Genomic DNA, 144,179 nt, shown 5'->3' with positions numbered 1-144,179 from the left:
TTTAAGTCTATCAGTATAGCAACAGCATACGCAGATGTTAAAGTTTTGAGTACTAAATTAAATCTCTCTAAAAATGTCAATGACAGTTGCTACTGAGCCACCCTTTATTGTTTGTGCTACTGTGGGTATTGATCCACAAATTCCAATATTAATTGCTTTTTCCTCTTGACCCCCACTATCACTACCTGCTTTTGCAAGCTAGATTAAACCACATACTCCAAAATCTGCCACTGTATATTTTTAAACACACACTTCCATCCTTACAGTAGCACTTTTCCCTCCAGATGTTATCTTCTATTGTTTTGTCTGACTCATGAATGCCTGCCATTATGGCTCAGCCTGGTTGCTCATTTTCTACCTTTGACTTCCAGCTTGGACCTTCTGTTGTTGCCTTAGTCATCTAGCCTGAGTCCTCTGCATCCCTAGTTGCTGGCGGAATCCAGACCCTAGAGGTGAGCATAACTGTTGTGGGAGATTATCCCGTGAAAAAACAAGTCTTCGAGCCAGAAAAAGGTTTGGGGACCGTCCCCATATATTTCTCTATTATAAAAAGAAATCCTGTCCTGGAAAGCAAAAAGCAAGTCTATGATATGTGATCTTCTTGGAAGACATTTAAAAGACCCGCGAGACGAAAGAGACCTGCCACGGTGCGTCTCACGGGAACATAGAACGAGAGTCTTGCAAGACAGGCCCTATTTACAAGCAATATCAAAAAAAAAATCAGTAGTGTAAAGGCAGTCATGCAGCACACACAGCTCCAGGGCTCTCAGTGCATATAAAGTGTATAAGGTCAATAAGGTAGAAATGAATAGGGTAGAAATGAAACGTCGACGTCTAAACAAAGAAGAAAGAAAAGCGCGGAGAAAAGAAACCAAGGACCGTCTCGCGATGACATAGAACATGTGATTCTTACAAGACGCGCCCTACTTACAATCTATCAAATAGGACAATAGGCAGCAAAACATTCAGTCTTGTGAAGGATTTGAGCATACACAGATCCAGGGCTCTCAGCGCATTATAAAGCGTATAAGGACAGTACGTTTTAAATGAAATGTCGACATCTAAGCGAAGAAGAAAGCAGCACGGAGAAAAGAGACTCAAATGCGTTGGAGAGAAAAAAGAGCAAAAAAGAATAATCGAGGTGCAAATTCAGAAAATAAGGAAAGTAATTATCAGCCCGGAACAAGTGGAATTGAAAAAAAGCACATCCAATCCGGCTCAGAATTAAAAGACAATGAGTAAAAGACAAAGTAGAACTTCATAAAGATGTTTACAAATGTTGGCGCTAAACACATGCAGAGCAGGTTAAAGACTGTGAAACCAGTGAAATTAGAAAGGCTCCAAAAAAAAAAAAATTGGCGCTATACACATGTGGAGAAAGTTAAAGGATATGAAAGTAGGAAAATTAGAAAATATAAAAAAAGAAAGTAACAAACAAACAAACTGCTTGATTTAACTATGCACCAGTCTAACTTTGGTTTTGCACAATAATCACTACACTATTGCACCTTTCTACTTTATTCACATAATTTTACTTATTTATTATGTTCTACTATACTGTTATCTTTCAATCTATGACTTTTTGTTAATCTGATATTCTTCTATCTTTGCACAGTTTTTGATAAGCGGATCAAGATGCATTTCACTGCGTGTTGTCCTGTATAATTATGCATGTGAGAAATACAGAATCTTGAGAATTTCAAAAACGGAGTTTACCGCACATGCATTTATTGGTTACTTTGTAATAAAAAATTATTAACTGCTGATGATGTAGATCGTTTTGTCTGTGCTGAGATTCCAAACAGAGAAACCTATCCTGACCTCATTAAAAAGACTCAGCATATTGGGACTCACAAGATTACAAATATTGTTTTTACAGAAGTTCTGAAATAAAAGTAAAACTAATGAAACAGAAACAATTCCAAGAAAAAAAAAATCTTAAAAGTGAGTATACGGAAAACCAAACACGGGGGTTGGCGAGCAAAGCGAGCAGAGAGCAAAGCCCCCTAGTTGTCATAAAGACAATGTGTAAATAAACGGATCAAAAAGTCTTTTGCAAGTACAGTTGAACAATTTTACTTTAGAAACATGGCAGTTTTATACACATAGGATTATGGGAACAGGAAATGGTTGGCATGAAGTGACGTTGGAGACAGGAACCAGAACAAACGTCATCACAGTGAGACGGGAGTGAGGTGATTTGAGAGGGCCGGAAGTGACGTCATTGATGATCGCCGGAAGTGACGTCATCATGGCTATTTTGATACCCGGAAGTGGAGGCAATTATTTTCCTTCTGGTTTTGTGTTGAAAGAAGAGATTCAGGTAAGTACCACGTGATGACTCTTTATCTCGCGATAGTTCACTCACTTTTAGGCTCTTTGACTGCCTCCTAATCAAACGTGTGTGACACTATTAAAAACTCATCTCTTAGTTTATTATTCTCACACTCCCTGTTGAGTAGTGGTCTCCCTTTTTGGTAATGGCATTCATGCTGCAGCTTTGCTCTCTCATGGAAATAGGCTTCTGTCTTATCATTCCTGATGGGACAAGGTCTTTTACTGTTGTTTCATCCCGGCCTGGTAATGGTCTTTGTGCTGCTGCATCCAAGTTCTTGTTTATCATTCTGTGCTTCTTTTTTATCAATACATTACTTAATTATCAACAAACCTTGTTTTGTTTTGTCTATTTAAGTCTATTTAAGGGATATTTGTGTATTTAAAGTATTTTGAGTATTTAAAAGCCTGAGGCTCATTTTGGGCCTGTGCAGGTCACTAGACTTTCCTGAGAGTGTTGCACTTGTAAAATCCAGTCCGGTAAGTCAAAACACGTTGTTAATGATAGATATCAGAGGAAAATGGTGTTATGGTCTTTCCTGGAATATTAAGTTGTTCATGTCAATTCTCGACAAGGTTGACATTCTCTCCGCAGACAGACACACTGCTGATGGCTATGCCCAAAAGGTCATTAAAGGCCTGGATCTTGGTTTTTATCCAGGACACTCGCAAGCCCAGATACTCAGACTCCTCGCTCAGTCTCTCGAGTGATCCGATCAGAGCCTCCATTGACTCCGTGAAGATCACAGCATCGTCAAGCAAAGTCAAGATCCGCGAACCTTTCTTCACCAACAGATGCCCCACAGCCGCTGGACCCCACAACCTTGCCCAACACCCAGTCCATACAAGCATTGAACAGAGTAGGAGCAAGAACACACCCCTGATGAACCCCAGAATCAACTGGGAAAAACACAGAGGTTCTGCCTCCACTCCACTCACAGTACCAGTGTATAGGCTGGCCATGATATCCAGAACCTCAAGGGGAACCCTCAGGATGTCCCACAGGGCAGCTCGATCAACTGAGTCGAACGCTTTACGAAAATCGACAAAGGCTGCAAAGAAACTCTTCCGATATTCGCGTTTGCGCTCCATGAGACCCCTCAGTGCCAAAGGATGCGGTCGATGGTAGACTTTTTGGGCGTAAAACCAGACTGTTCCAGTTGCTGGTAGGTGAGCAAGTGATCACGGATCCTGTTGAGGACGAACCTAGCAAGGACATTACCTGGCACCGAGAGCAGTGTTATCCCCCTGTAGTTGCTGCAATCCAGGCGATCACCCTTCCCTTTCCAGATAAGGATGACAAGTCCTGCTTTCCAGTCACTTGGGATGATGCCAGTCTCCCAAATGGAAGCAAAGATTGCTTGCAATGCCAGGAGGACAGCCTTACCACCAGCCTGGAGAAGTTCACCCCAGATACCACAGATCCCTGCAGCCGTTCCTCCCCTCAGCTGGTTCACCACCTGTGCAATCTCAGTGAGATTGGGTGGTTCACAGCTAATTGGAGGATCAGCCTCAAGGTCCGTGGACCCAGAGATATTCAACGTCCTAGCTGGATGATCAGCTTTGAACAACTGCTCAAAGTAACCAGCCTAGTGGGTCACAACTGCAGTGATAATTTATTACTGTATGTAATAGGATATATAACATTAGATAATGTTAACTAGCTACTGGTTCTAATATTGTAACATGGCAAGATTTGCCAAATGAATTAAATCTTTCCATAATCAATTACGACTAAGTTAACTGGTCACGGAACCTGTTTTAGCTATTATAATGGATGCATCAGCTGGGCTTCATCACTGAGTGACTGCCTATCTTCCCATCCTTGTCAATAAAAGATCATGTCTAGCTAAAGACTAAACTAACTCAACAGGCTACAAAGGTAGGTTTCATTATTTATTTTATTTAATCTATTGAGTTACTGTATCTATTTTAATTGTAAATCAGGCAAAATTGCATGCTTTGCAGTGTATAGCATTTGTTGTGCTAATAGTATTTCATATACTTGTGTGTATTTAAAATAACAGGACCGTATGCACGCATTTTGTTAGGAGGATATTTTACTTACCTGTACAATCAAAGATCACTGTTTATGAATGGTACTCCCTGAAAACTTGCTTTTCACTTATTGTAGATAGATAGATAGATAGATAGATAGATAGATAGATAGATAGATAGATAGATAGATAGATAGATAGATAGATTTGTAGAGTACTAGTTGTAAAAATGAAAAGAAACTGCAAAAATAGGTGAGTGCAATAAAATGGAATGTGATAGGAAATGTGTTTTTCTGCGATCAGCAGTCCAAAATCCATAAGATACACCCAAAAATGTTCAAGATGCAAAGGCAATTAGAGGATTTTATTGTTGAATGGTACTGACTATTTTAAAGGCTTCTTTGTTTCTGTACCTTGCTTACCTTGCTTGCAGCACCAGTAGTATGTGCCTTTTGCCAATTACTAAACTGCAGGTTTTGTAGGACTGTTTGTAGCAGAGTAATATTCTAAGAATCTCTCAAGTGTCAATTTGAAGGAGCCTTCATAAGCATACAACTTGATGCTCAAACTACACTTTTCTAATAAATACGGCATGTCTTCCTTCCAACAACCACACACACAGCAGAACTAACAGTGTGTATTGCAAGAACATTTATGTTTTCTGATCACCTGAGTAATGAAGAGTGGAAAGAGGGCATTATCTATCACTTGCATCTCATTTTTGCTATTGCTAATGTACTGCAACTAACACTTATTTTTCAATTTACTGATAAACCCATCCTTCTATTAGTTGACTGCTCATTTCATGACAGCATCATGGTTTATATACAATGGTGTCTCTCTTGTAAGGGCAAGTGGGGTAATACCCCCAACACTCAGCAAGTGGCACTGTTGGCAAAATTTAAATGAGTAGTAAACTTGTATTGCTAAACTATTTATAGCAAACTCAACTTAGCTGTTATAATATTGCTATAATATTGTTATAATATATATATAAATATGAATATTATATTCATATTTTTCAGATCTTCCATAATATTCTTAGTTCAATTTCTTCATCTAGAAAAATGTTTGTTTTTGGAGTAAGAAATTTTCTTGGGCCTGACGCTGCTGGTCTGATTTCAAGTTGCTTAGGTAAGCTCTTCATCCCTGCAGTAGTCTAGGCGTACCTTTGCTCTGAAATTTTCAGAGCTGGAAACTTTAAATCATTATTTTTCTGTGATGCAATTTAAAGAGTGTCTGAACTTTGCATATTGTTATTTTAGAGTAGTCCTCCTCACCATACAATTTAGCTCCTTATCCATTGAACAAAATCTGGCAATTTATAAATATTCATATGTATTTCTTCTTTCAATGCTATTTGATGTTGAGATATCTTTTAATCAGTGGCTTTTCTGCTGTTATGCTCAGTCCCAGTAGATTTTGTGCAAAATAATAATAAGCTTCTCTCAGTAATTTAACTTACTATTAAAACAACTGTCACCGTGGTCATGTTAAGCAATTTTCATTCAAATTTCTTTTATACGCTTAATAGAAACGTATTGCTTTCTGTATTATGTGAAATTATTTCTGTGCTGGGTGCTACATGCCTGTGCTGTTTATTACATGCCATTTGCACTTTTAGTTCAAGCTTTTCCCAGTAAAGTAAGCTTGTGAAACCACACACCAATGAAAAGGTACAAAAAGTCCAGTACCATTTTCAAGGGTAAAAGCATCAACAGTAGTGGAAAAGAAAGAAAGGAGATCAATATCAACAATACATTCTTCACAAGACATTATGCTGCATCTTGATTTTCATCCATTGCTGAGGAGGGCCGTGGTAAATTTGAAAAAGCCACCAAGGAAGTCTATGTGTGTTCCTTTCACTCAGTGGAAAAGAAACAAGCAGTATGATGCTCCCGTTTAACCCAGCTACAGGGGATTTACAAACCAGTGTGTTTCTTCGTGCCGGTCCCAAGCCCGGATAAATGGGGAGGGTTACGTTAAGAAGGGCATCCGGTGTAAGATTTTGCCAAATCAAAATGTGGACAACTATACAAATTTCCATACCAGATCAGTCGAGCCCCGGGTTAACAACAACCGCCATCAGTACTGTTAGCTAACAGGGTGCTGGCGGAAATTGGGCTACTGTTGGCCGAAGAAGAAAAAGAAGGAGAAGAAGAGGGGGAAGACGTGTCCGGAGGCAGGAGGAAAGGAAGAAAGTAAAGAGAGTTGAACTGAGGGTAGGAACTTTGAATGTTGGCAGTATGACTGGTAAGGGGATAGAGTTAGCAGATATAATGGAGAGAAGGAAGGTTGATATATTGTGCGTGCAAGAGACTAAATGGAAGGGGAGTAAGGCCAGGTGGATCGGAAGTGGATTCAAATTGTTCTGTCATGGTGTGGATGGGAGGAGAAATGGGGTAGGAGTTATTCTGAAGGAACAGTATGTCAAGAGTGTTTTGGAGGTGAAAAGAGTGTCAGGCAGAGTAATGATTATGAAGCTGGAAATTGGAGGTGTGATGATGAATATTGTTAGTGCATATGCCCCGCAAGTTGGGTGTGCAATGGGTGAGAAAGAAGATTTTTGGAGTGAGTTGGATGAAGTGATGAACAGTGCACCCAAGGGACAGAAAGTGGTGATTGGAGTAGATTTGAATGGGTATGTTGGTGAAGGGAATAGTGGAGACAAGGAGGTGATGGGTAGGTATGGTGTCAAGAAGAGGAATGAAGAAGGTCAGAGGATAGTGGATTTTGCCAAAAGGATGGACATGGCTGTGGTGAATACGTATTTTAAGAAGACAGAGGAACATAGGGTTACGTACAAGCGTGGAGGAAGATGCACACAGGTAGATTACATCCTATGCAGAAGAGTTGATCTGAAGGAGATTGAAGACTGCAAAGTGGTGGCAGGGGAAAGTGTAGTTAAGAAGCATAGGATAGTGGTCTATAGGATGACGTTGGAGATCAAGAAGAGGAAGAGAGTGAGGGCAGAGCCAAGGATCAAATGGTGGAATCTGAAAAAAGAAGACTGCAAGGTTGAGTTTAGGGAGGAGGTGAGATAGGCACTGGGTGGCAGTGAAGAGTTACCAGACAGCTGGGAAACTACAGCAGATGTAGTAAGGGTGACAGCAAGAAGGGTGCTTGGTGTGACATCTGGAAAGAGGAAGGAGGAAAAGGAAACCTGGTGGTGGAATGAGGAAATACAGGAGAGTATACAGAGGAAGAGGATGGCAAAGAAGTAGTATGATAGTCAGAGAGATGCAGAAAGTAGACAAGAGTACAAGGAAATAAGGCGCAATGTGAAGTGAGAGGTGGCGAAGGCTAAAGAAAAAGCGTATGATGAGTTGTATGAGAGGTTGGACACTAAGGAGGGAGAAAAGGACCTGTACCGATTGGATAGACAGAGGGACTAAGCTGGGAAAGATTGCAGCAGTTAAGGGTGATAAAGGATAAAGATGGAAACGTACTCACAAGCAAGGAGAGTGTGTTGAGCAGATGGAAAGAGTACTTTGAGAGGCTGATGAATGAAGAGAACGAGAGAGAAAAGAGTTTGGATGATGTGGAGATAGTGAATCAGGAAGTGCAACGGATTAGCAAGGAGGAAGTAAGGACAGCTATGAAGAGGATGAAAAATGGAAAGGCCGTTGGTCCAGATGACATACCTATGGAAGCATGGAGATGTTTAGGAGAGATGGCATTGGAGTTTTTAACCAGATTGTTTAATGGAATCTTGGAAAGTGAGAGGATGCCTGAGGAGTGGAGAAGTGTACTGGTGCCGATATTTAAGAATAAGGGGGATATGCAGGACTGCAGTAACTACAGGGGAATAAAATTAATGAGCTACAGCATGAAGTTATGGGAAAGAGTAGTGGAAGCTAGGTTAAGAAGGGAGGTGATGATTAGTGAGCAGCAGTATGGTTTCATGCCAAGAAAGAGCACCACAGATGCAATGTTTGCTCTGAGGATGTTGATGGAGAAGTTTAAAGAAGGCTAGGAGGAGTTGCATTGCGTCTTTGCGGACCTGGAGAAAGCATATGACAGGGTGTCTCGAGAGGAGTTGTGGTATTGTATGAGGAAATCGGGAGTGGCAGAGAAGTACGTAAGAGTTGTACATGATATGTACGAGAGAAGTGTGACAGTGGTGAGGTCTGCAGTATGAGTCACAGATGCATTCAAGTTGGAGGTGGGATTACATCAGGGATCGGCTCTGAGCCATTTCTTATTTGCAATGGTGATGGACAGGTTGACAGACGAGATTAGACAGGAGTCCCCGTGGACTATGATGTTTGCTGATGACATTATGATCTGTAGCGATAGTAGGGAGCAGGTTGAGGAGACCCTGGAGAGGTGGAGATATACTCTGGAGAGGAGAGGAATGAAGGTCAGTAGGAACAAGACAGAATACATGTGTGTAAATGAGAGGGAGGTCAGTAGAATGGTGAGGATGCAGAGAGTAGAGTTGGCGAAGGTGGATGAGTTTAAATACTTGGGATCAACAGTACAGAGTAATGGGTATTGTGGAAGAGAGGTGAAAAAGAGAGTGCAGACAGGGTGGAATGGGTGGAGAAGAGTGTCAGGAGTAATTTGTGACAGACAGGTATCAGCAAGAGTGAAAGGGAAGGTCTACAGGACGGTAGTGAGACCAGCTATGTTATATGCGTTGGAGATGGTGGCACTGACCAGAAAGCAGGAGACAGAGCTGGAGGTAGCAGAGTTAAAGATGCTAAGATTTGCACTGGGTGTGACGAGGATGGATAGGATTAGAAATGAGTACATTAGAGGGTCAGCTCAAGTTGGACGGTTGGGAGACAAAGTCAGAGAGGCGAGATTGCGTTGGTTTGGACATGTGCATAGGAGAGATGCTGGGTATATTGGGAGAAGGATGCTAAGGATAGACCTGCCATGGAGGAGGTAAAGAGGAAGGCCTAAGTGAAGGTTTATGGATGTGGTGTGAGAGGACATGCAGGTGATGAGTGTAACAGAGCAAGAGATACTGTGGATCCTCTTAAGCCCCAGTACTCCGTTATAAACAAATTAAATTCTTTCACCAGGATAGATTTACCTGATTTACATAAAATAATTTTTCAACTGAAACCCTACCCCTGCGTCCTTGACCCAATACCAACAAGTTTTTTCAAAGAAGTATCAGGCGTGCTAATTGATAGTATTCCTATTGTAAACTCGTCAGTCTTCCCAGACTGTCTTAAGACTGCTGTAGTAAAACTCCTAGTCAAGAAAAATAATCTTGACCCCTCTGCTTTTGAAAATTTTAGACCTATTTATAACCTGCCTTTCTTAACTAAAATTTTAGAGAAGACAGTCATTATGCAGCTAAATGACCACCTCAATAAACATGCTATTCTTGGTAAGTTTCAGTCGGGTTTTAGAACAAATCACAGCACAGAAACTACACTCATTAAAGCAGTAAATGACTTGCGGGTAAATGCAGACAGAGGCCATTTATCTGTTCTCATCCTCTTAGATCTGAGTGCCGCATTTAGCACCATTGATCACAATATTCTTAGAAATCGCCTTAGTCAATGGGTGGGCCTCTCTGGCAGCGTCTTAAATTGGTTTGAATCCTACCTTGCAGGTAGAAAATTCTTTGTTAGTTGTGGTAATTACAACTCAAAGATACATGATATTCTATATGGTGTTCCACAAGGTTCTATCCTGGGTCCGCTGCTCTTTTCGATCTACATGCTTCCGTTAGGTCAGATTATCTCTGGGCATACGTGAGTTACCACAGCTATGCTGATGACACGCAGCTGTATTTATCAATAGTGCCTGACAACCCCGACTCTGTTGTTTCACTAACACAATGTCTTACTTGTGTTTCTAAATGGATGAATAGTAATTTTCTCAAGCTAAATAAAGAGAAAACAGAAATTTTAGTAATTGGCAATAATGGATATAATGAGGTTATTAGAAACAAACTTGATGCGTTAGGATTAAAAGTCAAGACAGAGGTAAAGAATTTAGGGGTAACTGTTGACTGTAACCTGAATTTTAAATTACATATTAATCAGATCACTAGGACAGCATTTTTTCACTTAAGAAACATAGCAAAAGTTAGACCTCTTATATCATTGAAAGATGCTGAGAAATTAGTTCACGCTTTTGTTTTCAGTCGACTAGATTACTGTAACGCACTCCTCTCAGGACTACCCGAAAAAGACATAAATCGTTTGCAACTAGTGCAGAATGCAGCTGCTGGTATCCTGACTAGGAAAAGAAAATCCGAGCACATTTCTCCAGTTTTGATGTCACTACACTGGTTACCTGTGTCATTCAGAATTGATTTTAAAATACGTCTTATGGTTTACAAAGCCTTAAATAATCTCGCTCCATCTTATATATCGGAATGTCTGACACCTTATATTCCAAATCGTAACCTTAGATCCTCAAATGAGTGTCTGCTTAGAATTCCAAGAGCAAAACTTAAAAGAAGTGGTGAGGCGGCCTTCTGCCTGTTATGCACCTAAAATCTGGAATAGCCTGCCAATAGGAATCCGCCAGGCTAATACAGTGGAGCACTTTAAAAAACTGCTAAAAACACATTACTTTAACATGGCTTTCTCATAACTTCAGTTTAGTTTAAACCTGATGCTCTGTATATTCAGTTAATTATCATAACTATTCATGGTGGCTCTAATATCCGTACTAACCCCTACTCTCTCTTCTGTTTCTTTTCCCGGTTTTCTGTGGTGGCGACCTGCGCCACCACCACCTAATCAATGCACCATGATGTTCCTACATTGATGGATTAAAAGCCAGAAGTCTACATGACCATCTTCATCAAGTCCGTCCTTGAGAACCCTAAAATACAAAGAGGACTGATCATTTATGTTAGGTAGAATGCCCAGAGGGGGCTGGGCGGTCTCATGGTCTGGAACCCCTGCAGATTTTTTTTTTTCTCCAGCCATCTGGAGTTTTTTTGTTTTTTCTGTCCTCCCTGGCCATCAGACCTTACTCTTATTCTATGTTAATTAGTGTTGTCTTATATTAATTCTTACTTTGTCTTTTTTTCTTTTTTCTTCATCATGTAAAGCACTTTGAGCTACATTATTTGTATGAAAATGTGCTATATAAATAAATAAATGTTGTTGTTGTTGTAATATGACATGGTGGTGAAAAACAGATATGACAGTGCTATGAGTGTTCTGATAGTGGGCCACCAATCCAAGAGCATCCCAATAACGGAGCATTTTGAAAATGGAAAGAACCTGTTGATAAAAAGAGCTGACCGATGCTGACACACCTTGTCTAGAATAACAGATGGCCAGAAAGTGACACACTTGAAAACAAACCAGATTTACGCTTGCAAGCAAGTAGGGTGGCAGTCCATAGTTTAATTATGTTCCAATCCTGTCAAGTGAAAATCGAAAAAAGGTTCAGTTGTAGTGGACTAAAGAACACAAACAATGGATTCTGGAGGGTTTGAAAAGCATTGCCTGGTATCATGAATTTTAGTTCAGGGCAATAGGAGAGCTTACACCCCAATAACTCATCTTCTTAACCTGCTCCCTGTCTCTCTCCAGGCTAGAAACCCACTCCTTGATGTCTTACTATACAATAGTGGTAGGTGGGTTATCATTGTAATCATAAAAAAGATAATAATGTTTAAGAAAATAGCAAAACTGCAACACTAAAATTTATAAAATGTATCATGTTCAAAAATACAAAGTGATGTGAGACTTAAAACATTAAGCTTTTTCAATAAACTGCAGATTTATGGAATAAATTACAAATATTGTGAGGATTTGCCTATAAATATTAAGGGTTTAAAAATATATCCATGTTTCTAATTTGTAGCAATATCAGTATATTATTACTATATAATTATGTGGCATTTTGCTTTCTTAACACATATGAAAACGTTGCTTTTAATCATTCTTCAGGGAACAGAATAGCATAATATCTGAATTAAAATTAACATTGATTGTGTTCAGGCTGATATGAATAGTCTGAACAGAAAAGAAATGCTGCAAAGATAAAAAATAATCTGATCTGTAATTATTTTGTAGCATTTTGAAGAGCTTTGTTAATCACAAAGGTTTTAATAGAACTTTGTACTTTTATACAAACTAAAGGAAATAAACTATCAGTGCAGGGGAAGAAATTTACTAGTCAAGTCATACAAAAATAAAAGGAAGGAATGGCAAATTAATAAAAATGTAAATGCAAGACATTTATGGGGTTTATGCAGACTTGTGGATCACCCAAATCTAGTTCTTTTTTTTGAGAAACATAAATTGAGAAGAAAACAGAGAATGCACTTCCACATGCAGGTGCAGTGATGACACCCTAATTACTTTATAATTTCCACTTAATTACAGCCTCTGGAGTTTGCATATTTCATGCAACCTAAAAGTCACACAGCAAAGACGTTAAGACAAATCTGTGTACTGCTTTGGTTATGAAGTGAATTCCACTCTTGGATCTATGTGTGGGTCAGTTTTATAGCAGCTGTGGGTAGGATGAATGAGTTTAATCAAGCACGTTTTATTTTATATAGCACCTTTTACAGAGCACACAATAAAAAAAGTGCTTTAAAAGGTAATTAGAAGGGAAATTCAAACAAGAAGGTAAAATGCAATGCAAAATCATTCTGACTCTCATCTAGACATAATAACACGCAGATCAGTTATCTGGCACTTGTCTACATTAGCGATGTGTTGAACAGTGGATGGTTTATACATTTGCTTTACAGACAAATTGGTGAAAATGTTGCAATATTTGTTTGCTTAGGTTTAAATACAGATATGATAGTTATGGCTTTTTTAATAAAAGTTCATTGTTTTATTCTGTATTATCCATTATTCCGTGAAGCCTTGCTAAAATGGAGATTTATTTTAACTTTTGCTTTTGGACCTTGTGTATTAAGATAAGCACTTGGACTGGACTGGCAGGTGAGGGGGTGTTCCACTTGGTTTGGAGTAAAGTGGTTCTTCACATTATTAGCTTTATTTCTAGACTACTTCTTCTTTGTACAGTACATATGCGTTCAGCAATCTAGTGGATTGAACAACCACAATTGTATAATGTTCCTGTAATGAATTTCTGTTCCTATATGACAATTTACACAGGTAATACTTTGACCTAAAAATTAAAGTACAGTTAAGTCTGTTGTTGAAGCTGTAATTTTAAAAATGAGCATGAATTATGCAACTGCTTTTTTAACTCATAAAATCATGCTGGTGTTTTGTGTGAGATCTAATACAGAGTAAAGTAGAGTCTGTTGAAACAAAACAATTAATATTATAAAACATAGCATTCTTAGTTCTGCATAATCCAATACAGAATGGCGACTTGGCTAAAACTTAACCCATGAGCATGTGAGTGTAAATTGAAGATCAGCTTTGGACAGGGCACCAGTCCATCATAAAGGTTAATATTACATACTTAATGTTATGCATTACAAAATATAACTTTTCTTTTCTTGTCTTAAAATATTTCTTCAGATGTTGAAAATGCATTAATTTGGCTCTGATGTTTGTGCTGCAAACATAGGGATTGGTGTCCATGGATTGCTAGAATAAAAGACCAGGAAATGAATTTAGAGTACTGGGAGGAGATGAAGACGTAGTCAAAGAAAGGCATGGGCGAAAAGCATAATATCTAAATCGAGCATCAAAAAAGGGGGTTGGGCAAAAATAATACTCAAAAGCAAATTTAGAGGTCAAAACCAAAACTAGCAAGAGTTATCCTAACCAGTCTATTTAAATATTATTTTTAATGTTTTTTTATGTAATGATATGATAACAAAACATGGACTTTGACATTCTGTGGTGATGGCATCAGTCACGGGCTAGCATCTGTTGTTAGCACAGTGCATGCTTGTCCTAAAGAACTTAAATGTATTTTTAGGGCTGGAAAATAAGCAATGAATGGGCAGAACAAAAGAATTGTTGGATGCAACAAACCGAGATCAAAACCAAGACAAAAGGGAGATACTCATCAATAGACAATAAATCTTCACAAAAAACATTGCCGTAGGTTCCATACTAAGTAAATAGCACTTCCCCAAATAACTAAACAGAATCTCGGGGATATATTGACATTTCAGACAAAACTGCTTTTAACAGCATGATTGGCAATGGCATCATTTCACAACAAAATGAAGAATGTGGAAGATGAAAAAACACCATAGAGGAGAGATACTAAACATGGTCTTTACCTTAGTGGATTCCGTTAAAAGAATTTGCCAGTACCTTTTCATCATGTCAAGGGTGGTCAAGAATTGTGTCTTGCCAATCTGTTTGAGGAGTTAATCCACTCATGGCACAAGAAAGCATCAAGATGGGAGACTTCCAGTGGGCGTAGGGACCAAAACAATGGAGCTAGACCAGGGACCAAAACTTTTCTCTGTCACACCCAAGTCTAGCATTTGCTTGATTTCATGCTCCACTTCAGCATGTTTTGCCTCCAGAAGTTGGCACAGGCATTCTCCAATGACTACCCCCGGCTAAGTCATGTGCAATCAGAGAAGTCCATCCTGGTTTCTCATCTACCACTTCCAGGACAGATGAGATGGCTATTTAGATCTCTTGTAATTGGCATTGTGTCAAATTGTTTCCAAAATGAAGAGCACCTTTTTGAACAAAGAAAGAATGGTGTTGTATGGAATAAGGGTTGGGTTCCCTATCCTTCCATGGTTTCAAAAGATTGACATGGTAAACCATTTGGGATGTCAGCTATTCAGTTGTTTCATCAAATAATCAACCAATCCCTTTCTTTCCTTAATTTTGTAAGGGCCCTGCCAGTAAGCCAGTAATTTAAGATAGGAAGTGAGAATGAGCACCATGACACAATCTCTGGAATGGAATTCACGGAGCATCATACCACACAGCTGGCCTGTGCTAATTGTGTAAAATTGAGTCAAATCTTAGCAAATCTACTGCGTAATTGTGCAACATACCTCAGAATATTTGTGGAATGGAGTACCTCATCTTCCCAACCTTCTTTTAGTATCTCTAATAATTCTGAGGATTGTCATCCATATAACAACTCAAAAGGGCTGAATCCCATAGAGGCCTTTGGAACCTCCCTGTAAGCAAATAGAGTGAGAGGGAATAGCTGATTCCAGTTTTTCCCGTCCTCACTGATCACCTTGCATAGCATATGTCTGAGCGTCTGATTGAACTGCTCTACTAGACCATCAGTTTGAGGATGATATAATGAGGTCTTTAAGTGCTTGATTTGGAGTAACTTGGCAATCTCCCTGAACGTTTCCAAGGTGAATGGCATTCTCTGGTCTGTTAGGACTTCCGCAGTGATGCCGCAACATGCAAAAACCCTTGCCAGTTCCCATGCAATATTCATGGAATTGGCAACTCTCAAGGGGATTGCCTCAGGGTATTGTGTAGTGTAATCCACCAGCATGAGTATATATTTATGGCTGCAGGCTGAATGTTCCAGGAGACCTACAGTATCGGTGCTAAAATGGAATATCAATGAGTGACATGGGTTTTGAAAAATTATTAGGGTTTTCAGCAAAATTACTACCCCTCAGGACACGAGTCTAAGACAAAACTGTACCAAGATGGTGACGCTTTCAGTTAAATGCTGGCCAGGCAGGAAGAGGCAGGTCCAGGTGGATGGACACCGGAAGTGACATCATCGGTGGCTGGTCTGTCAATCATCTGGTCTGTAGAGGGAGGAAGAGAAGAGGCAGTAGTATACACCATCACCTTGTGGAATTCCAAGTATCAATGGGGTTACAAACATCTTCAGGAATGGAACTTTTTTTGTTCAACCATTGTTGTTAATGTTTATTATTTGCAGACAGAATTGGAGTTGCTAAATGAACTGCAATACCTTTATCATGTTAGCAAGTCATACCCACCAACATTTTATGTTGAATAGTTCATGCGAGTAAAAAATTAAAATATGATAATTATATATAGAGTATGTTCCCATTTATAAGGAGAAATTTTTATTCAGGACTGTGGAAACTATAGAAAGATTAAGTTGATGTCACTCACAGTGAAAATTTGGGAAAGGATAAAAGAGAGAAGGCTTAGGGAAGAGACCACCACAGGGGAGGCTCAGTTTGGTTTTATGCCAGAGAGAGAACTGATGCAGTCTTTGTATTAAGACAGCTCATATAGAAGCATTGAGAAAAACAGAAAGGATTGCATATGGTTTTTATTGATTTGGACAAAGCTTATGATTGAGCGCAAAATGAAGTGAGCTGGAAGCGCATGGGAGAGTGGGTAGTACCACAATATGTATATGAGGGATTGAAGATTTGGGTTAAAAGTAGTACTGGGGTAACAGACCAGATCCCAGTTCAAATATGTCTGCACCTGTCATCTTCTTTAAGTACTTATCTCTTTGATCTGGTTATGGATGTGTTGAGTCATGGGATAAAATACCACTCCCCCTGGTGCATGCTTTTTGCATTCTGTTGTGTAGCACCAGAAAAAAGCAAGTGGAGAGGAGGTTGGACGAATAGATAAGGCTTTGGAAGATAGAGGGTTGAAAATAAATAGGAAGAAGACAGAATATTTGAGGTTTAATGATGATCAGGATCCAGAAGTGAGCCTGCAGGGAGAACTATTGAAAAGAGTGGATCCATTTAAATATCTAGGATCAGATGGAAAACTAGATGCAGAGGTAACTTATAGTGTGCAGTGTGGATGAAACAATTGGAAGAAGGTATCAGGAGTACTGTGTGATCGAAGAATTAAGGCTAAGATTAAAGGAAGGGTTTTTAAGACAGCAGTAAGACCAGCAATGATGTAAAGAGATGAAACATGTGCAGTAAAGGGAAGGGAAGTTAGATATGGAAAAAAATGAGAATGCTGATATGGATGAGTGGAGTTACAAAAAAAGTACAGAATAAAAAATAAGACAATCAGAGGTACAACAAAAGTGGGAGAGATATCTAAGAAAGTATAGGATAATAGGTTGAAGTGGTATGGACATGTGATGAGGAGAGACAATGGATACATTGGCAATAGAGAGATGGGAATGGATGTACTGAGGAAAAAAGTGAGAGAGCCAACAGTGGAGGTGGAGTAATAGAGTAAAAGAAAATTTAAAGGAAAAAGGGTCTGACTGGGGAGGAGATGAAGGACCAAGGTGTACGGAGAAGGCAGACCAAACACATCAACCCCACATAGAAGTGGGAAAAGATGAAAAAAAAAAGGAGATATACACTGTATATATATAGTATATACTTTAAATACAGTATATACATTTAAACCACCTGAATTAAGACAACTTTTTCAGACTTTAACATTTCGAAATTTTGCTTTTTGAAATGTTCAATTTGAAATAGATTAAATTAAGATATTTTCTTCAATGATCAACAAAGCTTGATGCACCATGTCAAATCAAATGGAACTAAATCTTTAAAAAACAGTATTCATGCAAAACAAAACTGGCACAAATAAATGTTTTCATCCTGTTTATAACTGTAAACCTAGACTTGCTCAAACAATATACTACCTCAACAAATCACTCTTTTGGCATTTTCTGGCTCATTGGCTTTGAATTAATCAGTGAGGATAGATTACACATCAATCAGGTCTTACAGTAAATTAGAAACTATCAAAAAACCCTCAAAATTCAAATAAATGAGTATTTGAAACAAGTCAAGATCTGATTGTTGAAAGCATCACTTCATTGAAGAATTCAGGCTTTTTGCAGAGCACTGACTACCCCTCTGAGCTTACTGCAGTCTATTGCATATAAGTGGAAAATCTTTCTAGATCTGACCCACTCCACATGAATTTCATCTGCTAGGAATGCCGTGTATATTTTAGCACCCTTTCTTGTTCAGCTGGGTGCCTAGACATGTCTTTGTAAGTATGGGGCATTCATCAAGTATAGTTGTCCTGAACAGCAACAGAATGCTATGTGGTTGGATGTGCCCAATGGAAATGTGGCCAAAAGTATAACAAGAACAAAATTGAAAATTGTTTTTTTCTTTTTTCACGTATTGCAAAAAGCTTGACATCTCTGAGCAATCCAATTACCACTTGTCAACATGTTTCCTTTAGGACCTGGTGAGATGAGATTTTTATTCCTTCCAAGCAAGGTGACTCAAATAACTGAATAGGCTTACTAATCTTCTAATCTCATATTACAATACAGTACAGTGCCACCCTAATCAGTCACATCAATTTTTGTGTCACTACTGTCACCAGCTTTAACGGGATGGTTAAGCAAGTTACATTTTAAAGAAAAATATGGGCAGATCATAAAACACCTGAATATGCACAGACAACAGTGCTTTGGAAATCTCCACTTGCTATTCCATTGCTGAGACACAATTCACTACTTGTGACTTAAGCTCAAACTCTGTCCATTCAAGTATGGTGGGTTTTCCCTAAATTAACCTTTGGTTGAACTCTCATACACTCACACACACAGGCACATTTATAAAACAAAAAATATTTGAACAACAATCGGGTTTTAAAGTGAGCTGCATAAAGCAGGTATAGAACAACATGCTGTGTAATGCCACAGTAATCCCCTCACAAAGTGGCCTGAAATTAGTACTTAGTCATATAGCAGTCTTATGTCAATGTACAGGTTATCTAGCTACACCTAGGTTTGTTTTTTTAAATACAGATATAAAATTACTAACCTTGCTGGTGCTCTTTGACAGGGTGCTAGTTCATCACAGAGTCACTCTTACACAGACACCCTCGCTTTCTGGACAGTTTTGGTGATTATATAGAAAAGTACTCTTTGAATAAGTCACATTAGTGAGAAAATGAGTGCAGGAAGTTATATTACCTTAATTTTTTCAACATCTTTGTAAAACAAAACTATATATATGTAACCAACTAGAGGGAGATGTGTATCAAAGTAGCATCTGGAAGTTTTCATATCTTAACTCAAGACTACAGTACTTTTATAATACTAAATCAATAGTTGTTAATGATGTATTTAGATCTGTTTGAAATGCATGTTTTCTTCTTTCAGTAACTGGGACCAGAAATGAGTCAATGTGACTAAAAGCATTCCTATTTTAGAATATAAGAACAGAGGAACATTTTTAGGTGAAAACAAAGTAATCAGCTAACGTTTGCGGAATACTGTTAAGGTGATATATCATGGTCCATGAAGTACTATTAATAAATAAACCATTGGTAACTTTTTCGTTTATCTGCAGTTCTCTTTTAGAACTGTTTGTTTTCCTCCACATGCTGAACTCTGATCAAGGCCTTTTGTAATGCATTCTTTTTATCCTATGCTCACGTAAGATACTGTTAGTATTTGCAAAATGGATCATTCTGCAGGAAGCTAAAAGATGAAGAAGTATGCCACTGTAATTGGCACTCACAGACTTGGTTTTCATTAAAGTTGAACCCCACTGTGATGTTCCTATTATTCTGACATTTTAAAACTTGCTTATGTTTTACTGAACACATCTGCTACTTCTGGAAAAGCAAATGTAACACTAGGACATTGCACATATTTTACATGAATAAAGAGCTTTACCTATTAGGATGATTTGATCTCCCACAAAGATGACTGACAGAAACTCATTAAAGGATTCCCCAAAGCTTTTTTTTACAGTTGCTATTACTGTTAGGTCAGACACACAGCAGGATCCAGATGACCAGTCATGTGAATCACTTGCTGTGTTGCAGTTAGGCTACAGTACGCTCCTTTACAGGTTGACGAAGATGAAACAGTAAACAAAATTCAGCATACAGAAGAAGAAAAAGGCTGCATTTTGATCTATAGACTATACATAATGATAAAGAACCCAGAAAGTGTAAACAACAGAGCATTTATTCTCTTAAAAACATAGGGAGTGATAAACAAAGAGAGACGATAAAGAATAATGGAAACAAAAAGGTAAACTTTGCTGTCCTACCTAAGCCTTGCTACATGGACAGTAACCCCTCTTTGTCAGTAGGGTGGCTTGCCCATTTGTCCAGCTCCCAGGAACAGAACCGAAGCATTTCTTTTTCACATGCTGATGTGAACACCTGGCAAGCAGAGTGCTCTAGTAGTAATTTTTTGTTAAAAAAGATTGTTGGGAAATTGGCACATGGAGTTGGAAAATATGTAGTGTTTTAACAGGTTGAGGCAAAGAAAACCACAAGAAGAAGAAAACAAAAACCAATTGACAAGACCCAAAACACAAAATAATAATCAAACAAAAGTATAAAGAAGGAAAAGGTCCTATTAACACTAGTTTCTCAGCCCTAGCTTTCTCTTTTCTTTTAGGGTTTATCCAATGATCACAAGCTGTTGCGCAATGTCATCTTTTAGTAAATATCTCAAAACTTCATGTGATCACCAGTACGCATAGCAACTGTAAACAGTATGGGACAGCCATCCCCAGCAATCCCTAGTTTTTTTTGCAGCCCTGAGCAGGTAGAGCACAATTTCTCAAATCTTGCCATTATAAAGCTGGTCCCAATTCAACACACAGCTCCAAGAGGATAGCTAATGGATATCTAAACTGACCCATTTACAAAACCAAGCAGAAATATGCGTAAGCATGGTCTGAGGCTGCCGTGAAAATGAAGTTTAGTTTGGAAACAACAACAACATTTCTGTATTCATGAGGCGCCTGGAGTCTGAGTTATAAAACTTTGTGTGGATTCGAGCATGAATATATGAGTGTGTCAAAAAACAGGAAAATGAAAATGCAAAAAAAAAACTAAAAATCAGATTAATAAAACATGTTGTACACACATTTCTATACAATTATCTTGTAAATATGTGTACGTGAAGGTATCTTGAACCTTGCCTGGTTGTGACCCTGAAGCAAATATATATGAACTGTGCTAATGAATCTCATACATATTCAATCACAATGCTGCAGATCTTCATTGGCTGGAAGAGCAGCCTCCAGCTTGACTCATCAAGACACCGCCACCTGCAACTTACCTGCATGTAAGGTGCCTGATTGTGCACTCTGCATGGCACTGAAATGTGAGGTTGTGGAAAAGCATACAGTATTATAGCTGTTACCATATGATAGACTGAGAGTTCAGCCAGTTACTTATTGAACAAGCCAGCCATCACTTACAACAACACCATTAAGAAGTTGTTCTTCTTCTACTTTGCCTTGAATTCATGGGTTGACCCAGGCCACCAAGCCATGATGTTTGTCAGTCTTATCTTAGCATCACAGATGACTTGCATGTTAATGAAACGTAACTGCTTACGGTTAACAAAAGCAGTGCCATTCTCACTAAAAGCTACAGATTTCTGTTTGACTTTCTCTTTTACAATTTTAATAGTGATAGTTTTTCAATTAAGTAATGGACAGTATGGTTGTCCAAGGGAATAACAGGCTGATACTGTAATGAATTTTTGGGGTGCCAACACGGCTGTCCCTGTTTATTTGCAAAAGTCAATAAAAACAATGCATGATGGTGTTCAAAAAGGAAATAAAAAGCTGCCCTGTAACACTTGGGCTAGTTTAGTCAACACAATTAAAGCAGTTATGAACAGGCTGTGAAGCTCTTCTCCTTAGGTCGCTTGAACCAGAAGTGATGCCTCCTTCCAAGTGGTCTCGCTTTTATGGTCCAGAAAGGGTGGAAGAAATTGCCCTCACAGTTTCTAAGCACTGTGGAGGAAGAAGTGACAGTTAGTTGCAGCAGCACCTATTGGCTTGGGGTGGTAGCACATACGTGGAAAGAACTTGGAGGGTGACCCTCTGACATGCAATCATGACAACAGATATTGTTGGTTTCCATTTATGCTTAGTTTCTATCTTGTTCTCCATGTGTTTTACCATATCTATAGTTTTATGTGTACTATTTCTATATTTAATAATTAGCATAATAATTAGAATTATATATACTTGTATTTAAACCGAGAATTGTTCACAGTGCTCTGCACCTGCACTCAGTAAAGAGTGCTATACAAAAGTGAATTGTAATTGTAAGTGTCACTAGATGCCCTAATTGCAAGGAGAACCGAAAACTGCTGCAAACTGCCTTTTTATTTTGGCAAAAGCATGTAAAAATCATGCAGAAACCCATACATGATTACTACTTGAGAACTCTATTTCAAAATGGTGACCCCATGTAAAAATGAGAATAGCTAAGGAAAAAGAAGAAGAAGAAAAACATATTATAAGTTTATACGTCCACACCATACAAAACTTGGATGTAGTGCCTTGCTGGTTGGTTAATGGCTTCCAGCACAGCAGACATGACAGAGCTGAAGCTTCATTATAATATTCTGGACCAGTCAGCAGTTCCCTGAGAATCCATATTACTAAACGAGAATGGTAAACCGGATATGGATGCAGGGACCTGCCCGTGGACGCAAAAGACATAGTGCGCAAGTGCCACACAAAGCTCCCCCCCGCCAGAGTGAAACAGGAAAGACTACGCACGTGCGCAGGCGCCACACAAAGCGCCCCCCCCGCACCAGAGCAAAACGGGAGAGGCTACGAACCATCAGAGTAAAAGAACAGGGACAAACACATGGAGAGCAGGTTACAAAACAAAGCCCCCCTCCTCAGAGTAAAACGAGAGAGACTACGAACCGTCTGACAAGAGGAGTCAACGCCCCATCCCAGAGTGAAACGGGACACACTACGAAGTCCACAAAGGTTCATACATCAAACCCGAGATGGTACGGACACGCGTCTGAAACCACGTAAGCCAAACTGTCTTGGCTCCAAAACCAAACAGCTCAACAACTAACACAGCTTCGACACCGAGCCCGCGTGGACAGATCTAATGAACGTGGACGCCTACAACGCGCGTCTCAAACTGCGTAGGCAAAGCAGGCACGGATTCAACACGACACAGCTCGAGTGACCGAGATACAAACACGCGCCTGCCTGGATATAATTAATGAACGCAGGCGCCTACAACGTGCGTCTGAAATGCCGCAGACCAGGCAGGCACTGCTCCAAAAAGAAAGAGCTCGACTAAACAAGATACGAAGTGAAACGGGAAACACTACAGAGTCCGCAGTGCTCCACAATGCACCGCATAATAGTTCGGAAAGAGCTTAGTAGTAACAGTGGGGAGACCCAGAGTGACACGGGCGAATGCTCCATATTAAACATACGTCATCCTCACATGTCCAAACTATACAGCATAGGTGAATCACATTACAGTGTTGCATTATTAACAGTACAATAAACATCACAGTATCGCAAACAAATGAAAATTATTACTCGAAAAAGGGAAAATATATTCACCACGGACAAAGTGTCATTGAAACAAAAGCAGAATAAAGCGAGATCAGAAATGAAAGACAGAGTAGAAAGCAAAGTAAAACGTCATAAACAGGTTAAACGAGGGAGCCAAACACATGGACAGCAGGTTACAGATAATGAAGACCGGAATTCAAAAGCTTCAAAAACAAAAGCTCGACTGACCGAGATACAAACTGAAACGGGAAACACTACAGGGTCCGCAGTAGTCCACAATGCACCGCATAATAGTACGGACGGAGCTCCGTATTAACAGTGGGGGGCCCCAGAGTGACACGGGCGAACGCTCCGTATTAAACGTGCATCATCCTCACACGTGGCTGCCCAGCGGGCACGGGTTCAAAACGCCGGGGGTAGGCGAGCGAAGCGAGCAGGGGGCGGAGCCCCCTTGTATAAACTAATTAAAAACTATTGTCTGTTTGTTTTTTTATCATTTGTTTGTTTTTGACTGCTATGAGTCAAGTGGTCAGTACTATTCGGGCCTTTTTCTTCAACGATGATGAGGCCTTTATGTTGTCAAGGTTGTATTTTATTGACACCATCCTTCCCTGTTTTTTATTTACCATTTTATTGTATTTTCAAATTTTCCACAATTTAATTCCAAGTTTATTTTTCACATGATATTACTACACTATGTTGGCTTCATCTTTACTATAGATAATTCCATTTTATTTAGACATAACAGAGTCCTCCATTCTGGAGATCATGTTTTTTATAACTCTTTCCATCTTGACAATTCAAAAGTAAATATTCTATTTCATTTAGGTTTTTTGATTGCCTTTTACAACTATATACTGTATTAATACTGGGTAATTAATCAGAACCTTTTGTCAATGTAGAATCCCTGGATTTCATTATGCTACCATTTTACAGGAGTAAACATTGTGGTTGGTGGCTGCAGACTCTACATATATGGATCCTTGAGCCCACTAAGATGAAATATTTAAAAATCGTAGTTTCTTCATTATCTGCAGAATCTTTGCCTGGACAATGAAGTCAGCAAACTGAATCATGTTCTTTTTACAGTAAGAGGCCATAATCTTTATTTCGAAAGGAGTCATTTCATTAGCATGTTTAAAATTATATTTTGTTCTTTCAGTAGTATTGATTCCATTGTCTGAATCTTGTAGTCACAGTTTTTAGTGTTGCTTCCTCTCAGTTGTAAAGTCCTCTGAGTCTGTGTCTATGTGGAAATTATGAGTTCCTCCTGTTCCAACTTTGAATTTCTTTCCCCTGAGCACTTTGGTTTTCATCCCACATCCAAGGATTGTGCAGGTTGGGTTCATTGCTGTCTCTAAATTTGTTCCGTATTAATAAGTTTCAACATGTCCTGTGATTAACTGTTACCCTTTTGCAGTTTTGGCCCTAGAAATACTCCTAATGCTGCTACAACGGTTTTCAGCATTCTGCGTCTATGAAGTGAAAGACAGTATGGGCATTTGATAACAAAAAGATAAATACAGTGATCCCTCGCTGTATCGCGCTTCACCTTTCGCGGCTTCACTCTATCGCGGATTATATATGTAAGCATATTTAAATATATATCGCAGATTTTTTGCTGGTTCGCGGATTTCTGAGGACAATGGGTCTTTTAATTTCTGGTACATGCTTCCTCAGTTGGTTTGCCCAGTTGATTTCATACAAGGGACGCTATTGGCGGATGGCTGAGAAGCTACCCAACTTACTTTTCTCTTTCTCTCTCTTGCGCTTTCTCTGATCCTGACGTAGGGGGTGTGAGCAGGGGGGCTGTTCGCACACCTAGACGATACGGACGCTCGTCTAAAAATGCTGAAATATTATCTTCACGTTGCTACCTTCTGTGCAGCTGCTTAGTATACTTAAAAGCTCGAAGGGCACGTATTGATTTTTGCATGTTTGTTTTTCTCTGTCTCTCTCTATCTCTCTCTCTCACTCTCTCTCCCTGCTCCTGACGGAGGGGGTGTGAGCTGCCACCTTCAACAGCTTTGTGCCGGGGTGCTTCGCATACTTAAAATCCAAACAGTCCTATTGATTTGTTTGCTTTCTCTGTCTTTATGACAGTCTCTGCTCCTGACGCACTCTCCTTTGAAGAGGAAGATATGTTTGCATTCTTTTAATTGTGAGACAGAACTGTCATCTCTGTCTTGTCATGGAGCACAGTTTAAACTTTTGAAAAAGAGACAAATGTTTGTTTGCAGTGTTTGAATAACGTTCCTGTCTCTCTACAACCTCCTGTGTTTCTGCGCAAATCTGTGACCCAAGCATGACAATATAAAAATAACCATATAAACATATGGTTTCTACTTCGCGGATTTTCTTATTTCGCGGGTGGCTCTGGAATGCAACCCCCGCGATGGAGGAGGGATTACTGTATGCATATTTTTTTTAGTGAGCCAAGTATGCACATTGTGTATTATGCTGGTAATATGTTTTAAAGAGCCTTTGAGTAAATATTCCCTGTCCACATGTACTACATTTGCAAAGTACATATTGAATTCTAACATAATACTGAGAAGGTACATAGGTAGCAGTAAGATCAAGCAGGTTTCAAATTCACTTGAGATGGCTGCCCTGTCATATATATACATATACATTCATATATATTAAGAAAGGGTTTCAATAGTAAGCATCTTCAAAAAAATGATGCATAAGGTAATGGCTAAATCCATACTGAAATACAAAATGTAATCTAAAAATCATTTTTCAGCATTTAAGCTTTCACCCACCTGACAGTGTAAACAATGATTTACAAATAAATTACAGAATTTGGGTTTATCAGCACACTTAATTGAAAGTACTGGCATTGTGCTGATTATACTCTGTAATGCATTAGACAGGGTATGTGCTGTTTTGTTTTTAATATTTTATTACATTTTTTGACTCACATTACATTGAGTTAGACCCAGAACAGACAAAGATTAAATCAATACTATTCCATTACATTTATGTTCCATATCAAACCAATATCAACACTCCTCCCCGTTCCAATTTAGACAGCATTATATACAGAAAACCCAACATATAGTATTCCCACCTATATGTTAAGATATCAAGGAGTATAACATACAGTAGGCCCATAGGCTTTTTTTATTCTGAAACAACTTCAAAATTGGATCATTCCCCACAGGGAAAATTTGATACAATTTTCCCTCTGAGTTATTGAGGGTGGAATAGACTTCTTCCAATTGAAAAAGATAAGATAAGGTGCCAACAGAGTAGTCACAATAGACTGTTCTTGACAAAGGGTTGCCTTATCTCTGATTACTCAGAATAAAACTATCAAAACATCTAGAGTATCGTCAGTTTGAATCTCTGACAAATGATCGAATACTTCTTCTCCCTGCTTATTTGAGTGTAAGGGATTCCCAAAACATATATCCTAGTGAGGCAGACACTTGAAAGCATTGTTCACTATTCCAGTTATACCTCTGTATATATTTTTGATTATCTTAGTTGAGGTAAATGTGAGCAATATGTCATTTTTAACTGAAATACACAATGTTTTGCACAAGCTATTGAAGATCGTGTGAGTCTGATGGTTTATTTACATTCATTAACTGAGATTCTAATGAACAGGTCTCCTAAAGCTGCTTTTGATCATTGTCACATGCATGAATGCACGTGCATAGGGACAGTCTAATGGCTTTTGTAATCGTAATTGCCGCTATGTATTAACGGCTTTTCTCTTCCTCCTCTGCAGAGGAGGAAGATTGACGGCTTTAACATTGATGACATTGCTTTCGGTGTCCATCCACGTGGACCCAACTCTTCCTTCTGGAAGTACTTAAAAGGAAAGACATTGCCATCCTTAATCAGTCTCTGTTAGACTCCTGTCTGGAAAGACATTTTCAACACCATTTATACAACACGTTTTCTTTTTTTTATATAATTATATGGGATTTGACTTCAGGTGTCCCAACACTTTATCTGACAATGTCTCTCTAACATCATGTACAGTTGCGGACTTTGTGAAAAAGTTTATAAAATCTGAAAATGTTGGTTATATTTTCATCACCACTGGATAATGTAGTTTCAATTATGGTCATTGATGAAACATCAGAAAAGGAAGGCAGGTTCCTTTTAACAAAGTCTGTAGTAAAAGTAGTTTGGGAAAAGGGACATTTTATGGGATAAGATCTGTTACATTTTCATCCTGGGCACAACTTAGTGTCCACTTTAATTTCTCTTTTTAATTTCCTTGCAAATTTGTGTGAATAGTTACAGACTTGGTAAAAATGTTTGTCAACAGTTACTGATTATGCCCGATTATCAGAAAAGACATTAGATCTACTGCACATATACTTTATTATCTTAAGATAATACATCTTAGTAAGACAAAAGAGCAAATAAAAGAATTCCTATCAAGTTACATGGACCTTAGCAGAGTTCACATCATAGTGCATTAAATCACAGCCACTAGAACTGATTGTCTGGTATCATAAATCAGCAATCATTTTTATGAGTAAAGATTATTACAGTATTCAGTTCAACTTCAGTTAACTGTGAAGTCACATCCTCAAATAACAACAATTTGTTTTTTGTATAGCCAAAACAGTATAAGGAATGCCTCAGTGGACTTTAACAGGCCCTGTTTTTTGAAAGTCTCCTAAACTTTACTGCCTAAGAAGAGAAAAAACTAAAAAAAAAAAAAACACTTCTAGGGAAAAAAGAGTGGAAGTAATTGCAGCAATTAAGCGACAGTCCTGTCAGAATGAAATCATCTCACTGGTGCAATGATAAGGATTCAACAGATTGGTGGTGACTTGTCACTAGTGAGCAATGCAGATCATGAAGTTCAAGACACCAATGGCTCCAAAGCATAAAACATGTTATGAAATATACACATCTCACATAAACTGCCAGTCTTTGGCTCTACATTTTCTACAGTTTCATTTAGTTCAGTTGACTGTTAAGACTTGATTTTTACTCTTCCGTAGGTAGGAAGAATGCAGCAATTTGTAGGGACAGTTTTCATGATTTGTTGGAGGTGAGTGCTTACCACTGCAGCACAACAGTAAAAAGTATTAATATACTGAATATTTAAAAAAGATTTTAAATTATAACCTAAAAGTCTGTATTTTAACTAATATAATACTTTAATTAAAATAAAAACACATCATCTTGGCTTGTGTTTCTGGCACACTTTTTTAGTCTTCAATGCCCAATTCTTATTCTGTCAGTCAACAGTCAAATTGTTGGTTACTGGTGTCTGGCAAAAAACGTCATTTTGACTGGGCAAATGATGCCATACTGCGATTATGATTTGTTCTTAGGCTGTGCTTACAATGTTGCAGTTTCCACTTTAAAACAGTGTTACACTGTGTGCACTTAACAAAGCCAGTTAAAGCACTGCTCAAAGTAACTTGAACAAACACAGTTACACACCTCATTGGCTGTTCTGCCATGGTTTCTGTCAAATGACAGGCAGATGCTTTTCATATTTTCCAGCTCCTGAACACCATCATATTCCATCTTTCAGTGTAAAATGGAACTAATCTGCAGTCACATTGACCTGAAAAGAATGCCTCTGACACTCTCACATGAACTTGATTGGATGCATTTTAAACAGGAGTGGAAGATAACAAAGGTTCTTCGTAGCATGTTATCTTTTAAAAATGGATCAAAAAGGCAAATCCCACCACTATGGTTTGTTGAGTTTCTCCAACTTTATCACCTTGGAGGCAAAAAGGAAAAATCTTTAACCTGCACCCGCAGGACATCCACAATATATTTTCCTAAACCTGTAATGACACACCAGCACACCAATATTCATTACACGTTTACATTATATAGTATTTTCTCATATGGGATAGTAAATAGTACCTTATCTCACTTTAACAAGGCATGTTGCTCATTAATGTATTTTATCTGTTTCTTAAAATACAAAAGAAGGCATCATCTTCTGCTGAGAGGCAATCAGTTTGGTTCTAAAACAGTAAAACCAGCACTTGAGCCATTGAGGGGACAGGAACTTGAGACACTACAGCCACCTCTTTTGAGCATGTCTCTGTTAGATAGTGCCAAGCTCCCCCACGACTTTACATTTTATCAAAATTGTATTTGCTGGGCATGGCTGTTTTGTGTTCCAGGTTAATAAAATAATTCCATCTACTGCTTTAAAGGAGGATTTGTAAATAAATAAAAAATATATATGGTTACTCAGAAACATATGAATTTGGGGAAGTTTTCATTTAAATAATGTTAATTCTCTTAGTCTAATGTGAGAAACAGTGATAAGCGACTCTTAACATCTTGTTGACGCCTCCCCTTCAGACTGCTAAACATGAATCTGAATACTTATATTTTTTCCAATTTAATCCTACATGCAAGACTATTAACTTGGAACATTACATTCTTACTCAAGTTAATGCTAAATTCACTGATCCTATAAAATAGATTTATTACTTTTGTTCACACCATTTTCTTATAACCCCTTACTTTCTAACTCTTTGAGGAGGCAGAGTGTAAGCTGTTTAACAGCAATTGTGAAAAGCGTTGCTGATAATGGCCATCCCTGACAACTTCTGTGTTTTTGTGTTAAATAGCCTGAGTTTATATGAGGAGAAGCTTTTGGGCAGGAGTATAATAATTTATTCCATGTAAATATGTTGGATCCAAACTCATATTTGCGGAGTATAATGAACAGATATCCCAGTTCAGGCCTCCTGAACTTTAAATGCAGCAGAAGTCACAGGTTATTGAGTTATATGGATATTATTATGTATTAAACTAAATTATCATACAGAAGATATTTACCTTTAACAAATTCAGTTAGAGCTTTTGATATGATGCACATTCTAACAGGTTTCATTTCTTCTTTGAAAAAACAGTAATTGATGCATGGCTTAGCATTTGTGTATCATAGGTTATCTTCTCCGGCTCCCATAAATAATACTAAGATTAATATTTCTAATAAAACATAGCTTTTTATACATGTAAAATGTTCCTGCAACCAAAATTGTAAGGAATGTATTTTGTCTTGCATTTCAGAAAGATTTAATAGTTTTTGGAGTTGCTTCATGAACATAATATGAGGCTCACTTTAATTACATTACAATATTTATAAAGACTCAGTGTTCCTCTGAATATCTGAGTTAAACTTTTATCTCAGTCATGATTAGGCTTATGCTTTTATTTTTTTCTCAACATTTCCTTGGCCTTTAATTTAATTTATCTACAGTGCATCTGGAAATTATTCACAGCGCATCACTTTTTCCACATTTTGTTATGTTACAGCCTTATTCCAAAATGGATTAAATTCATTTTTTTCCTCAGAATTCTACACACAACACCCCATAATGACAACATGAAAAAAGTTTACTTGAGGTTTTTGCAAATTTATTAAAAATAAAAAAACTGAGAAATCACATGTACATAAGTATTCACAGCCTTTGCTCAATACTTTGTCGATGCACCTTTGGCAGCAATTACAGCCTCAATTCTTTTTGAATATGATGCCACAAGCTTGGCACACCTATCCTTGGCCAGTTTCGCCCATTCCTCTTTGCAGCAACCATCAGGTTGGATGGGAAGCGTTGGTGCACAGCCATTTTAAGATCTCTCCAGAGATGTTCAATCAGATTCAAGTCTGGGCTCTGGCTGGGCCACTCAAGGACATTCACAGTGTTGTCCTGAAGCCACTCCTTTGATATCTTGGCTGTGTGCTTAGGGCCGTTGTCCTGCTGAAAGATGAACCGTCACCCCAGTCTGAGGTCAAGAGCGCTCTGGAGAAGGTTTTCATCCAGGATGTCTCTGTACATTGCTGCAGTCATCTTTCCCTTTATGCTGACTAGTCTCCCAGTTCCTGCCGCTGAAAACATCCCCACAGCATGATGCTGCCAACACCATGCTTCACTGTAGGGATGGTGCCAGGTTTCCTCCAAACGTGACGCCTGGCATTCACGCCAAAGAGTTCAATCTTTGTCTCATCAGACCAGAGAATTTTCTTTCTCATGGTCTGAGAGTCCTTCAGGTGCCTTTTGGCAAACTCCACGTTGGGCTGCCATGTGTCTTTTACTAAGAAGTGGCTTCCGTCTGGCCACTCTACCATACAGGCCTGATTGGTGGATTGCTGCAGAGATGGTTGTCCTTCTGGAAGGTTCTCCTCTCTCCACAGAGGACCTCTGGAGCTCTGACAGAGTGACCATCGGGTTGTTGGTCACCTCCCTGACTAAGGCCTTTCTCCCCTGATCGCTCAGTTTAGATGGACGGCCAGCTCTAGGAAGAGTCCTGGTGGTTTCGAACTTCTTCCACTTACGGATGATGGAGGCCACTGTGCTCATTGGGACCTTCAAAGCAGCAGAAATTTTTCTGTAACCTTCCCCAGATATGTGCCTCGAGACAATCCTGTCTCGGAGGTCTACAGACAATTCCTTTGACTTCATGCTTGGTTTGTGCTCTGACATGAACTGTCAACTGTGGGACCTTATATAGACAGATGTGTGCCTTTCCAAATCATGTCCAGTCAACTGAATTTACCACAGGTGGACTCCAATTAAACTGCAGAAACATCTCAAGGATGATCAGGGGAAACAGGATGCACCTGAGCTCAATTTTGAGCTTCATGGCAAAGGCTGTGAATACTTATGTACATGTGCTTTCTCAATTTTTTTATTTTTAATAAATTTGCAAAAACCTCAAGTAAACTTTTTTCACGTTGTCATTATGGGATGTTGTGTGTAGAATTCTGAGGAAAAAAATGAATTTAATCCATTTTGGAATAAGGCTGTAACATAACAAAATGTGGAAAAAGTGATGCGCTGTGAATACTTTCCGGATGCACTGTATAGAACCTGGGATGTTAAAGTTCAATAATATTAATTTTTTGTTCCCATTTGTTTTTTTCAATGTTAAATACAGCTCACATTTTCCTACAGTGTTATTTTGTTTTCCTAATGGACATTGTCATTCTGGAATAGTTTTATTGCTGACTGCTATGCTATGCCTAGACTTGATGACTAAGAGCGTACAATGTGTGTCATCATTACCACAATTCTATAAAGGTCAGTGTTGTAAACATCCTGGTCATACAAGATTTGGATTCACAAGCAAAAAATCTTTAGCATCTTTCTTATTGTTAGATTTCTCAGTTAGTGGTCATGGCAAACATTTTTGCCCTCTGAATACAAATTATGTCTCAGGTTTTTTGGCTCTGGTTATGTGTACCCTTTTTGGCTTACAATTTACCATTTAGTTCTTTGACCATGAGTAAATAAAGAAAATAGTTATCAATAAACAGTAGTCAGTTTCTAAGTAACTGTGATGCACAGACACAAAAAGCAATAAAGCAGAGAAACCTTTATGGTCCAACCAGTTGTAATGATTGATAAAGTATCAAACAATCAAGGCAGTCTTAAATATTGCAATTGCAGTTGTTATTATCTAAATAAGTGTGGATACACAATTAAAATCCTGCCATTATGAGCTTATGGAAGTATATATTAGGAATTAACAAAAGAACATCAACCATGAATTCCCTATTATGCAGATCTGTGGCATATACAGTATACGATCCAGAATGAATATATTTGTATTTAGTTTTTCCACGATTATAACATAGTGCCCTTCAGGATGTTTTATTATTTTGGTGTTTACAAAAGAGATTTATTTGTGAATAAAAATTTCCACTCCTCCAAACTTCATACCATACTCTTCTCAACTTGTGCTGACTGTTATTATTTGAACTGGTTGCCTGCAAAAATTCTTTAGAACTTAAAAAGGATGTGACAGTACTTTTTTTCTCTTGGGTTCATGATTGAGACCTTTAAATTCCAGCCTTTAAAATGTAATACATCGGCAATATTTCATGTTTTTGTTTTTTAAGATTTCAAATCGCAAAATACAGTTAAAAAAACAGTTTTTAAAATATGTTCACTTTATGTAAAAATTTGAGTGCCAGTTTGAAATTTTTACAAATATTCCGCTGCTAAGCCCTGCAGCCAGTAACACCTTAACACCAGAATAACAGAGATGAATATGACTTACTGTCTATCCAATTTCTGTTTGGTCTTTCCCCTTTTGGCTCCTCAAACAAGGCTAAGATTAGACACTTCAGATGACGTACATGTCATGAAGCTTTGCACACCTAAAAAATACAGATTTCCCCTGACATCAATGATTACTAATTGTAATGGACACTCAAAAAATTGTCTATTTGCTGGAAGTAAGCTACAATATACTGCAATCATTACCCTTCAAATTATATCTTCCCTTGTATTTAAAAGAGAAATGAGAAAGAGAAAATTGTTAGAAATATTAAGTATTATTACTACAAATTATGATGTTAAGCAGATGAAGAGAGTAAAGAGTAATATAAATGTAGCATTATTGGGGTTATTTATACATGCAAATTTTTTAACACCTTTTTCTAAGTTGAGGATTTTAATTTTGTATTTAGTTTCTCACTATGATACAAGAGTTAAAACCATGGAAAGATACTGAAGATCTTTTAGAACTTTATTTTGTTATGCCTGAAGGAGTTCAGTGTTGCGTGCTTGCATCACTGGTGCCCCTACATTCACCATGTTGAATGACTCTCCCAAGGGTGGACAGAAAAGACACTCAAAGACTGGAGAAACTCATTAGAAAACTGTAATAACTAAAACCAGGACACACTCTGTCTCATCGGTTCTCAAAAGTTAGGGCCTTATACACGCTTTACAGTATATACACATAGACTTGTCATTAAAATCATAGCAGGCTCATACAGATGTGTTCTATTTTAGTCAGCAGACCTTCACACTTGCAGCTGGAAACAATATATTCAACTCCTTACAATGACAAATGGTCCTAAATTCTTTAAAATACACTTAGTTACATTTAGAGATATTTCCTGGACACTTCTTTAATTGGAGTGTTCTCCTAGGAAGTCACTGGGGGAAGATGAGCACATGAAAACTCCATGCAAATGTACATTGTTCATATTAATAAAGGTACCATGAAGATTAACAACTCTGTCTTTTTCACCATCTGCTTCTTCTCATCTTGCTTCCAGCATAGCCTGACAGACAGCTTCAAATGCAGCAGCTGCAGGGACCACTTTAAACTTAGCAAAAAGGAAGCATTTTGTATTCTCTAAGACAAAGTTTATGTTTATTATAATATGCTGAAGTGTACTTAATAATGTTTAACTTATTAGTACACACACATTTGTATAGTTCTTACAAAGTAACTAGAATATGACATTGTGTGAGTATTTATTATATATATATATATATATATATATATATATATATATATATATATATTGTGGGGAACAGCCCGGACACAGACAGGTAGACATGATGGTTTCACCACACACATGTTTATTTACAATATTATTTACAAGTATCGTAGTGCACAAACCCAGTGCACCAATCAGCCCTTAAGTCCTGGCCACACAACACGATGCCTTCTCAGTCTCTGGTCCACCTCCACTCCTCTCCACCGAACTCTGGCTGTGTACCCGGAAGTCCTCCGGGTGTCCCCAATCCTCCTCCCCTCAGCACTTCCGAGTGTGGTGGAAGTGCTGAGGTCCAAGGCTCCCAAGGCATTGGGTCGCCCACTGGCGGTGACCACGGACCCCTACACGGTTGAGCTTCCAAGCTCTGTACCCGTGGCCCCCAATAGAACCTCATGTTCTGGAGGAGGCACAAGCCCTCCTCCAGTCCTCCTGGGCATCCCGGCCGGGCATGAACCCCAGCCGGGTACCACAATATATATATATACTGCGGTGGGTTGGCACCCTGCCCAGGATTGGTTCCTGCCTTGTGCCCTGTGTTGGCTGGGATTGGCTCCAGCAGACCCCCGTGACCCTGTGTTTGGATTCAGCGGGTTGGAAAATGGATGGATGTATATATATATATATATATATATATATATATATATATATATATATATATATAATCTGTCTCTATAAGCATTAAATAGCCTCAGGTTGGTCAGCAGTTGGATTTGCATTACTATTTGCATTACTATTTATTTACATTACTAATTACCACAAAATGCTAAAAGACAATTTTTATTTGTAGCATCTCATTTTTCAGGAACTCATTTTAGGGACTGTTTAAAGCCCTAGATGACTTTTCCAGAGATTTTCAGTTTTAGCCTTCATTTACATAATCTTAGCAAGTTGGAAACAGTCAGCAGTGCACTCTCATGAATTTGGTCATGTAATGTGACTTGTCCAGCAACTCACTCTATCTAGTCCATGACTCTTTCTTTAGTCTTTAGTCGTAGGGATGGGTTTGTGTGCTTGAGAACTAACAACTAATGAAAGCTTATCTGGAAGTACAATGCAGCAACAAGAAATAAGGAATGCAGGTGTTTTGGACCTCACAAACAGAAAAGAAGCTTGTATATCTGATGCATCAGGTCATATGTAACAAGGCAGTGGAAAAAAAGAAACAAAAAAGAGATAGTGACCGAACTCTCTGTACCCGTTAACCCTTCATACAGTGCCAGCTCTGTCAGGTCACATGTTTTTATTATATATCACAAAAAGAGACAAGCACAACCATGCTGGAAGGTCTGCTAACAATTGCTAAATGTTATATATCCAGCAATTGTCATCTGTGTCGACCGACATGGTTCAGCAATGAACACAGCATCCGCTGTTTGCACATGCTGCAATCGGCATGTCTAACTTACCTTACCTTACGACTAGAAGTTGCGTAATGTGACACCGGTTTTAGAGTTCCATCTCTAGGACAGCCGAGGCAGAGCCACTAGACAGCTTTGAGACTAAAGATGAAGAAAACAGTGAATTCGACAGACTGCTGTCCTAGCCAGAGTTGTTGTGACGTGTTCATGTGTTGCATTGGTTAAATTGTTTATTTAAGTGACTAATGACGAATTATTTTCTTTATTTTCCCAACTTTCTTTTACAGCAGAAATGAGGAGTTGGGGGATATGCAATAAACCAAAGTAAGTCTTCATTGTTTTAAGTGCTTACAGTTTTCATAAAAAAATCTTCATATGGACAGTATCCAGGTAACGAGTTTTGTGTGTTAGCAGGACTAATCATGGGTATACTTTGCTACCCAAAAATTTACATAACTTGTAATTTAAATAAGATTAAAATCCTACTGACAGTGAGTCACCTATTTGCAAAGCACATGCAAGGAGACTTGTTTTAAACATTTCAATAGCAATGAATATGTAGCACAGTCAAAACACATTACAGAATAAGCAAATATGTTTGTTTCTAATATGATGTGATAATGCGGTAGAGTAAGCATCTATAGTTAGAATGCATGATTCAGACATTATCAAAGTGAGGAAGTTGCAGAGTTGGTGTATAAGTTACTTTAATTGTGCAATATGTGAAAACATAATGTGACTTTGGAGTTCAACATAACTGTTTTTGTTGCCGCTTTTTTACGTAAGACATGTTCTGTTAGATGGCATCATGCTTATTGGTAAACAACCACTTCTTCATTTTTTGTGAGTCTGCAAGTCTATCACGTTATGGTGGAGTGATATTTTGTGTATTAATTGATACATATTTTGTATGTCTTTATTTGTAAGCAAATGTAATTTTTGTGTTTCAGGAGGAATGTTTTATTTAACTGATGAGAACAGCAATGCTTTCATGTTTAAGTAAACCCATCTCCCAGTCTTTTGGACTGACTTAGGATGTGAAATTTATGGCAGGGCTGGGGAAGGTGCATCAGACTAGCTTGGCATGGGTAAAGGAGAGTAAAACAGGACTCTATCAAGACAAAATACATGTGTTACTTTCATTTTAGTTGTGTTTATTTGAAAAAATGACAGTAAACTTTGTTTCAAGGGTTTTGAAAAATGCCACTGTTTCAAAAGTATTCAGTTTTATTTTTAGCCAGCTCAATGAGATCTGACTAAGGAATATGTAAGGTATGATGTAAGTGTAGTAAATCAGAAATTACAATAACAATAATAATAATAAATTTCTTGAGACCGAAGAATTCTATAATTTTATTACTTAGCAGTTTGTTCCTCCTGCGCCATAAAGCACATATGGCAGCAAGCCTCTCCCATCATGAATGGTCTATCACAATGCTTGTAGCACTGATTCACCCCATGTCAAAGGCACCCAAGTCTTCTTGGCAGGTCCCTCTTCAGGTCTTGATGGGATGTCTCTGTCTTCTCTTGCTGTTTTTGGGCATTCAATATATCATGATCAAGGATAGCTGATGAATGGATAATCAAAGGAAATAGCCAAACACATTCTGTAACTAGTGAGGGCTTCCGTTAGCCTCGGCAATTCACTCAGCCGCAGGACCTCGACATTAGTGAATCAATCACAGTAGGTAAAACCAAGGATTTCAATGTTGTTGAAAGACATTGAGCTTTAGAGATATACTTTTGGTTATCTAACAACATCTTCATTGGTACCTCCATTTGACATAATAGTGCTGCTGAGGTGTGCAAACTTGGTTGCCTTCTCGAGTTTGCCACCTGCCGCAGTGATACACAATTTGGTGGCATAGATAACTTGTATATCTTTGGTTTTCTTATTGCTAAACTAAGGCCAACTTTTTATGACGTCAAGTTCAAACTTGCTGGTCATGTTCTGTAGGGTGACTTGCATTTCGGCCATGAGTGAGAAAAATTAGTTTTCGGCAAAGTCCAGGTTGGCGAGACAGGCACAGTTGCAATATGGAAAGCCTACTCCATGGATCACTTGTCACCTGCTCCATGGAAAAGTCCATTGCAAGGATGAAGAGGAACAGTGACCCCTGTTGGAGACTGGTATCGATGTTTAATTCTTATTTAAACATCTTCCATCTAGATGTAGCACAGTATAACTAGTAGCAATGCCAAAGGAGCATGCAATTTTCCACTTTGATTCACAATTGATACTGTCAAACACTTTTGTGAACTCTGTACAAAGACATTTAAAGAAATGTACACATCCAATTTCACTTTATATATGATTTTCTCAGATGGTTTTCTTACTTGTTATGTTCAGGCATTGAGCAGAATTTTGAAAGTCCTTGTGGGGGTCACTTTGGAAGCAGTTTATAAAAGCATACTATACTATCTGTAAAATTAACACCCTCAAGACAAGTGAAGCATTTGCCTTTACAGTTGGGTACTCAAGTAACTATTAAGCAATCAGAATGAGAAAATGAAAATGAGAGAATTATCTGTACTGTCTGCATCTTCAACTGTTGATGTGTCCATGTTACGCTATTGGGGCAGTTTAACTGTGGGTTGCAATAATATATACTGTCTATACACCTTTGCTGGATTAACTGGTTGATTGTTTCTGATGTATTCCCAAGTGTCAAGGTCCTTCTCAGTATATTTTTGCTAAGTGCTGTAAAAGTGCTCCATCTTATTTGAAAAAGAAAATCTGATGTAGCCGCTAAATGTCTTTCTCCATGTGCAACATGACTTTACCAAAAATATGTTATATACAATATCACTACCACATTTTTTTAATTTTGAATTTAAAAAGTATAAAGTCCAAGGTTTGGATTGACCTAACAATTCACAAAATTCTTTTTTTCAGCAACCTAAATGCATATACTAAATTTTGTGGATGTCTGAGTAGTGGTTTGGCTGTCAGTGATAAGGGCTTTTAACTTTAAAAACTCAAAGCTGAATAGTTAAAATTCCCCCAACACCTAATCAGCTTTTAAACATAACAAGTGCAAGATGTCAACAAAAAACAGGATACGAATCTGTTAATTTATTCTAGGGTTACAGTATTCACAAAGTTTTTACCACAGACTTTTAAACATGCAGACCCATCTTTGTAAATATGCTCAAAACTTGTTCTAGGAATATCAATGGATTTCATTCTTCATGAAAGCAATACTTCCTCCTTATGCAAAATAAGGAGAAAGGAACAATACTCAATGTAGTATTTCAGCAGAAGTATGAATAATCATTGTGATGGGGACTGCCAAGTCAGACGTCTTACTAATTTTCTTCCTTTTCAGTCATTCTGGTATGCGTTGAGACTACAGTGTGTATGTGTATATATATTTATCTATCTATCTATTTACTTATTTAAAGAGCATCTGTAAAAAACATATTTCCCCCTGGGGAGAAATAAATTTCTCTATCTATCTATCTATCTATCTATCTATCTATCTATCTATCTATCTATCTATCTATCTATCTATCTATCTATCTATCTATCTATCTATCTATCTATCTATCTATCTATCTATCTATCTATCTATCTATCTATCTATCTATCTATCTATCTATCTATCTATCTATCTATCTAATTCTCAAAGGGTTTGCCCTAGAACCTTCAACTAAATTTCAGTGTTTGAATTTTGGTTACAATTGCCTCCTTCCCAGTATATCAATTCAAATTGTCTCCTGGTATAGTGCCTTTGACATATTTATTGTGTGAGGCACCCTGGTTTCCTTTTTACCTATAATTTTTTCTGATGCTGAAGTATGTAACCAATGGAATTCTAAATAAAACAAATAAAACACACTGTTCACTACAAGGACTTTTTTCTCATCCAGCTAAATTAGGAACATGATACAGCTCACATAAATATAGGCACAATTAATAGCTTCAAATTTTAATGATTTATTTATTCATTTGCATGTTGAATTTTGTCATCTTGGGAGCCACTCTGGTGATACCATGCTAGATTTCCAGTGGCTACTGTAGAGGTTAACTTCAATCCTATGTCCCAGTCGTTGAAAGGCCTGTTGTATGTCTGCATGGTTTTCCTCTGAGTAGTCTGGTTTTCCTGCCATGTCTCTAATGATGTGTATTATAGGTTAATGGCAATTCTAAAATGTCCCTATCTGTGTGTGGTTGTGTTACCATGAGTGAACCCTTTTTTGGATTGGCACCCTGTTTATGCCTGGTTCTTGCCTTGTGCCTTGTACTGGAAATTGCTCAGACCTCCCACTAGGTTGAACTGGATTAAATTTTTTGGGAATGTTATGAGAGCTGTACTGTAAGAGTAGTCATTGTTGTTTTCTCACGCTGCATAAGCTGTCTCATTTTTGGTGTCTTTTTGTATTGCCTTCTTATCTGTTTGATTCATAATCCCATGCCAGTGTCTGCTGCAGTTCTAACTTGAAGTTCATCTTTGTACAATTCATTGTAGTAAATTAGAAAATCTAAGTAATTAAACTACTTTGCTGTTTCCATACTCTTTTACTGATTACCTTTGAATCCCCTCTCTCGACTTTTGTCTTACTTGCCCTTCCATTTACTCTGTTTATTCATTTTTGCAGTTCTCCACCAACAACAAGCTACTCAGTAAACCGCTATCTCTTTCGCTCATTCCTTCCTTGATATCTCTCATGAGTGATCTCTAGAGTAAAAGGAGCTTTCTGTCTTTTAGCCATACATTGGTTTTGCTACATTTTTGTTTGTTCTCGTATTTGCTTCGTTCTGCCATGAGCATTTTTTGATGTATGGTATCAAAATATCCCATCCTTGCAGTCTTATCTTTTCTAAAACAAAAGCCTCATTACAGCTCTCTCATACACAGCCTTTCTAAATAGCACATGGTGTTTTGCTAATGAAACTGCATATGCAGCTAATCTACAATCCACTTCATTACATTAAGAGACTGCAGTACATATTTATTTCTTGCAGTTTAATACATTTATTGTCTTTTCTCAAATTGCTTAACTATTGTGCCAAAAATTCACATTTTGTAACAGCAAACTATACTCATAAATGCACATAAAATCATTATCTGTGAATTAAATCACAACATAGAAAAAAGAAACGTAATCAGCAGACATACTGGAAAGATGCAATTAGGGAACTGTCACAGAGAAAGTTATTGATGATCAAAACACTGAACGCTATTCTGGACATTTAAAAAAATGGTAATTACATGTTTTCAAGGGAATAAATAATTACTTTTCCAAATCAAAGAGTAGGCATACATTTTTCTGTTTCTACTATTCATTTTAGCTTGAGGGCCTGAAAACTAAGCAAGTCAGATTCATCTTAGAGATAAAAACTAAACAAGTCTGAAATGCCCTGTAAATGGAAGAAAGATGAACATTTTTTTTGTTTGATTGACATCTGTGATCAAAACAAATTAAATACAAAAACATACTGTAGGCTCAAGCAGAGACTGCACATATGATTTAGCTTGAGCCAACCTGTGAGAATAAAAAAGGGAAAATAATAAGATGGTAAGAAAACATATGGATGGATTGATAAGACAAACATTTTATGTAAGAAAGTAATTCTGAATGATTTTGTTTAGTAAAGCTACTTTTGGGATAAACCAACTTTTTTCTTTACCCCTATGTTTTTTTTAATAAAACAAACACTTTCATCAACTTGACCTGAGTGTGACATCATACATGACATGTTGTAGAAGGGTTTTGAAAACATAAGCTATAAATGCCAACCTAGTACTAATATTGCGTCAGTATGCCAGTGAGGAACAGAGTGATTGAGTGCTAGATGCCTCCAGGATGTTATCCAGTAAGAAGAGTGGAAGACGTGGCTAAGAAATGTAAAAAAAGAAAAAGAAGTTTTGAGAAGTTCCAGTTAACTAACAGCATGCTTGGAACAAGAGAAAGCATGCAAAAAGATGATGTAAGAGGAAAAGGAATTTGTCTTTAAATAAATAAGAATTTCTGAAGTGGCAGATTTCAAGCTTCTGTATGTCAATTCAGTAGTGAAAGTGCTGTTTAGTGTGTAATTTGGAGGACGCCAGAGGATACAAAACCTTCAAGAGCATTGATGGCCCTGGCCACAAATGAGAAAAAAGCTAAAGAGGGTGAGCCTAAACTGTGAGTCCCTGTGAATAACATAAACTCAGAGAAGGCTGGGCAGACACCATCAGTCTGAAATGTTTAGCTAAGGAAGAAGAGAATCCTTGTGCTACCTGCAAGCTTGAAATTACGTTATGAAATCCACCAATATGACTGTTTATAATTGTATTTGGGTAGCAAGCTCTTAATAGGTCTGTTGTTGTATGTTACAATCATTTAGAGATTATAGGGCTCTGGGTGCACAAAAACAGAAGAGACAGATGACGTTTGAAAGAAAGCTATAGAGTTTCAACAGAACTTAGAACAATCAGAACCATTGCAACAATTTGGGACAGTGATAATAATAATAATAATTCATTACATTTTGATTCATAAGTTCAGTTCTCAGGGACCCCTGTGGCTGTGGCTGCAGGTTTTTGTTCTAACCAGTTTTTCAGTCAGTCAGTCACTGTTACCTTCAATTGATCTCTTTGTTTTATTAGCTGACCCATTTCTTCCTTTTATTTTGTATTTAGAAAAGTAGAGTGCAGTCAGTTATATACTTACAGGAAATTCAGACATATTTTTATGTTTTCTGTATATTTAAATACATATTTTTTGTTATTTTTAATTCCTTTTTTCTGTGGAGTTGGCTTTCATAATTGTATCTGAATACTGGCAATTAATGAAGAACAGAGCAGACACCAGCGTAAATGACTCTGAAAGAAACAGCTACTTCAGGGTTACCCACTTGTGTGCTTATTAATAAAAAAATTGTGGAAATAGCCAAAATGTCAAAAAGTTAAAAAATATATGAAAGGAAAAGGAATTAATTCATACCCATCTAACACATATTAATTATTTCCTGCTTCATTCATTAAAATATAGCACAACAATTTTGTAATTTTTGGATAAGTGCAAAAATCTTAGAAATTGGGGAAATAACAGCTTAATTATTGAAAGTAGGAATATGATTAAGAGAAGAATTGGTTTGGGACAAAAAGCCACAGCCTCAGGGGGGCTTTAGGACTGAACTTTAGAACCACTCATTTAGGAAACACTTCAGTTATGCTAGCTAATAGTGAGATGGTTCTAGATAAAAAAATATTCTTACAGAGACCTAACCAGTGCTATGGACATTATGAGGAAAGAAAATTGGCCATGGAAAAATATTGTGCCAACAGGGACCAGAAGATGAAAGACACAAAAAGGAGCAGGCAACGTCATGGACTGGATAAAGAATCAGTAGTACCACCCAAAAAATCACAAAACAAAAAACAAAAAAATAGCAATACAAAAACATCCTAATCATAGCTTGAAATCATTCAGTCTCACTACAGGTTGTGAGAGAAAATGAGTTTGTGGCTTGGATGCCAGAAGGTGTATTCCACCTTTTTAAATAGGCAGGAGGCAATGACATAATACACCATGTGACTCTGTGTCACGTGACTGGAAACAGGTACAGCAACCACAAACTACATTAGCAAAGACAGTCATAAACCTGTGGTCACCATAAGAAAAAAATTCTTAAAATGGTGTTGCAATGATGTCATAATTGTCATAATGATTAAATATTTTAACAGCACAAGAAGAAATTGCATAAACTCAAAAATGAATAAAAATTATTTACAGGTATTTATGAAACAAATATATAATGAGAAAAATTTTCCGATAAGTCAAGTAAGACTTCTGTGGAGAAATTATATATATGCTGTATGTATGGTGTTACAGTTCACACTGCCTTACTGTAAGGCAAAAGCTAGAAGCATTGAGGAAACCTTAAGATAACAACTTGCAACTCCAAAACAAGTCTTACTCTTTTTAGGAGAGCGCCAGAAGCATCTGCAGGAGGTCATGCCACAAAATAAACTGAAGGGCCCTGGGAGAAACCCTTCCTACAAAGTAGTCTGCTTCCCTGACATTTGACCCAGGATAATTATAGGAAGGGACTAAAATAAAAGAGCTCAGTTCACTTCAGAAACCATAAAGAAGAATCTGTGCTCCCTTCAACTGCTAAGACCGGAAAACTGAGAGGCAGTTACAAAATTTTGTATTCTGATACAGCAGGATTGCACTTTGACCTCGTCGTTTTTCTTGTGTCTCTGGGTATACAAAGAAAGTCTTTAAATACTTGTTTTTGTCTTACAATAAAGTTGAATTTTCACAGTTCTAGAACCATGTCTGACATGATTTTTCAATATACTCTGCTAGCACTTAAATCTGGTCATCATCATAGTCACTCCAAATAGACATTGCTGTAGGCCTAGGAAGAGAGTGGAGCTGGAGCTTTGAGGGCAATCACAGTCTCAGACATTTTCACATCTGTTGAAGCTTTCTTGTGCTATGGCTTAATTCCCTCGTCACGTGTGTGGGTCAACTGTCTTCCTGCATCATGTTGGACGTCATGACTACAACAGTGATTGTTAAAGAGTTGGAAATGCCCAAGAAGAACAAATGAGAATGAGAAACTTATTAAACTCTTATTAAACAGTATTTAATGAAAGAAAATTAATTATTAGGTTTTGTTTGATGACTAATGTTATTATAAAACTACTTTTGTCAATATTCATGTGTTTTCCTGTGATTTCAGCACAAATAGGGTTCATTTGTTGAAGCCAGGAAGCTCACTTTTTTAAAAATTTAATTTACTGGTAATTATATGTTCACATTATGGAAATTCATTTTATGAAGGGATTTTCAGGAATGCATTACCTTTGGAAAATGGGGGATGCCTGCACATATCATAGTATTTATTACACTGGGTAGTGTTCCAAACAGAAGTAGAATTGACTGCTTTTGCTTTTTTGCTAGTGATTTTTTCTATTACAGTACTCCAATTGAAATAGTATAATTATGTAGAATTATTTGAATTAAAATAATCCCTAAGCCCTATTCTTTGTTTTTTAAAAACAAAAACAAAAATTTACCTAAAAATCCACTATTGTTTCTTTTAATCTTATTTAAAAATGGGTGGAGTTCTTATATACAATAGAGAAATATTAAATATGCAGCAATTGCTTTATGTTTAGAGCAAAAACATATTATATTTATCATGATGAAGGTGCCTTAGCTGCCTCGAAAGCTTACACTTGCAATCTATTTAGTTAGCTAATAAAAGGTGTCATTTTAATCTACTTTCACATGATACAGTAAAGAAAAACATATACTGTATAAAAAATGTAAATTCATTATCTACAGTAATTACAGTTACCAGAGTATTTCCACTAAAGCTCTCAGTAGGGCATTTTAAATTTTGCTCAGTTGGTTAAAAAGGAACAGAGTGTTAGCAGCAAAGTATTCTAGAAGGAAATGATGTCCCTTTTTCCACAGAGATAACCCTACTGTAATCTCATAAAAAACAACAAATGATTTCCGAATGGCAGACCAGCAGGAATGAATAAACAAACAAACAAATAAATGTCCCCATGCTTGGTTATCTCAGTGAACAAGGTAATCTTCAATACAACAGAGACAAATGAGTGTTTTCACGGTAAACAACTGTGAAATTCAAAGGGCAAAAAAGTCAATGTTGAAACAAGTAAAGTAGTCTTAGAGATATAAAGATTAATGCACAAAAAGACAATACCATAATAAATCTTGAGAAAACATTCTTAAGAGTGACATGTTTGTTTAAATGATTTTTAAAAAGTAGTGAACTAGGTTCAAAAAATGAAGGCGGCAACAGTCAAATACTAAAGAAATGAATTAAAGTTTTTATTCAAATGACTGGGGAGGAAAGACTAGATATTGAAGCAAGAAATAATAAGAATCGTGTTTTTTAACAGAAAAATTGTAACTTTTAGTACACAAATATGGTTTGATTCTTTCCATATTTCTACTTTTGGAGCTCTGGCAGATGCAGAAGCACAATGCAAGTCATACAGTAAGTCAGCAAGGGTGGGGATAAAATCATCACCCTTTTGGTCAATACTCCAGCGCCTTCACCATCACATTGTTTTCATGCATAGCAGAACAGTACACTTTAAGCAAAACCGTCCATGATCCGAGACAGCAAAAGGAGCAACTGTCAGAAACTTGCCTTTAAGTTTCTGATACTACTATGAGAATGAGAGATGAGAGAAGTAAATGAAAGTGTACACATTTATGCAAATTTATGCCCATTTCTGTGCATTTTTTCAGACAATGATATACTTCTTCTAAATTGATATTTACACTCACCTTACAAGGCTGCTTTGTATGCAAAATCTTTAATTGAGATAGGACAAAATAGGTACATGGTCCCAATGGAGCTGTAAGCTTCTAGTGGAATTCACACATTATTTGCAGAAGTTTCCACATTTTACATCTAAATATATTGTCTTCATTTATTTTGTTTATTTTTGCATTGAAATCTGGATGTTGCAAGTTGATATCATCATACAGAAGCTCTATAGAACACAACTGTTGGTCATTGCAAATGCACTGTACCAGGTCTCTTGACCACTCGACTGTGTCTCGTTTTGTCTGAGAAACTTTTGTTATTTGTTTACTGTGTATGTGTTGTTGGATTTGCAGTCTTATACTGCTCCAGGTATCTAAGGTGGTGACTATGGGCGGGTGTAAGTAAAGTCGTACAATGTAATAAGTGTGATTGTGTGGGTTGTGTTTTATATGCATAGGATCTGCTTACTGGTCTCAGCTGCCATTTTAACGTTGTTTTGTCTTGGTAGAGTAATATTTTACTCTACTTTCCCCTTTTGTATTATTAATGTGGAGCCTTTGTCAGAATGCCTCAAATCTCACAGACATACCACTGTTTATAAGGTATTGTACCATATAACTTCTCCTCACCTTCCCTTCTACATTCATAACCTCAGGCAATTAGATGTAGTACATTTCAAGCAGGAGTTAAGTTACAATTTAAATAATGTATTATTAATAATATTCATAAATAATAACAATATGCAAAGTACATTTGAATATTGGCAACCATGCAACCTGATAAATGGTGATGTGTAGTTTCAGACGGCACACAGACTTGCTAGTTACTTAAAATGTCTCTAGTTAAGTCCTCATTTTTGGTCAGGTTTCTTCAGAACAGGCCACATGCCTATCTCAATATGGCTGCCGAGCTGTGCTCTTCATTGTGCTGTCCTTTTCAGTTCATGGTGTGAAATGGTCTTTCATCAGTTTGGTAAGAGAGACAGAGTGAGGTAAAGCAAGCAAATTGATAGGTTTTCTGTCCAACCCCTAGAGCCAATAGGATTTCACAGTACTTAAAGGCTTCTGATACAAGCCAATTTCAAACAGCCATACTTCAGACCAATGGGGGAATAGAACCTTCACACCTGCCCTGACAAACCATGTATTAAGGTAAAGCTCTGCAGATAGGCAGCTTGGCTTTCCTGTGGGGGTTTACTGCAGAGAATCACTTACCAAACTTGTATTAGGCACTTCCCCCAAGCCTGTTGTAAAATTCACTTTCCTGACTTAGTCCTGGGAGGGGAGGGGGGGGGGGGGGGGTGTGGGGTTATGATGGGACATGAATCATGAATGCTTCTCATTAATGTAACACTAATATTACATTGCTTTGCCTAAGTTACAAGTAAAGACACACAAAATATTTATCAACTTGTATGCAAAATTTCATATCACAACAACCGTATATACTCGTGGATAAGTTTTCCCGCAGATAAGTCGGGACTTGATTTTACAGTATAATTTCTGGTATTTTATAATGTTGGTCGTATAAGTTGAATATGGAAAACTCATGCTATTGGTACAAGGGATTATGATATGCTAACGCCCAACCGAGAGAGTAACCATGGAGCACGCTGCCTTTTTTTTCTATGTGGGAGTGGCAATGTGCTGTTATCAGCACATGCTCCTAACTTCTCTCTCTCTCTATTGTGCCTACGTGACCGCATGGTACTACCCGAAATATTCCGAAGCGACGTTTGCACTGATTTGTGTTTTTTGTATCTCACACCCTCATACATCTGTATCATAAGAGCATCCCTTATCTACGATGGAGCGTTCGATCAGAAGAAAATGTGAAGCTGGTTTTAAATTAAACGTCATCGAAGTAGCAAAAGAAATTGTTAACTGCACTGCTGCAACAAAATTCGATGCGTCTGAGAAACTGATGCGACATTGGAGGAGACAAGAAGATGTAAAAAGAAAAAAAAAATGAAGTGTCGCATTTTTGAACTGGCGTATAAGTTGGGGTCTGATTTTATGATCGATTTTTTGGGTTTAAAGAAAAGACAAACTTATACATGAGTATATATGGTACTTCCATTGTATGAAGGTTGCCTAGAGAAAGGCAAGGTGGTTAGCTCTTTTGATAATTCAGAATTGGACAAAATTTTGATGCAGTGTTTTCATTTTCATTCATTCCTTTAGAATTTTCAGCAATTTTTAGGCTTGTTTGTTATGTCTGTTTGTTTTCTTTTTTTTTTTAGCTCTTTTAGCATTATGGTTTTTAGTTTTGTGTGTTTAGGTAGTGTAGCAGTTAAGGCTTTTGTCCACCTCTCGAACCCTCAGGTACCACTCTGAACACGAGGTAAAAGTACAACAATATTTTATTTGTCTACTGTACCATGCCCAAAGCACTCTCCACACTACACTCATATAAACAATACACTATTCTCTCAATAACTCTCCTCCTCGCCCAGACACGTCGGCACCCTACCTCCCAGCTCAGCTCAGTGTTCTGGGCTTCCCACAGTCCTTTTATACACCCTGACCCGGAAATGGTTCCTGGCCAAACCCACAAGTCCGTTTTCCTTCCGGGTCAGGGCAAACAGTCCTTTTCTTCACTCCGGGAGCATGTCGCTTCCTCCGGTCACGTGACTGTGACGCACTCCCGGGTTATAGGGCACGCAAGAGCCCACTAGCCCCCCTACAGCGACTCCTGGCGGCCCCCAAGGTATCCAGCAGGGCTGTGTCACAACACTACAAAGTCCATGAGGCCCTACTGGAACTCGGGGCACCATCATGCTGTCCGGAGGGCTCCTCCTAGCGGCCTGGGGGTGAGGGCCGGACTGGGAAGCCGGCAATCCTCCACAGTAGGCACTCACCTTTTTTCCTTTTAAAGAAAGTTGAGCAAAGCTAACACTACAGTATGGTCTTCATAATTTGCTCCACTTTTCATAACAGAGACGTGCCCTAATATATCAGATCCTTTCGTGTTACTGCTAAAATCTTGGTGTGTGGGCAGCACATAGTGTGCATTTCAATATTTTATTTATTGCTTTACTGTAAATGCTGGCTGTGGCACACTGGCAAATGGCATGACCCCATTTAGTATAAAAAAACTTGAGCTACAAGACTTGTCTCTTTTCACTTTGCATTCACTAGAAAAATGTTGCATCCTGTTAGTTTCTAGGTGTTAAAAAAAATAAAACTGAAGGTTTTTGAGTATGTTACCATTTTCACCAAGTTTTTCTTTTTCTTTTGTAACTACTGTTTAGGATTCTCCTATAAAATTATTTGACTATGACTTTTAGTTTTATATTTCTGACACCCTCTGTTATTAAACCAAAGAGGAGATTTAATGATGTATCCTATGTACAGATTATATGGACACCAAAAGAAGTAAAATCGTCTAACTGTAAACCCTGTGGCCTGTGACTTGCCACCAGATGGCCCTACAGGAATAGAGAAATAGGAACAATATGTCCACTGCCTATTATGCATGGCAGGCAGGAAAAATCACTGTCTCCCACTGGAATTAAGGCTGACAGCACAGTTTCACCAGTGTTGCTGCCAATTCTTTTATTCAAAAAGAAATATCTATGTTGTAAGCAGTACTGTTCTTCTGGGATACAAATCTCTTATTTGTATTTAATCTTACATGAAACCACTGCTGTTTTTTCTTTCTTTTACTTCAGTTTCTTGATGTTGAGATGTGTCAATGTTCTCTCATATAAATTCTAACAATCTACAGTATACTTGTTTTGTCACCTTATGGCCAGAGGAGAACAGCTCTTTAAAAAAAATTATAAAAATAAAAATAAATTAAAGATACACTAGGCAGATTCTTCTTTGAGATCAATATAAGGCAGCTTATGCACTGCAGTCTCCAGTAAAACTACAGCTCTTATTCAAAAGTGACCGAGATCCATTTTTCTTCCAATCTAATACTAAATGGAAACTTTGATTGAATTCGTTAAAGTGGTGCTTAGAATGTTACAGTAAAATAACCACTTCGGTCTGCAGTCCACTTCTAACACCAAAGCCTAGGTTCCATTCCTTTTCTTTACTCTTATTTCTTGAATTGGCTATTCAAGTTTAAGGTCAAATTTATTGGCACATGTACATAGCACAATGAAATTCTTTCTTGCATATCTTCCTCTGACTCATTTCAGGCTTCTGATGCTACCTCACCTGAAAAGCTGTAACGGAGCATCATTCTATATCATTGATAATTTTTAGGTTATTATTCTAATTAGTACATGCTCTCATGATTAAAAAAAGAAGAATTTGTCTATGTCTATTTGTCACAAGTCTGCAAGTGCCAGCTGCACTGAGAATTAAAATTCACAATATTCTTACATATTCTGGAGCATATGCAATATACACACTGGACAGAATTATTCCCTTTTATTCAAATGTTTAAAAAAATCATAGTCTCTCATGTTATGATTATTAAAATATCTATTTTAATTCTGTTTTGCTACTTGTTGAATAAATAATATGATTGCAGACTGCTGTCTGAGGTGCCTTTTATAAGTAGCTGTCGTGCTTTCCCCATGTTCACTTGATTTTACTCTGAGGAGACTGATTTCTCCCCACACTTCCGTGAAAGATAATAGTGTGTCAAGTTGATGGACAACACCTAATTAGCCAAGTGTGTGAGCATGTGTGAGTTTCATGAAATCACTGCACTTTCCATTTTCAGATGAGCTCAACTGTGACTTTAATGCGACTTGAACCAAAGAAAAAAGCTTCTGTTTCTCTTTTTCATAATGCTATAGGGACTAATAATCAAGGTTATATATATATATATATATATATATATATATATATATATATATACAGTATATACTTTATATACAGTATATATATATATATAGATATATATATATATATATATATATTTATATATATATACTGTATATGTATGTATATATATATATATATATATATACACCTCTTGGTCTTTTTCTTATGTCGTTACAGGACAGAGCCGTGGACCCAAGGACACCAACTCCTCGTCCTGGAGGAGACCAGCCCTCGCAGGACAAGCCGCTGTGCCCCACGGGGCTCAGCTTAGGGAGGGGCACTGTGGCAGATGGCTGGGACCCATGCCCGGTCAGGACACCCCTTTGACACTGGATCCGGGGGAGCAGTCATGGGATGCACACTATGTCCCCCAGAACACTTGTTGGCAGCCCCCCTGGGTTGCATCGGGGCCAATATTTTGGAACACCGGATCTCATTCCTGTTGGGCTCCATGGCCACCGCCAGGGGGAGCTGCACGAGCATGTCTGGGTGAGAACGCAGCCACACCCGGAGGTGCAGCCGGAAGTAGGTCAACGAGCACCTGCAGCACTTCCGGGTGGGCAATAAAAGGAGCAGACAGTCACCACTCTGCAAGTCAGAGTCGGGAGGAGGGAGACAAAGCTTGACGGAGAGGAGTGGTGAAGAAAGAAGAAGAGGAAGAGTTTGGTATTGCATTTTTGTTTGTGGGACTGTGTTGTGCCTGTGGGGATGGGGAAGGCATTGCGCACAGGCAAAGAAATTGAAATAAAACATTTATTTATCAGTGTGCCTCCCGCGTCTGTCTGTGTCAGGTCAGGCGCCAATATAGCGTCTTTCTGTTACACTGGCATAGTTGGCAGGATTTTGTCAGTCTTTGGGACAGGGACCTGTATATTTTTTTGTGTGTCGATCTGGCACAACAGCACGAGGCACGCGCACTATGCGCTGTGTGGAGAGCGCAACCCCGTGACACCACAGAAGCACTCGAGACTCCCTTATCTACTGCTCCCATGGGAAGGAAAACGGCCAGGTGCAGCTTAAAGATAGTGGGCATGCCGAAGGAGCCCGTCGTTGGTGGAAGGATTGGCAGGCCTGATGAAGTGGCCAGGCCATGGCAGCTGCCTCTGGGAGATGGGATCCAGGAGGTAGGTACTGGACTCAGGGAGGGTTTGCCCTGGGAGCGCTGCTTCTTTTTTCCGGGTGCTTACCTCATAGGGGGAGACCATCTGGAGGCGTTTGGCTGGCCGAAGGATGCTGATTCCAGAGCCAGCAGTGGTACGTGATCCGAGGAGGATGAGGGCCCGCTGTCCAAAAGGGAACTGCAGCTGGCAGAGGAGTGCCTGGAGTTGCAGCCCGGTGGGAGTAACCCGTGGGAAAAAGGGGTGGTGGAGGAGCGAAGAAACCTCCCCGTAGCAGGTAAGGGGGTGGAGGGTGTGTGTTGGACTGCCCGCCGATAAAAGTTTACAGACGGGGGCGATGAAACTCCACACCGGCTTCAAGAAGCACTCGAGGGCACCTGCCTCGAAGGAGCAGGGCCTCAATTGCTTGCAGTCGGCGGCGTGGGACAAGGTAAGTCTGGATCCACCGCTGACCACAGAATTTAACTTGCTGTTGGCTGTACAGGAGCTGGAGGAGTTCCTCCGACCCGTACGGTCTTCATTTCAGGGCCTGGGACTGCTCCAAGAGGCAATGGAGAGGCTGGAGAAGGTCCGCGTGCCGTTAGGAGCCATACTGGGTTGGCTGAAGCGCCGCAACACTGGATTCCCCAGCCTGTGTGATGCTGAGGTACAGGTAAGTGTCGCCTGTATCGTAAAGCAAGATATAGGAGGGCAGTGCGAAAAGGCAGCGGTATGCGTCAGTTCCGTTGGCCAAGTAGCCGCACCTTCTACAAGAGACGCAGCTGCAGTGACCGATCATATGGCGTATGCGTATGCGAGGAGGTGGCTAGTAACTGGCTGCCAAACAACCTTGCACAGCCTGCTGGCATCGGTCTCCCAGGCGTCTAACGGGATGCAGATGGCAAGGGGTCTCTTTCCTTACCATAAAGGGGCCCAGACAGTCGGTGCGCCCCAGAACAAAAGGAGAACCCGGAAAAGGAAGACAGGGACTCCAAACAGTGTGCAGCATGAGCCCGTTGGCTCTCAGACAGTGGAGGGCTGCGCTGCGGTGGGGTGGAATCACCAGCCACACTCAGCTGGGTGGACGTTGGGGCAGGACTTCCCGTCCTTTTTCCAGTCCCGCAGGGAACGCACCAGAGGGGAGTCGCATTGCTTTGAATGCAACCGCTGCGGCCACGGCTGGAGGTGTTGTCTGTGGATGATGCCCGAAGGACACAGGTGTTGGGGCTGAACTTCTCGGTCCATGGGGCTCAGCTGAGGGAGGGCCACTGTGGCAGATGGCTGGGACCTATGCCCGGTCAGGACGCACCTTTGACACTGGATCTGAGGGAGCAGTCATGGGATGCACACTACGTCCCCTGGAACACTTGTTGGCAGCCCCCCTGGGTTGCATTGGGGCCAATATTTTGGAACACCGCAGCTCATTCCTGTTGGGTTCCATGGCCACCACCAGGGGGAGCTGCACAGCCTAACGAGCCCATCTGGGCAGGAACGCAGCCACACCCAGAGGTGCAGCTGGAAGTAGTTTAATGAGCACCTGCAGCACTTCCAGGTTGGCTATAAAAGGAGCAGACAGTCACCACTCCGCGAGCCAGAGTCGGGAGGAGGGAGACAAAGCTTGACGGAGAGGAGTGGTGGAGAAAGAAGAAGAAGAAGAGTTTGGTGTTGCATTTTTGTTTGTGGGACTGTGTTGTGCCTGAGGGGATGGGGAAGGCATTGCCCGATTGGAAGATTGGAAGTATAAAAGCAGACAGAAGATGAACAAGGTGCCTAGATCTGTCTTACCCAAAAACTGAACTTTCATGAGACACTAAATCCTAGTGCATCTGGGTTCAGCTTCCAAGACCCAGTTGGTTTAGATTTAATGAGGGTCCCCTGAACATTCGGGCTCCTGTGCTGGACAAGCCTGTTTGGGTCCATGTATGCATAAAACTAAAGTGAAAATTACTCTTTCTGAAAATGAAGAGTTAACAAAAGTAATGAAAAAGAAAAAAATCACAATAATAATATCAATGATGTCAACAGAGCCAAATAAAAAATGTATTTTGACTTAAAATCAGTTCTTGCTAATGGTGAACAAGTTAGCTAGGTCTTGTTTGAGCTAGCTAAGCATCTTAAAATAAATAACATTTTGACCAAAGCATTGTATTTTTACTCAAACACAATGTGCACATACTGTGTATGGTGAACCACACTTACACATGGCCAGTCAACATACAGTAATCAGTATGTTGATGGGATATTAGAAGAAAATCAGAGGTACTCAGGGAAAAGACCAGATGCAGGAAGAAAATAAAAAAAATTACTTAGATTCATGAGGCAGCATTGCTAACCACTGCACCACTGTGCCACCATTTACATATATAGTAATTGTATTAGTAGTGGAGTGTGTGAATGTATATACAGTTTTGGTATTGTTGTATGTAAAGAGCATAGTGAAATTCTTACTTGCTTGAGCTAATCAAATGTAACATGTTGACTGTATGGAACCATGATCAGTGAGTATAACAACCTTACCTTAAAATGTATGTCTTACCTCAAAACTTCTGCTTTCCTTACTTCAAATATATGCATTCACCAGAACAATTTTGACTTAAACAGTCCATTCAGCACAACAGTGCTCATTAATCCTATTAACCTAACATAGGGGTGTTCACTGATTAAGTTTAATAAATATTACAATACAACTTCAGCATTTAGATTTAAATTATAAAGCCACCCTTCCCTGTCACATACAAAAAATATCCATCAGACGCTCCACCATTTTTATTTATATACAAGAAGTAGCACCTCATTTTTCTGGCTTTAAAAATAAAATTTGAAAAAGCTACAAGTGCTCAGCAGCTTGTATTGGTCTGAAAGTATGATATACAGTACAAGAAGAAAAGCAAAGAAGGGGAGGAGAATAAAAAGATTACAGTAGAGAAGACATTTACAGACTGTTTTACTTTTTCTGATTTAAGACATTAGAGCAATGATCATTATCAGAGCCAACTGATAATAATTTGACAAAAATTATACAATGTGCAGCTTCCTTGACTGTGAATCTTAGCTGAACATTATATATCTGTGTTTGTGTGTATCATACAGTATATAGTATTCTACTATATATACTGTCAATATATACTGTAGAATGATTTGGATGTTTACCAGTATTTTATATCTTTTAAAAACACACACACACACACGCACACACACACACACACACACATATATATATATTGTGATAGCCAGCCCGACCACAGACAGACAGACACCTTCTTAAATCCACCACATGTATATTTACACTATTTACAAGTTCATAAACAGTCCTGCACCGCACACAGTGCTCCAGCACCAATCACCCTTCTCTCTGAGCCTCACAATGCTTCTCTTCGGGCTGCCTTCTCCCCATTCTCCCAAGTCTTGTCTTCTTCCTCCCAACACCAGCTTCCCGACTGTTGGAAGGCGGCCCCTTTTATACTTCCCTGGATATGCTCCAGGTGCCCCTTGATGAACTTCCGCTGCCACTTCCTGGTGGGCTGGAAGTGCTGGCTTCCAGGGCTTCAGGATCCAGAACCTGCCCCCTGGCGGTGGCCAAGGGCCCCTATAGCGTTGAGCTTCCCAGCTCGGTTCCTGTGACCACCATAACAACCATGTCCTCTCATGGCAAAGGCACCATATAAGCGTCCTGGCTGGGTATGGCACCCAGCCACCCATGACAATATATATATATATATATATATATATATATATATATATATATATATATATATATATATCCATCCATCCATCCATCCATTATCCAACCCGCTATATCCTAACTACAGGGTCACGGGGGTCTGCTGGAGCCAATCCCGGCCAACACAGGGCACAAGGCAGGAAACAAACCCCAGGCAGGGCACCAGCCCAACACAGATATATATATATATATATATATTTATGTGTGTGCATGTTTTTTTAAATAATATTTATTAATAATGTTTATTGTGTTAATTTCCCTATGTTTATATGAGTTTTCTCCAGGTACTCTATTTTTAATTTAATTCCCACATCTAAAAGAGGTGCTGGTTAGGCTGATTGGTAGATGTAAATTGACTTGTTGAGAATAAATGCGCATGTAGTTGGCTGGTGCTGTGTTGAGTGTCAGATCTTGGTTTGTGCCCGATGCTGCTGGGATAGGTTTGAATTAAGTGGGTTTATGAAACAGATAGCTGGAAGGATCAGTGGTCTTTATTAAATGTCAATAACATTATTAAATGTCTTATTTAAATTTTCCAGCTGCATTTTTTTTATTTGGTCTTGTATGTGTTGACTGAAAGCAAAGGACATGTAAATCATGTAATTAATCTGAAGGAAGGTATTATCTTGCAAAAATTCAAATTACTGCTCTAAAAGTAAAACAAATTCAGCAAACCTGAAAAATATTCTTTGTACTTTCCTTTAATTAGCAGTTAGCAGGGAATTTATTAATCTTTGCATTATTATTGTTTTTTTTTGCAAGCTATAGAAGTGTTTATTGAAAATGTTTATAGTCTTTGAATACAAGGCAATTTAATAGGCCTAATCTCCTATCTTAATTATGAAACTGAAATTGTGACGTAAAAGTTATTATAGACAGACCATCAGTTCCATCCAATTATGTCACCAATCATTTTTACTCAATATACTAATCTTGCCTAGAAAATAGAGAGTCAGCTCAAGTTGGATAGTTGGGAGACAGAGAGGCGAGATTGTGCTGATTTGGACATGTACAGAGGAGAGATACTGAGTATATTGGAAGAAGGATGCTAAGGATAGAGCTGCCAGGCAAGAGAAAAAGAGGAAGGCCTAAGAGAAGGTTTATGGATGTGGTGAGAGAGGACATGCAGGTGATGGGTGTAACAGAACAAGATACAGAGGACAGAAAGATATGGAAGAAGATGATCTACTGTAGCAACCCCTAACAGGAGCAGCCGAAAGAAGAAGAAGAAGTATCAAAAATTAAACATTTGATTAGTATTAAGTGAATATGGGTCACCTTATATATATATATATATATATATATATATATATTCACGGCATTCGAAGTCTGTGTCACAATCTGTTAGTGTGGGTGGTTACCTACCAGGTAACGCTTTGTGGTTGGCCAGCAATCTGCTAACATCCGCCACGGTGCCCTCAGTTTGTGAAGAGCAGATCATAGAATGGTTGCAATAGTTTACTGTCAAATAAATGCAAAGAGTACACGACACGTGTTTCGCCCTCATTCTGGGCTCATCAGGTGTACACACTCCACTGCACTCCCTCTCGGGAATCGAACCTCGGACGTCAGTGTCAGAGGCGATGCCCCTAACGTTGCGCCACGGTGTGTGGTTCGTTTATTTGACAGCATGTAGATCGGGGTAATTACATTCACGGCATTCGAAGTCTGTGTCACAATCTGTTAGTGTGGGTGGTTACCTACCAGGTAACGCTTTGTGGTTGGCCAGCAATCTGCTAACATCCGCCACGGTGCCCTCAGTTTGTGAAGAGCAGATCATAGAATAGTTGCAATAGTTTACTGTAGGTAACCACCCACACTAACAGATTGTGACACAGACTTCGAATGCCGTGAATGTAATTACCCCGATCTACATGCTGTCAAATAAACGAACCACACGCCGTGGCGCAACATTAGGGGCATCGCCTCTGACGCTGACGTCTGAGGTTCGATTCCCGAGAGGGAGTGCAGTGGAGTGTGTACACCTGATGAGCCCAGAATGAGGGCGAAACACGTGTCGTGTACTCTTTGCATTTATTTGACAGTAAACTATTGCAACCATATATATATATATATATATATATATACTGTATATATATATATATATATATATACTGAAATTACAGAGTAAGAGCAGTATCTGCTGTTCTAATTAAAATTTGAAAATACCTCCTCTGTAAGTAGTACCAGTAAAATATCTTTACAGTCGACTTAACTGTAATAAAATGAATAACTATAAAATAAGGATAACAATTACAGTTTAGAATATGAATCTTCAGTTACAAAAGCAATATCAGGCTTCCTACCAGTAAAAAAGCTTTCAAAACAGTTTGATGGGCAATTTGGCCAGAATGACTCCATGCTTTGCCTGTTTCTCCATATCAGTTCATATTCCTCAGCTGTGTTCCTTTACTTTGGGAAGAGACGTCCTTCACATCTTCTACAAAACTGTGATGGCCGGATCAATTTTCCATGCTATGGTGTGCTGGGCTTATAATATGACTTCAAGAGAGACCAACCAAATCAACAAGCTAATTAAAGGTGCAAGCTCAGTTATGGGATGCACGCTGGACCCCTTGGCACTCTGAGTGCCATTATGAAAAATGCTGCACATCCTCTCTCTGACTCACTAACACTGAGGACTTTCAGCCAACAAATTATTCAGTAGAAGTGTGTCAAAAAAATCTACTGGGCTCCTATGGCACTATGCCTGCATAATGCCTCACTCTAGCTGGGACAACCAAGTCAGAAGTTTTGTTTCTTTTTCATTTCATTCTTTTTAGTCATTCTGGTATGTTTTCAGACTATAGTGGGGGGAATTTATTATTCACATATTTATTTAAAGAGCGTCTGCAAAAAGCCAAATATCCCTCTCAGAAAGTTCTATCTATCTATCTATCTATCTATCTATCTATCTATCTATCTATCTATCTATCTATCTATCTATCTATCTATCTATCTATCTATCTATCTATCTATCTATCTGTCTGTCTGTCTGTCTGTCTGTCTGTCTGTCTGTCTGTCTGTCTGTCTGTGTCTTGAATATGTAGCACACCATAGAGCTTTTTTCACTCATACGTCCAAATGAATATTTCATATATAGAAATTAATTTATAAATTATTAAATTTGTTCCTAAAGATGAAAAGCAGAAGGTTTCTATCTGCCTGGCAGATGTGTTTTTAAAAAGAGTATTCTGTCACCTACGTGACCAACAGTGCTGGGCTCAATGTTTAATAATATACAGTACACTGATGTTTGAACATTTCATGTTTGCTCATTTTACACTCATCCTCGAGTGTGACCTGGTGACAAAGATTCAAATGTTGTTCATCAAAATGCTTGCTTTTATTGATGAATCCACTCCTTGAATACAGTCCTTCTCTCATCCACATGCCTTCCTAGAAAGAGGCGCCAATGGGGATTGAACATGAGTCACTGGACGTATATTCCCCCATTGTTTTCCTTCAATAAATGATGATTTCCTTCAGGCAGTGACCAATCAGGTTACTAGTTGTGGCACTTTGCCTCACCAGTTACACTGCCCCCTACCCAGAACAAATCTGGGCAACAGCTCCATTTTGCCTCTGTAATTTGCAGAGGGAGTCACTCTGCAGTTATGAATCAATTCTGGGAGGAACTGGCGGAAATGGAAATCGAACAATGGGCTATGAGTTCTGTTACTGTGCTAAATGAGATCTCAATTAGTCAGTGGCAGATCAACCTGCTAACTATGAAGGGGATTTTTATGTAACAGTGGTCTCTTCTCAATCTTGCAACACAGACCACTCTAATTATACTGCCTTATTATCTCTAGGCAATGTTCTTTTGAGCCAACCCAAAATCTTTGTTCTGTCTCAAAAGAATGGTTTCCTGAGATTACTCCCAGCTCCTCTTGCTTTTTCATTTCAGTACTATTTCACAATTCAAATATATAATATTTGTTTATAGTTCAGTATGGTTAGCTACTGTACATGTAAGAACTATAGTAACAATGAGAAGATGTGATGCGTGATGGCAGTCTTCTTTACTTCAGTTCTATTATTCAGGCTATGTAGTATACTGTATTTTCTATGTCATTAGAAAAGTTTTCTATCACAGATGTTTTTCTTTTGTGTTTTTATTGAAGTATAGTGCATGGATAAAATGCTAAATTGTATTTCTGCTTTGTGTTCAATAAATAACTGCAAAGCACAGTCTTTTGAGTAATGTGCTATACTAGTTTCTTCATTAATTCATTCATTTTTTAAAATTGCTTACACTGGTGCATGGTTTTAAGGTGCTGTATTAAGAAACATTCTTGCATAGGATGTCCATCCTTTGCACGGCACATTCACACACACACACACGCACGCACACACGCACACACACAATCACACAAACACACACACACACACTTGCTGGGTCAATTTAGAGCCACCAATCAACCTGTAATGCATGCTCACTGTAATTTATTGTGTGATTATTCATACATTGCTGCTTTGGGTAGTGCCAGTCACGGAAAACAGAGACCTAAAGTAGTAAAAGAGTCTTCTTGACATTTGGCATCAAAATATGGCCAGTGTTATGAAGGGTCGAGGATATTCTAAAGTGTCTGTCGAGTGCTCAATAGTAGGTCTAATAATATGGGTTTAGAAAAAGCTAACAAACTGTGCAATGTTTTCAGCTCATTAATAACTGAATAGCGATATTTGTTATATGTAAGAGAAGGTCACTTAATGACTATGACAGAAGAGCTGTGACCTTAACTTGGGCATACTGTATAATATACACTATTACCTAACACCAAGAGGCATAATATAAGAAGACAGAATTTATGAAATAACCAAACACAAGGGTGGGATACATACAAGGAGAAAATTAGCAAATAAAGTGGAGGGAGTACAAAAAAAAAACATCCTTTCTGTGCCTAACTGAATAGTTTGCTGATTTCTCTTCATCAGGTTGGGAGGATGATGCCCTTGCCCACTGTTGACAGTTGTGCTTTTTGTGTGTCTAGAATAGTATTTGTCAGTTCCTTTTAACATTTTAATTTTAGTTTAGATTTTCTTAACATTAATAATGCTTTTTGTGATGTGCTACCATTTTGTACTTGTTTTTCTAATGGCTGCCACCGTTTTCTACTTTGTTTTCATGGACTGAGCCATATTGTCATTAGTAACACTGTCCAATTTTCTGGTGACAAGGTGTCATCAAGCTTTCAGTATAAAATCTGGAAGCATGCATAGAGACCTGTAGTCTAAAATTCTTTAGTAACTTAGGCTTTATTATTTTGCACTTTTATTTTTTACTTTTTGTTTTATTTCTGTCCGGCTGATTTTCTAGCTTTGCTTTTGATGTTTACCCTGCTTGAATAATGACAATGCTTTAGGATCTCAATTTTTTTTTAAAATCTCCTTGTCCAGTCCTCTTATTACCTTTGGGAAATCTCATTCTTTCACGGTGTTCAAAACACCGACTCATGTGACATTTCCAAACTCTCTCTCTGTAGCCTGCCTGGTCTCTGTCTTTTTCCCAGCAGTCAAGCTCTTGCCTTAGTCACCTTCTATCTCTAGGCTCAGTGAACTTGTAGTAATGAGATGGCTTTAAACCATGGGAGCACATATAGACACACACCATAATTACGTCTGAAGACATGGTCAGCCATACTTTTGTATCAGGTACACCAGACAAAGACTTCCAAGAGTAGTCAATGATCTTCCTTCATGGCATCCCTCACAGTCCCTCAACCAAGTCCCAGGTCTCTCAGTCTGGGGCCATGGGGTGCTTTCTGTCAGCCTAGAAATATTTTCATCCTTCTCATAACCTTCTGGCAGCTCTCTATAAAGAGATTCGGCCATTCAAGGCACTGCCCAGGCCCAAACTCATTGTCTAATATGTCAAAGTTTATAGCCTTGAAGTCCATCCAGTGTCATACTGCCTCCTAGCTGTGTACTTCTTTCTCTACTGACATGCCCGGGACCAAAGCATACTTCTGCCTCTTTCCTGTGTTTTCATTTAGCGCAAAAACTGGAATGTAGACTTACTTAAGTATTGCAGTATGTCGGTACACAGCAGTTTCTAGCAGTCTGCAAGTTATCCAGAGTAAAATTACTTAAATGACATATTGTTGCAAGAAAGCTTGTTATCCCACCAAACATGAGTAACTGTGTAATCAGTAGCATTTAACAGATAAGAATTGAGCATGAAGGATCAAATTTAAATCCACAGAATATAACAAGTGTGTTTATTACTGAGTGAAAGCTAGAAAAATACATGTCATATTCTTGTATAATTCCTTTGCAATTACATGGGGATTTGGACCCATTAATTTGAAGTGTCATCACTCATCTTAGCTCATTTGATGCAACAACAAAAAAGTGTACTGTTAACATAACAAGGCTCATGAATTTAAATAAAGATGAAATTGTATGCACTGTTAGTTGATGGAACAATTTTCAGAACTGTGACTCAGATTAATAATGGCAAAAATCATAACAGTTTCAAATTTTACATGTGAGTTGACAGATACAATAATCTTTTAATTTTTAGGTTTTCAAACATATGCAGTTAACAAAAATGGGAGTTCAGAATGTTGTAAGCAGGTTTCACCAGTGCCATACAGTTTGAGAAGACATGAATAATCACATCACCATAGCAGTACATCTCATATTATTACAATATACCAAATAGAAACTATGTAAAGAAATAACTGGTTTTCACAAGGCTCTCCAGTTTTCACTTTTACATCAAATATGTATATGCAGATTAGGCTGACTGGTTGACTGAACTGGGCAAATATTAGTGAGGGTGGATGTGTGAGTCTGTGTGTTCTGCCATGGACTGCTGGTCTAACACAGTCTAACAGCAAGTCGATTAACTTTTGGGTATATCAGTCTGTCCAGTTAGGAAGCATAAGCGATTGTGAGTCAGCTTCACCTGCTTTGGTGCAAATAAAAGTGACAACAAGTGCACTGAAGAGGTGTGTCCAGCAGGGGGCCCTCGCTCCCTGGAAATGAGTTCTTTTGTGATTGTGGCATGTTACTTAACCTGAATCTATATAGATAAAACATAAAAGATGATACCCCTCCCTAGTGATACGGCAGTAAGAAATCATGTAGGAGATTAGGCTTACACTGCAGATAGTATAAAGACAAAAGAAGCCAGGGACAAGACCCGGTCGGGAGTGGAGGCCCTAGGAGTGGAGTCTGTCTGTGTCGTCATTGCAGATGTGGAAAGCATTCTCAGGAACAGGTGGTGACTTCTTCCATCCATTCATTAGCTTCAAAGGTGTGCCAAGGCTTTATACTTTTTCTCCATGTCCAGGGACCCTTTTAGATGAACATGCAATTCCAAACAAGGGAACAATGCTTAAACAAGGATATAATTCCATGCTGACTTAACAGATAGTAATAGCACATGGTTACAACATCTCACAGTCTGACTGCATGCTGTCCATTTGTCCTAGTCTGTCTTTTTGTCATATTACTTGCTTGGCAGTGCTTAATCTGGCTATGTGTCTGCTGTAAGTTTTTATAATATAGATTTGCACAGAGCACAGTGACATATTAAACTTATGCTTACAAGAGGCAAAAGTAAGACAGTTCCCAGAAAGGGAATGGTTTTGCAGGTAGCCACAGACAATTTCTCACTCCTCATCCTTCCTGACTGATTCTTTTCTAGTTTTGCGTCTTGCTAGTTTCCTTGTCACTACTTGTAGCATTACATTAACATTACAAAGCATTGAGGCATTACCTGCACCCAATTCAGGTTACATAGGTAGTCCAACTCCTCCAAGATGGCATATCCATACACGCCGTAGCAAGAAGGTTTGCTGAGTCTCCCAACACAGTCTCAAGAGCATGGAGGAGATACCAGGAGACGGACTGTTACATGAGGAGAGCTGGACAGGGCCATAGAAGGGCATCAACCCAGTGGCAGGACCAGAATCTGCTTCTTTGAGTGAGGAAGAACAGTACGAGCACTGCCAGAGCCCTATAAAATGACCTCCAGTTTGCTACTAGTGTGCAAGTTTCTGACCAAACTGTCAGAAACAGACTCCATCATGGTGGCAGGAGGGTCCGACATCATCTAGTGGGGCATGTGCTCACAGCCCATCACCGAACATCTTTACTGCCACCTCAGAATACCAAATTGGCAGCTCTGCCATTGGCACCCCATTCCCTTCTCAGAGAAGAGCAGGTTCACACTGAGCATATGTGATAGACGTGAAAGAGTCTGGAGATGCCGTAGTGAGCATTATGCAGCCTGCAGCATCATCCAGCATGAATGGTGGGTCAGTGATGGTCTGGGGAGGCATACCTTGGAGGGTCTCACAGATCTCCATGTGCTTGGCAATAGTTCTGACTGCTGTTAGGTACTGGGATGAAATCCTCACAGCCACTGTCAGATCTTACGCTGGTGCAGTGGGCCCTGGGTTCCTCTTGGTTGAGGACTATGCCCAGCCTCATATGGCAGTTCCTGGATGAATAAGGCATTGATGTCGTTGACTGGCATGCCTGTTCCATAGACTGAATCCAACTGAGAACCTCTGGGACATAATGTATCTATGCATCTGACACTGACAAAGTAGTGTCACAGATTGTCCAGGAGTTCACTGATGCCCTGATCCAGGTCTGGGAGGAGATCTCCCAGGACACCATCCGCCATCTCATCAGGATCATGCCCAGATGTTGACAGGAGTGCATACAGGCACATGGGGGCCATACACACTACTGAGTTACATTATGAGTTGCTGTAATTAAATTCACACAAGTTGGATCAGCCTGTGATTTCAATTTTTTACTTTGATTTTTGGTGTTATATTGAATCCAGCCCTCAATGGGTTGGTGATTTTGGTTTCCATTGACCACTGTTACATCATCTTGTTCTCAAGGAATTACACATTATTACTCATAAAGATTCTCCACTTGAATATTGTGTTGATTGAGATCCCACGTGTGATTTATGTGTTCACTTAAATTTTTTTTAACTGTGTAGATGGGCTTCAGGTACCTGCAACACTGGAGAAAGTAACAGAGTCAGTCTTTTCAGAATTCATTATCAAGCATTATGGATTAAACAATATAAAATCACGTCAAGTCAAGTTGGGGAGCATGCACTGGTACAGGACGTTGCTGCACCCACCACACAATGAAACAGGATCCCAGTTGGCAAAAGGCAGACATGCAGTACAGGCCATCCCCTACGGAAATGACCCTTTATCTGCCACAGCCAGGTGTTACGTGGGTGACTCCTTGGCCTGGTCCAGCCACTCGGCTCCCCAGCAATGAGGATCCTACAAGCTGGATCACCCTCGGGGAATCGCACCACATGGCCATAGTGCTGTAACTGATGCTCCCTCACAATGTAGGTAATGTGCCTCATTTGGGACTCCATGAGCAACCGCTCATTCAACACAAAGTCAAACCAATGGTACCCAAGCATGTTCCGGAGAGACACAGTAGCAAAGGAGCCCAATCTTTGTCTCAGGTCACTGGATAGAATCCATGTCTCGCAACCATATAGCAAGACAGGAAGCACCAGGACTCTAAGGACTTGGACCTTTGTCCTTTTGCATAGATTTCGGGAGCGCCACACTCCCCTTTCCAGCAACCTCATGATCCCCCAAGCTCTCCCAATCCATCTACTGACTTCATAGGAAGAGTCACCAGAGATATGAATGTCACTGCCAAGGTAAGTAAACCACTCGACAAGGTTGACACTCTCTCTCCACAGACAGACACACTGCTGATGGCTGTGCCTTAAAAGTCATTAAAGGCCTGGATCTTGTTTTTTTTCCAGAACACTTGCAAGCCCAGACACTCAGACTCCTTGCTCAGTCTCTCGAGCGCCCCGATCGGAGCCTCCATTGACTCTGCAAAGATCACAGCATCGTCAGCAAAGTCAAGATCCATGAATCTTTCTTCACCAACAGATGCCCCACAGCCACGGGACCCCACGACCTTGCCCATCAACCAGTCCATACAAGCATTAAACAGAGTAGGAGCAAGAACACACCCCTGATGAACACCAGAATCAACTGGGAAAAACACAAAGGTTCTCCCTCCACTCACAGTATCAGTGTACAGCAACTTCGAGGGGATCCCGCGAACCTTCAGGATGTCCCACAGGGCAGCTGGATTAACTGAGTCGAATGATTTATGAAAATCGACAAAGGCTGCAATGAAACTCTGCCGATATTTGCTTTTGTGCTCCATGAGAACCCTCAGTGCCAGGATGTGGTCGATGGTAGACTTCTTAGCCGTAAAACCAGACTGTTCTGGTCTCTGGTAGGTGAGCAAGTGATCACGGATTCTATTGAGGATGACCCTAGCAAGGACCTTGCCCAGCACCAAGAGCAGTGTTATCCCCCTGTTGTTGCAATCTAGGCAATCACCCTTCCCTTTCCAGATAGGGAAGACAAGTCCTGTTTTCCAGTCAGTTGGGATGATGCCAGTCTCCCAAATGGAAGCAAAAATTGCTTGCAATGCCAGGAGGACAGCCATACCACCAGCCTGGAGAAGTTCACCCCAGATACCACAGATCCCTGCAGCATTTCCTCCCCTCAGCTGGTTCATCACCTGTGCAATCTCAGTGAAATTGGGTGGTTCGCAGCTAATTGGAGGTTAAGCCTCAAGAATCAAATATCATTGCTTATAAATGAGGCAAGTTATTAGACTACAGTGAAATGTGCATTACGAATATGCCAAAAAATCTCCCTGTAGTCAATAAACCTACCTTCATTTTCAGAAGCACTAAAAAATACTACCATAAAGAACATGCAACAACAGATACTTAAGTACCATAGTTCATTTATCTTTAAACTTAAAGCTTGTGGTAATGAATATTTTTTATATATTTATATTTGTATAATGTTTTCAAAGTCCAGCTACAATGTCTGTTTATAAAAGAATGCTCTATAATTTCAGAAAGATAATATGAACATATCAGCGTGGAAACAATAAATGAATTATACTTAGATCACCTTGTAATTTAAAATTATGCCTTAAAAATAAAACATATACTGGATATTCCACTGGGAACTGACAAAGCATCCTCAGCAGAACCTCATTGGCTAGTTCACCTATTAAGTGAGATAGTAAACCAAATAGCAAAAATACTCCTCAATACTTTCAAACATACCTGATACGAACAGTTTAAAAGTCCAATGTTATTTTTTAATTGAATATTTTTTGGAATATTTCCAAAGTAATAAACATGTCACAGGCGGCATGGTGGTGCAGTGGTAGCACTGCTGCCTCGCAGTTAGAAGGCCTAGGTTTGCCTCCTGGGTCATCCCTCCGTGGAGTTTGCATGTTTTCCCCATGTCTGCGTGGGTTTCCTCTGGGTGCTCTGGTTTCCTCCCACAGTCCAAAGACATGCAGGTTAGGTGCATTGGCGATCCTAAATTGTCCCTAGTGTGTGCTTGGTGTGTGGGTGTGTGTGTGTGCCCTGCGGTGGGCTTGCACCCTGCCCAGGATTTGTTCCTGCCTTGCCCCCTGTGCTGGCTGGGATTGGCTCCAGCAGACCCCTGTGACCCCGTGTTAGGATATAGTGGGTTGGAAATTAATTACTGACTGACTGACTAAACATGTCTGATGAGTAATTATGACTAGAGCCAGAAAGGGGGTAAGCAGAAAATGTAGGATAAATATTCATTCTTCATCCCTTCATTAATGCTAATGGCATGCTTAATGCAGCAAGGTTTCTTTATTGATATAGTAAGTGAACATGTCCTCTAATAAACTGTTTTTGTAGTTTTGTGTATGATTACCCCTTGAAAGATTACCTCTTGTGAAATCATTCTTAATTACTAGATACAGTAGGTAACAGCATGGTGTAGACAGGCTTACAAATTTTTACTACCATCATAACACAAATCACAATCTATTTATATTTTTAAATGTTGCTATAAACAGTTTGGTAAATGAATGGAACAATACATTATTTGTTTTAACATCTGTTACATGCAGAGTGCATAATTTAAATTGTATTACCTGTTAACACCATTAACAAGAATATAATGTTTAAATGACTTGACAGGTTCTCAATTATGTCTTTATAGTGTACTTGTTATCTGTGAAAGGTTAAATGTTATTCAATGAGAGAATGCAACACTTTTTTCAGTGAAACAATGAGAAACAAAGTGGGATTATTTTTTCCATACAATTAAACAGGTAACAGTAAGGAATGATTTAAAAGTAACGAGGGGGTACCCAAAAATAACTGCATCTGTACGTGGCGCACAATCTAGACTTAGTTGCGAATTTCACCACTAGGAGTAGCATACTTACAATATTCTGTGGCAGTCTGCCAAGTGGTGTTGCTCTGTATTGTTCGTACAGCATCCTGTGTCAGTTTTTCTTGGTGCCTATTAAATGTGTTCTGCCATTTTTGTGATGGGTCACCATAAAGAACAGTGAGCCTGCGTTAAATTTTGTTTTCTCTTAGGGAAAACAGCTGCTGAAACTGTAGCGATGCTTGAAACTGCTTTTAAAGAGGAAGCTTTAAGTGAAACACAAGTCTACGAGTGGTTTTCACATTTCAAACTAGGGGAAATGTCACTTGATGACCAACCAAGATCTGGCCAACCTTCCACAAATAGGAATGATGAAAATCTTGAAAAAGTTCTCAGTGCAAATTACGGAGATTGTCGTCGGACTACTGAAGAGATTTCTGAATTGACTTGTGAGTCTTGGAGTTCTTGCCACCTTCCCTACTTGCCTGATCTTGCTCCATGTGACTTTTTAACGTTCCCGCATATGAAAAAAGGACTCAAAGGAAAGCATTTTTGTACCGTGGAGGAAGTCAAAGAAAAATCAATGCAGGCACTGAACAATGTCCCTCTTCCGCAATTCCAAAAATGTTTCAACCAGTGGGAAAACCGTTGGGACAAGTGCATTCATTCACATGGAGAGTACTTTGAAAGAGACTAAAGTTTCAGTAAATAAAAATTATTAAAACAATTTTATTTCTTTTTCAATTCCGGTTATTTTTGGATACCCCCTCGTACATTTCAAATAAGGGGGAAACACAAAAATTAAAGGCAGAGAAGGTAAAATAAAATGCTTGCTTAAATATTTTACTTAATTAGAAAACAGCCCTAAAGTAATATTCTGCATTTCAAATGCAATTGTTGCTTACAAACGTGGATTTTAGCTTGCTTGAAAGTTGCATGGCTAGGCATAAGAATAGCCTTACTATGTTTCACTGGCCTTCTTTTTGCAAAATAATTTTTGTGATGACATTATTCAGTCTGAAGGTAAAAGGAATAAGGGGTACTACGTTTTACTCTTACAATATAGTTTGATATGCAGACTTACAGTAGAAATTAATGTAGAAATAAAATATACATAGGGAGCGTCTTGGAAAGTTGAAACCTGAGGGTGGTGTGACACAGTTGCTGACTCCTTCTCCCCTTTTTCCTCAAACTGGAAGAAAATCAATCAGAAGACCTTTGATGTCACTTCTGTTCTCAGCCAGTAAGCCTGTGATTGTTTTGGAGTTCCCACAACAGAAACACCCTAAAAGAATCAATTGGAGGTGCTATGTCCCATTATTTTATTACTTTTAAGCAGCAAACTGGGTTACCCTTGCGGTCCCCAAATCTTGTTTTGTCTATATTTACAATGTATACACAGGTATATATATTTATATATCTATATGTATACAGTAACCCCATCACAATTGCGAGGGTTAGGGGCAGAAGACCCTCACACCTCTACTACATAAACAAACATACGATTAGGTAAGTAGACATGTTTTAAGCAAGTCAAGCTTTACCACTGTTTTGATGTATTGTACAGTCACAATTCTTAATATTGTAATGACACTGACAAGCTGCATCAGCCCAGGATGAAACACCCATTGTATGAGCTGGTATTTTATCACTAGCAGCAATGTTGTTTATAGAAGCAGCAAGCCTGCAATGATGAATGGTCCATTTAGGAACAGTGAGCCACCTAAAAGAGCCATGTAAAGAATCCATTCTGGCACTCGGCTCCAGTGCTACACTGGTGTCAAGAATGGGACAAATGAAGACCTATTGTCCAACCTAGCAAAGCACCGAGTTCGACAAAGCTAATATAACGGAAAATTTGGCTCTTCAGAAAAGTGCTATAATGTGTTGAAACTGAGATCTGGGATTTTTGATGCCATTTGCAGCAGTAGTACAGTGAGAGATAGCCAGTGGAGCTATAGGCTCATGCAGTTGGAAAAAATGCATGGCAGATTGAGTTGTCACTCACCCCAGGTGAGCCATATGAAGCAGAGCTGGCGGATAAACTGTGAAAGCAAAGTATGAGACAGATTGCAAGGGTGTTATGGGGAAGCTGTGGAGGGAGAATCTCAGAGCTGAGATCAACACCTTGAACAGTGTGTGCAGTGTCAGTTCAGTGAAGGAAGACAGCGAAGTGATCAGTATATTAGCAGCTCCATACACTGAGGTTCGCCTACACACTTACATTCAACAGACACCTATGCAGCACCACTTGATTTTTTTTTCACCAAAAATAACTTAATATTAATTATATAATATACAGACACTATCATACACTATGTATGTATTAGTATTGTTGATATATTTTTGTCTTACATATCATCTGTGAGTTTCTGCAGTCTTTCGGCAAGCTCCAAGAGGGGGTGCTGGCAGTAACCTTATCTGCTTTTGTTCCCTCCACAGTGCAGAGAAGACACCCAGTGTGGGCAATTCACTCTGCCCTTTTTGGCCCTGCTGCTACATATCCCACGGCCCATTGAAGCAGATATCACTCATTAAGAGATTGCACTGCAGAATGAAGCTCCATCTCACTGTGACTTTGAGAAGCATTATCCGGCAAGAAAGGTTTCTCAAGCAAGGACAGTGATTTTTTGTTTGTTTGGGGCCATTGAGCGCACAATTTTTTTGATCTCTTGCTTCAGTTAAATGGGAAAAACCGGGTTGGTGCCTAAACATTTCAATTTATGGAGCTGCAGTTTGTTCCCATGAACACTATGTATATGTACCCCTATTCTTGTGTTGAGCTTACTGCTTTATTTTCAATTTTTTCAACAAAATGGCCACATCATTACCTGCCAATTTCAGTCTTTTATTATCTAAGTCTTTCCAGTCCATTTCTGGCCCAATTTGGTTCTTAGGAGGAACTTTCACTGTTGAGCTAGGATGGTCTGTTTTATTGACAATGTTTATACTGTAAAAATACTTCACTCTCTCTGTCTCTGTATATATACGTATATGTATATATATATATATATATATATATATATATATATATATATATATATATATATATATATATACAGATATATATATATATATACAGTGGTACCTCGGTATACATCTGCTTTGGAATAAGTCCTACTTGGTATACGTCCTGTTTGGACGTGAAAAATTTTGCTTGGTATGTGACCTTTGTTTGGAATACGACTTGCGTGCTAGAACACCGTGTGTGGTATAGCGGGTCCGCGGCTTCAAAAAAAGGGCCAGGTTTTAACCCATATAGTTGTGTCATTCTCCGTGGGCGTGACTGCACGACCACGGGGGAGTTAATGAGGTAGTTAGAGCGAGTCGCACCTGCACAGGTGGGCTGTGATCGGGAAAAGTGAGACTGCATTTTTAACCTTGGATTTTATCGGATTTATTTATTGTTGTTTTTATCCTCACAGAACACTTGTTTTTATAGATATTTATTAAATAATTATTTATTGAAACCAGATGCACTGCACTTTTTGTTTGGACACTGATTTTTGTTTTAAATAAAAGCACTTGGCATTCTTGCACTATGGCTTCATTTGAGAATTGTCCTCATTTGTCAGCTCATCTCGGTGACATTACCGAGGCTGTCGGGTTCAGGGCTCCCTGTAAGGACGTATGGGAGCATGGAGTGGACCTGCATCGTCACACCGTGCGCTACCCTACGCTGCCCACAAACATCAGTACGTCAATTGCAGCATTCAGTGAACATCCTGCACTATAACTCTATATGAATTTTTACGTGATTTTGTGTTTTTTTGTGTAAATTTGAATTGATTATTGAAAAGTATGAAGGTGGCATGTGTATCCGGGACATGGCTGCTGCATACTGTATGCCAAGAACGACGGTATCTACGATTGTGAAAAACAAAGACGTTATTAAAAAGTAAAGTGAAGTTAAATTTTATATTATGTCATCTAATTGCTTTTGTATTTATGCATTTTAGTATTAAGCAGTGTTTAAATTATTTTATACAACCCCATCAATGTATAATATGCCAATAACAATAGGATTTTTTTTCATGGGAACAGATTAATCATTTTCCCTTTATTTCTTATGGGAAAAATTCGTTTGATATACGTCCTGTTTGGTATAAGTCCAAGGATCTGGAACGGATTAATGATGTATACCGAAGTACCACTGTGTGTATATATATATATATATATATATATATATATATATATATATATATATATATATATATACTGTATATAGCTGTAGCTGTATATATACTTGCTGTCCCCTGCGGCTCTGCCCACATAGTAGTAAAACAGGACAAACTTTAAAAATCGATAAAAAAAATTTTTTTTAATTGAATTCTGTCCAAGTGGAAGGTAGGTACGCTCCAGTGTCAAATGTTGGCACTGTATCTGGTGTATCTGATCATGTTCAGCACTGATGGGAGAGTGTCCTCTACGTGGGGAGAAAAGCACGTGGCCGTGATATCTGTGGCAATCAGCAGCTACACTCTAAAACACAAGTAGCTCTGATCTCTCTCTCAAAAACGTCAAACGTTACTCCTTAACAATCTGTAGATGATAATGTCTGTTGAGCAAACAGGTATTCCTAGGTAAGCGGAGGCAAGATATGTTCCAACATGTGGCAAGAGGTAGGCCGACTCGAATGGACGCTGGTGCATGAGTGAGAAGGGCCCCGCCCTCCTCCTCTTGGCCCACAGCGTCTCTCTCTGATTCACACAAATAAATCGGTGCCACAAGCGAACTAGGATACTTAGTGCGATAAGAGAAGTCACAAAATCAACAGGAATGTTCAAACAAATGATATAAAAAAACTTGATCTAAATCCGTTAAGTAGTTCTCTTGTGAAAGCAGACAGACAGACAGACAGACAGACAGACAGACAGATAGATAGATAGATAGATAGATAGATAGATAGATAGATAGATAGATAGATAGAGTATATACAGTTCATCCGGAAAGTATTCACAGCGCATCACTTTTTCCACCTTTTGTTATGTTACAGCCTTATTCCAAAATGGATTAAATTCATTTTTTCCTCAGAATTCTACACGCAACACCCCATAATGACAACATGAAAAAAATTTACTTGAGGTTTTTGCAAATTTATTAAAAATAAAAAAACTGAGAAATCACATGTACATAAGTATTCACAGCTTTTGCTCAATACTTTGTCGATGCACCTTTGGCAGCAATTACAGCATCAAGTTTTTTCGAATATGATGCCACAAGCTTGGCACACCTATCCTTGGCCAGTTTCACCCATTCCTCTTTGCAGCACCTCTCAAGCTCCATCGGGTTGGATGGGAAGCGTCGGTGCACAGCTATTTTAAGATCTCTCTAGAGATTTTCAATCGGATTCAACTCTGGGCTCTGTCTGGGCCACTCAAGGACATTCACAGAGTTGTCTTGAAGCCACTCCTTTGATATCTTGGCTGTGTGCTTAGGATCGTTGTCCTGCTGAAAGATGACCCGTCGCCCCAGTCTGAGGTCAAGAGTGCTCTGGAGCAGGTTTTCATCCAGGATGTCTCTGTACATTGCTGCAGTCATCTTTCCCTTTATCCTGACTAGTCTCCCAGTTCCTGCCGCTGAAAAACATCCCCACAGCATGATGCTGCCACCACCATGCTTCACTGTAGGGATGGTATTGGCCTGGTGATGAGCGGTGCCTGGTTTCCTCCAAACATGACGCCTGGTATTCACACCAAAGAGTTCAATCATTTTCTTTCTCATAGTCTGAGAGTCCTTCAGGTGCCTTTTGGCAAACTCCACGTTGGGCTGCCATGTGCCTTTTACTAAGGAGTGGCTTCCGTCTGGCCAGTCTACCATACAGGCCTGATTGGTGGATTGCTGCAGAGACGGTTGTCCTTCTAGAAGGTTCTCCTCTCTCCACAGAGGACCTCTGGAGCTCTGACAGAGTGACCATCGGGTCCATGGTCACCTCCCTGACTAAGGCCCTTCTCCCCCGATCACTCAATTTAGATGGCCAGCCAGCTCTAAGAAGAGTCCTGGTGGTTTCGAACTTCTTCCACTTACGGATGACGGAGGCCACTGTGCTCATTGAGACCTTCAAAGTAGCACAAATTTTTCTGTAACCTTCCCCAGATTTGTGCCTCGAAACAATCCTGTCTCGGAGGTCTACAGACAATTCCTTTGACTTCATGCTTGGTTTGTGCTCTGACATGAACTGTCAACCGTGGGACCTTATATAGACAGGTGTGTGCCTTTCCAAATCATGTCCAATCAACTGAATTTACCACAGGCAGACTCCAATTAAGCTGCAGAAACATCTCAAGGATGATCAGGGGAAACAGGATGCACCTGAGCTCAATTTTGAGCTTCATGGCAAAGGCTGTGAATACTTATGTACATGTGCTTTATCAATGTTTTTATTTTTAATAAATTTGCAAAAATCTTAAGTAAAATTTTTTCATGTTGTCATTATGGGGTGTTGTGTGTAGAATTCTGAGGAAAAAAATGAATTTAATCCATTTTGGAATAAGGCTATAACATAACAAAAAGTGGAAAAAGTGATGCGCTGTGAATACTTTCCGGATGCACTGTACTGTATATAGATAAATAAATTTAATCGATGTCCCAGAGGACGGTTGGGCGTCATGCCCAGGTTGGAGGTGGAGTCCTTACCTGGCTGGGATGCCATAATGGAAGGATGGACTAAATGGAGGCAATACCCGCTTGAAATGCCAAATGATCCCCATCCTGGGTGGGGTGCAGAAGAGTACAAAAACTGGCAGGAGAACATGGCAGGGAGCAGTTCATCTCCTACTTTAATAGGTGGCAGTGTTCCTCATATAGAGTCCTAGTTTGCACACTCCTAGGGCTTCATGGGAGTTGGAGTCAGGAGGATCAGCCTTGTATGGATCCCTGGTGCACCATAGAGGACACTTCCAGGGGAGGCTCTCCCTGGCCTTGTCATAAACCAGATGTGCTTTCAACTGCCTATGGCAGGTTACCAGTCCTCAATAAAAAAAGACTGTGCTGTCTTATGCAGGCGAGTTGGAGCTGGGAACAAGGACGGGCAAAACTCAACTGGAGGAGTGGAGTGGAGTGGAGATGGGCAACATTTAGCTGGAGGAGTAGCAGTGTGGTGGGGAGAGAGGGAGAGAAAATGAAAGTGAAGAAAGTAGAGACAACAGTTGTTTATTTGTTTGCATGAGGTAGTTGTTATAAACCCCCCCTTTATCTGAACCCGGGACTGTGTTTGTGTGTTCATGTTTGGGGCTCTGTGATGTCCCCTAGCCTTCACAATATATATAAATATATATAGCCAACTCCACTGTATATAAATAGTTTGACCTCATATCATATCTAAACATATCTATTTAAACTGAATATATACAGGAAAATTAAATTTTACTTAATATACAATAATTTAGACATATATGCAGCATTTCACTTATTCTGTACACATATAATTTAACTTCAGACATTCATATATATTCATTTCACACTTCAGTGATTTTTAGTTTTAATTATACTCTTCACAAAAGCTTTTGTGGAGATCACCTAATTTAGTTGAAAAACAGAACCCTTTTGAAAGTAATGCATCCAGCTTTTTGCATTGTTGTTGTGTTGAATTTAATAAATGCAATACCTTAAGAATATTTTTTTTGTTTTTAGTGTACAATATCTACATATCAATTTCAATATCAATAGCATTTACCATTCACTGCTGAAAAACATGTAAGTAGCAGATGGTACATATTAGCAAAGTGCAAAGTAAATTCATGTGACATTTTAAATCCTCACTTGACTGAGATGAACTGCAATGTGAATTCCTGGGCGGGGGTAGCTTGCCAAGGCATTGTTATGTGAAATTACTGCTATTCTGGCAGCTAACGGTGATTCTATGCCTGGCTGCGTCATACCAGAAGTTGCTAATTTTCTGTTCCATTGGTTTATTTTTTTTCCCACCGTTCCTTAGAGTGACAGATTATGGCAGAAATAGACTTCCTTGCACCCACAACCTGTGATAGAAGCTCCTGTACATGCTACTTCATAATTTTCCCTGCAGTCGCTGATACATAGTGCATAAATCTAAAATAACAATTGCAGCATTGCTACTCAATGAATCATATCAAAAGCATGGAATCCAAACACATTTATAACTGCTGTAATTTTAGCAGGCAATTAATCAATCAATCAATCAATCATGTTCTGTCACATGCCTACAAGGTAAATTATGCTGGTTTTATCAGAAAGTTTCATCTAGTTATATTTTTATTTTTGGTTCAATTATCCAACTTAATTGCATAGTTAATACAGTAAGCTTTGGCAATCCATCATTGCAATCACTCAGTCAGCATTAACAGTTCTCTGGCGCATAGGATCATAGGTTAACTAGTTTATAATTACAAATATAATTCTAAAACTATCAGATCAACAACATGTAATAAACAGAGGGCGGGCCTTAATTATTGTATGTGCACATTTTGTAAGCAATGTACAAGTAGGTTTATAGGGCACATCAGAAGGGGCATAAACGGTTTAATGAAAAGATGATGATGCAGAAAATATACAATAAGATGCCAAATTGGCAAATTTCCCTCATTTGTTTCCCCTTTTGCTAATACTGTAGCATGTGTTGTTCAAAAATGCTTTTTTCCTGACATAAAATGAGCAGTTACAAAGTCTCATCAAAAAGAAAATGAAAGTGATGTTTCTGTCTCTTACCATAAGAAATTAAAGACACCTTAAATCCTCTTTCACAAAACAGTATCATCCTGGTTGCTTTTAAATCCTCCTGATTTTCCACATATAAAGGAAACAGTCCTGAAAAACCATAGATTCACAAAACATATTATACAAAAGCTCTTTAAGGAATCACCCAGAAGTGTACTAGGGTTACAATAGTCCTGACTTGGGCAATATTTTTGAATTTACATTTCTAGATAATTGAGCTATGTTAAGGTGACAGTGGTGGTACAGTGGTTGGTGTTGCTGTCTCACAGCTATGATGACAAGCATTTGATTCCAGTTTTCCAATTGCATGTGAAGATTGCATGATTTCCCTTTTTAACCATGGTTTTTCATATGGTACTTATTTCTTCTGCCATCCCAAAGATGCACACTTTATGTTAATTAGCAACTTAGAAGAGGTCTAGTGCAATGGTTCTTAAGTTCAGCCTGGACAGACCCCTGTGGCAGCTGGTTTCCATCCCAACTAGTGTCTGCTTATAATTAAATTCTGACCTTAATTAATATACAATATATTCAACTTATTTTTGTATGAGCTCTTCACTGAGTGCAAGCATGAAGCTCTGTCAACAATTCTCAAAATACAAGCATAGATTGTGTAATTTATTAAATACAGAACTTGCGAGCAAATAAATACAGAACTGATGAACAAATAAATTTAAATTTACTAAAACACACAGTGAACAAGGTAGAAGCTGATTAAATACAAATAGAAACCAGCAATATCTGACCATTAATTACTGTAATTCAAGAACTATGGTCAGCTGACAACAACTGAAATTAAAATTCCACAAGAGAAAGTCAAAAAACAAACTCAGAGACCCTCCTGGATTTTCTATAGTACAGTCAGTGCTAGGCATTCAACCTGATGAGAGAACCTTTTCATCCGATGATTCTAATGCTCCGAGATAACTTTTCATATGCAGGAGAGCAACTTGGCAGTACAGAAGTGGGACCAAGTGTAGCATCCAGATACCAAGAGAAGAAACAGAATAGATGAGGGTTAGTAATGGTTTATAAATATTGTATTCCTTATATTTCTATACAAATCACTAACAAACAGAAAAGATGTGTGAACAGCTAATCAGCAGCTCTAGTCAGGGTACGCTACACTGAAGAAGTGAGCCTGCATTTAAAAACTGAGACTGAAAGGACATCTCTTATATAATAGGCAGATTATTCCACGATTTCAGGAAGTAATCAAGCTGTCACTTCACAAATTTATTTGTTTCAAAGTAGAAATTTCAAATTGGGGAACCCAAAATCAAGACAGTTGCTTGTGGATGTGTCCACCCAGTTCATCATTAATTATTAGCAGTTCAATAGAAGTATGAGAGCAAACTCTAAAGAAAAGGTGAATATAAAGAAAATTCAAAACAAATGAATCATTGCAAGATGAGAGGAAAAAAAGCAAATCTGATAAATAATGAGATCAATTACAAGTAAAATGACTAACTGATTGCAACATTGGTTGCAGCAATAACCTACAGGCTCCAAGTAATCCTGTAATGAAATAGTGAGTTTAAAAACATTGATGGATAGATGAATTGAAATGGAGTAGTTGCTTTCTGTAGAGCATTACTAAATTGTTACCCATTAACTATAATAGTAAACTAAGACAGGGCCTTAACTGTTTTCTATTGCCATTTTATCTAGAACATTTTGTAGTAGATGATAACAAGTCCATAAATTAAATTATTATTAAAATTAATATTTAACACAATATATTTACAAGAAAACATCGTTTCTTGTGTTATAAATTCATGAAGCCATATGCACTCTGAGTAGAACACATAATAAAAGAAAAAAATATTTGAATGCTTAAAAAATGGTAGGTAAACATCTAGCCAAGCCAAATCAAGTGAAGTCAAGAAGGGCTTTATTTATAAGAAGGCCTTTTGAAGCACTTGGTGATGACTATGAGCACTACAGGGTAATAGTCATTGAGACACGAGATGAATGATTTCTTTGGCACTTATATAATGGGACTAGATTTAAAGCATGAAGAAATGCTGGCTTGGTGCAGAGAAGTGCTGAAGATGTCAGTGAGGACCTCCGCCAGCTGGTTTGCACAGTCTCTGAGTACTTAGCCATGGATGTTGTCAGTTCCTGTGGCTTTACACTGTACATGGATTCCCTCTTGACAGTTTTCCTCACCTCAGTTGCAGAGAGGCTCAGTGTTTTTTTATTGGGACACAGTGCAGTTTTCTTTGCTGGCACAATGTTCAGAGCATTAAACCATGCATAGAATTTTGTTCAGCATGTCTGGGAGGCATTATTGGCACAGACCTGTGGTGTGGTCCTGTTCTCAGAGATGGCCTGAATGTCTTACCGCAAGTGCCTTGCATCTCAGGAGTCTTGGATGTGACCATGGATTCTTAGTGCATATACTTACTTCACTACTATAATACCATGAGACAGGTTGGCCTTTGCTATCCTGGGATCTGTCTGATCTCCTGACCCCAAAACAGCATTGTGGGTTTTCAGTAATATGTGAACTTCTAGAGAAATCCAGGGTTTTTGGTTATCCCTAATTATGGTGATGCTGTGGGACATTGCATTACCTATACACTTATTGATGTATACTGTGACAGATGATGCACATTCCTCTGTATTGTTGTTATCACTACATGTGGCAGCCTTCTTGAACATGCACCAGTTTGTGTTTATAAATAGTCTTGTTAAGCTAAGGCAGCTCCATCTGGCCACACTCTGATCTCTGACTTAACCTGATGTCTATATGCACTCCAAAGTACAAATATGCAGTCCAGCCCAGAAGCCTTTCTTTCTTCTGCTTCTTCTCCTTGTCCTTCTGCCTACACTCCTCCCCAAACAAGTTTTGTCCACCTCCTCCCAACTCTGTCTGGCTTGCTGAACAGAGCAAGGTGGCTCCTTTTATTCAGGTGCCGGGAGTGACTCAAGGTGGCTCATTAGAATTACCTGGAATCACTCCCAGGTGTGCTGGAAGTCCACTATAGGGCTCTGCAGCCCCCCCCCCCCCCCCCGACCCCCAATAAAGGCTGCACCAAACTCCAGCTCCTGGCATGCCCTACAGGAATCTGTGGTGCCACAGCCACCCAAGAGGGCTGCCCTCAAGTGTAGGGGAGGTATTCCCTCACCAATACACTCTCCCCTGGTCCTTCCATTCCATTGACGTCCAAACCAGGTAATGGCTGTGGCTACCCGTCACAACACTTCCTATTCTCTTTTATATTTTTGGGGTTAGAACAAGATCAACTTCTTATTGAAGTCAGAAGAAACAAAATAAAACAACAGGATTACTAAAAAAGGCACGTTCTTGTCAGTAGTACTCCATTAACAGTGCTACTGGCAGGTGATTGGCAGGTGTTGAAAAAGAATGGATTTCCATTGAGGAAAAGTGTTACCATAAAAACATATTTCAGAGCTTCTGCCTTTGCAAGTTAAAGCTGATCAGTAGATTGCAATATAAAAAATACTATCAGTTTCTGCAGTCTGTGTTGATAAAACAATTGTGCATCATTGTTAAATAATTGATTTACATTTTTCTTTGTATATTTTTGAAGCTGCATTAGTCTGCCTAACAGTAGTCCAAGGGGAGTATACTGTATTTCCACTTCTTACCAGCAAAGCATCGTTCAAAGTGATGCTCCCACTATCTCTCTCCCTGAGATGGCAGACTTGGAATGCAAACACGGATGGCTGGAATCAAAGCTATCATTTCTGCCAGATACAGCCGGTTAGCTTGTGACATGGCCTACCTCCGCTGGGCTCGCCTGCTCTCGCTCTCTCTCTTGCTCTCTCCTGCTAAACTTCATACACTGCCGAATACAGCCCTGCATATATTATGCATAATTATTACAGTATATGTAAGGTATAATAATTCTAGAGTGATGTTTTGCAAACCTTAAAGAACAGAATTAATGAGCAATTCTCTATGAGATGCTATAGTCCTATATCACCAGTAACCCAACCATGTACAAAAGATAATTATTCTGAACAGTCCGTTTCCCTTTTAAGACACAATAGCTACTTGTTTACATTGCAACCAATCAATTTAATGCCAGTAATTAAACAACATGTTGACTTTGCCAAATACAGCATTTATCATTTCAGTAAAACACACTGCAGGCTTCACTAATATGTCATTGTAACCTTTGAGTATACTGTATTTTGCATGTTTTGTATGTTTTTATTTGTGGACCTTTTAATACTTCCATCCTCATTTTTTTATGTGTCACAACAAATTTAAATTGATTAATTCAACTATAGAGTCAATCCTCTAATTTATTTTCATATAAACATTCCTTTTGATGAGAGTGGTGATGGCCTTATGCAAAGGAGAGGAAATTACACATTATTTTCATTCATAAATGATTACATCACTGCCTGGCAAATTCCAGGCATTTTTAAGTTCATGGGATGAAAGACAAAATCCGTTTAAAATTCTTTACATGCCCTCCCCCAGCTGTTCCTGGTACACATCCAAAGGAAAAGAAAGCCTCATGGAATGCATGGTGCACAGATGGGCAGCATATACAGAGTCATACAACAGATCTATCTATCTATCTATCTATCTATCTATCTATCTATCTATCTATCTATCTATCTATCTATCTATCTATCTATCTATCTATCTATCTATCTATCTATCTATCTATCTATCTATCTATCTATGCTTTAAAGGATAATCTTAATATCATTGGTTGAAGGTAAACAACCATCCCGAAAACTCAACTTTGACGTGCATAAAGAAATAAGAGAAACCAGATAATATCAGATACGCCATCATTACAGTCTAAATCTCTTTCTTTAAGCAAACTTGGTTGATGGGAAATTCCATTTTGCAGAATACTTTTTTGCTTCCACTTTATGTCAGCCTAAAAGTTTTTCTTTCAAAAAAATATTTTAGAATAAAATTGCAAACGTTTATAGAAAATTAAAAGGCCATCATATGTCATTCAAAGCTTTTTCAATGATCTCAACTGTTCCCCTCTCATGTCATTTTAGATTATGCTGGGAAATAATGCTGTCATTGGCTATTATACTGAGAAATGTATTGCAATCTATATCACACAAACTTTGGTTTTTGGAGAATGTTTTAAATTACAGTTTTTGGCAGTAATGATATCATTAGTATTTATTTTTAAAGTTTTTTGTTGTTTTTTAGTTCTCAACTGTTTTTGAGCAAAGAATGGAAGAAAGTATCAAGTTATCACTGAGAAGGCCTGTTCTATTCATTAATGGACTCATGAACTTAATTGATGTTTATATCATGTTTCCATTTGTCAATTCAGAACTGATGCTGGGTTTATTAATTAATTTCGCCCTGAAAAAGGGATGTGCTCCCAGCAAGTATGACCAGATTTAGGGAAAGCTAAGTTACTGCCTGGGTCTGTCGTGCATATCTGGGAGATGTATCTGTTCTCAAAAAATGAAATCTTTCTTTCTTAGTGGATCCTCAGTAATATCCAGTAGCATATACAATTTGCATACTTAAATAATAATTACTGGCACTCTCACATGTTGAGGGAGATTGAGCCGACAAGTAGCCCATACCATAAAATAGATTGTAAATGGGGCACAAAACGTAAAAAGATTTGGGGCTCCAGCCAGGAAACCCTTTCAAGTGGTTGTTACACACAGCATGTCACTACAGGTGATAGACTACGAAGTTGTCTTCTCTAGTGATTGTCATCTGCTCTGATGGAAGACTCGAATAACAAACTTTCCTGGTGCAGTGCATTTTTCACTCGTCCAAGCTGGGAGGGATAGAGCTGAAGGTGAGGAAGAAGTGATGCTGGTCTTCTTCCATGTAAATTAAGAAAAGTTGGTGGCTGTTTGTGTGTACTGTGTATGTTTTTTTCGGCATTAAAATTTTTCATGAAAATTGGTGGATAACTCTTGGATTGTCTAATGAGCTATATAGCTTATCAATGCCTCCTGTGTCATGAATTGCTATACTCTATTGTGATTAATTGATAGAAAAAAGTAATTTGACAGTTTAAGCTGGTGATGCAATGTTGGGGGGGGGGGGGGGGGCTGTCTTAAACACACTTTAATCTAGTTTGATTCCTGCCTTTTTTGCATAACTTTCTGTTTTATTATTTGGGGAGATGGCGTGACCTGCCACTGCTGCTGGACTATATATTTAATTGCATTAAAAGTTAAAAGTCCCAATCATTGTTTTATAGAATTTAAGTTCTCAAAAACTGAGTAATGGGGTGCAATTGGTACTGAAAACGCAGTAACAGAATTTGATTGAGACTCCAATTTTAATGTTATTTAAGGACAATATTTGAAAATATACTAAACATTTTATAAAATGCATGTTAAATATCTTCAAATATGTATTTGAGATATTGTATCTACAATACATCGTTTGATATCTCAAAATAATTTCCTGTTATCTTAAAATGTGCTTGTTTCATTTCAAAATATATTTCAAGATACTTCAAATTTTATTTCAAGATGCCTGAAATACTGTACATTTCAAGATAACCCTGTCTTTTGAAAGATATTTCAGGATATTCGAATATAATTTTTCTGATATATGGAGTGAAAATAAAGATATCTAACATACATTTTAACACACCACAAAACATTTTATGAGCATTTTAACATACAGTATCTAGATACAGTTTGAAAATTCTTAAAGTGGACAGTAAGTTCTATTGAAATAATAGGAACTTTTATAGGAAGTGATTTCTTCAGACAAATTTCATATCTTAAAATGCATAAAATGTCAATTTGATATATTACAAAATGTATTGCAGACCTCATAAAATGTAAAGGTTCATATTTACAGATATCTTGAAATTAGCTGCAGATTTATTAAAAAGTCAACTGTATTTTAAGATATTTGACAGGCATTTCAAGATATTTCTAAATGTTAATTTGGTCTGTCATAGTGTGTCATGGCTGGGTTGTTCTTTTTGTCACACAGGCTATATCTTAACAATATATTTTAAACTGGAGAAAATGGCTATTGATTTTTTTTTAAATTAACTGAATGTTCTGGTTTTGAAAGTTTAAAGTATTGGACAAAATGTTACCTTATATTTATATTATAAATTAATGTTTGAGGACATAGATTGTGGAACATAGGCAAAATATTAAACACCCTTAATAAAAATGAGATTTTGAGTTAAAAATGTTCTACAAATTTGATCCTAACTTTGAATACTTTGATTGATTAAATAATGTGCAGGAGAAATATTGATTGACCTGTCAAATTCAACCTGTAACTTCTTGAAAAATCACATATCATTTTGATATAACACACAGAAAAACTGATTTTTTATCTTTTAATCAAATAAGTTTTAAGTAAAATTTACAGAGTAGTTTTGATATAATACTATTGCAGACTCCCCTGGAAATGTCTAGGCTTTGGCTGAAGTCAGTTGAATGATCAAATAAAACATACACAGTGGATTTAGAAAGTATTTAGACACCTTCATTTTCTGCATACTTATAGGATATATAGATTTCATTTCTAAATGGATAAATTTGTAATTTTTGCCTATTAATCTATATTTAATAGCCCATAATGACAAATGGTGTCATGAGGTGAGGTCCATGGCTGTGCAAATTTAAAAAAAGAAAACAAAAAACAATAAAGTAAGCTCATGGGGCAGTGTGCAGGTGTATCATGGCATGGTGGAGCTAATCCTTTCATCCTTGGATTACAAAACCCCCAAATAAACCGCTCAAAAAAATTAAAGGAACACTTTGAAAACAAATCATGCTGGATATCTATACTGATATGGACTGGGTAATGTGTTAGGAACGAATTGATGCCACATTGTTTGATGGAAATGAAAACGATCAACCTACAGAGGTCTGAATTCAAAGACACCCCAAAAATCAAAGTGAAAAAATGATGCGACAGGCTAGTCCATTTTGCCGAAGTTTTATTGCAGCAATTCAAAATCATACTCAGTAGTTTGTATGGCCCCCACATGCTTGTATGCATGCCTAACAATGTTGGGGGATGCTCTCCTCCCAGATCTGGACCAGGTTATCACTGAGTTGCCTGAACTGAACTGCCTGCATACTCTCGCCACATGAGGCTGGGCATTGTCGTGCACCAGGAGGAACCCAGGACCCACTGCACCAGCATAAGGTCTCACAATGGTTCCAAGGATTTAATCTTGATACCTAATTACAGTCAAGATGCTGTTGTCTAGCCTTTAGAGGTCTGTGTGTTCCTTCATGGATATGCTTCCCCAGACCATAATTGACCCACCACCAAACCGGTCATGCTGAACAATGCTACAGGCAGCATAACGTTCTCCACGGCTTCTCCAGACCCTTTCACGTCTGTCACGTGCTCAGGGTGAACCTGCTCTCATCTGTGAAAAGCACAGGGTGCCAGTGGTGGACCTGCCACTTCTGGTATTCTAAGGCAAATGTTAATCAAGCTCCATGGTGCCAGGCAGTGAGCACAGGGCTCACTAGAGGATGCCGGGCCTCTCAGGCCACCCTCATGAAGTCTGTTTCTGATTGTTTGGTCAAAGATATTCACACCAGTGGCCTGCTGGAGGTCATTTTGTAGGGCTCTGGCAGTGCTCATCCTGTTCCTCCTTGCTCCAAGGAGCAAATACCGGTCATGCTGATGGGTTAAGGACCTTCTACTGTCCTGTCCAGCTCTCCTAGAGTAAGTGCCTGTCTCCTGGAATCTCCTCCATGCCCTTGAGACTGTGCTGGGAGACACAGCAAACCTTCTGGCACTGGAGAAGCTGGACCACCTGTGAAACCTCTGTAGGGTCCAGGTATCTCCTCATACTACCAGTAGTGACACTGTCTGAAGCCAAATGCAAAACTAGTGAAAAAACAGTCAGAAAAGATGAGAAGGGAAAAATGTCAGTGGCCTCCACCTGTTAAACCATTCCGGTTTTGGGGGTCGTCTCATTGTTGCCCTTCTAGTGCACCTGTTGTCAATTTCATTAACACCAAAACAGCTGAAACTGATTAACAACCCCCTCTGCTACTTAACTGACCAGATCAATATCCCAGAAGTTTCATTGACTTGATTCTATATTCTGATTAAAAAGTGTTCCTTGCCCCAAAAGCGATTTGAACAAAGGCTGACGTGTGAGTGAAGATGGCCCCACCCGGTAACCCACTCCTGACGTCACACTTTCCCTCCCCTCGGCCCACTGCCTCTGTCTCAGATTAGTACGAATATATAACTACTGCAAGCGAACTATGATCTACTCTGTTTGTGTGTGAGATTGTCTGTTCTCTGTATGCCCCAAAGATATGTTGGTTAGGTTAACTGTATAGTCTAAACTGGTCATTTGTGATGGACTGGTGCCCTGTCCAGGGATTTTTCATGCTTTATGTCTAATGCAGGGTTACATCACAAAATCAGTCAGACAACAGTTCAAAAGCTGGAGTACCAGCATGGTAAACCCCATTCAATGGTGGTCAACTGAAAAAGAAAATAAACAAAATTACAGCCACAGCGATACTTTGGAAAAATAAGCATGAGGGAGTACAGAAGCTCAGTCTCTCTAGCGAGTGGTTCCCGAAATGAATGGGTGCTTATGGTTAGTGGGTCAAATATATAGTCCTCACTCTAGAAGGTGGCGGGGCACCGAAAACCCTTCTGGAGCATGGTCAGTCATTCTCTGAGATTTGCCCTTCAGAGTTGCAGACAAAACAGAAGAGGTAGTTAGCAGCAGTGCCCCCTGTCATCCCATGGTGGAAATGCTTACCATGCTGGAGTTTTGAAGGCATCCCCTTAATGCACATGGGTGACAGAGAAGTGACAGTAATAAAGGGGTCTGATAATGAAACGGTAAAAATATATGTAGGCTCCTTCTTTATCTTATATGATCAGCAAACTTTCAAACAGGACAAAGAGTATGATTGAAATTCAGCAATGCTAGGTATGAGTATTACATTCATTGTAGACTCTGTCTTCAGTATGTTAGGTTACAGATACACACACAGAGTCCAAAGTGCCCAGCTTACATATCTATATCTGATTTTGTTTTACTCTTGCCCAATCTAAAACAGCTTTTTGAGGATAGCCCCTGTCCCTCTGTGAACTCTCTCTTCAGGTATTTGTCATTTTTCTTAGGCTCATTGTGAAGTGTGCCTTAGGCTTTTGTTTTCTGCTTCCTACTTGAGGACAGAGACTAACAAACCCCAGCATCCCCCATTTGTCTTTTATGCTGTTCTACAGGGTCTATAATGAGCAGACAGAACAAAATGTGACAAATTCTAATAATTTTCTTTATGCTTTAAAAATTCTACATTCTATTCCAACTGTCCTAATCACATCACGGCACAATTAACTGATGCTGACTGCATTGGAATATTACAAAGGTCTAATAACAGTTCCAATATTTTTCAAAAAGATTGTTTTTCAAAAGTATATATAACCTTGATTAAGACTAAATTTATTTATTGCGTTTGTACCAGCAGTATACTTGACAGGAACTTCTATACGCAAACAGTGAAATGATGTTAACAAGTATTATAGTAAGTTTTGTTAACAAGATGCAGAGCTGAGTCACATTAGCCTACTACAGCTCTGTGATTAGCATTAAAAATTCAATTCTACCAGTGAGAATGTGCTGCAGTTATTTCCAGCATCTTATTAACTCCAGATGTGCAGTGCTCTAGCCAAAAAGCTGTATTATCATCCTAAGAAAAATATGTTGACATATTATATCTTTCCAGGTTTTAATGAGGAGGTACATACCTAAGACAATGCTATTTTTTCTCAGGAGGAATTTTAAACACATGAAAGAAATAATTTTACTGATCACAGAGTATACTGTATGTGCTGCAGTGTAACTATTTTCTAAAGTAGAAATAATACAAAACATCATAAGAACAAAACAACAAGTCCCAAAATGTGAGAAGGTGACATCCATTTATTTATTTAGTTATTTTTAAACCACTTCTGCAGGGGAATGTGATTTTGGTAAACTGAGCCAGATGGATCCAAGAAAACCCACGTAATGAAATTGTCTTTGAGAATTCTCAATCTGTTTAAGAAATAGTGTATGATAATTCCAGTTCCTTTCCATCTTTATAATGTGCCCAAACTATGCCAACTAGATCAACTTAATTTTTAACTGCAGCATGAGTTCTAGGTACTCTCATTTATTAAACTTCTTACCATGTCACAAAGACAAGACTGGCAACTCAGAATGTTAAAATAATTTCATCTACTTCAAGGTTACAGTGGAAAAAGGGTCACATGGACTAATTTGCAATGTAACAGTTTGTTCACAAATTCATCAATAACATTCTGTTTGGAATGTCAGAAAACTGACAAGACAAGATCAGGCATAGAACAGTCACAGCTAAGACTAGAGCTTGATGGACAGCATTTAAAAGGAACCCTTAGAGGCGCCACTATGGACAGCCAGACACTGTTCAGAAGATAAAGCCTGGATAGTTACAAATTATTTCCCAGGAATAAATTAAGCTGAAGAAGCATGCAGACCCAGCAAAGGGAGAACTCTATTGTACTTCCTTTTCTAGCAACGTCAGGCACATCCACAAAGTTAGAACCAGGATCCTCTTGGGTATGACATAAAACAGACAACTACAGAGAACTCATGAATGTCTATCCCTTAAAAATAAATCAGGAATCAAGCATAATGGCCTTGGGACTTTTTAGAATGACAGCTGACTCCAAACATTAGTCTAATGTTAATCTGATTGCATAGTGACCTCTGGATAGTTATGTAAAATGCTGCTTCCTGCCAGAACTCATTGAGTCTAAGTATGGGAAGCAAAATGCAGTATAAACACATTTCTACAGTATATAGACTTGTATTTCCAATTGTACTCAATGATTGTCTTATGTACATAAGTATTAACTTATTCTGAAAATCTATTATTTCAGTGTTGTATTTATAATGAAGTAGAAAATACTTTATTACTGTACTTCAGTATGTTTTAAGAATATTTCCACTTTACTGGAGTACAGTATACCATTTTCTGTCTGCTTTCACTTTTACTTCACTACTTTTTCAATTGCAAATGGCTACTTTTACTCCAATATAATTTTTAGACACATTAGTTGCTACAATATTAACAGAGAAGACAAGCAGGCTATACAAATACAAACATTGATTTACTCAGTCTATGCAACAGGAAGGGCTCGATGTTTGGGACGGGGCTGGATGTCGGTGTCACACAATCTCCAGTCTCAGTTATTTCTACAGCTGCCTGCTGAACAGGGAAAGCCTAATTCCTCAGGCCACAGCGAGGAGTACTTGTGCATTGACATGCTGTGGGTCTCTTACCTTGTGTTGCTCACATGACTTCACGCCTTATCCTAGGCTTCACAGCTCCTACACAGATTGTGAACTAATTGGAAAAGTCCAAGAAAAAATTAAAGGTCATTCCTTTGAATGTGAAAATATAAGTGATAAAGTCTAGGTAAAGCACTTTATTAAACATTATGAAATGAAGGGTAATGTCTTATTAGGGATTGTTTTAATGTCAAATGTTATTATTAATCCAATTCTGTCAATTTTCATGTAGTTCAGTATTATTTGAACCAAAAACAGCACAATTTCTGGGACCAAAGAATGCTTAAAAATGTTTTCCATTTAAATAACTGTAATTAGGTCATAAAAATTCACTTTCCAAGCGGTTTTCAGGAATGAATTAGTTCCTTCAAACAGAGTAAATCTTCATGCCTCTCCTATTAGCACTTCTTCCTTCGACTGCTCACGTTAGGGGTTGCCAAAGCGGATTATCTTTTTCCATGTCTTTCTGTCCTCTGCATCTTGTACTGTTACACCCATCACCTGCATGTCCTCTCTTAACATTCATAAACCTTCTCTTAGGCCTTCCTCTTTTTCTCTTCCCTGGCAGCTCTATCCTTAGCATCCTTCTCCCAATATACTCAGCATCTCTCCTCTGCACTTGTCCAAACCAACACAATCTCGCTTCCCTGACTTTGTCTCCTAACTGTACAACTTCAGCTGACCCTCTAATGTACTCGTTTCTAATCCTGTCCATTCTCGTCACACCCAGTGCAAATCTTGGCATCTTTAACTCTGCTACCTCCAGCTCTGTCTCCTGCTTTCTGGTCAGTGCCACCGTCTCCAACCCATATAACATATATAACAGCTGGTCTCACTACCGTCCTGTAGACCTTCCCTTTCACTCTTGCTGATACTCATCTGTCACAAATTACTCCTAACACTCTTCTCCACCCATTCCACCCTACCTGCACTCTCTTTTTCACCTCTCTTCCACAATTCCCATTACTCTGAATTGTTGATCCCAAGTATTTAAACTCATCCACCTTTGCCAACTCTACTTCTTGCATCCTCACCATTCCACTGACCTCCCACTCATTTATACACATGTATTCTGTCTTGTTCCTACTGACCTTCATTCCTCTCCTCTCTAAAGCATATCTCCACCTCTCCAGGGTTTCCTCAACCTGCTCCCTACTCTCGCTACAGATCACAATGTCATCAGCTAACATCATAGTCCATGGGGACTCTTGTCTAATCTCGTCTGTTAACCTGTTCATCACCATTGTAAATAAGAAAGGACTCAGAGCCGATCCTTGATGTAATCCCACCTCCAACTTGAATGCATCCGTCACTCCTACCGCAGACCTCACCACTGTCACACTTCCCTCATACATATCCTGTACAACTCATACGTACTTCTCTGCCACTCCTGACTTCTTCATACAACACCACAACTCCTCTCGAGGCACCCTATCATATGCTTTCTCCAGGTCCACAAATACACAATGCAACTCCTTCTGGTCTTCAACATCCTCAGAGCAAACATTGCATCTGTGGTGCTCTTTCTTGGCATGAAACTATACTGCTGCTCACTAATCATCACCTCACTTCTTAACCTAGCTTCCACTACTCTTTCCCATAACTTCATGCTGTGGCTCAGCAATTTTATCCCCCTGTAGTTATTACAGTCCTACACATAACCCCTTATCCTTAAATATTGGCACCAGTACACTTCTTCTCCACTCCTCAGGCATCCTCTCACTTTCCAAGATTCCATTAAACAATCTGGTTAAAAACTCCACTGCCATCTCTCCTAAACACCTCCATGCTTCCACAGGTATGTCATCTGGACCAACAGCCTTTCCATTTTTCATCCTCTTCATAGCTGTCCTTACTTCCTCCTTGCTAATCTGTTACACTTCCTGATTCACTATCTCCTCATCATCTAACCTCTTCTCTCTCTCGTTCTCTTCATTCATCAGTCTCTTAAAGTGCTCTTTCCATCTGCTCAACACACTCTCCTCACTTGTGAGTACATTTCCATCTTTATCCTTTATCACCCTAACCGGTTGCACATCTTTCCCAGCTCGGTCCCTCTGTCTAACCAATCGGTACAGGTCCTTTTCTCCCTCCTTAGTGTCCAACCTCTCATACAACTCATCATAAGCCTTTTCTTTAGCCTTCAACACCTCTCTCTTCACTTTGTGCCTTATTTCCTTGTACTCTTGTCTACTTTCTGTATCTCTCTGACTATCCCACTTCTTCTTTGCCATCCTCTTCCTCTGTACACTCTCCTGTACTTCCCCATTCCACCACCAGGTTTCCTTTTCCTCCTCCCTCTGTCCAGATGTCACATCAAGCACCCTTCTTGCTGTCACCCTTACTACATCTGCTGTAGATTCCCAACTGACTGGTAACTCTTCACTACCACCCAGTGCCTGTCTCACCTTCTCCCTAAACTCAGCCTTGCAGTCTTTCTTTTTCAACTTCCACCATTTAATCCTTGGCTCTGGCCTCACTCTTTTCCTTTTCTTGATCTCCAACATCATCCTACAGACCACCATCCTATGCTGCTTAACTACAATTTCCCCTGCCACCACTTTGCAGTCTTCAATCTACTTCAGATTGACTCTTCTGCATAGGATATAATCTACCTGTGTGCATCTTCCTCCACTCTTGTACGTAACCCTATGTTCCTCCTTCTAAAAATATGTATTCACCACAGCCATGCCCATCCTTTTGGCAAAATCCACTATCCTCTGACCTTCTTCATTCCTCTCCTTGACACCATACCTACCCATCACCTCCTCATCTCCATTGTTCCCGTCACCAATATGGCCATTGAAATCCGCTCCAATCATCACTTTCTGTCCCTTGGGTACATTGTTCATCACTTCATCCAACTCACTCCAAAAATCTCCTCCATCGCACACCCAACTTGCAGGGCATATGCACTAACAACATTCATCATCACACCTCCAATTTCCAGCTTCGTAATCATTACTCTGTCTGACACTCTTTTCACCTCCAAAACACTCTTGACATACTGTTCCTTCAGAATAACCCCTACCCCATTTCTCCTCCCATGATAGAACAATTTGAATCCACCTCCAATCAACCTGGCCTTACTACTCTTCCATTTAGTCTCTTGCACGCACAATATATCAACCTTCCTTCTCTCCATCATATCTGCTCTCTCCCCTTACTAGTCATACTGCCAACATTCAAAGTTCCTACCCTCAGTTCCACTCACTTTATCTTCCTCCTCTCTTCCTGGCTCCGGACACGTCTCCCCCCTCTTCTTCTTCTCCTTCTTCTTCTTTGGCCAGCAACAGCCCAATTTCCCCCAGCATCCTGTTGGCTAAAAGTACTGGTGGCGGTCGTTGTTAACCTGGGGCTCGACCGATCCGGTATAGAAATTTGTATTGTTGTCCGCATATTGATTTGTCAAAATTTTACACCGGATGCCCTTCCTGATGTAACCCTCCCCATTTATCCGGACTAGGGACTGGCATGAAAAAACACACTGGTTTGTGCATCCCCTATTAGCACTATCTCCACTAAATTAGGATAATCAAGTAAGGTGTCCACATACATGCTAAATGTAACTGTTTGAAGCTGCAATTACTTGGCTTATACTTCAGTGACTGTAATACAACTCAAATTCCAAAAAGTAGGTGGCCTGAATTTTTAAAGAATTATGTAAGAACTGTTCTGATTATACAGCATATAAAACACAGAGAGATCATACATTTACTTATACTTTTGTTACTTAAGTACACTTAATATCAGATACTTTAAAACTTCTACTTGAGTATTTTGCTCAAGAGCAAATTTTACTCTTACTTAAGTTACTTTCCAGAAAGGTATCTCTACTTTTACTCAAGTATGGCTATTGGGTACTTTAGACAACACTGTATTATTTGCACATTGATTTATTTACCAGATACATACGTACAGGAGTTTCAAAGAAAAGCTATATCTGAAATTGGCAAAAAAGAGGAAAAAACTTAAAATGGGCAAAATAACACAGACATTACATGGAAGATGACTGAAGATGTGTATTACGGTCTGCATCCCGGATTCACATTTTCTTTGTTGCAGATGGCACTTAATATTTGACATGTAGTTAAAGAAGAAACCAATTGACAACCTTTAAAGTGTTTGTACTCAAAGTACAAACTCTGATCACCTTATTCTCTTTTGCAGTTGCCCATCTGGACATTCCACTTCTTTTTTTTATCCTGGTTAGATTATGTTTGTCCTCTGCTCTCAAGACAGCAATAGACACCTTTGTATGAAATCTTCAGTTTCTTTGTAATCTGTCACATGGAATAACCTTCAATTTGCAAAAAAGCAATAGGTTGGCATGTTTCTTAAGAAAGCTGTTTCATTTTGGACCCTTTTGAACACAGATCTAAACTTTACCAATGTCAGTATCTTGCAACCCAAGTGAACAGAATAACAGATTTCAGTGCTGCTAATTTTTTTCACTAATATTTCCCTAGTAATCAATTAGCATTCATACATGACTAATTAAGGATAAGCTAAGGGAGTTTACCATTACAACACTAAAGGAATGGTTACTGAAAATGGGGCATTGAACTCAAATATGAATAATAAATTAAAAATCAGTCATTTCAAGCAGTAATTGACATTAGAAACATTAGCAATGTTATGGCTTTATTTTTAAATCAAGTGGTACTTTGATAAAAAGTCACAAAGTGGGAAAGAACCTTAAAGATAGATAGATAGATAGATAGATAGATAGATAGATAGATAGATAGATAGATAGATAGATAGATAGATACTTTATTAATCCCAAGGGGAAATTCACATACTCCAGCAGCACCTTACTGATACAAAAAACAATATTAAATTAAAGATTGATAATAATGCAGGTAAAAAACAGACAATAACTTTATATAATGTTAATGTTTACCCCCCCCCCCAACGTGGAATTGAAGAGTCGCATAGTTTGGGGGAGGAATGATCTTCTCAGTCTGTCAGTGGAGCAGGACAGTGACAGCAGTCTGTCGCTGAAGCTGCTTTCTGTCTGGAGATGACACTGTTTAGTGGATGCAGTGGATTTTCCATAATTGATACGAGCCTGCTGAGCGCCCGTCGCTCTGCCTCAGACATCAAACTGTCCAGCTCCATGCCAACAATAGAGCCTGCTTTCCTCACCAGTTTGTCCAGGCGTGAGACGTCTTTCCTCTTAATGCTGCCTCCCCAGAACACCACCGCGTAGAAGAGGGCGCTCGCCACAACCGTCTGATAAAACATCTGCAGCATCTTATTGCAGATGTTGAAGGACGCCAGCCTTCTAAGGAAGTATAACCGGCTCTGTCCTTTCTTACACAGAGCATCAGTATTGGCAGTCCAGTCTAATTTATCATCCAGCTGCACTCCCAGGTATTTATAGGTCTGCACCATCTGCACACAGTCACCTCTGATGATCACGGGGTCCATGAGGGGTCTGGGCCTCCTAAAATCCACCACCAGCTCCTTGGTTTTGCTGGTGTTCAGGTGCAGGTGGTTTGAGTTGCACCATTTAACAAAGTCATTGATTAGGTCCCTTTACTCCTCCTCCTGCCCACTCCTGATGCAGCCCACAATAGCAGTGTCAACAGCGAACTTTTAAATGGGACAACAGTACATTTTTAAGAAATATTAATGCAAACACTCACCTCAGGACGGTTTAAAAGTCAAGTAACCTACAGTAATATATTGAATGTTCTGGGACTATGTAGAAGATCTAAGGATCTGCAGAAAACTCGTAAACATGGGGAGTCTAATTCCATAAGAAATCTTGCCACTCACCAGTCATCCAGGCACTGTCCATGGGTGGCATACTTAGTATCTCCTTATGATTTTATAAGCATAGTGCAAGCAAGTCATTTTTCCATCTACATAATATATCTACTGTATATAAATAACATATTGTTTCATATTACAGTTTATGAACTTGCGTTGAAGTTTATTGTCATATTTACACTGTGCCATAAAACTCTTACTTGTATACTACAATAAAGGTAAGTGACAGATGTATACATCATACATTAAACACAACATCAGATGATACATGTAAGAAATACATCAGGTTCACTAACACATTTGTACTAGTTTTATGATCTGTGGATAAATGTGGTCCATGAATCTAGTGGTCTGACTGCTAATCTTCTGTACTGTTTGCCAGAACGGAGCACGAAAAAAACCTCACTGTGAAGGATGTTTTGAGGTGTTTAGTAATACTATGGGCCATTCTAAGGCAGTATGTGTTATGTATTTTCTAAACAAGAATGAGCTGTGTACCAGTAATATTCTGAGCTGATTTTGTTAGCCTCTGAGATCCTGTGCTGAAAAGGAGCCATACCAGGATGTAATACAGTCACTGAGGATGGGCTCCAATGGAATCCTATGTAGTAGTAAGCAGTCATCCATCCTTTCCTTAGAGGTCTGAAGAAGTAAAGGCTTTAGTGAACTCTCTTGGCACAATCAGAGATGGTGAAACCCAAGAACTGTAAATATGCTGACTATCTCTACAGCATCTGCTCTGATGGAGATGAGAGTGTAGTTTGCATCCTATGTCCTGAAGTATGTGACTACTTTCTTGACTTTGTTGTCCTGGCCTCACTGTGTCAGAAGGCAAATCTGTTCTCTTAAATAGTTTCTTCATTGTTGGTGATCAGGCCTATGATAGTGGCATTGTAACCAAATGTAATGGATGAGCTGGAGTTGTGTTTGGCCACACAGGCCTAGGGTAACAAGTTGTCTGCGCATGAGTTAAAGATCAGTGTGGAGGAAAGAAAGTGTCATGTTCCCACATTCTTGGGTCTTTCACTGAGGAAGTCTAGAATAGAGTTGTAAAGGATGTTACAAAGTCTAAAATACTGGATTTTAATGGAATAAAAGTTTTAAATGCTAGGCTATTGTCTATAAATAGTGTGAGAGGATATTCTAGGCAGATGCAACCTCTAGTGTTGTACCTGAACAAGAGTCTTTTTAGTATAAAAATACAACAAATTATTTTTTTCCTGTAAATACAAGCTAGACCCACCAGTACTTCTCTTAACTCTAAGAGCTGACATGCAGATTCTTCTAGAGCCCTAGATACTCCCAAAAGAGCTAATGACCCTTTGTGTCTTTTAAATAGATTGAAATATACCTTTTTTCAGTTTAGTAGAAGGATAAGAGAAGCACCCAACATCCATCATTAAAATATTTCCAAAACAGCAGGGTGCTCAAGGCTTTAGAGGACAAGCATCTTATAATGCAGCACAGGTTAGGCAGCAGGATTTACTGGCAATGCTGCCAGTGATAAGAAGATAGTATGTCTTTATAATGGATTTGTTAAAGGCAGACATTCACTATCCAACATATGATAATGGTTCAGTTAACATCTTTCCATTCAGCATCACACAGAAATGAACATGACACTGGAGTAGCTGCTCCCCTGTCAGCATAAAGTGTCATTCGCACTACTTGTCACTAATTTTCACTATTTGGAGTAATGCAATATGTCAAATTTTTGGTTCAATTTGATATTTAAAAAAATCATGCTAATATTGCTATGTTCAGTACATTATTTGATTTTCAACAACTTCTTCTGAACATTAAATAAAATCTGGAAAATCTACAGCTCTCTTCTTTAAGTATGTTTACATTAACTTTGCCCATTTCCCAAGGTGGTGATGAGTGTGAAAAAAATGGAGCGAGGATCAGAAGAAGAGCCGTTTAAAAAATATAGTGTTACCTGTGCTGTTTACAAATGGTTTGGTTATACTGGGATGTCAGTTTATGCAGTACAACATCTATCAATGCACAACGTAGTTTACTTTTATTTATTTACCAGGGGGCAAGCCCCCACGGCGCCTTTGGTGCCCAACCCCCAGTTGCAGCCAGAATATTAGTAAAATCTGTAAATGTACAAAAGAAAAATTATTATTTATTAGATTCAAAATCAGGAAATTCTATAAATATGTAAAAGAAAAATTAATTATTATTTAATGGAGTAAAAATCATGAAATGAGAATAAAATATTTACTCTCTTAGTGATTGGAGTATTCCTGTTAAATTGAGGTCCACTATGCTCAATGCACGACTTTCTTGATATTTTAATTTATAATTTAAAAATGGAATAAAAGTCTGAAAATCACATTAAAGTTTGATAAATTCTGAAAAGAATGATACCAAGCACATATATGTAGGATTTAAAATAAGCCTGATTAAAAGCGTGACAAAAAACATCACATAAAAACATGACATAAAATCGTTGCACAAAATCGTTGCACTTTTAGGCTTAGGATTTTATATATATAGAGTAAATTTATTTGTCCCCTTGGGGATGTTGGTTTTTTACAGAATCTCTTTACATGAATAAATAAATATACACACACACACTTTGGTTTGAACACACACCAGAATAAAGCAAGAAAATTAAAAAGAAAGAAAAGTTCTGACTTGGCTGTCACAGTCACAGTGAGGCATTATGCTGACCTATTGCTGTTGGTATAAAGGAGCCCCAACAGCGTTTCTTGTCATAGTTCTGCTGAATAACTCATTGGCTGAAAGTTCTCAGTGTTGCTGTGTCAGACAGAGGACGTGCAGCATTGTTCATAATGACTAAAGGTCTAAAAGGTAAAACACTAAAATCTAAAGGTAAAACACGTTAGTGCATATGAAGAGCCTATCCACACAAATATGGCACCTGCTACAAGCAGGAATAAAAACAGCAGCCTCTGTTGTTTCCTTTTGTGTGAATTATTCATTGTTCATGTATGAGGTAAACTGCATTACCGGCCATTTCATTTTATTATTTATTTTATTATTTTATTTTTATTTTGTTTAAGAGGTGAATTGAGCTTTCTAATTGCAGTAATGGATATTTAACATTTACTGCAATTGTTTTAAAATAACATTTATAAATACGTTGCCCTAGTGATCTTTGAATCATTTTACTTTGTGAGCAGTGGTTAGTAGATAATAAAATATAATTTAATGAAGTAAAACTCTGTGTCTTTATAATGCCACATTTTAATAGGAAGATTTTACTTCACTGTAAATATAGATTAAAACCGAAAGTATCTCCATAGTTTGCCATAGCTGAAAAAGCTACGTGTCCAAGAAAATGTCACCACTCCCTCAGAATTTCAAACACCCCTTCAAGATTTTTACCTGGTGCTGGCTGTGTTACTTATTTATGTAAACTATAGAGAAATAAGGATTCAAGAAGCTGTTAAGTACACTGGATGCAAAATATGACTTGTCAGGCTGCAAAGGCAGTACTTACACTGTTGAACGTTATAGAATAACTACCCTTATGCATCAAACAGACTGTTACAGACAAGAAGCATTTATATGTAAATATAAAATTTGAAGCCATTACAAATGATGTAAATTATTAAACAACAAGTTATGTTACCTGTCAAAGACAGATAGTTTCTATCTCTTGTCCTATATGTTACTTCAGCTCCTTTCCTCTGTATTTGCATGTGTGAATGTCTCTTCACTGGCGCTCCCTCTCCCAAACATGTTCCTGTAAAGCCTGCTTCACAGATTCTGTCTTTATTTTACAGACACCTTTCTCATCTCCTGTCTGGTTTTATACTTGCAGTCTTTGAAGCCAACTCTCTCAGCATGCCACAAACACTTTTACTTCTCCTTATGGGTCTCACACTTTCTTTTTTGTCCTGTTTCCAAAGCCAAACTGACCAATTAGATTGCTCAGGAGGAATGGACACACAAACCTTAGTGTTTTATTATATAGTAGATATATGTTGTAAGATAAAGGCGCTATATTGCACCGACCTGACACAGATTCACACGGGAGACATGGGTAAAAAAAAAAAACTATTTATTTTTCTTCAGCTGGAGGGCACATCTTCCCCGTAATCCCTCCAGCCACAACACAGTCCCAAAGGACAGTAACACCAAGCACTCTTCTTCTCCTCTCTTCCACCACCACTCCTCCTCAGCAAGCTTTGTGCACCTCCACCCGACACTGGCCACTGAGTGGTGGTCAGTGGCTCCCTTTTATTGGGTACCCGGAAGTGCTCCAGGTGGTTGATTATCGACATCCGGCTGCACTTCCAGGTAACCAGTGCCCAAAAGGGGCCAGCCCCCTGGCGGCGCCTGCAGAATCCTACAGAGCTGCACAGAACTCCAACCCCTATGAAGCCCTGGGGGAGTTCAAGGCACCGCTGCAACCCAGGGAGGCTGCCATCTAGCGTCCAGTGGGAGATACTGGGCTTCCCACCCTTGTCCCCCAGGCAGATGTGGTGAAGGGGCGTCCCGGCCAGGCATGGGCCCCAGCCATCTGTCACAATGTATAATTTACACACATATAATGGTCAGTGATTATTATTGTAATTAATCAAGAGCTTTGTCTTTATTTCTATTTAACCATCAAACTGAAACAGAGAGGCAGCCATGTGATAGTAAGGCGATGTCAGTAAGGCTGGGAATACAGTACACACAATGGAAGCTTAAAAATTAATTAAAGGAGAAATAAAGCAAAAACAGTTGGAAAAAGCAAGTTATTTGAACTGTTTTTTATTGATGCACAGCTGTTTATGAAATTGTTTGATTTTAAAACGAAAAAACACTCTATATCACTAATTTTTCAAATTTTATTGTAAAACAATCTACCAGGATTTTGACTCTGTATAGAAAACATATACACACATATCTACAGTATATGCTGTTGATCTTTAATCTTAAAGGTATTTTGACAACATATCGACAGATATGAAATATCACATTTGGGGGCAAAGTAATCGCAATATCAATTTAACTCAACATTGCCCAGCCCTAAATTATGGATACAGGTTGAGGGTTTTTTTCTACATTGGCTGGAGTGCCAATTGTGCCACCAACTCCCAAGTTTTCCCTGCAAATTGGGAGACCTGCTTGCAGGGCTGGATGTGAAATAAAAAGAATATAGTAATGCAAAGTTAGCATTTAAAACCATGCCAAAAAGGCACATTTTTGAATTGCATTTATATGTAAATATCATACTAACACTAATGATAGAAAAAAGGGTTTACTAATTAAACAATTAGATCAATTAGAAGTAACACTGGCCCAATGATGTGGGAAACAGGTTGAAATAAAAAAAAACTTCAACCATAGTGGACGTGTTCTGAGAACCCCTGGAATAGAGGATGATAACGGGAAAATGTCTCCTCCTGCTGTCCAATAAACAAAAAGTTTACAGCACTCAGTTCTTCCACAGAGTCTCTATTCTGAGGACTACCCAAGACTGTTACTGCTTAGCTGCCAAGGTTCAGGCAGATTCAGGGTGGTGTGGCCATAAGTAAGAGGTGCTGTTGTCTATTTCTCTTTTTTAGAAATATTCAACTGAGCATCAAACAGACACATAAATAAAGATATAAATGGCATTATAGGTTAATAAAGGCAAATCTAATAAGAAACGTATACCACTAATAACTTCCAAGGTACACACAACACCTGAAGGCTGCAATATGCAGAGGGAAATTTAACTTGAAAGGTTAAATTTGAAAAGCATGGACAAAGAAAGGAAGGCATCAAAAAGGGCAAGAAAGAAAAAAGTCATTTTAACAGGCAAGGGTCTAAGCCAGGGAGTGAAAAGATTCCATCATCAAAGTTTATTTTGTAAGGTAAAATTTCAAAGGTTGTAAAACCAAGCAGAACATCTTGCCCACCTGGAACAACAAGCATACACATGATGATCTGTATTTGAGAATTATCCACAAACTTGGACAAAGAAGATACAGTACTACCATCGAAATTGCTATCTTGGTGATGATATCACACAACAAAATTTCTGTTGTCAAATGGTAGGAACAGAAGGCCATTACTAACAACAATGTGGACACAGATGAAAGAAACTCTCAGTTGATGGTGCCCAAGGTCATGATAATAATGATATTGTTTATTCGGTTACTCAAATTGAACAAAAAAATATTACAAAATTGAAAATTCTGTACTTTCCAAAACCTTTAAACGTAAGAACAGAGGGTTTGTTACACTGAGATGGTTCTGTTTTTCCTTACACCAGCATATAAATTTCTCTAATTTCACCAGTTCTGGTCTTCCTCTCTTTTCCTTTTTCTCCCTTGTCCTGTGCTCTTCTGATTCTTCTTGAACAATAAAGAAGCATTTTGTGTCTAACTAAGCATTTGCTCATAAAAGGATCATTTTTTTATGATTTCAGATTTACGTACATTAGACTTTATACTTTTCTGCATAAATTTATTGCTGCCCTGCATGCAAATATGATTTACTATATTTGCTGGTATTTTTCTAAAGATAAAATAAATCATTGGTTTCTCTTCTCTTCAAGCTTATAATAAATGTATTGAGGAAATCATCAGAGGAATTTTAATGAATTGATGATCTAAACTTTAGAAAAATTCTTTGCATTTCATCCTTGCAATAATCAAATGAAAGGCCAAAGAAGGTAAAATCTGAATTCAGATCAGGTTGCTTTTTAATTAAGTCAAGACAATAAAAATTTTCCTTGGAAAACATCATTTTTAAACACTTTATGTACAATAAAAATAGCTACTGAAAGAAACTTACAAAATGCAGGTTTTAGGTGACTCCATAATGAAGAAAAAAATTCAATCTTTGAAGTATGTATAGCTTCAACTAAAATGGAAAAAAGAAAACTTAAATTATATAACAACAAACATGGAACCTTTAAAGGAATAGTCAAATTAAAAATTCCACAATAACTTACTTATGGTGAGAAATTTCAATAAGAGAAATCTCAGCTTTTCATACTGGCTATTTGCTATTTCAAGAGTTCATAAAAAAAGTCAACAGTCTATAGTTTAGATGCTATGAAATTCCAAACAGCACCTTCAATGCTATTCAACAACCACTGTAGCGTTTCTGTTTTGCAATTTAATTCATTAACACTAGAATTACCAGAGCCTACGAAAAAACTCGTTGATCCGACCCACCTTAAATCTGTTCGCACCTCTCCGTCAGCGTCTTTTGTCCTATAAATGTGCCAATTAAGACAAGTAGCAAGCCGCCTACTATTCCATCCCCCCACAGCTGCAGAACGTGCACAAAGTTCTCCCAGCTCAGGCCTTGATTGATTATCTGGGAGTGAAGTGCTGGAGTTTTAGAGTGGAAATAATAGATCGTTATTTGGAACACATGCATTTTATGTGTGTTCTGTTTCTACAATAATCTGTGTAAACACATTGTTAAAACAGAAACGTTTTTCATATTTTAGTAGTAAATGACAAAATGTTGGCATAAACTATATAATGTGTGAAGCCTGAAGTCCAAAGATCAAATAAACACTTTCACAAAAGGTTCAAGGACAATACAACAGCTTCCGTGGCATAGCGGTAAGATTTGCTGACTTGTAATCAAGAGTCCCTGGTTCGATCCCGACTGCCTCCTATATTTGCTGTTTTCAGTAGTGAGCTGAGAAGAATAAGAGGACTGTGGATGTTATAGATTGAAGTTTTGGAGCACAGTATAAATGGGAAAGCTGGCATCAGATTGGACAGCATTGTGGAAAGGGTATAATACATTTTAGCCTAGATTATTCTTATGGGTCTGGTCAGGCCAAATTGTGCATTAGCACTATGATAAGCACCACAACAGCATGTGGAATGACTAGATAGATAGATAGATAGATAGATAGATAGATAGATAGATAGATAGATAGATAGATAGATAGATAGATATGAAATGCACTATATAATAGATAAGTGCTGCTTCAGTTTGTCATCCCAAAAACTGAGCACCTGTCCAGCTGCTACTGGTTATAAATGAAATACAACACACTGAGATTCTGAAAATTGACTTTTGCTGAGATTAAGATTAATGACAAAATTTCAATTTGTCATTCTCATTATCACATTTTACAACTGATATAAAACTTCTTTAACTCTGTTTTCATTTTTTAGTCTTCAAAAGTTGTAAATGTTTGATGATATTAGCACAGTTCTCCTGATAACAGACCAAATGCTTGATTACGGCATGGTGTTTAAGATTTAATTCACTATAAAAAAAAGCATAACCCTGTTTTACAATTCTAAATTCAAATTATAGTGAAATGCCAAAGGTATTTTCCTATGAGAGTGAAAAATTATTTTTGCTGGATCTTTCACAAACCCTCCAGATTATGAACTGTACATTTTTTAACATAAACATATTTATCTCTACTGTAACTCCAAAATTACAAATGCTAACTTACGCAAAGAAAATCAAGTGTGCTAAGTTTGAGAACGGAGCCACTTTAAACTTTGCTTAGTTTTGGCTCATATTGGTCAGGGATGTAGATCATGAAGTGTGTCTTTCTCAACAAAGGGGGCCTTTAAAAACAGACACAAGGGTGAAAGTACACATTTAAATTTATTTAAACTTCATAAACTTTTTAAAATTTAAACTTTATATTCATTTTCCATACCTATTTTTCAAGTTAAGGGTTCAAAAGGCAAATCACTTCAACAACAGGTGCCAGGCAGTTACATATTGGGGTCTCTCTCACGGGAAGCTAGCTTTGACTTCCTCAGATATAAGGAACTCAGCACTACGGCAAATATTTGAAGGCAAAGACTGAATTGCAGGAGATGGATATTTCATTAGATTTTTGTTTTTTATTTACATAAGAAATGTTTTATTGTAATAGAAAACCAATATTTAAGAGTTCTTAACAAAACTTCATAATTTGTTCATTTATTTTTACGTACCTTAAAAGAACTTGTCATGGGGCCAAGCTCTCTCAGAGAAGTATTGACAGCAACCAGTTCTGGATAAAGTACAACCCATTATGGGGCACAATCACTTTCACCATAGTTGTATTATATTGCCATTAAAATAACCGACAAATTTTTAAAATGTGAAAGAAAAAACTTATTACTTGGATAAAAAATCTTGTATATAAGACATGAACATGAAAAATGATACAGGCAGTTACTGGGCTGGGAATTGAACCAAGTCTACTGAAATAAGCCCTGAGGCTGTGACACTAACAACTGGCTCACTTTGCTATCAATGCTGTACAGAAATGTGAAACTATTTATGAGTTCATGACATTGTAGGTTGGGGCTCACAACTTTTATTGAAGGCCATAATGACAGCAGGTTTCCCTCTTCTACCAGTTTCCTTATTAGAAGCCAACGAAACAGTGTTATTTTAACATTAATGAACATTTGCAAATCCATTTAGTCGAATTCAGGATCATTGGGTGCAAAACAGTCCCAGACACAACACAAGTCCACCTCAAAGCTCACTCACGCCAAACTCACACACACACTCCCACACTGGGCCAATATGGAATTGCCTGCTGACATAATACACACATCTCTAGCGATGTAGGAGGAAAACCCAATATCCAGAGATGCATGATTTGAACCCTGGACCCCAAATCCATGAAACTGCAGCAATAAACACTGTGTGACCCTTTTTAATTACTTATTATAAGATATTAAATCAAAAGGCTTTTTTGTATTCATATTCTTTCATGTCATACATCGTAAGAGATTATTATGAAGATACATGGGTGCAAAAAAGACCAAGTTAGGTGGATAGCTGTTGCCTCCTTTCTTTTTTTTTTTTTTTGCATCTCTTTGTTTATTAAGAGCACATTAAGAAAAACTGAATCAAATTTTTGGTATGAAGTTGTCTATGAGTTAAAAAAGCAATTAAGTGTAGGTATGTGAACAAAGATTAAGCCAAAAAAAGTGTATTTTGTAGTGTTAGAAGATAACATTTTGGATTGAATGAACAAATAATTCCATAGGAAAAATGTACACGTATTGTAACAGTTCACCCAATTTTCAAAATGGACACAGTATCGTGTAATCTTTTAGGTTTTCTATTCAATATTGTTGAATCACATTTTAGACTAATTATAAATCAGTTTCTGAAGAATAATATGTCTTCTATTATATTAAAAATTACCAGTCCACTATTATTGACTGGCCTGCTACAGCCATGTTCTTTAGAGAGAAAGCCTCCCACCTTGAAATGTTTTTTTTAATGAAACTTTTCAGAGGTATGCAGAAATGTTTTAGATAAATTGGTTCAATTTATTTCAACGGGGATTCATTTTGTGAGCCCTGAGGGAACATAGCACATATGGACACAAATAACACGTTATAAATGACATACCTTTCCAAATACACAAGCAGTCTAAAACAGTTTCCAGGCTTGTTTTATTTTATGGCATAATAAAACTATGAAAATTATGTAATTAAAAAAATACAGAAAGCGGTATGTTCAGCACAAATGTAGCACGTTAGAAGATTAAAACTGTAAATAACCAACCAGTAACTAATTTATTTTCTATAGCTGTTTTATAATTGGTCAAGGTCACTTGGAGCTGTAGCCTATTTCAGCAACAACACCCAAATGGCAGTCACCCAGGGTGAGCAAGAAGCTAGCTCATCACATTGCCCAAACACCCACATGCTTTTACCTTAATCTGCATTTATACTAGTTTAATATTACCATCTAATCTTTGGTATCTGCTCTTCTGAAAAAACACCTAGGAAAGGGGCAAGGTTAAGGACCAGAAACATAGTGATTGGCCAAGGTGACAGAGTGCAACAAGCAAGAGATACAACATACTGATTTCTCTTCAGAATTAGAAGTCCAGCACTGCTATCAGCTCTGATCTAATAGAAACACTGGAGCCAAAGTCCATCCCTCTATAATCTGAAAATATTTTTATCATGAGTGGTCTTCTTGGAAGGGCTGTTAAAAATGACCCACCTAGTGTTTTGCTGTGGATTCACGCATACCACAAGCCATCTCATTTTGCAGATTTGCATTTTGGAAACTTCTAGTGGCTAGCTGCAAACTTGCAATGTCTGGATTACAACAGTTTCTTATTCGTCTGAGCTACAGAAGGCTCCTTGACCTTGGCTGAGCAGAGTGTACTTCTAAACACTTCAAGCATAGCACTTCCTAGTGAAGCCAAAAGGACTGGGGTGCTGAGCAATAGCAGTAGATCCTCTGGATTGATTTTGACACCAAATTTGGAGGCAGTTTGTCTACAGAAGAGCTTTAGATAGTCTACAGCTAGAAGAGAAGAGTGGCAGAGCTTGGTGTCTGCATTAATACCAGTTGAATTTCTCATCATATCAGAATGAATGGAGCTCTAAGTGCTGAGAATGCAAGCAGTTTCCCATCCATCGCTCAGTACCATTCAGGAGACATATGATTGGTCCAACTTTAGTGAAAACAAACACATGGCTAAGTTCATAAAGAAGTACCTTCAGCAAAAGGAAGATAAAGGGGTATAGTCTCCACAGAGTCCTGATCTCCACACCATTTTATAGACAGAAGCAAGCAAGATGATGTACAGAGTCTGCAGAAGAGCTAGGACAAGTTCAACAAGATGATGGTAATAGGTGATTTCTTATAAAGCTGCACATCAAACAGTGAATTTAAAAGAAATGATGCAGAATGAAAGGCAATCTGTGAACCTGCCAAATATTGATTTGATTTAGTTTTTTTTTTTTACTGTATACTGCTCTTTATAGTATTTGTTTATATTTGAAGTGTCTTTGCTGAATTTGTTTTACATGTGCCTGTGACTTTTGCACAATACTGTGTGTGTGTTTGTAAATATATGCAGTTACAAGAGTTGTTGGTTAAAACGTGAGTTTATGGTCATGGATCAAATCATTTTTGATGACTGAATCATTTTACATTAACCTCAAGGCTATTTAACACACATAAGATACTGAAAATAAGTTCCATGGAACTGTGAAAAACCAATGCTAACTTCTTTGCTACCATGCTTCCTATTGCTTCTAATAAAGGGAAAATGCTTACTCTTAAAGTTATTTCTGCCTAAAAATTATAGACTGCATAAATTTAAAACCTGTAATACTTATCTATTTATGTAAGGTTGTTTAACCTCACATGGCTATCTCATCTGCAAGCCCTTGTAAGAAAATCGGTATATTTTAAAATGCATGGCATCATAAACGTTTTGGTAGATATGCTCTGAACCCAGCTTGCATTCAATTTCTATAAGTTCTTTACATGAATCAAGTGTACTGGCAGCTAACCACACTCGACAAAGACAATCAGTAAAGAAATAAAGCATTAAATGTCTTAGGCTCATGAAACAAGCTTAATCGGTTTCTATTTAGCTACATGAGATTCATTTGATTTTACTTGCTTGTGACAGCCTTCCTCAAGAATGCTGAATGCTGTCGGCCTAGCAAAGCTCAAGAGAGCAGCCTGCTAAAGAGAGAGCATGCCTCAAAACTGCTACCAGTATACAGTACATGCTACGCAAGATTTCCTGCCAAGAGAATTGCAGTACACTGAGCACAGTTTTTTTACTCAGCATCTGTAAGCACATTTCTGTACTAAGACTCCACCTTGGACAAAATTGGTTGGAGTTCCCTTGTGAGCTGTCTCTTGGCTCAATCAATTCTGCTATTAAAACATAATAACCTAGTTCTGTACTGTAGAATGCAACCTATACCTATAAGACACTATAAGTCATAGGGTTCTAAAGAGCAATATTTGAGTGGATATATGTAACTTTTTTATATTTGTATACATACATTTTAATAATTTAAATTGGGTAGACAATAAATAGTGAATTAGTAAGACAGAGGTTCTTAGAATAGCCAATAAATGTTTCTTAACTCAGTACTTCAAAGTGACTAAGATGAGTAGCCCATATAGACTTTATTTTCTGCAATGATAGGACAGAATTTTGAGTACTGAAGTTACCTTCCAGGAAGCATCATTAGTAAAAACAACAGTAACAGCAACACCTAGGTTCTTTGAGCACCATAGGGAGAATTGAATCTGACGTATTGAGCAATTCTGATATGATTCACAGTGATACAGCTGAACAAATGCCCCAAATATAAAACTGTTCTATTTTATTTAGTATGACAGATTTCAAATATGCATTATGGCTGACCTTCTGGACCTGGGAGTTGGTTGAAGAACAGTGGGGAAGATTAAATGTTATAATTCCTAAAATACAGCGTAAGTTAATGTTGAAATATAGAATTAATATGAAATGTAAAGGAGCTCCTCAGTGGGTGAGTAAGGAGTTGGGAAAGAAATTGCAAAAGAGACGTAAGTCACTCCAAACTGGCAATCATTATCATCATTTGCCTTTCCACATAATTCAGTTTCTTAATTATCTTTCTTATTTATTTAATGGTCAGCTACTCAGCAGTGCTTTAGCAGAGTTCTTTTCAAAATGGACTATGATAGTGTTCCTTCTGGCATGGTATGATTTTCTATTGATCTTGTGTCCATGTTAATTTTTGTACTATGACATAGTTCACTGAATTGCTAAAATGTTTGTGACCCACAAGATTTATTAGAAAAAAACACACTGAAATAAGTTTTGTAACACACTATGCAATTCTTAAGTAAGCTAAATCTCACACATTAAGTAACAAAAAGTCACATACATAAAAAAGCTGTAAGACATAAGTAATGAGGACACAGATTCAAAAATACGCACATACATTTAACAATGAACACCTTTCTAAAAATTCCTTAATAGACCAGTTTCTTGTATACAACAATACACAGCTTAGGTTTTTTATCTTCCTTCGTACTATTGAGAAATGGTATTCTCTTCTCTCTTCATATCATTCTTTATTTTTTGCTATTAGAAAATTTTGCTAACATAACATTTCATTCTTGTGCTAATGTTACTCAACTATATTTATAAATAAACCTTATACTATTTATAGCTTTAATTAGCTCATTTAGTGAGATAAAATGATGGATGAGTAAAATTACAAAAAAAACAAAATAATTTAGGTTTGTGGTGATTATACATGTAATAAGGCAATAATGAAGACGTGAATTTTAGTTTGACTTGACTTATTCATAGGAATTTAGGAAGGATCTTTGATGTGGATTTAACCATTGGTAATCACATTCCTACATTTTTTAAAAAAACTTGTTTTATTGTGAAAGTGTCCCCAAAACACACTTTATTCTCCTATGGTTCTTTTTTTTTTCAGACAAGTTAATCATAGAAATGTCCAATTAATGTTTCTGTGCTTATTAACCTTGCTTTACTAGTGCACGCCACAATATTTGCCTCTGGAAGCCTAAATAAGGTCAGACTATACACTGCTGATAGCAGTCTTTCTCCCATTGTTCCACCCCTGAAAGGACTGAACCTCTGAATACCCTAACAAAGGCCAGGATCCTGCTCCTGCTGGGATTGCAGAACACAGCCTGCTCCCAGTTTGCTACCTTTATTAGGATTTAACCAGAGCAAGCACAGCTCTTCATATTAATTACACCTAACTACATGAACAAGAGATGTCTCCACGTGCAACAGGATTCCTCTCCATTATACTACACAACTGCTTGACCTAGGTTGGGATCCTGCAGTCCCTCGTCCTATGGAACCTTCTACTTTGCGGTGATTCACAAGATTTAGTGAGATAATATCAAAACTTTATTATTTCAATCTAAACTTATGTAGTACTAGGGTGTTGTACCGTGTTAGCCATTATGAATGTAGAGAAAAGCCAAGCAAAATGACACCTTTTATTGGCTAACTAGAAAGATTACAATATGCAAGCTTTCGAGGCAACTCAGGCCCCTTCTTCAGGCAAGAGAAGGGGCCTGAGTTGCCTCGAAAGCTTGCATATTGTAATCTTTCTAGTTAGCCAATAAAAGGTGTCATTTTGCTTGGCTTTTCTCTACAATCTAAACTTATGTTTATTTTCAAAGACACCAAGCATGTCAAACACTTCAAATTTCAATAGTAAGTAAGCATACCACCTGAATGATTTAAATCAAAGTGCACACAGCAAGTTTCACATCATATAGTTTGTTTGGTTCTCTAGCTGTTGCAGTCTTTAAGTTCTTAATCTACTATGGTGTTCCTTCGAAGTGTTAGGCATTTCACTTTTTCTCTTAGGGCAGTTGTGATGCTTGTGAATGTCAGAGTGCTTTTTTAGGGCACTGACCTGTCAGAGATGTTGAAAGAGTGCATCAAAATCCTTTCCTCTATAGAGTGCCTTGGTTTACGATTATTCAAGAACTTGCAATTGCATTAGCTGAAATCAGACAACTGATAAATTCCAATGGTCTTGTCACTTGTCAATGAAGCTAATTACAATAACGTTGAGTAAAATATTCTAAGCACTTATTATTCTAAACATTTATTTGTCCTATGAGTCATTGTTAGGTACTCATTGACCAAGCCTTCAGTCCAAAACAGGCATTTGCCTGTTAAACTCCTGTTTAAATATATACAATCAAAAAAATGCCAGTCTTATGAGTTTTACAATAAAGTCTTATTTAAACAGTTTATTCCAAATATCCACACAAATTGAAAATTACAAGCCTTACTTAACAAACAGTAAAATTAATATTTTTTTCACCCTATTACACACTACTCTTTTTGATGAATAAGATTTAGCAAATATTTAATTATATTACTTTGTCCACTTGCTGAATTAATTCAGAAGAATACTGCTGTTACCGTTTCCTACGTTTTGGCAGTTTTCTTCTACTTTGATTTAAGTGGTTATAACTTTATCCTTCACTAAATATTCATGCTCTGTCCTCAAAGTAAAAGTCAGATTTTTTTTTTTCGGAATTTTTAAAACCTGAAACATTACTTATGTTGTACACCTATGTTACAAAAGAATAAGTTGAAAAATTCAATGCATTTTTACCAAAAAAAGCACTTTGAATGTTATTATTTTAATAAGTGTTTAAATAGGCTTCCATATACTATAGACATGTCTATGATTGTGTCAGGAACAACAAGAAAAAACTGTATTAAAACAGCTACAAGTAATAGATCTAGTTGTACTGTTTTGAAGCAGTACTAAAAACAGATTCTTTTTCTCCGCTTTTACTGTTTTCAAATAAATACTCATAGCATACTTATCCATTATTGAAAACCCATAAAACCCATTGCCTATGTATCTCTTTGAAGGTCAGTCCTTTGTCTGTCAGAATATATGTAGTTGATCATTAGATTATACTGTGTATCCAAATTACATCACCAAATATTTGCAAGATACAACTGTTTTTCTAACTTCTTTACAAAAAAAAATCTGAGATATAGAAATCCCTCTCATTTAGTAGATAACATTCTGACCATGAAATTTTACACAGTTCAATCAGGACGTTCAAGAAACCTGGGGGGAGGTATTGCTGTGATGCAGCAGTTTGGCCATCTTTGATGGAGTTAAAAAGAACATTGCAACGTGGTTATGGGGGACATACAATATGGTAGTTTAATGATAAAACACTGTATTTTAGTTAAAGCAGTGACTTAATGAATGATATTATTCAGTTTATATTATGCAGTTTTTTTAAACAAACATTTTGTGTTATTGTCCCATCCTGCCAACAGCACCAAAACAAAGGTTCTGAGTTTAAAGGTGACCTAATTTCCTCAACATTTTCCTCAACTTAATTAGTTGCATTTTTGCTTTTACAAATTTTAGAATTTTCCTGTATATGTTCCCATAATCTAAAACATGATCAACAACTGTTGACCATTAGAACATTAGAACATTAGAACGATCTGATGAGAACTGGGCCATTCAGCCCAACAAAGTTTGACAGTCCTATTCACATAATTCTTCTAAAAAAACATCGTCTAGTTTTGAAAATCCCTAAAGTCTTACTGTCTACTATGCTACTTGGTAGCTTATTCCAAGTGTCTATGGTTCTCTGAGTAAAGAAAAACTTCATGTTTGTGCAAAATTTACCATCACACACATGCAAAAGGGGAGAGTTTAAGGGCTTGGGTAATTGTACTTTTCCACTGGAAAGCCAGATGGTGCTATCGAGTAATGCCTTTTCTCTTTCTCTTTCTGCATCACTTCCAGTTTCTGTAAGCCTGGACCCGCCTCTTCCTGCCCATGACCTTTATCGCTGGAAGCAACACTATCTTGAATCAGTCTGATGGAGACAGGCATCATTTCAATGTTTTTTCATAGCGCTATACCACATTTTATTTGAATATACGGAGTTGGCCTTTGTGGTGCACCGAAGATTTCTAATCTATCTTTGTCTCATTATTACAATGCTTAACAAGTTTCCAACTATGTCCCCTTGTTCTAAATTTAAAAACAACAGTCTCGATTCATTGTACTAATTCCATTCATAATTTTAAACACTTCAATCAGACCTCCCATTGTTTATTGAAGCCTAACATTTTTGGAGAGACGGTAATTAATTCTTGGCGAAAAGTTTGAGGTAGAATTGTATTGTCTCTAGCTTCTGTAAGTTTGCTAATAAAAGGGGAGCTAACATAATTGATAATTTTTTTTTGTAAAATTCGGCATGGTACCCATCAGGGCCTGCTGCCCTCCCTCTCTGAAGTGAGTTTATAGCATCTAGTAATTCTGATAATGCCAGAGGTTTATCCAATTCCTCTGCACTGAGAGTATCTAGTGTAATGTATCCAAAAACGCATTAGGTTGTGTCTTGTCTTCTTTTAACTGACTAGAATATAAGGACTTATAGTAGTCTCCAAATGTGTGCATTATATTTTTATGGTCAATGATTTTGTCTGTGTTGGTAATTGCTAGGATTGCATTGCGAATTTCCTGCTTGTGGACTTGTTGAGCTAAAATCGTATTGGCTTTCTCTCCGTATTCATAGTAATGATGTCTTGATTTAAAAATGAATTGTTCTGTTTCTTTAGTTATCAGGAGGTTGAGTTCTGTATGAAGAGCCTGTCTTTTCCTATGAAGTGCTTCATTTGGACACCTGGCATATTCTTGATCTATTCTAGTAATTTCACTGATTATCTCTGATACGTTCTTGGTTACCAATTTATTTTTGTAGGAAAGATATGAAGTAATCTGTCCTCTTAAGAAAGCCTTCAGTATTTCCCAGAGTATTCCCACAGAGACCTCTGAGGATGTATTTGTCTCAAAAAAAATCAATTTTCTTGGATATAAACTCTGTACAGTTCTTATCTGCTAATAAAAGTGGGTTAAGACACCAGCTGCAAGATGAGTATGTGGGGCATAGTGATTTTAGCTTCATGATTAAAGGTGTGTAGTCAGAGATAACAATAGCGTCATTCTTACAATACAATACAATACAATACAGTTTATTTTTGTATAGCCCAAAATCACACAGGAAGTGCCACAATGGGCTTTAACAGGCCCTGCCTCTTGACAGCCCCCCAGCCTTGACTCTCTAAGAAGACAAGGAAAAACTCCCAAAAAAAACCTAGTAGGGAAAAATGGAAGAAACCTTGGGAAAGGCAGTTCAAAGAGAGACCCCTTTCCAGGTAGATTGGGCGTGCAGTGGGTGTCAAAAGAAGGGGGTCAATACAATACAATACAGTACAGTACAGTACACAGAACAGAACAATTTCTCAATATAGTAAGAAATAAAAAATATAAATTTTAGAAGTACAGAGCAGAATTTAACAGTAGATGATATATCCCATAATAAGATTTGGATTTGTATAGAGTCCTGGAGACCTCATCCTTCAAGCTGCCTCCCCCCATTTGGCCATTCCACAGCTGAAACAGTGCTGGGCCAGCCAATCCGATGAAAGGACCCCTCTCTCCCACGATTCCTGCGATCCTCCATCTGGGATGACTTTTCCTTAGGCAGGCAAAACAACTTGGCAGGTGGGCCATGGCACCAAGTGCCACATTTGAGTACCGAGAAGAAAAACAGAATAAGTGAGGGTTAGTATATAATTATAACTGTCATGTTACTTATGTTTAAGTGCTAATGACTAACAACAGAGATGCAGTCTGTACAGTTAATCAGCAGCTCTCGTCAGGATATGCTAAACTGAAGTAGTGAGTCTTCAGCCGGGATTTAAAAGCTGAGACCGAAGGGGCATCTCTTATAGTAGCAGGCAGACCATTCCACAGTTTAGGGGCCCTGTAACTAAAAGCTCGACCTCCCACTGTTATTTTATTAATCCTTGGAATCATAAGCAGACCGGCATCTTGAGATCTTAATGTGCGCTCTGGTTTGTAAGTCATGATAAGTTCAGACAAGTAAGCCGGACCTCGACCATTTAATGCTTTATATGTTAAAAGAAGGATTTTGAAATCTGCCCTAAACTTAACCGGGAGCCAGTGTAAGGATTTAAGAACTGGAGTTATGTGTTCGTATTTTCTTGTTCTTGTAATAATTCTCGCAGCCGCATTTTACAAGATTACAAGATTTAATCATGTTAAATTGTTATCTATAAAGAAATAATCAATTCTTGAGTAACAGTGATGCACAGGTAAGTAGAAGGAATATGCTGTTGAGTTTGGGTTTAGAAATCTCCGGGGGTCTGTTAAGCTGTAATCAATTACAAACTGTGTTGTGTCAGATGTCATCACCCCTGTGGCAGGAGACCTATCTAGGTCTGGATTTAAAACACAATTAAAGTCCCCAATCATTATAATTTTATGAGTGTTCACATTGGGAATGAATGCAAATATGTTTTGGATGAAGTCCCTATCATCCACATTGGGAGCGTAGATATTTATCAAAATCGCTTAACAGTTAAATAAATTACCTATAACAATCACATAACTCCCATCAGGATCAGATACTACATCTGATACTACAAATGAGATTGTTCTGTGTATAAGAATTCCCACACCTCTAGTTTTCTTTGTAAAGCTGTAATGGAATATTTGGCCAGTCCATTCTCTGTGCAGCCGAAACTGATCCTTGCTTAATAAGTGGGTCTCCTGTAAAAATACTTTTTTACGTTTAGGCCCGGTAGGTGAGAGAATACTTTCTTTCTCTTTAATTCATGACCGAGACCTTTAACATTCCAGCTCAAAAAGTTAACTGTTTGGTCATTGAGAGATTGTTTCTGAACATTTGTTATCATTTTGTAGTCTTAATTTAAGATAGTACATTATTACATAAGACAGCTTTGACCTTAATGTCCAATTTTTCCAGGAGTTATTGCCATGAACCCTATTGTTATGTTGGCACTTATAATATATAACGATTAACAGCACAGATTAGAAATAGCTTGCTTTCTTTCTCTCCCCCCATCAAACCTAACATTTTTACTTCCTTTGTGTCTGCCACAAATCTGCCCAAGTCTGTATACTGTCCAAGTCCATCTGTAATGATTTAAAGGAGTTCCAGATTATCTCCCAATCCATCTAGGTGTCATCTGCAAAGTTAACCGTCATGATACTTATATTCCTGTCTAAATCATTTATATATATGAAAAATAGCAACAGCCCTAGCACTGACCCCAGTGGAACACCACTCTTAACATCAGCCAATTCTGATAAGGTTCTCTCGCACCATAACCCCTTGCTTCCAGTGTCTGAGCCAATTCTGCACCCATCTAAAAACATCACCCTGAATTCACACTTCTTTAAGTTTGAGAATTTCCAATTTGACCAATTTCAGTAACTGTTTGATTGCCCTCTAACCAATTTACAAAATTTACCTGGTTTTGTGTTGTAATCTACCATTAGACCTTTAAGTGGTACCATTGGTAGAAACACAGGCAACTATTGCATTTACTTCAAAAAGTACCGGTTATAACACTTGACTTCTCCAGCCTAAAATACTTTTTAATTTACAGAATCCTTCAAATAGTACTCTGGTTAACCTCTTCAAGCAGGACTGACGGTTTTAATGTTTTAGTGTACAGTTAATGAAATATTTCTCTTTGTAACATAAAATAACATAACTCTGATTCGGGGTCTGGGGTTTTTTTTATAGCAAATGCCTTCTCAACAACACTGCATATGAGGCAGGAAACTGCCCCAAACAGGGCACAAGTCTATCACATGCACACACCCACATTCAAACTCAGCCACTTATTGTACATGCACAACTTTAAAGATAAAGAAGGAAAATCATTGTCCAGAGGTAAAAAAACAGAGACATGAGTAAATGTACAAAATCCACCTAGACAATGACTGACACAGAATCCATACCCAGGATGCTGGATCTGTGAAGAAGTAGTACAAACCATTTATTCCTTTACAGTTATTTCAAAACATGGCATTCAGCTGGGATCAATGCTTGAACAACCCTGTAGTCCTATAACTCCACTTTTTTCCATCGACTACATTTGTTCCTTTTAATTTTAACTCTGATTTTAACATCCTCCTCAGATATAAAGTAACTCAGATATACAGAACTCACTACTGCCTATAGCCCAGTCTACTACAGAAGACAGTGCCAACCCACCCACTATATAACACCCTCATGGTCGCATTAACAATTATACAGGCATATTCAAGATAGCGATTAACTACAGTAAATGCACATTATGTTAGGATACGAAAGGAAATAGAAGTTAGTAGGTACAAACTTCATGCAAGCAATCACTATGCAGGATATTCAGACCAATGTCTTTTTGGATGTTAAGCATCTGCACAAATCATTACATAACCATGCCAATCTCATAAAATTTCATATGACCGTCTCTATTATGTTTACTACTGCAATTTTTATACAGAAAATGTTAACAGATCTTCAAATATATTTGTTAAAGAATTTTATACAATATGCAATATATAGTGAGAATGTAATTTTTCTCTTGGACTCAGTAACAGGCTACAACCTACTTTTAGTGATACCAAGTTCTAATAGGTGTATTTATTAATTTGTCTCTGACAGTAGTGTGGAAAAATATTGACTCTTTTCTCCTTGTAAAACTACTGCATCCCAGTTACATTTGTGACTTTACAAGTATGACCCACTCATTTCAGATCTTGTCTTGATCTTAATAGGGTTTACATATGCTCTTTGGGCCAGGTTCACGATAATGAACAGTGAGAGGCTCACTGATGCGCTTCTCACTAATCTCTAACCAAGCTCTTTGGTCCATTTCTCAAAGGCTTATGAGAAAATCGGTGAGAAGTAGGAATCTCTCACCAGTGAAAGAAAACCAGGCCTCAAAAACTTTCCATCTTAAGAGGCATGGTCACGTATAGTTTTGATGAAAGCAGTTGTTTAAAACATAGACATGATTAATAACAATGAAAATTAAACTATAAAATAACAAGGGCATTCAAAATATGAATTTAGGGAGATTGTAGAAGTACAAATGAAGTGCACAACAAAATTAAGTTTCAAGATATAAATCTTAATGAACACCAATCACCAAAAAAAACACCAAAAATAAAAATAAAAAAGAATGCTGCATGTGATTAAATTATACAGAAATTGCGTATTAGTTATTATGGCAAACCGGTTAGTTGGTATCAGTGAAAAAAAATGGACAGCAGTTCCTGTCACATATCTTCAGAAAATATTGTAGACCACCACCTGACTGACTAGTTAGGGGTAGGGTCAGTATTAGGTCCCTTCTCACCAGTGAAAGGCTTTCAAGAAACTTGCTCTTTGTCCTTTACTTTTTATTGCACCATTTTGATGTATACTTGGCTAAAACGTTTGAGTAAAATATCATACTGTATGTTTGATACTGATAACAATAACAATTGATAACAACATTCTTTTTTAAAAATCACACAATGTTGCAAAAAATACACATTAATCTTTTCACAGATCTATAATATATTATATATTGTAATGAGACAAAAATAAAGGTTTGGGGGCGGAGAGAGAGAGATTGTTTGTTAGCACGAGAGTAGTCTCTCTGCTTGGAGTCAAGAGGCAGGTCATCCACAGGAAATGACGTCATCTAAGGGGTGGTCTGCTGTCACAAAAGGGAAGTGCAATTTTTATATGCTCCTGCAAGGAAGGAAAAAAAGACATTAGTGCACATGACTGGTCCCGTGTGCCAACGTTTCAACAGTAACCAGACCCTGTTGCTGCCCCCAATGTGCACGTGTGTGACAATATATACTGCATACAGTCATGTTAGAAACTAATACAATCTTAAAATATTATGGTTTTATCATATGTTACCCTCAACAAGTCCCAAAATTATGTAAATCTAATTGTACAACTTTAAACAATTTGTGAGAACTCTTACTGCAGATGATATGAAATAACAACTACAGTACTGGTATACATACTTATGTCTAAACACTGAAGTTACGAAATTCTATTAAGCAAACAGTTTTCAGCAAATCAGAATACTATTGACCATATTTACATAAGAGTGCTTTTTCTATTGATAGATTTTGGCTTACATTGCTGTAGGGGAGTACATTTTTTTTGTTTTCAAAATGAATTTAATGATATACACTTCACTTTAAGCTGAGATACCTCCAGGCAAATTGATTTATGTGCATAAATGAAGATAATATACTGAGATGAGCCACAGAAACCATTAATTAGTGTTTACTGTGATGCGTCATTGAAAGGTACTTTTAATTGGTTTTGAGCATGAATTTTTTAATTTTAATGTAACATTTTGTATATATTCATATATATAGCAATCAGCTCACAATACTACAAGTACAACAAAGGCGTACTATTATTTTATTAGGACTATCGGAAATCATGGAACCAAAATGGACTGGGCAAAGACGGCACAACACAGTGTTTTTATTTATAATCAACCAAGAGTTTAAAGCAAAGTTCACTGCAGTTTTATTTAAATAATCAAACATAAAATCATTTTTGTGGAGGTTAAAAATCAAATAAATAAATAATGCAATAAATAGGTTAAAAAGGTTTAAACATAGTTAGATTCTGCCCCTTTAAAACCATCACAAGCTTTGATGCTTCCTGCTCATGCAGACAGTCAGCTCAACAGCAGGAGATGCCTTCTGACAAGCACAATTAACCCTTAGCCAGCTTGTGTCTGTACCACCATGCCTTGACATTTGTATGAAGTCCATGAGCCCTGCAGTTAGTGAGACAAAGTTAGCCTTTTATATTGTTGTATAAATGCAGTCTCCTGCGGTCACAATCTTGTGGACAGTATTTGTAATTTAGATTCTCTATGAGTTTGTCCACCTTCAACAGCTAAATGAAATAAAGAATGTCTCCTGAAAAGCCACTATTCACATGGACCTCAACATATTAATTCCCATATCTCACTGGAACCCTAACACTTTGTTTTCATGTAGATCATATGATCGTCCCTCTATACCCATAGTCTCTTCAATTCCTTAACTAACCTTTTCATACTTCATGGACAGTTGAGGTGTCTCCAGTCTGAGGAAAGATAAATATCAAATGACTTAACAACTTTCACACTTGGTTTGGTTTCACTTTGAGTTCACACAAGATGAAATAAACATCTTGCAAATACAGTAAATGCAGTAAATGTTCCTAGAGCTAGGAACCATGTCCTGGAAAATTCATTCAGTTCAAAAGTGGTTTCTACCTGAATGCATAGATCTGCTTGTTTATTATTTTGAGAAAGAACAATGCTGATTCTGTTGCCAGTTTACATGGGTTGGATGTGCATGATATAAGGCATTTTGTTCAGGTCAATTGTATACCATGTCTTCATTGAAAATATGTCAGGCTTTACAAAGAACTTCAGTCATGGCCTCTTTACTAAACTGATACTCTTATATACATGTCAATCAAATTAACACAGTCAACTTTGTAATTCTCACTGTTAGTTATTTTACACATCTTGCATTGCACTTGGTTGCACCATCTGTAACTATGCCTGGGGTGTTTCTCATGGCTTTCCTGCTGTGCTATTCTGTGATGCCAAGGAGCTTAAGAGCCCTGTAGAGTAATTGTGCTGCACAGCCTTTACTTTCCAACTCTACTGGCAGACAATTTGCATGCCATACCTGCCTCTGGCCATTTTTCTCTCATATGCTTCCTCCAATCGGTCTCCCCAGGGAATTGTCAGTTACAACAGAACCATATGTCTTACAGGTTTAGATGTCAGGACGACATCTGGCCTACATGTGGTCACTGCAATAGACTCTGGGATATTGACCAGAGGTCAGCCTTTAGCTACCAGACTAGTGAGGTATTAGGAAGCCCAGTTGGAACTCTTGGTCATGTCTGCAGCTTCTCCACTGCCTGCTATGCTGGTTGGTGCAGTCTTCACTTGGCTGATCCAATTGCAGATGATTTCTGCTATCAATATAGCACCTGATCAGGCTACCAGCAATAAGATCTCTTCCAGAGCCTTTGAGGATGTGCACTAGAGACCCTTTTCGTTGGAATGCCACTGTGCGTTGCTTTTAACGCAGCAGAATAGGTTGGATGGACTTGGGATAACATCCTGTACTGACTGAATCATTTACAGTTAAATGTATTTGTTTAGCAGATGCTTTCATCTAAGCCAACTTACAAAACAGGTCATCATACTCAAATAAACATCAGTTTGGGGGACTGTTTGGGAAACAGTGTTAAAAGGACAAGGTTACAAAATTAACCTTCTCAAGTGAAGAGTTCAGAACAAAAATACAAGCTAGTTGCAATTTCGAGATATTGAAACCTAACAGTGTAACTTATACAGTAATTCACCAAACAAGAGAGTCTTCAAACACTTTGAGAGAGTCAGAATTCTGAATGGAGGTGGGCAGCTTACTCCACCTTCTAGAAACTACACATGAAAAGAGTCTGGACTAAGATTTAGAGGAGACATCACCAGATGCCTTTCATCAGCAGACCTGAGTGGTCGAGAAGGAGCATTGGACTACACAAGTGTCTTCATTGACTACTCTGTTGGCAAATATCAAGGATTTGAACTTAATATGTACTGCTACAGGAAGTAGTTATCTGTAGAGAGGAGTGACATGTGTTTGCCTCAGCTGATTGAATGCCATATGTACCACTGCATTTTGAATCATAGGCAGCTGCTTGGTAACATATACCCTGTATTCCTGCCAGCAGAGAGTTGTAGTAGTCCAGATATGAAAGGCCAAAGCCTGGAACAGGAGTTGTGCTGCATACTCTGTTAGATATGGTCTGATCTTGTGGATATTGTATAGAGCAAATCTACAAGACCAAGGTAGCAACATGGTCCCTGAAGAACAACTGGGACCAACTGGGTCAACTGGTCATCGATCACCACCCCAAAGTTGCGTACCGACTTGGTGGATGTTAGTGATGAAGAACCAAGCTGAACAGAGGTGGGATGCTGAACAGATAGGCAAGCTGGGATAACAAGAAGGTTGTCTTTTCCAGGGTTGAGCTGGAGATTTTGCTCCTTCATCTAGGTTGCAATATCAGTGAGTAAAAAAGAGATTCTAGCTGATACCGTGTGGTACTCTAGAATGACTGACAGGTACAGCTATGCATCATTAGCATAGCACTGATAAGAAAATCCATGGGACTGGATGATAGGGCCCAGTGAGAAGGTGTATAGAGAGAAAAGGAGATGACCAGCACCAATCCTTGGGGCACCCCCATGCTTGCCGGGTGCACCCTTCACATCTCCCCATGCCAGGACACATGGTAAAATCTGCCTAAAAGATAGAATTCAAACTACCTAAAGGCAGTCCCAGTAATGCAAAGTTCAGAGAGGGTGGCAAGGAGGATCTGGTGGTTGAATCTGATACTAAATGGCTAGGCTTTCCAAGAGCTTTTCACTTAAGAATCTAGTTAATAATGATGAAAATACTAAATATAAGACCCTGTAATGCTGCTGGTATCAACATTGAAAGCTCAGAGTCTATATAAAGTAGAAAAGATCTTCTTGTGATTCATGTCAGCATGTGCTATGAATCCATGAAGGTAGTGTACATTTCTTACAGATCTGGGCCTATCGCATGCTATTTCAGTTACCTGGCATCAGAATTTGGCTGTCTTTTACAATTATATGGGACATTTGCAATGACATCCAGCTGCTGCAAATCATAAGAATAGCAATTTCATGTGAATTCCTATGGCAAATGAAAATGTTCTAATATATATACAATGAAAGTTGTGCCTTATTTCCTAGTGTATACAATAATAGGATCTGTGTATCCACTGACATTATAAAAAGAGCTTTCTTTGCATATTTAGTGTTTTGTAGGTAACATTGTGGATAGACCCTGTCCCATTCCAATTCAAGCTGGATGACTAGTATAATTATGATGCTAATAACCCCTGCTGTATGGAGCCTGCTTTACATTTCCCCACACACTTGTGCTGACTTGAGGAACGTATAGATGACTGAGAAGCAGGAACAAATATAACCTGATGTAAATCCCGATGCAGCAACAGCAGTGAATTCAGATTGCCGCTGATATGTGAGAAATGCAGTGATTGACCCAAGTCAATACTATGTAAATCCATTCATTATCTTTCTTTCCTATCCTTCACTTTCTTGTATTTACTTGCTAACAGATTATATTTCACTTGACAGAGGTAATTTAGCTAATTCCCTCTCCAATACTCCTGCTCTGGATATCCATGAGTAAAGAGTGACAGTAGCATGCCTTATGTGCCCGCTATCCAACTTTAGAGGTCATAGGTTTTTACTGTAGTGATATAACTGAGAAGATGAGGTACAAAGGGGTGTTGCATTACAGCATGGAAGGGTTATTAATTCTTGAACAAGACTGAAATTATCAGAAACAATTGTTTCAGCTCCCTGTTACAGGTAGTTGGAAAACATTAAAGCTGTTTTCTTTCTGTTCTTACATTTATTAAATGCAAAACGTTAGTGATTCACAATAAAAGAAAGAAATACATCTGTATTAAATATTTGATTGGAAGCGGTAGAGTGTCACTTTACTCCTTAATTATGTTATTAGCATGGAAGGATACATTTAACATTTGATTGTCATTAATACTTGAGCTTGTTTTTTCACACATATTTATCACTTGAGACACATCTTTTGCAGCATCTTATCCATCCTTATTACAAAACACTAAGTTTCTGCTAACTCTGCTCAACAGAGTTGGTGAGGCCACACAGCACATTTTCAGAGAGTATTTCTTATCAACGTGAGCATTCTGTTTTGTGGCGCCAGGGATGTGGAGTCTCGTCTCGTCTGGTAAGGAACTGGCAAGCTGACAGCATCACTGCCAATAAGATACTGCAGGACCTTACCCGCAGCAAGTATCCTTTCATAATGATTATTCTTTTCTACTTGGTTTACTTTAATACAGTATATGTGATATTTTAGTCAATTAAGTAATCAATCAGTAATCATTTGGTCAGTTTTAAACTGATTAAATGGTTTTTATAAAATTAGAAAATTACAATGGAGATATTGGCTTATGATTTCAGTATATCTTGCTTGGACCTATGCTTACAAGCCATATCAGTAAATACTTTTAAAAACAATCAGTCTGCATTGTACACAGTTTATTTCACAGTGAAAACAAAACAATTTGTTTATAACTTTTGTTTTATACCTTGCAAATAAACCAATCATCTTTTTTGGCATGTGATGTAAGGTAAAATATTGTTAGGGTATGGCAACAAAATCAGTACAGCATGTGTGAGGATTTTGAAATATACAGTAAGCCAATTTTTTTTTTTACCCAAGGGAGGAGAAGAAGTAGGCTTGAACAGAGGTTAAGGGATGTTCATTTTTGAAGATGTAGCAATGACTTTGGAAGCATGTAATGGAGTTACAAAAAAGTGTGCTTCACATTGCAGAATATGCTTATTTCACAGTAAGCTGTAGGGTCTTTAGATTAAGGTCCACTTTTTACTCATTTGCATCTTTCTGCATGTTACACCCATTATCTTCAGTCACTATCTCTGGTGTTGTTCTCCACAACATTCTCAACTTTGAAAGTCAATTCACAATTGTAAAAAGAACCTCTTTCTATCAACTAAAAATACTGTTGGTTTGGTTATCCTCCTGTTCTCGTAAATTCATTGCCACTTGGAATAGTGCAGTTCATTTTTAAACAATTTAGCTTTTTTCACATAGCATTAATAAATGAAAAGGTTCAATATACTGATGCTAGACCTCTGAGCTAGACAAAACACATATAACAAATATTCTTCTCTTGTCTCGATCGCATTGACTAGTTTTCCAAAATCACAAAAGCCTTATTATATTGTCACACAGATTAGTAAAATTATGTTATCAGCCCGTATCCTATATGAGATTTTCTGATGCCAACCATTTCACTATTCCAATGTTTCCTTATTGGGCTCAAAATGAATATGCTTACTCTCTGCCGTGTACTGGATGAAAAGTGTGACTTTTAAACAGACGGCTGCATGTAGTCATTCTCATGTGTCTCTTGTGTCTACATCCTGCAGTTCTTCATAAATCATAATTTTCTTGAGAGGCACATCGTTTCATCCCCATCTTGGCACCCCAGGACTCCTTTACAATTGGTGGTGTTTTCCTCTGTGGGCACAACTGGGTCTAAAGACACTTGGTGACTTTTTTAATGACTTAGGCAACCTCTTGTTTCATTTATTACATTAAAATTTTCTATCCCTCCTTTTTCTTTTTTTTTCTGTTTTCAACTCAGATCAGTCTTAAGGACATGTATTGTATCATTCTCTTCTGCTTTCTCTCTTCATGCTTTGTATGATATGTTTTGCTCCTTAACTCCTGCCAAAGAATTAGGTAAAGGTTTTTACCATCTCCTCTGTATTTACTGTATCCGGTTCCTTGACCTTAAGAATAGGTTTCTGGTTTCCAAAAATCATAACATTCAACATGTTTAATTTAAATCCGTACACTGTTTATATTTTACTGTATGAAGTGATGGTAGAAATTGCCTCCAATCCTTTGTGTAACCTAAGTTCGATTTACAGTCAGGACACCTTTACTCACATGTTTTGGAACTGTTATCCAATACAGTGATCCCTTGCTATATCGCGCTTCGTCTTTCGCGGCTTCACTCCATCACGGATTTTAAATGTAAGCATATGTGAATATATATCGCGGATTTTTCACTGCTTCGCAGATGTCTGCGGTCTACAGTACGTGTGCTTCCTCAGTTGATTTACCCATTTGAATTCAAACAAGGGACGCATTTGAATTCAAACAACGGACGCTATTGGCGGATGGCTGAGAAGCTACCCAATCAGAGCACGCAGTTAAGTTCCTGTGTGCTGCTGGTTGGCTCAGCAACGGAGTGCTGCATTAACCAGGAAGTCTCATCTCACTCATTCAGCATTAATGCACGTTACTGCTAATGCTTCAGGATTGCAGAAAAGGTAAAAGTTTTGGATATGTTGAAGGAAGGAAACAGCTACACCGCTGTAGGACACAATTACAGCATCAATGAGTCCACGATTCTTTTTATTTAAAAAAGAGGAAAAGCATATAAGATCTACGGCCGCAGTGTCCTTTAATCAGGGCGCAAAACGAGTTGCAAGGGGACGTGATAAGGCAGTAGTCTGGATGAAATCTGCTTTAGGGATTTGGATTGAAGAGTGCTGGAAGAAGAACAACGGCAGTGCTAAACAGTCGCCTGAAGAGGCTCCTTTAGAAGAGCTGTAACGCTATCCTTTGTTGTGCAGTAAAATTAAACTCATCGTTATCGGACAAGTCGTCGTGTCATTGTTGGTGAGTAACCATAATTAATTATTTACGTACAGTACTTATTACATGTACATAGTTTAGTGTCGCTGTACACACATTTTACTGTATACAATTTTTCTTGCATTGTACGTATTTATTGCTGGTGGCCTGTCTGTTGTAATGGCTGTAACGTATGATATCGGAGACGCTCGATATCTTTAAAATAATATTTAGGTTTTACTGTATGTAAACTGTGTTTACATACATAATTTCAACGAATCTTACCTAATATCTAAGAGAATACAAAGGGTTTATGCTGTATAACTGTGCGTGAAATGTTTATAATAGTGTGGGAGAGTTTGTAAGGGCTTAAAATATATAAAAATAACCAATATAAACATATGGTTTCTACTTCGCGGATTTTCTTATTTCGCGGGTGGCTCTGGAACGCAACCCCCGCGATGGAGGAGGGATTACTGTACTTCTGTTTTTTTGTCTCCAACTCCCTTTTTACCATCATCAGAAATTCCTCTTCTAATTTTATCTGCTTCTGAATACAAGTTATCTCTTTTGTTTTTATAGCACAGATTGTTCTCAAAAGGCACAATGAGGCCAAAATTAACCTCTTGATTGAAGTCTCCTGATTATCGTCTCCTTAATCTCTTGAAGTCCTCTTTTTACAATTTAATCCTTTTGGAACTCTTTGCAACTAGGATTATCAGATTGTCCAGGGCCACTATCAACAAGGGGTCATGTGGCACTCGGTTGGTGGAAGAACTGGATAGCTGTGGTCAGGTGACAATTTTTTACATCTTCTTCCCTTTGCTTTATTCACAGGGCTGAGAGGGTTGGCGATGTGCAGCATATTTTAACACCATGAGAAGACAAGGACAATCACTTCTGATCAAACAATAAATTTCTACTGACATTGTACAAAAATAAACTCCTGTGGTTTTCAGAAAATCAAATGTTGTCAGATTCTTTGAAAGGGTGAACAAGGAATGTATGTTTTCTTGGTCATACAATTCTCAGAAAATGGTTCTTTTACTTACAACCTTTTCTAAAAAAGGCTCGTTCATTTTGACCAGTACCCAAATGGTTTAGAAAATAACTTGAGCACTGGAAAAGCAAACTGTACTTAGATGGTTACTCTAAATGCTGGCTTACATTCCCAAGGACCAATGTATCTTAAACTATGGTTCATGACCCAAGAATATGACTGTGATGGGTTACTTCGTGATTGTGTAGTAAAATTAGCTGACTTCATCCCATCATCAGGTCCACTATTTATCTGTTGATGCATCATGATGAGCTTTAATTTCTGTGGCACAACAATTTAATATGTGTTCCCCCACCTCACATCTCACAACTTATTGAACAATCAAACTGAGAAGACTTACATCAAAGAAATGTGTAAGAAAGAAGGACAGAGGAGAGACTGACACAGATGAGCTTGTGAGGTGAATGGATTGTGGAAAATGAAAGTAACAGGTATGGGACAAGAATGTGACAATTGTTTGGGTGTTACAATCGGCAAGGGAAATGTATGGGGGTATATATATATAAAGTATGTACCATGCTAGTTTTGTAGAGTAAACACTGTTTCATTGGTACCTCATTTTGTGTTCACCATTACAGCGTGCACTGAATCTAAATCTGTAACAGAGGTGCAAAGAACATTTTGTTTTAAGTTTAATGTGCCAGTTCAAACTGAACTGTTCGCCAAATTATTCAGCAAGAAATATCCTATCACCCATATAAAACACAAATTGAGCATACATTTTTATGGCTAATTTAACTTTTTTTTTTAAGCTTAGTTAATTGAATTTTTAAATGGAAACCTGGGCATGTTAAACTGCAAACTCATTTAGAAAAATGTATTGTTAATGGTGAAGCTCATTTGAAAAACATAACTTTAAAAAAGTTATTTAAATAATGTTACATAAGCAGCATCAATTAATTAATTTTGGAATTACTTCATTCCTTAACTGGTGCCATGAGTCAAGTGACCAAGTTAAGTGACCTTTAATACTATACTTTCAAAAATCATCAAATCCTCACACCCCAAGAATTTCCTTCTCTCAGCTTTACTAAAGCTTATAAACTAAGCAATTCCACTGGCCATGATATACCTCAGGAATCTATTTCTGTTTTGAATTATAATTATTGTCCCCATGTGCTCCCTATATGGATTTTGCATATTCTCCCTATGTGTACATGGGTTTTCCTCCCACTGTTGAAACTGCACATTGTGTGTGTTCACCCAGTGGTTGACTGGTGCCCTGTCCAGGGATTGTTTCTGACTTGCATCCGGTGATTACTTTAATAGCACTGAATAACCAGCTTTTAATTATATTCCTGTGAGAAATATGCTTGAAAGGCAAGAAAAAGTAACTTTTTTAATTATATGGCAACTGTCACTAAAAATCCTTATGATAATGAGTTCTTTGGTCCCAGCACGATGCTGATTTTCTAATTTGGCTCCTCAAATTAAAAAGTTTAAGAACTCTTGCCAAGGACCAACAGCTGTAGAAAACACAGAAACTGGCACATTAGAATTTGCGTTTAGCTAAAGCGCCAGTATGCAGTGTATTTTCCATGCTGATTTACATATATTCTCGACCTAACACTGCATGGTGTGGTTCCATAGGCATCAGATAGGTGGAGTGGTTGACAGGAAAGTCAGCAAGCAATAAATTGTCTCAGAGTTGTAGTTTAATTTTTTTTAGCCTTATTGAATTATTTGAGTCTCAGATTGCAGTGAGGGACATTTAAGGTCATTCTTGACTCTGCATGATATGTCTGGGATTGTATATGGTTCAGGGACTACGCTTAAGAACCCTTTCTGCAAATCTGTAGTGGAGTGAGGGCGCGGTCTTAACCGGTTAGAGGAAGCAAGGTTAGAGATTGCCTTGATGAACTACAAGGGCTGAGAAAGAGGTGTGAAACATTTCCAGAAAATTGTGCAAGGTACGCCATCTGTTAAAAACTTGTGGAGGTATGCCCAAAGCAGGTTTTTTATTTTGTTGTTTATTTGTGTACTTATTACTATTTGTGTGCTTTATTCTTATAATTCTAATCATACACAGCCCTTTTGTGCACTTCTTTGGTCCCCTTGTCATTGTTTGGGTTTGGTTTAAGCTAATGAGTGTCCCATAGTCATATTTCTCTCTCTCTAAATATATATACAATATATGTTTTGGCTTCTTCAGTATTCTGACCCTTGCTTGTTTTTTTGACCACAATTTCATATTTTTTAGTCATTTCTTGGTTGGTTTATGTTCTCAACAATCCTCAGCTTTCTACATGTTATAATAAGATCTCTACTGTTTGGTACCTCATTTACAACAATTTTGAGGGATCTATATTGGCTGACAATTGAATTGTTTATCCACTGCTGACTTTTGGTTTTCCAGGGATTTTAAGTTGTAGCCTTCCTTTACATAATCTTAACGAATCAGAGGTAGCCAGCAGCACACTCTGATGATGCTGCTCACCTAATGTGACATACCCAGTGACTCAGTTCAACTAACCTACAGCTTGCTCCAATAAAATTAAACAGGTTTAATTGTCTTTAGTTATAAGGACAGGCTGTGTGCAGAAGAGCTGACAACCAATGGATGATCATCCGTATGTACAATGCATATAATGCAGAACACATATATCTTGAACCTGACAAACAGAAGAAAGGCTCATTTTTCTGATGTCTCTTAACCAGAAGTGGGGCCAAGACTGCAGCTAAACTTGCTATACCTGTTAACTCTTCACAGAGTCGCGACACCATAAGGAAGCACATTATATTGGCTGTCTTAAAATAGGACAAGCACAACTGTGCTGGAAGGTGGGTAAATGTGAAATGAACAGTGATTTTCAAGTGTTTAAATTGACATGGCTCAGCAATGAGATCAGTGACTTCAGTCAGCAATTCTGACAATCTCACGACTAGAAGTTGCATAATGTGACACTGACTTTACCAAGGCCTTGTATGATCATGTTCATCTTGATCCTGTCCACAAACTTCAATCATCTGAGGTTGATCCTGTATGTACTGTTCCTAGCAATAGGAAGAATAAAAGGAGTGATATAGCCTTCTATGTCTCACCTCCAACCATTTGGAATCATAAAGTCAAATCTTCAGTTTTTAAAGATAGATTTAAAATATATGAGGATAAAATCTTTTTATAATTAGTTTTATTATCGTTTATCGTACTATGTGTTTTTAACTATTTTTCTTTTATTTTGTGCCCTGCCCTTGGGCTGAGAAAAGCACGTTATAAATACACATCAATACCTCACCTTCCCCTTTACGCTGCAACAATTTGAATAAATAATGCTTAAAAATTTTACTTGTAGTAATTAATATTTAAAGTATATTGGTCATGTTTTGGGTGGCATATTGGCACAGTGGTAGTGCTGTTGCCTCGCCACAAGGAGACTGGGGTTCACATCCTGGGTGCTTCCTGTTTCCACCTGGGTTTCCTCTCACAGTCCAAATATATACAGGTTAGGTGAATTGCCAATGCCTAAATTGGCCTGTGTTTGTGTCTGTGTGTACATTAACCATGTGATGGATTGGTGGCGTATCCAGGGATTGTTCCAGCCTTGCAGCCTATGCAGGCTCCAACTTCCTTGTGACCGTAACCTGGATAAACTGGTTAAGTATGTTCATGTTTTTGAATCAAAATAATATTATACGTGTGTTTATATAAAGTTGACTATACCAGCTGTGGTGTTTTCAGATAATTGACATGCACATGACTTTTCCATCATTGTAGTTTGATATTGTGTTTGACTGATACTTACATTTTTATGTGATAGAAGTAAAATATTTTTGGTGCAGTATACTTTAAAGCAAAACACATAATTGGCAACAAATAAAAAACATAAAAAATACATTAATGGTGCAAATGAAAATCTCATGAGATGTTTGATGATTAGATGAATCATTGTGTTTTGTGCACATTTCACTGTTGCACTAACAGAAAACACAGCTGTTGGGATGTTTGCTCCTTGCACATGGTTGTGGAATATGGCAACTGAAAAATACATTAAACAAAACCCATGAATAAATTCTCCACTGACTCCCATTGAGCGATGACCTGCATCCACATGCTCCCCGAGAGTTCCCACGCTCCAAGAATTTTTATTTTTTTGTTAGCTTAGATCTTTGTACCTAAAAAATCAGCTGACCTGACTCATGGGATTGTGTTCAGAGAATGTTCAAATAAAAACTTCACCTCTCCTTGTTCTATCGATATTATTTTCATAAGTAATGTGTTATTGTATAAAAAGAAGACTAGAGGGAAGTATGTGTTTATGATGAGTTAACTAAGACACCATTGATCAACAAATTGTGCCACATTATTAAAAGCCTTCAGAGGGTAAGCCCATATTGATTCCAAGCTCTGGGAATGCTGAACTTCCTGACAGAAGTCTCATTAAAGATGTGAAAACTTTCCATATATAGCTTTAATCTCTGTTTACCAATTTTCCTTAGGAAAGAATTTTTTTTTGTTTAATTAGACAGGCTCCCGCACTGTCAGAATCAATAGCTTTCAGACATTCTCTCACTTTAGAAGTAAATAATAGTAGATGTGAAGCAAATGATACTGATAGCTAATTGTCAGTATTCTCACCACTGAGTGTACAGAAACTGAGAATCTGTTACTTTTAAAACACTGCACAAATTTTATTTAAACTGATTTTATTATATTTCACAAATAATACAATACTTACTTTCTCTGTGAATTTATGTAAAATATGTGTATGCCTGATGGTTACTCGTTTCATGCATTTGTGAATTTATCCACACTTGAATTTGAAACTGAATACATCAATGAAGGATAATATTTATGAAAAAACAAATTTATATGTCACAACGTATTTTATGTACTACACACACATATATATAGGGCTGCTTGTCCATTGCCGAGGCAACAACAGGTTCGCAGCACAGCAGCATAGCACCGCGGAATTAACTATGAACCAATTGAGATTGCGCTATAAGTGCCTGTTGTTGAGTGGTGATGGAAGGAACATTATAAATGCAGGGAACAGGATAACTTGGCCGCTAACCTGGTCCTGACCCTGCCTGACTACTGTGTCTGTTTTTCAGAGAGTGGTAGATCCTGCTACAATAAATAACTGTGCTGCTCCTGTTTCAAGTTGAATAACGTTGGTTTTCTAAAGTACTGAGACTCAGCCTTGTGTTTTGGGGTGCAAGACAGTGACTCACACGTCACTATATATATATATATATATATATATATATATATATACACAGGGTGAGTCAAAATTATGTTAACACTAATGGATTATTTTTATCTCGATCACACCTTTCCAGGTCTATGGATAGGTCGTGGTGGACCATTGCCATGGCCTCCACACTCTGATTTGACAACCTGTGATTTCTGATTATGGGTTATGGTGAAGGAGCACGTGTATAGCAGGAAAGTTTGTGATATCAATGACCTGAAGGACAGAATATGGACTGTGGTATTATCTATTTTCCACAAAATGTGTGTCTGGGCTTTAAATAGTACTGTTGCTCGTTGGTTTTTGTGTGTTGAACATGATGGCAAACAGGTTGAGACATTCCTGTAAATCATCTTGCACATATAAACTATGTTTTGTGAATAAATTGTTTCTGCCATTCATATGTTAACATATTCCCTCCTGAAGAAAGGACAACCTTCACGGGGCAGGCCGCTTCGCCCTACGGTGCTCAGTTGAGGGAGGGGCGATATGATGGATGGCTGGCAGCTCATTCCGGCCGAGATGCCCAGAGGATGGAAGGATGTCCATAAGGAGCTGCCTCCCCCAAAACGCTAGATGGTAGCTCCCCTGGAGTGTACCGGTGCACTGGATTCCCACAGGGCATCCTGAAACTTGGTGTTCGGTTTCTCAGCCCAGTTGGGCACCATGGGTGCCGCCAGGAGGAGCTGTGAGAGGACCGGAGGAGCCATGCCTCATCCATAGCCCAGAAGTACTGTGGAGTCATGAGGACGGAATCCTTGAAGTTCTTCCGGGCTGAAGAAGAAACCTAAGTTTCCCATCTGACCTGGAAGTGCGGATGAGTCACATGATCAGAAGGACAGAGGCACTTCTGGGTCAAAGACTATTTAAAGGACTATTGGAGACCCAGCAAGTGAGCTGGAGTTGGGTGGTAGAAGAAAGAGCTTGCTGGGACTTGATTTATTGTTTAATTGTTTATGGTGCCTGTGGTGCTTGAAAAGCACTATTTAAAGAAGAAAACTCTTAAAAGTCTTCTGGGTGCTTTTACTTTGTGTCCTGAGTGTCTGTCTGTTGGGGTTAAAGGGGCAACAGCAAGTCCTAACATCTACAAAATATATATAGTATATACACACATATCAGCCACAACATTAAAACCATTGACAGGTGAAATGAATAATATTGTCTATCCTGTTAAAATGGCGCTTGTCCAGGGCTTAGGCAAAGTGATGTGTTGGAAGCAGAAAAATGGCCAAGTGTAAGGATCTGAGTGACTTTGACTAGAGCCAAATTGTGATGGCTAGATGACTGGGTCAGAGCATCTCCAAAATGGCTGATGTTCTGGGGTGTTTCTGCAGTGACAAGTACCTACCAAAAGTGGTATAAAGAGGGACAACTGGTGAACCAGCCACAGGGTCATGGATGTCCAAGGCTCATTGATACACATGTGGAGGGAAGGCTAGCCCTGTCTGGTCCAATCCCACAGAAGAGCTATTGTAGTGCAAATTGCTGAACACAATAGAGTATCAGAGAATTTAGTGTTGTGGCTGATCAATATTATATATATATATATATATATATATATATATATATATAGTAACAAAAGCGCTATATTGGCGCTTGACCTGACACAGACTCACACCAGAGGCACGTTAAAATAAACCAAAATGATTTTATTTTTCTTCACCTGTGGAGCACATCTTCCCCGTGTCCCACAGGCACCTACACAGTCCCAAAGCACCACACAAAACATCACACTCTTCTTCTTTAACCACCACTCCTCTCTGTCAAGCTATGTCTCCCTCCTCCCAACTCTGTCTCCTGGAGTGGTGGCTGTTGGCTCCTTTTATAGTCCACCCGGAAGTGCTCCAGGTGGTTGACTGCCGAGTTCCGGCTGCACTTCCGGGTGTGGCAAATACACTGCCCATAAGGGCTCAGGAGTCTCAGCTGCAGCACCCCCTGGCGGTGCCTGCGGGGCCCAAGAGGGCTGCACCCAACTCCAGTTCCCATGGAGCCCTGAGGGAAACCGCAGGCACCAATCCAACCCAGGAGGACTGCCATCTAGCGTTCATGGGGAGGTATTGCAAAGTCCATGGCTGCTCCCCCTGCACATATACCGAAGGGTCATCCCGGCCTGGCATGGACCCGCCAATATATATATATATATATATATATATATATATATATATATATTTATATATATATATATTGTAACAAGAATGAGTCGGAGACATCACAAAGGTTTGGGGCAGCCACACGTATATTATGCTTGGCTGCAATCGCTCTTTTAAGTACACGATGTGAATCGTTTAGAGTCCAAAACAGAACTGCCTGTACTGAGGCAAGATGGCAGTTTTAAAGGCCCAGAAGGGAAATGACGTCTTCGTTGCAGAAAGTGGGAGTGGTATCCTGGACTTCGGAAGTGACGTCATCCTCGGGGCCGTCCAGAGGCGGGATTTCCCGGGACAGGTCTGCAAGGGACTGAGAGAGATAGTCAGTACACTCCGCTGCCCCCCTGGCCTGGCGTAGAATTACAAGTGTCTAGGCCCTTCAACTGTTTCCCATGCGCACGTGTGTGACAATATATATATATATATATATATATATATATATATATATATATATGCAGTATATATACTTTATATCTACTATATAATAAAACACTAGGGTCTGTGTGTCCAGTCCCTCAGAGTAATCTGATTGATCAGTTTACGTTTGTGTGATTGGTCAGTATGGCTTCAGTGAAGCAAACAAAAGTTCAATTGTGAGACGCATGAGGAGGAGTAAAGCTGCATGAGGCACTCTGAGAGAGATACACACGCAAATACAAAGAAAAGGCCCTGAAAGAGCTACTCTTTGTGCTGCAGGTTTGATAGAGCGAGTGTCAGAAAGAAAGCCATTACTTAAAGGACAAAATATGGTCTTGAAATACCGCCTGTTTACTTAAAGGACAAAATATGGTCTTGAAATACCGGCTGTGGACTATAGCAGACAGGAAAAAGTCTCCTCTTTGCAGTAGAAACTGAAACTTGCTTTTTTCGGGAATAGGGAGATTTAAAGGAGGAATGTTACTGAAAGACTGCATATGTAAAACAGTTAATCAGTGAAATCCATGTAAACTTTGTGTGGTACATTTTTGCATTGTGCAAAAAGTAAAACCTGCTGATATTACATTGCTTGAAGAATTATACCCCCTCAAGAGCACATTGAATTCATTTTTTGGAATTAATAATATCAAAAAATCTTGAATTGAAACTGCATTAATAAGCATATTAGGTATAGGTACCCAATGAAAAGGGAGTCCTTAGAGGCATTTCTTTTAAAGGCAACAGACTTCACAGAGGGGATACAGGTTGGCAGCTTGTTCCACCAACATGTCTATTATCAGTCTGTTATCAGTAATTATTGCTCGTAAGTGCTGCATTGTTTTAAATTCAATTGCCCGGAGTGTGTGTGTGTGCGTGTGTGTATGCAGGTGCTGCTTCAAATTTAGATACATTTTTGCGATCAGTTTGCCAACATGTGTGGCATTTTGAATATTGTGTAATATTGTGTAATAAAAAACTGATCTATAAATAAAAAAGGAAAATGTCCATGATTGATCGATGTGAGCTCAAAGCTATGGTGTGTGAACATTTTACAAGGTTAGTAAGAGATGTTAAAGCCTCGGATGTAGACAACATTCATGCAGACACTTCTCTGGGCATGCCAGAATGTCCAATCTTGGTCAAATTACGTTTCTCTGGATAGAATCTGGTGAAGAGGTTATATTTCTATGCCAGTTGCTAGTTCAGGATTAGCGAGTTATCTGTATCTTTGGGCCTATGGATTGCACTGTTAATAATACATTTTATTTATATAGCGCCTTTCCCATGCTCAAGGCACTTACAGAATATAATAAAGAATGGCAGAATATACAGTATATAGCATTGTACAAACCAGATAAATAAATAAAGAAGATTAAGACAGTAAATTCTGAAAAAAAAAACAGACAACATAATTGATGGTCTAGCACACACATACAGGTTACATTGGCATCTTGACAGAGATGTAAACTGAGAGAAGGGTAACAAAGTCAAATAGAGCTAAAAGCCTTCCTGAACAGATGAGTTTTGAGTTGTTTTTTAAAGGAATTCATGGAGTCAGCTGACCTGATTAATTTTGGTAGGTCATTCCAGAGTCTGGGCGCTATACAGCTGAAGGCCCTGTCACCCATGGAGTGTAGATTAGTGAGGGGCACAACAAGATTACCAGAATCAGAGGACCTTAGTGGGCGGGCAGGCACATAGTGATGGAGAAGGTCACTGATGTAGTTTGGTGCGAGGTTATTTAAAGCTTTGTAGGTTATTAGTAGGATTTTATATTCGATTCTGTAGGACACAGGGAGCCAGTGAAGACGGAGCAGGATGGGTGTGATGTGCTCACTGCTGCTGGTTCGAGTAAGGACTCTTGCAGCTGAGTTTTGAATAAGCTGGAGCTGTGATATAAGATTAGAAGGGGCACCTGCCAGTAGGGAATTACAATAATCGATGCGGGATGTGATAAAAGCATGGACAAGTTTCTCAGCATTAGAGAAGGAGAGGAAGGAGCGAACACGGGATCTGTTCCAGAAACACAGGTTTAGCTAAATCCAGGTTTTCTGGAATGAAATTAACATGATTCTCATAAATCCTAATTTAGTTCAATCAGACTTCACACTAATCCTTTCTGGAACAGAATCCTGAAGTTCACATGCATGTCTGCTTGCCTCTTATTACTTCAGACGGCAGGAATTAAGCGTAAGTACGCCACTTGCATAACCTGTGTTTTTTAATGATAATTTTGTTAACTGTGTTTCCTAAAAGAAGAATGACTGAGTCTGAAATGAATACAGAGCTACAGTCATTATTTTTTTTTAATATTCAACTTTTATTAATAAAAATTTCATGAAAAAGTTGGCTTCCTTTGTTTTTGATGAACAGTGAAAAAACTGAGCCTCTGTTATTTATTTATTTTTTTGATATTGAAGGGCATTTTCACTTCACAATTTCATTTAAATATGCTTAATTTATACTATTTTTGTAAACTAGGCTATAAATCAATTTGAAAAGTTTTAGGAAAGTATTCAGAATAAGTTACATATTTTGAGTATTCACTCAAAATACAAATCTGAGTACATTAAGGACTGAATATTCAGTTTTCAGTAACTAAATACTTTTTTAGAATATTCTACCCAACACTGTCTTTTGGTTTGACATACAAAGCACCAAAACATTTGAAGCAATTGTGTCGGAAATTGTATCAAAGCTTTGAAGCAATTGACACTCACCTCTCTAGTGGCATCTGCTGGTCATTTGCATTAATATTACATAATCTCATAATCAAGTTCAATGACGTCTGTTAAAATTTTATTACTTTTATTTTTTGCTGCTGCGGACTGGCAACCAGGAGAAGGGTTTGTCAGCAGCTTCCAGTGTCTGATAAATAAAAATATAACACAGGCAGGCGGAATGTATTATATGATAAGCAAGAATTTTACTAAAATAAAATAAGACATCTCACTCATGGATCCCTGGTTCATAAATATTCCCTTTTCACATTGTATCATTGCTCCTGTTATTAGTATTATTACTGGCCTTCATCTTTTCTTGAGATTACATGTAATCGACCTTCGTTTGGGATTCCACAGTTGTAATGTTGTAGGTTTAGAAAAAAAAAACATTAATTCAAAATGAGCCTTGTCATTTATCCTCAAATGTTTTCTTTGTTGTGACTTAAACAAAACCAAGTAGATGGAAAATAAAGGCTTAACCCACTACTTTGCCATAATTTAGGTGAGCACATTTGAGAAAGAAGATGAAATCCTTACATTAACAGACATTGCTCTATAAAGTATTAAGATATTTAAATTATTTATAGTTTATAATATTTTGTGTTGCTCAAAAGTAACAAGTTCACTACGAAGAAAAGATGCTGTCTCAGTCAAATCTGTCAAAAGTGCTGATCATGCAATCCTGTGGCTCAACTGAGCATAGTGCAAACTCAGGTTGAAGTCAAATTACAGATTCACCTAAAAAAAAAAATGACCAGGGGCCTCATGCATAATGCCATAAGTAGAATTCACACTAAAACATGGCATACGGACAAAGGCGGAAATGTGTGTACGCAAAAAAAATCCAGATGCATAAATCTGTGCGTATGCCAACTTCCACGTTCTTCCACTACATAATTCCCGGTCTGCGTGAAATGTAACGCTCATGCACACGCCTGGTGCCCCTCCTAGACTCCTCCCAGAATTACACCTCTTTGAATATGAAAATCAGTATAAATAGCCCCTTATGTTTTCCGTTCTGTAAAAAGACAATGGCAAAAGCACAGGGAAAAAAGACGAATTTCAGCCAATACCAAGTGGAGGCAAGGAAAAATGTACTATTTGTTGGTTTAAGCAGTGATAGAAACAACAAAAGGAAGTTGATCGAGTAACAGAGTGGTGGAGAAACTCGAAAGTTCAAGTTCAGAAAGTCGCAAAGTGCTCGTAGCCCACTGTCTGAGTGTCCTATTGAAGCATATTAGCATACAGAGAAAAGATAAGCAAAATAGGGACACAGTTGAAAAAAATGTCTAAATGTCAACTTTAATCTTGAAATTTTCACTTTAATAACATAATTTATTTTGTCATTAAAGCAGAACGTCATAAACTTCATCTTACAATCGTTTCATTTATTAGTTTCTTAGATCCCATTTTAACTAAAGTAACAAATTAAATCCTTCTTTCTTTGTGTTCTTTTATGTACTCTATGTGTGTGAATCACTATGTGCTTCTTAAATGGCCTTTCTCTTCCGCTGACAGGACAAAGAATACATTACATTCATGATATTACAGCTGTCTGAACAATTTACATATTATTTGTATACTTGATATCATTTTCATGATGATAAGAGTTAAAGCATGTTATTAAACATGGGAAAACGGTGGCACAGTGATAGTGATGAGCTGGCGCCCTGTCCAGAGATTGTTCCTGCCTCCTGCAAGATGCTTATTGCGTCATGTTTGACCTTCGATGAAATAATTTATTGCAGCAGTGCTTTCTCTCTCAAACATACTAACCTCCAATTCCTGTCCTCCCTTTTTTTTCTCCAAGTGACCAATTACCACACAATCAGCTCTGTAATACATGCCAAGCCATCTGTAAGTTTAGAACGCCGATTCTTCAAAACTTTTATGAAACATTGAAATGCCTTTGTAGTACATGTTTAATTATTCCATCCATCTATCCATCCAGGGTCGAGCCAATCATCAGCAAGCATATAACGCAAGGCAGGAACAATCCCTGAATAGGCGCCAGCTCATCGCTGCCACTGTCCACCGTGTCCTCACATGTTTAATTATTAACAATATACATTATTTCAGTGAAGTTTAAAACTTATCTGTATAATGTAATAAACATCCTTTACTGCATTTCATCTTAAAAATGATATCAAGAGCTCCAAGAAGATAGCGCTTGGAAATCTAAATCGACTTAGAAGCCAATCGTCTTCATATGTAAATACATGCTTTATAAAGTGACTCAGATTGTGCAATATTATAACTGTAGTGTAAGTTTACAGTGAAATGATTGTACAGTGATCCCTCCTCGATCGCGATGGTTGTGTTCCAGAACCCCCCCGCGAAAGGTGAAAATCCGCGAAGTAGAAACCATATGTTTATATGGTTATTTTTATATTGTCATGCTTGGGTCACAGATTTGCACAGAAACACAGGAGGTTGTAGAGAGACAGGAACTTTATTCAAACACTGCAAACAAACATTTGTCTCTTTTTCAAAAGTTTACACGTGCTCCATGACAAGACAGAGATGACAGTTCTCGCTTCGCTCGCCAACCCCCGGTCTTGGGTAACCCGAAATATATTTGAAAGAGATTACTGTCTGTCTCGGTAATTGTTACATATGTATCATGTCCACTGTCACGATATCTGTAGGTCTATGTAATATATGTAAATGAGAATAGCAGTGTAAGTGTTATGTTATGCAAGTATAGAATGTCTTTGAGTTTGCGCAGATCTATGTATGAGATATATTGGAGTGTAAAGGTGTAGATGACGTACATAGGATATCTTTATACACAACATTTGTAGTAAAGATGGCGTGTTGTCCTTGAATGAGTATTCCTTGGTATGGAGTTATTATAATCTTAAAATCACTTATTTACGTTAGTTGAGCTCTTTCGTTTCTGAGCCGTGGCTCCTTCGCTTGTGGTGTATAGGCGCATGTGCCCTCCGTACTATCTCGGGTGTGACTATGCTGTGTTTTGTGGACGTTTGGGGACTCCGTACTTTCTCTGGTTTGACTGTGGGGCGGGACGCCGAAGCCTCTTCTGTTTTTGTTTTCTGTTAGTACATATAGTATTGTATTACTATAATGTGATTCACATATGCTGTGGAGTCCTGATCTTTGGGGCTTCTGTACTATCTCGGGTTATTGCTTGCGGTGCTTTAGAAGCGTGTTATAGGCGCCTGCACCTTCCGTACTATGTCGGGTTTGACTATGCTGTGTAGTGTGGACGTGTAGGGTTCTGTACTCTCTTTTTGTATTTCCGTCAGTCGAGCTCTTTCTTTTTGGAGCCGTGCCTGCTTTGCTTGCGGCATTTGAGACGCGCGTTGTAGGCGCTTGCGTACATTGCTTTTATCCAGGTAGCTCCGTTAGTCGAGCTGTATCGTTTTGGAGCCGTGACCATGTCTCCATTAGTTATACGTTGTTTACTGTTAGTAATATGGATGTTTGCACTTACTGTTAATACGGAGTGTTTTCTGTCGTTGTACTGTTAGTAATGCATCACTGTAATGTGATTTACATATGCTGTGTAGTTTGGACGTGTGAGGATGCCGTATGTTTAATACAGAGCGTTCGTTTATTCTTATTACCCATCTGGTGTCGAGCCTGTGTTTTCTGTGGTTGTACTGTTAATATTGTATTACTGTAATGTGATTCACATATGTTATGGAGTCCGGATATTTGGGGCTTTTGTACCATCTTGGGTTTTTGCTTGCAGTGTTTTAGACGCACTTGGACCATACTGTAATGTGCTTAATATTGTATAACTGTAATGTGATTCACATATGTTGTGGAGTCCGGATCTGTGTGGTTTCTGTACTATCTCGTATTTATGCTTGCGGTGTGTTAGAAGCGCGTGGACCATGCTGTGTAGTGTGGACGTTTAGTTCAGAAACGCGTTGTAGGCGCCTGCGCCTTTCGTACTTTCCCGCGCCTTCCGTACTATCTTTGTGGACCTGTGGGGCCTCCGTAGCCTCTTCCGTTTGACTCTGGGGTGCAGCGCAGAATCCTCTTTTTTGTGTGGCTGTGTCGTTTGTCGTTAGCTATGGCCGCGTTGTTGCTTCATTTCTCATTCACGTTAGTTGAGCTCTTTCGTTTTTGGGCCGTGGGTTCGCGGTCGATCAGACTTCGCTTGCGGTTTATGAGATGCGCACTGTAGGCGCCTGCAACTATGTCTCATGGTCCCATCGCCGTGTACCTGCGTCCATGCCTTCCGGTGTACCATAGTAATATGGATACTGAATTGCCTACATTTTTTAGTGTCCAGCTTAGAAACTCATAATTTGTACTTTTTCCCATTATTATGCATTATAATTCCTCAGTGTCATATATTATTTGTCAGTACTCACACGTCCCACTTCATTCAGATTCTGTTTTATATGTTATATACAGAAACGTTTTAAATTGAGCATTTATTGAACTGACTGTAGCAGACTTGTCATCTTCTTAAAATTACTTAATATATATGATATTAATTATAAGATCAAATATCAAGGAGGCTGTGAGTTTATGTGGATTATATATATATATATATATATATATATTTTGTTTGTCACATCATCTCAGTAGAGAGTGTGCTGTTAGGAATGACAGCTCACAAGCTTTTCTGATATTTCCTAAAGGCCAATGCTTCTTAGTTTATTTATTAATGTATTTTGACAGTGTTTTATTTTAATTTAATCTGAATTATTTTAGATAAAATATCCATATTCATTGCTGTACATATTTAACGTTTGGTGAGAATAAACAAAAAAGTAACAACACATATAGAAGTTGTTTTGTCTTGGTAGAGGTCTATATAACTCTACTTTCCCCTTTTGTGTTATTAATTTGTAGCCTTTGTCAGACTGCCTCAAATCTCACAGACTTACCACTGTTTAATAGGTATTGTAGTATATAACTTCTTCCACCTTCCCTTCTATATATCTATAATCTCAGGCAATTAGGTGTAGTAAAAGACAAGCAGGAGTTATGTTACAACTTTAAATAATGTATTATTGATAATATTTATAAATAATAACAATAAGCAAAGTACAAGTGAATATTGACAACCATACAACCTGATAAATGCTGACATGTTGTTTCAGATGACACACAGACTTGTAGTTACTTTAAATGTCTCTAGTTAAGGCATCATTTTTGGTCAGCTTTCTTCAGGACAGGCCCCATGCCTGTCTCAATATGGCTGCTGAGTTGTGCTCCTCATGGCAATGGTGTGATAGAGAGATGCTTCTTCATGGTGATGTTTGTAAGAGAGATAGGGAGGGGTAAAGCAACCGAATTTATGCATTCCTTGTCCAGACCCTTACACCAATAGGGTGTTGTGCTACAGAATGGTCTCTGATTCAGGCCAATCCCAAACAGCCATACTTCAGACCAATGGGGCAGACAATACCTTTCACACCTGCCCCCAAAACCATTTGCTCAGCTGATGCTTGCCAGCTCGGTAGATAGGCTTTCCTGTGTGGGTTGATTGAGAGAGTCCTGCAGAGAAACAACTGCCAAACCTGTTTTAGGCAACCAGACCCCCAACCCTGTCATAAAATTACAAAGACTCAGTCCTAAAAGGGGGGAGGAGCATTTAAACATCAAACCATTGCTGTTCTTATCAATAATGTAACACTAATATTACATTGCTTTTTCTAAGTTACAAATAAAGACATACAAAATATTTAACAACTTATATACAAAATCTCAGACCAAAACAGTAGTTATGGTGTGTTTTTTATAATTAACCAATCTCATTGTTAGTCTGAAATGTTATGCTTTGTATTTTTACGTTTGGCAATGGAATGCTTCAGTATACAGCAGATGTATTTTACTTCTGAAGGTGTACATTACCAGTATTCTCCATTGCATTTAGTACCAGTGTAATGCTTGTCAGTGTGGTTGATAGAATGAGAAGCAGCAGACAAGCTTAAGTAATGGGAGACAAGACACCTCACCCTGATTCCCAGGCTCTGCTCATAAATATTCCCATCTTGGGCTTTTTCTCAATATCGTGATAATACACTTATTAATACTGAACACATATGTAGAGAAAATGTGTGTTATATTTTATTTGTAAGACAGGATGTACGGTAAAGCTTTGAATGAACTCAGTGTTGATGATCAGTGACAGTAGGTGCCTGCTTTGGGTAACACAACAGGAAAGGAGGAGGGAAATGTTAAATGTGTCAGTGGCTGGGACTGCGTAAATGGAACATGGTTTGAGAATACAGAAATGACAAAAGCACTGTCTTTTAATAATTCTATTTACATAAATGATTTATTCTCCTGTGGTGCAGTTTAGATACTTCTTACATACTGATCCCTCACCAGCCTTTGAGAAAAATGCCTTCATAAGGAATGAATGCCGCTGACAAAGTCAGGTGCTTTTTTGAAAATATGGGTCCAGATGTGCTTACCCAGCTGCTTTTTCTTGTCAGTACTTGTGTGATCTTTATGTCTACCTCTGGATGAATTCGCAAAGTTTCTATACAACTTTTTTGTCTCATTAAAACAGAATTCACGAGGCTCCAACAAATTGCAGGAGACACTGTTGATGACAATGATTTTGTTTTGAAGACAGTTGTATGCAGTACATGCTTTTACTCTCATTGCATTTTAAAAATCAACTATACATATAAGCTACAGATCTGAAAATAGGACTGCCAACTTTCTTTCTCTGGAAATGAGGACATTTGGGTCAAAAAATTAGGACTTTTAAGGACACCTTTCCCTATGATGCAATAATACACCTTTTATACGCCTCTTATGTTTTTTATAAATGATGTAAACCTTTAGTAGCAGTTTATCACTATAATTATGATGTGATGGCCACAATCACAGTCACTGGCAAACTATAACCCATTAAATATTTTATGTCAAACCTCTTAAGTTAACAGAATTAATTTCTTCGATTCTTATCTGCCGTAAACCTGTAAAAAATGACACACATGGTAAATTCACTTCTAGTAAAATAAAAATAATTTTAATTTTTTCAATTTAGTTTATTTGCATTTTTATACATTCTTTTATCTTTTTCCACTGAAGCTATTTTTCTCAGTAAATCTGGGTTCTTGAATAAATATGAATAGAAATCTTTACACAGCATGCTACTGAAATTGAATCTTGAGAACGTTAGCCCCTCAATTGAATCTGTTCTACCCTTTTGAAAAACAAGGATATTTGCTGTTCATGTAGTCTGTGAACTTGCACTTTCTTTTCAGCATAATGGGTATTCCTGAATTTATGTAAAAGGAATAATTATGAAAATATTATTAAATTACTTGAAGAAGTGACTTATTACTTGTGTCATGGATGGCCGGAGCCCCTGCCTGGCCAGGACGCCTCTGCCTTGAAAGGACCGGTGGAGCAAGTA

This window comes from Erpetoichthys calabaricus, chromosome 2 (genome assembly GCF_900747795.2).
Source record: "Erpetoichthys calabaricus chromosome 2, fErpCal1.3, whole genome shotgun sequence".
Taxonomy (NCBI): domain Eukaryota; kingdom Metazoa; phylum Chordata; class Cladistia; order Polypteriformes; family Polypteridae; genus Erpetoichthys; species Erpetoichthys calabaricus.
Note: the sequence above shows the minus strand (reverse complement) of the source record.